General features: G+C 43.8%; 1 protein-coding gene across 1 annotated transcript; it reads right to left on the bottom strand.

Annotated features, from left to right (window-relative positions):
* Window positions 1–52,704: 52,704 nt before the first annotated feature.
* KCNK9 (potassium two pore domain channel subfamily K member 9) lies at window positions 52,705–142,615 on the bottom strand. Its single transcript, XM_054285735.1, has 2 exons — window positions 142,033–142,615; window positions 52,705–54,002 (listed from the first exon to the last, which is right to left on the bottom strand). The coding sequence occupies exons 1-2, from the start codon at window positions 142,613–142,615 to the stop codon at window positions 53,161–53,163; spliced, it is 1,425 nt and encodes a 474-aa protein (XP_054141710.1). The 3' UTR covers window positions 52,705–53,160.
* Window positions 142,616–144,179: the final 1,564 nt, after the last annotated feature.

Raw genomic sequence — 144,179 nt, 5'->3', positions numbered from 1 at the left:
AGACCTGTGGTCTCACCTTTTATTGATTCAGGGGCTATTTATCTCCTTGTATATTTCTCTGCAACTAAAAATGGTTCCTATTATATTCTATTCCTTTCAGAAAAAAAAAAAAAAATCAAACATATCCTGCCTGGGAGGAAAGCCAAAATGTTGAAAAGATATGATGAATGAGTGGAGACATTAGCTGAAGCTGGAACACTGAACAAAAAATGCCAGGCATCGACATGATACTGTTTTTATTGTCACTAGAGCATCTGAAGAATCTGCCACTGGTTAAAAGATCCTTTTTTAAAATTTATTTAATACTTAATTCTGTATAGACTGGATGCTGGCTATTTTTAATTAAACGTCTATCGCTGTTACACCAGTCCCCAAACAAACAGGCTGGAAACCAGAAAAGATACAGGGGATGTTGTCGGTTGGTTCTTGAGATGCACAAGGGAGCTGCTCCATACTGGCTCCCAAAACAGGAAGCCAACATTTTCTTCTTCCACATGCAAGCTGAAATCTGCAGTCAAGAGAGGAATGGAAACCTTTTCCTCACTGGACAATTTTCCTGGGTCACTGTTCCAGATTGCAAGGCAAGATGCATTCTATTACCATCTGTATGGCCGTTATCTTCTGTAAAGTGAGCAGTTTTTCCTTATCTCTTCCACAATCACTCCTCTCTCAGGGGAGACATCTGCTGATAACAGGCTATTGAATGTCACTGCATGACTGATAAGAACTATAGCAGCCCATTGTGAGATGCTCCACTCAGAGGGAGGAGCCAAGCATTGCTACCTGGATATAATCTGGAGATTCTGGAACACCAGCACAGCTCCTCCACTGGATTTCCCAGAGGAACAGCATCTGCCTCTTCTTCCACTGGATCTTCAGAGGAGGAATACATCCTTCTCTACAGGATCCCTGCTCCAACAAAACCACACCGGACGTTCCAGGAGGACTGCAGCCACATTTCCAATTGGACTGGTATCAACACCCTGAACAAGAAGGGTGTCAGGTTGGGTTCTGACTCTGTCAGTGTTGTTCTAGTGTACTGCATTGTTTATTTTATCCTTTTATTTTCTTCCCTACTAAAGAACTATTTCCTGCTCCCAGATTTTTTGCTTGAGGGCCACTTAATTTAAAATTTATAGCAATTTGGAGGGGTGGGGAGGGTTTACATTCTCTATTTCAGGGGAGGCTCCTGCCGTCCTTAGCAGACTCCTGTCTTTCCAAACCAAGACAGTCACAAATCCCTTAGTCAATCAAAACTCAGCTCCAAAGCACAGCAGAGTTTTTTGGTGATGTTTCCATAGAACTTCAGGTTTTTTCAGTTCTGAAAACATTGTGAAACACCCCACCATGTCCTTGACATTCAGAGATGATGTGGGTCCTGGGGGAGACTCACAACCCAATAGAGACCAGGTGGGATGTGCACAAAGTCTAGGGTGTGGCCAGGACTGAAGTTTAAGCAGTGGGCATTAAGGGAATTGTGAGCAGTTTTGTCACAATCCCTTCACTCTGCCCATTCCAAATATAAAAGTAGCTGCTTCCATCATATAGCAGTAAACAAAATTTGCTCTGTCCTGCTCACAATTACCTTGATACAAATCTGTTGCCAGGAGGAGATGTGCAGCTGTGCTGGTACAGTACTACAGCAGGAAAATCAGTCTCCCAATAAATCCATTAAGAAGCTCATAGATCCTGGATCTGACACACATGTGGCCACTTTGATGCCCAGCCAGTGTCAGCTGGACTCTCCCTGTACATCACTCCCTGGTACTAACAGCAAACATTTTCTGTATTAGCTGCCTGCCTGGAGCAGAGAATAAATTCCTGCTCACCTTTAATCTCAGAACTTCAGGTCTGAGCTTGGGTGATACTTGTGAATATCAAGGCTTCTGGAAGAACTCAGGTGGATCTGGAGGCACACAAAGGTCTCAAGCTTGCTGGGTGCTCTTTCAGCAGCCTCTGTATCTCCGTGTCAACTGCAACTGTACCTGGGTGGCCTGGGTACTTTTCCTTGCTTTTGCCTTCCATCCCTGCTCCTCTGAGCAGTCACTCATTGCTATAATTTCATTTATCTGCTCTTTATGCAAATTAGAGATGTGTTTTGCAGAAGGGTGAATTTTCCCGCTTTTTTGAGGAGTGCCTTAACTGCACTGTGTTTAGACAGGTTTCCATAGGAAGGATGTCCCCCCAAAGAAGTGTGAGATATAGAAAAGCTAGTGAGACTAACTACAGGGTTTTTAAAGCATGCAGCTCTGCTCAGAAGGAAAGATACATGTAGACTATAGCTAAAAACAGAGCTCTTCCTGAGCTTATGCAGAGTTCAGGGCAGATTTGACTCCTCTGCAGTTCCTTCAAAAGATGTGGCAGCAGATCTATCTGCTCAAAGTGTCCTATTCAATTAGAAAAGGGAGTAAATCCCAGCATCAAGGGGATAAATTAATTTTCTATTGGTCTGTATTTTGTTTTTATCAGCACTGTATCTGAAAAAAAATCACCAGGAGCAGAACTTCTCTGAAGATCTAAACCAGTAATGCATGGAACTTAAAACAAGCAAGAAAGAAAAACATGGAGAGGTTTTAAGATCTGTGGCTCCATTGGAAGCCCAAGAGCAGCTTCTGCATACCTGTGCAGGGTTATTAGTAAGGCCAAGATGTCCAGAGCATTTTTGGCTGATGCCAGAGCTGCAGAATCACCACCTGTCAGCTCTGTGACCAATGTGGCCCCTGATAGCAGACTCAGCTCAGGCACACTTAGCTCACTGTCTGGGATGCATTTAGGCTCTTTGTTTTCTTTATGAGATGAGGATTTGCCAGGCCTAGTACTTCTATATACTGACAGCTTAACTGCTGATGTCAGATTTTGCTGAGAAATGAGTTAATTTATGATTGCATGAAATGTTTGTCAAAAAGAAAAAACACTTGGATCTGTTGGCAGTATATAAAACTATAAATACTAGAGAACATAGTGACAGGAGCCAACATTTATTAAAATTATGGCCTGTAATGTTTTCAATAACCTCTTTCATTTGATTATTATTATTATTTCACACTGGGAGGTTTCTAAAACTGTATGATCCAGGCAGGCAGAGCATGCCTAGAATACAGGTGGGCAGCAAGTTCCAGCATGAAGGACTCAGAAAAGGGAACAAGTAGAGATGGGAGAGAAGCCTGTGATCACACCTAGTCAGACTTCTCCACAGGAAAGTTCCACTACTCCCTCTGATAGATGTGCTGCCCCTTTGCAGTGACTTTCTGATGTCTTTACTGCAGATTCTTGGATAGTAATCACATTTGAGTAACACTAGGAAAGTGAAGAGTAGGCTGATCTACTTCCCCCTGACCTTCTGAAGCCACTCTGCAGAGCTGAGCCCTTCTGGGGTTTTGCCAAGGGCCACAGATGCATTTGCCAGCCCAGGACAACTCCTGATCCATGAAGTCAGGAGGGATTTTGGTGCACTGAACAAGGCAGGGACTCTTTATAAGAAGCTGTTCTTGCTCACTGCCACCCTCCTCCTGCTTGTTTTGGATCCCAGATCATTCCAAGAAACAGGATTCTCTTCCTCTGTGCTCTGCCCTTGCTATTTATGTCACTGATCAGGACTCTGATGGACCCCTCCTCAGACTGCTACACTAGAGAGGCCTTGCTGTAGTGAGTCTCACACTTAAAGGCCCTTAAATAAAGAGCAGACAAGGAATTCAATGTCCAGAGAAGGCAAATAATTTACATGAGAGGAAATTATGGCTGAATTGGTGACAGATCCTAGGTGCCACAATACAAAACTCCATGGCCACTAATCCTGCAAATTAGTCTTTTTCTTCCTCACCTCATCTGTCTTCCATATTCATTCCTATTGTATAATATTCCCTTTTTACCTGGGCCTTTCTCTTACTCCTAGGGAAATTTCCCAGACTTCATGCTCTTGTGCCTTATTCTCTACTTCACTTAAGTATTCTTCTGCTACTGGCCCTCAGTGAAAATAATACTTTGGATTAAATGTCCTCACATTTTCATTAGAGTTTGCGTGTCTCAAGCTGGTCTTGAGCATTCTTGTCCAGAGCACAACCAAGGAAGGAACCACCACTGTGAGACTAGCAAAATTCCAGACAGACAGCATAGCACAGTCACTCCACTGTTAATACCTGGGCCTTTCCACAGTATTTGCTCCAATTCTCTGTTTATCTTGATTTCAAATAGATTGTCCAATCATTCCTTTGAGGGACTATAGCATATTGCTCAGCTATAGTCCCTCAAAGATGACCTTTGTCATCTGTTGATACAATTCTCTTTCCATGAAATATGCAACTCCAGCCAGGCTCCTCTCAAATCCCATTCATGGCAATGTCATGAAGATATTTCAACCAGTGAGATTGCTATTAATTTGTGTATTGAACAATACTAACCCCTTCTGTTAATCTCAATATTAGCAAATCCAAGACAATTATGTCTTTTACACTAAAATTTTGAAGTGGAGGCATGAATTCTGGGGAAAGCCTGAGTGGAAGATCTATGTTTCTTTTTTACGTTTTGAATTGTTTGGTTCAATTCAGTTGCCCAAAAAGTGTGCAGGGGCTTTTAAGATGCCATTGACATCCAGGATTGCTGCACAGGAATGCTCCAGGCAGGAGGGGTTAGGAACTCTGAAGTGGCCCTACTTGCCTTTGATCAGGCATGGTGGCCCCTTTCCTTCTGAGCCTAAAACAGGAGTGTAGCAGGGCACAATTTCAAGCTTAGCTTATCACATTTCCCAGGCTGTTATCTCCTGCATAGCTGGCAGGGAACAAACTGACATCACTGAGGCCCCTCTGCCCCTTAGATCCTCAGCTGCCCTTGACTTCTGCTGCAGAAGAGGAGCAACAACTCAGCATCTTAAAACATCTTTAATCCCTACAGCCAGCTGGGGTAGAGATCTGAGCAAGGAAAACCTGTTCTGACAGAATGTTTCCTAGGCTTTTCAGGAGAAATTCTGGCCATCACAGATCCTTTCCTGGCTTGTAGGGAGAAATTAGTAAGATAAATGGCCAGTGCAATGATGTGGTCCCTTGATCTTGAAAGCATGAGCAGTCAGGTAAAGAAATTGCTTTAGCATGAAACAGAGATAGCTGCAGCAGTTACCCTCTTCCAGTCCTTAGAGGGTCACAGTAATGCTAAATATGCTCTTCTGTTGGGAATATTGTCATGAAAGGGCACTCTGAAGACATCACAGAGTTTGTAAGAGTTCCCAGAGACAGTCAGACCAGTCAGGTCCGCAGGGGTGTATCAACCACTCATGTTTTCAAAAGCATTCATGATGCTGAACATTTCCCAAGAGGTCTGAGTGTCTCTCTGCACAAGCTGCTTTACCAGCAAACTTTCACTTTTCCTGAGGCTTTTACCTTAATACAGCAACAATCTTCAGTCATTCCATCTTACAGCGCTGGAGAAATGGGGTTTTGCTGCCAACAGGAGAGCCAACACTGAGAAATTCTACTGGAGTTATGCAGATGCAATCATAAGGAAAGATACTGCCTAAAAAGCAAAGGAAATTAATAGGTGCTTTTAATTACATTATAGATTTGTCATGATGTCTCAGATTAGCCCTAGCTAAGGGCTGAAATTCCACCCTGTTGCTCACTCCTGCTCTGCCACTGCTGCCTTTGGCCCTTTCCAGAACTCTTTTTCCCCCAGTACCCCCAGACTGGCAGAGGTGGAACCACTGGAGCTCTGTGGGACCATCTGTGTCTGACACAGGACAGACCTGAACTCTCCTTAAAAAAACCCCCCTGCAGCCCCAGAGCCAGCACCTGGGCTTGTGCAGCTGGAACACGTGAGAAGAAAAATCTTGAAATAGAGCTAAGGCATTTCAAGTTTCAGGAGAACTCTGGTTGAGCTTAAAAATCAATTATAAGAACATGATAGTAGCAGAATAAATTGAAGGAAAATTATATAAGCAAAGGAAATTTACATTTTCTGGGTCTTACAAGATATTGATAACTTCCTTGTTTAAAGACAGGACTGTAGGGTAGGTTCAACTTCATCTCTTCAAACTGTGGTCTCACAGAGATGAACTACAGAGATGCCTTGTTGAGTAGGAAGGGCAGTGGCAGAGCTCTGATCATCTTCAGTGGGTGAGGGTCAGGAAAAATACATGAGAGCTTTAGGCGAACATAAGCAAAAGTTTTCTTCTTGACTGGGAAATGATGCTGCTGCCCTCCACTAACCCCAGCCCAGTACCAGAGTATGGCAATGAGGCAAGGTAAGCAACCACTGCACAGCAAGTCCTCCTCCTCATGTGGACAAAGACTGCTTGGACCCAGCCACAGGGATCAGTCACAACCTCTCAGCTTGTTCCTCAGAGCAGCTGTGAGTCAGACCCTTAATTTGGTTTGCCCAATGTTTGGTTCCTGCTGTGTTGCTGGGGCTCAGCTTAGTCGGGTGCATGGCAAGTGGCTGAAGCAGCTCTCAGGTGGAGAAAAAGCAAGTTTAAAACACAGCAGAGTGAAGAACACACTTTTGACAGTCAATCTGTGGTTCTCCTTGTGCCTGGAAGCCCTGTTTGATGAGAGGTAATAGATTGGCAGGACACACTTTAATATCACAGTTAGAGAAGCTGGGCGTCATCAAGAAAGATTCCAGATGCTGAAAGCAGAAGGAAGGAAAATGCAGCAATGAAGTGAATAACCCAGCAATGTCTCCTTCCTCCTTCCGTCCTGACAACAAGGAAATTAGCTTTGAAGGTTTTCAATACCACAATATGACTGAAACTCAAAGAAAACAACTCTCCTCTGAAATTTATCACAGTGCTTGCAAATTCCCTGCCCTGGATAGGGCAGGCTTTATCTGCCTGCTCTTTTATCTGTCTCCCGTGCAACTGTGGATATAAATTCTGCTTTAAAAAAAATAATAAGTGTTTTAGAACTTGTACTTCAGCCAAGATTCAATGTACTTTTCAACGTCAGCAAATTGGAAAATCTCAGTGCAAGTTGAAAGTTGAAATAAATGAGCTCTGAGATCTCTGCTTCAGTGGGAGGATTTGTTTTGTCTTTTCTTTTTCTTGGCTGCTTATATTTTTTTTTTTCCCTGAGATTTCTTGCTTCTTTCCTTATCATGTCACAAGCAGAAAAAACCAATACAACATTTGATGGTGTGGTCTGTTAAGGAAGATGGAGAAGAGGGCAAACTGACTGGCCAGGTAAAGGCATCACAGATAGGCACTTGCTAGTGAAAAAAGTGGGAAAGATCCAGCTGGCTCTGCAGGTGCCAGATCCAAAGACTCATTTTGAGACACAAGAGCCTGGACTGGTTGCAGAGACTGCATTGTGAAGAGAAGGCATTAAATTCTATGAGGCAGCCCACAGGAGCAACAAATTACTCCCCCCACCCTCTGCACTGACCCTCTGTCTCCAGCCAAGGCCTCCCAAAGGTTCATTCAGCTGCTGTGAGATTCAGAATGGCAAATCCCATTTTGGTGGGTGGTTTTATAGCAGAAACCTTGCACTTGGGAAAATGCTCAGAGTGTCAGCATGGGGAAAGGATTTTTGTGAAAGGGATTGATAAAAGCCACACATGAAAGCCAAGAGCACACATGCTAGGAGATGGGAAATGCCAGAGGCAGATTAATCCCTCTCATCTTCAGCATCTAAGTGTCTAAGTGCAATACTGACATAACCACCCTCCTTAAGATAGAAGCCACCTTTCAAAGAGGCTGCTGGAAGTGCAAGGCTCAGCCTGGAATGCAGATGTGGAACCCCACGTGTGAAACCTCTGGGGATGCAAGCCAAGGTGGATCCCAATGATTTTATTTCTCTGTGAGCCATTTTTTCTCTGTTTGATGTTGTCCCATACTGTTCCCCTCTTATGAAAGGTCAAGAGCCCTGACTGTGGCAGCAGCCAGGATTATGGAGTTAACCCCAGGCTGAGCAACACCAAAATCTTATCAACCGTTCCAGCAATACGAGGATGTTATTTTGAAACTGTGGGAGAAAACACACATGGAAAAACAAGCAATGGTAATGAATTTCAAAAAGTAATTTAGTGCTACTTATAACAGGGGAGCACAATCACTCAGACTGATGAACAGTCTAATTAAGAGTAATTTATGAATAATAATTCCATCTAAATGGCCTGTGTGCATTTGTGTGTGTGTTTGTGCAAATAGTGAATCTGCCTCAGCTCTTGGTAATCCTGTGAGTGCTTTGGCAGGAGGGCTAATGAACCACGAAGTACAGAGATCTACATTTGTCTGACAATGCTTCATAATAAGAACAGGAAACAAAGTGTAAAAAAAGGGATGGGATATGAATGCATTAAATGTTGTTTGTTTTTCTGCACTCATGTGAAACGTGTGAGCCTCCAATGAGTGGAATTGTACCCGGCAGCACCGGAGGTGTTTCAGATGCGTTCTTTGATCAGTCGTGCTCCTGAAGCAGAGAAGATTTTGTCTTGCCTTAGTTTTAAGGATCACACACCAAATTCCTTGTCTCAAGATTATTAAAAATATTTTTATCTGTCATAGCAAAAGTTATGAATTCCCTGAGAGGATAAATACAGAAAAACAAACCCCTTCTATGATCTGTTGTAAAGCAGTGGTTGCAGACCCAGCATCAAGTTTTTATATATTTTTGTCCCTGGCTCTTATCTCTTAAACAAGTGTTTCTAAGGAGTATTAGATTTATAGTGCTGATAATGTGTAGAGCAACGCTTCTTGGAAAATTGCAGAAGGAAACAAAGGAAGAAAACATAGTAGGTTTCATTTTTTTCTTTCTTTGCAAGGAACACTCATTAAGAACTTTGCTGAGAGATTACAATGGTTTGGCTGGTGTATCTTTTTTTCCCTGCACTCAGATATAAGATGTACTCATATGAGAACATAAATAGCAGTAGAAGTGAAGAATTGCACATTTTTAACTAACCCTGGAGGAACCACTACTGCTATGCTGAGTGCAGTTTTCTCATCTGCATTCTAGGATAACTGAACAGGGGCTGACAGATATGGCATGGAGAAACACCACAGGAGAACATCTAGAGTGGGCTTGGAAGTCAGGATAGGCTTCTGTACAGGTTACATGAAGACTCTTCCTACCTTCTTTTACCTCTGCTTCATATCAACATCTCCCACTTTCTTTCTCTATAGTAACTTGGGAACATCCAATTCCACTTTCTTCCACACAAGTAACTTACACTCTCTGGCTGCTCCAGACCTTCTGTCCTTCAGCCGTTTATCTTTTTATGACCATGTGATTTGGTTATTTCCTCCCCAAAACGACTTTCAGCCCAGCTTCTTACAAAATAGCCTTTGCTAACAGACTCACAGCCACACTCAAGTTCCAGTGCAACATCAAGCAAGAAGTTCTGTGTCCCTTCACTCCTCCTGCAGCTGTCCAACCTTTCTTCACTTCCCACCTTCAGAGCCATCAGAGCACTTTTGCCAAGCTGAGCTTGCTCAGCTGTACAGGGGTAAAAGAACATGGAAATGGGGAGAATATCTTACCTGAGCATCACAGAGACACTCAGCCTCTGCCTTCCAGTGGGATGGGGGAGGGAATGGGAAGGGTGAAAGTAAGAAAATTCGTGGGTTGAGATAAAGACAGCTTGACAGACAAACAGAAAAAACTGTGTGCACAAGCAGAGCAAAATAAAAAATTTGTTCTCTAAGACCCATCAGCAGGCAGATTTTTGAATTTATGAATCACATAATGTTCTGAGTTGAAAGGGGACCCACAAGGATCCACAAGGATAATCAAGTCCAACTCTTGAGTGAGTGGCCCACACAGGGATCAAACTCACAACCTTGGTGTATGAGCACCAGGCTCTGGCCAACTGAGCTCATCTCAGCCAGCTCTAGGAGAGCACAGCTTCATCTCACATAATGGTGACTGAGGAACACAAATGTCATAACTCCAAACCACCCTTCCTTCCTCCTTCTTCTTTCCAGCTTTATATGCTGAGCATGATGCCATATTGTATGGAATATTCCTTTGGACAATTCTTAAAATCATGGAATTGTCCAGGTTGGGAAAGATCTTCAAGGTCATCAAGTCCAAACACCACCTCATCAACCAGACCAAAGAACAAAGTGCCACATCCAGTCTTTCTTTACACATCTCCAGGGACAGTGACTCCATCACCTCCCTGGGCAACCCATTCCAATGTCTGACCACCCTTCCAGTGAAAAAAATTTTTTCTGTCCAACCTGAACCTCTTCTGGTGCAGTTTGAGGCCATCTCCTCATTCTCTCTCTTGTTGCCTTGTAAGGAGCCCACCCCTGCCCCTTTCAGATGGTTGTAGACAGTGAGAGTTGGGTTAATCTGTCCTGGAAGTTCCATATCTTGTACATCACTGTGTAACTCTTGTCATCACAAATCAAAAATATGACACCAAACCAGATACTGTGGAGAAAACTAACTCCAAAACAGTACAGAGCAGAATAAGGAGGTTTCAGCCTATCTTCCCAATTAAGTGTCACAGATGTTACATGGGTATGGAAGAGGAGGAAGCTTTGAGGGAGGTAAAGAGGAAAAAAAAGTGCAGTAAAAATGCAAAGCTGACGTAGACTTTCATCACTGAAGGCCTCTACACATTTCATAGAGACCAAGAGGAACCATGTTCTTTACTTGTAACTTAATGCTTGAGAATCATTAGGCTAAAGAAGCATCAATTAGCCTTTATTTTCTTCAAAGATGTAATTAGGTAGCTTCTCAAGACTTTTTTTTGGCTTTGTTTTCAATTATTTTGCTTGGGTTTGCTTTGGGTTTTTTCAGTATCTAAGACTCACGCAGCTCCATAAAGAGATACAGACAAATACAATAATAAATCTGACTTCTCTTCACTTAGTCCTCTATCTAGAGAGTTACTTTCTTGAATAAAACGAATCAAAACTTTTTTGGAAAACTGATTGGCTCTACCAAGTAATCATAATATGAGTAACTCAGATTTATTTCAAGCCACATTCTTCTTTACAGCTGCAGTAGAAGATGAGGAACAAGGAAAGGCAATATATATATCTACCTGTTCACAGGCAGTAGCTCATGGTACTCAGCAGAAGCATCCAAAAATAGCCCACAGAATGGGGAAAGATATAAATATATAGATATAGAGATCCATAGATACATTTAAAGCTTCAGGAAAAAAATTTATTCTGTTATTTCAAATAATGCATCTGGAAGGGTGGAAAAAAGGATACACCTGCATGATTTCTGGATTCAGACTTCTCAAAAGTAGAGAACAGATGAGTTCTGAAGTGCACATTTTTTAAGGAAGTGAGGAATAGAAGTGGCATGATGAGAAGATGTTACAGAAAGAGGATTCAGTGGCTGGGTACCAGCTAGGAATTGTGTTGGATGAAGTGAGAGACAGCTCATACCACACTGACCCCAAAACAGAACACACAGGGAATGCTCAGTATCAGCAGTGCCCTGGTGCTCTGCTTTCCCTAAAGGTCTGCTGGCATTAATGGGATGATAAAGCAGTTTATAGAATAAAAATTCTTCTGGGGAAATATTGATCAAAAGCATCTGCTCTTCTCATTGCTTAATGTTGAAAATAACTGCCTGCTTTGCAACCAAGCAAAGGAATTTGGTGAATACAGGATTGCATAAGGTCTACAAAGGCATATTAAATGTGGGATAGGTACTCAGTATGGTCTGCAAAAGAACCTAGAAAGAGAATTGTAAAGGATTAGGCACCCATCCTTCTTTGTCCTTTTACAAGTGCTGTGTGGCACCCTTACTCATGTCTGTAAGCAGAAATCCCTTAAGAAACACCCCAAGCTTTAATCACAATCTTTTAAATGACATTTGAACCTTGGATTTCAAGTTTGAAGCATGGAAATGAATCATGAGAAGAATTCTCCCTTCATTTCTCAGCTCCTCTATGAATCTTCCCTTCCCCCATCTCATCAGCTTCAGTGAGACACAGGCTGTACTTACAGAGCAGAAAAGGGCACCTTCTGTTTTTTGGAGGAAAGCAAGGAAAAGTGAGCCATGGAGGCAGGACAGGACGTGTTCACTGATCTTACACATTTTGACTGATCTCTTTGTCCCTGGTGTTTCTGCCTCAGCCTTCTCTCTTTGTCCTCAACTTCCACTGAAATCAACAGAAAGTCTCTTATCACACCCTGTTATTTGCAAACAGCAAGCTTGGAACATTTAAACATTTTCCGTTAAATGTATGTTCTGATTGTGGAAAAAGCAGAGTCCTTAAGAAATTTCAGCAAAATTGCTTCTGCTGTTTGAAGGAATAACACAAAGGGAAGAAGCAGATATTAAATATTTTAAAGTAAATCCAGGGGAAGTAAATCTTCCATAGACTTCAATTATTTCACTGTTTTCATGGCAATTCTCTAGCACCCTCAAGCTCACCTCCAAGCTTCACTTCCCAGCAGTGTCCTGTCCACTCTCCTTGTGCCTGGTGAGCTGCAGTTTCAGCAGAGTGTTTTTCACAAAGCCTTTTGGTCCTTCTAGAACTTTCAGTCTAGCAAGGACACTCCTTCCCAAGTTTTGAGCCAAATTTTTCCCGAGGTTGCTTCTTTTGGCTGGTGGGGACAATTATGGGACTGAAAATAGGTTGGCATCCAGGCTGCCCAGAGGAGCAGAAGGGCCCAGGACCCAGACAGGAGTGGAAATGTGATGAGGTGCCAGAGGACTATAAGGAAGGAGAAGGGAATAGCACTGGGATGAGCAGAGGATTGATTTCAGGCAGTGCCACAGTCCCCAGAACAGCAAATACAATGCCCTGAGTCATAGGATTGCCCTGGGATCCCGCAGCTTGCTGTCATGGTCCCACTGAAAATGGGACAGAAGGGGAAAGATGCAGCCCACCCACCACATCATCACCAGCCCCTGCAGAACCCTCCCAGGAGGATGCAGGCTGGTTCTCCACCATCCCACACAGCCAAAGGTGAATCTCTCCCTTCTCCTGAGAGACAGAGGGTAGGCTGCCACAAGAAATATGCCCTGAGGGCTTCTGGCAAATTACAAATGAAGTTTTCAGATTGACAAGCCTGTAAGAGACACAGACACAATCTTGTGCTGGGAGAGAATGGCAATAAAAAGCAATCATGCTTTTATACTGCTGAGCAGAGGCAGCAGGCATTAAAAAAATGCTCAGACAGCAAACTGAAACAGAAACAGCAAAACAACATTTTTTGTCAAAATTCAAACCACCTCAAGGAGTAAATTAACACTAGCCAGTCCTGAGCTCCTCATCCCATCAGAACAGGAAGTGTTGTCATATTTATTGCTTCACTAAGCTTCAAATGCTGGAATAGGGACCCTTAAAAGAAACCAGAGAACTTCAAGATGTGGTGGTTGTAAGTGTATTAGTTGTGTAGATGGGGATTTTTTTTACCTGAGATATTTTTAAAGACCATCAGGATTACTTATCTATAGTTAGCTCTGCTAGAAAAATTATCTGTCCAGTATATTTCTGACATCAAGCCTAAAAAGGAAACTGAGCATCATGGAGAAAGAAATGAGTGCTATTTTGTACTCCACTCTGTAATTCGATCCAATATTTGATCCCACCTAGTTCAGTGACCAGTGAGAATAAAGATTTCTTAGTTACACTTTGATATTTCAAGACCTGAGATGGGCAAGTTATGATTGCACTCACCATGGAGAAGGGTGAAAAGAAGCACTGAGGAACCACATTGCCAATGCCAGAATGGAGAATAAAGATTGGTGTTCAAGTGTTCTGTCTGTGGGTGAAGCTCAATAACTCTGCCTTCAATATGCATTTCAATAAGCCAGAAGAACTGGTGTACTCTTATTATCCCAAGAAGCACATGCTTGACCAAGTGCAGGTTTTGTGAAAGAGCATTATGTTGAAAACCAATATCACCAAGTAGTCAGAGCTACTGCAGGAAGAGCAAGTGTGTGCCAAAGTCTTCCTTTCACCTTCTTTTGTGATCTGAATGGAAGTTCCTCCTTCCTTCCTCCCTTCCTTGGAACACATCAGCTTAACATTCCTGCTTTTCTTACTTACTCATCACCACTATGACTGCCAGTATAGAAAGAGATCTGGGGCATTTTTTAGTCAACACACAAAATTCAAGTTCCTTAATGATTACGTTGATTTGGGCTAGGATAGAGTTAATTTTCTTCATAATACCTCATGTAGTGAAAATGGTGACAATATTTATGATGAAAATGGTGTCAATAACACAGAGATATTTCAGCCAGGATAGTGGACAGCAGCTGACCAAAGGAGTGTCCCACACCGTTTGGCTTCATGCTCAGCAAGCAGCAGCAGACAGAAGAAGAATCTGAGAGCCATGGAATCACAGAATATGCTGAGCTGGAAGGGACCCACCAGGATCATCGAGTCCAACTCCTGGCCCCATGCAGGACAGCCTGGGGGTCACATCATGTGCCTGAGAGCATTGTCCCAACACTTCTCAAATCTGCCAGGCTTGGGGCTGGCACTTCTCTGGGGACCTTTTTTCAGTGCCCAACCCTCTGGGTGAAAATTTTCCTGACATCCAACATAAACTCCCCTGCCTCAGCTTCATGCTGTTCCCTCCAGTCTTGTCACTGGTCAAGAGAGTGAGATAATCAGTCCCTGCCCCTCCACATCCCCTTGTGAGGATGCTGAAGACCATAATGAGATCCTTCTCAGTCTCCTCTTCTCCAGGCTGAACACACCAAGGGACCCCAACCACTCCCCTTATGGCTTCTCTTCCAGACCCTTCACCATCCTCATTGTTCTCCTTTGGACATTCTCTAACAGTTTAATGTCTTTTTTATATTGTGGTGCCCAAAACTTGCACACAGGACTCGAGGTGAGGCCACACCAGTGCAAATGAAGGAAGTGAATTTGGCCATCAGGTTAAAATTTAAAGGGGTTAGGGGATACTGACTGGCAGTCAGTGTGCCCACACAGCCATCTTTCCTATTCATTTCAGTATAAATTCAGACTAAAAATTAGAAAAAAGGTGTCATGACTTCTACCCATTTTCCTCATTCTAATTTAGAGAAACTATTTTTGTCAGGACACAGAAGCTACCATCACTAATATCCAAGATCCCCAGGGTGTCTTTTAGAGAAGAGTGACTGCAAACATCTGTATTTGGCATCCCTGGAGGCTTAAAGTCCCACAAAAGTCTCAGCTCTCACTCTGTGTGATGATATTACTCATTAGAAGTCAACCAAAAAGGCAAGCCATGGGCCTAATGAGGCATGAATACTGTTCCAAATTGTGTGGGAAGAACAGCCATGGGCAGATACTTCTGGTTTTGTTTACAAATTTCTTCCAGCATATGTGCATTTTGCCTTATGGAAAAAAAAATAAAAAAAAAGAAAGGAAGTAAACCAAAACAAAACAAAAAAAAAAAAAAAAAAAAAAAAAACAAACAAAAAAGTCCCCAAAAAAGAAAACAAAACATCAGCAAATTTGGTTTGCTTTGAATGCATAGGGCAGTGGAATGAGGAAAGCACTAGGACTCAGACATCTACCCTTCTAGCAGTGCTGCTCACAAAGAAATGACTCTGTTCTCACAAGATTATGAGCTTGGCTTTTAATAACAGCTTTTATGAAGTGCTGGCCCCTCTTCCCACAGGAAAGGACCTCCATTCATGAAAACTTTCCTTCACAACAGCACATGCTAGGAGTATGTGGTTTCATCTCCTCTTTTACCTTTTCAGTTGAGGGCTGAGGATGTCAAGTCTTTGCTGTCGATTCTGTCAGCTGGGACTTGCTCTAAAAAAAGTCAACTAATATGTGACTCACAGCTGTGTGACAAAACTTCTCAGGAACACCAGTGCTGCCCTTCCAGCCTGCTTTGTTCAAGTAGACAGGCCTTTTTTGAAGACATTGGGAAGATGTGTTTTCTTCCTGTGCCTCCATGTACCCTGAATTAGACCAGACAAGGACCAGATCATGGCATTCTGCATCCAGTCTTTACAATTTGGTCACCTGGTTACCCCCTGCCTGAAGCACATTTTATTACCAAGTAAAACACACCTCCTCAACCCAAATACAGGAAATATTCAAGAAGTGACTGCATATTAGCTCTGCTGAAGCTTTTGATCAGGCAATTCATGATCTTAGCAAAAAGACCCATCAGTGTGTTCTTGTCAAAGAGCTGCCTGTCCAAATCCTTGCTTTCATAGTCCTCTTGTATTATGCAGGCCTTGAAAGCTTTCTGTCATATCACAGCATTAGAATTCACAAGATCTTTCTAGATTTAAAAAATGCATTAGTACTAATCTCTCTCTTTCCCTTCCAGTCTCTCTCTTTCCCCTCACCTGTGCAGTTAGCCAGATGGTAACTAAGGCAACCTGGATTTATAGTGGGATGTGCAGACCATAAAGTCTTTTATAACTCTCTAACTCATAATATTTCAGTAAGAATCTGTACATAAACAAACCAGAAGGATAAGTGCCATTCATGAATAATACAGCTATTCTCCATGAAACCTTTACTGGGTTAAATGGAATATCCAAATCTTCCTCCAGATACAGACTTCACATCTCCCATCTCCAGAGACAGCTTTACTTCAGGTTTGATATTTTCACCTCATTCTGCCTTTAAACAATGAGTTAATCTCCAGCTAATTTATTTCCAAAATTCTATTTTATCATTGTCAAGCAAATATCTTTGGAGGAATCAATTCTGCTTGCTGTAAAAATTAAGCCCCATAAAATTTGGAATTTCATTCCATTGCTACCTATTATTGGACAAGACTTTCTGCAAGAGGTGAAGTCTGATGTCTTGAACAGCACTAACACTAGAAGACAGAGGTGGGATTTGCAGGAGGTAGGGAATTCATCCTTGCAGGAATTCATGCAGTTGTGGATAATTTGAATAAATTTGGTCTCACAAGCAGAATATGTCATTCCCATGTCCTGAAGTAGTGGAGTATAAACACCCCATGAATGCCACAAGGGCTGTGCCCAAAGCAAAGGAAGACAAATTCATGTCAGGACTGCAATTAAGGCAAAAAAACCCTATTCATTCGGTTCTTCTCCTCCTCAATGCAGCTTTTTTGAGACCTGTTTCAATTCATCTTATGGGCCACAACCAGAGGAGCAGAAACAAAGCACATGGTCTCCATTATGCATCTGGACAGCATCAGCCTAGAACTAGAAACACTTGTCTTCTTTTCAGATGGCAAAATGAAAAGACTCAAAAGAGGCAGAGAGCAGCCTGGGAAAGGTTATTCAAGGTTGTCCAGCTTTGGAGAAGGAGGTTGTTTATGCAAAATATTGCAATGTCCTCAGCAGCTAATCCAGTGCCAACCTGAAGCCAAGGCAGCTGCTGAACTCAGCTCAGCAGAGTCTGCAGGTGACTGTACTCAGTAATGTGGGGGCCCTGAACTTCTGCAGGGCCTCACACAGTCCAAGGATTCCTTGGTGCAGCAAAACTCACATTCAACCCAAATCTCCAGAGCAGCCTCAGTCATTCTTCATCTCTTTCCTCCTGCCTCGTGTTGCTCTCCCCCTGCTTTATAGTCACAAGGTCTTTAAAACCAAATACATTTGGTGCTGCCTTGTAGAGCTAAGCATTGTTTCCTGTGTATACATTAAAGATTTTGCATTTCCTTGCCCTGGAGAAAACTCCTTTGAGAACTGAAAAACATGTGCAGTGCCAGGGGATGTCTGTGTAGACAGACTTAGCCACAATTTATCTGCTGCCCTTCCAGATTGTTCCCAGGGTCACAGCTACCACAGGAGCTTGTAGAGCACCAAGGGTCATAGACTCAGAGCCATAGAATGATTTGGGTTGGAAGGGACCTTAAGGATCATCTCATTCCAACTCCCTGCCATGGGCAGGAACACTTTCCACTAGGTGAGGCTGCCTAGACCCTCATCCAGCCCAGTCTTGCTTCTCAGTTGTCAGAAACTCTCCACCAGCAACACATTCCCTCCCAGGCACTGCATCACCCACCTGCTGACAGCAAGAGACAGTGCAGGTCACCACCAGCACACTGAGGCTGTCTTCCAGATGTTTGACCACTGTACTAACAGAAGTGTGCCTGTGGATGCCTGAATGATTCCCATTAATGAATGAGAACACCGCTTTGCAGAAAACATTGAAACAAAAACCCTGAAGCCTCCTGTTTTTATGAATGTTTCAAAAAACCCTTGGCTGAATTTTGTTTGCAGGGACACCAGAGCTGGACAGAGCTCTGAACTCTGAGATGTCAATCGACGTCAGCAATGGTTTGATGACGAGGTCTGCAGCTGTGATGCTCTGTGAACCAGGGAAATAAAACTCCTGAGATCAGGCACAGAAATGAAGCTGAGAAGTTGCTTGAGAAGCAGAGCAGTCAGTAGTGTAATAACTTGAAAGCCTGGGGATCGTGCAAGTGATGATGCCTGTGCTACACACAAGGAATTCAATCCCTCCTCCCAAATAAGGGCCCTTGACAGACACTGTGTAACACTACATTATGGACAGGGAGATATTGTGCATCTGATGCCTTCCCTTTCATTGAAGCCCAGGATTATGAATGGTAAGTCATTTAGCCCACTTTAGATAAGCATCACTTTCAAATGGGATTATAATTTGCCGAGGTACAACATGTTCAGGGCAAAACCATGTCAGACACCAAGATAAGAACTCCAGGAGGCTCTGCTGCATGGCAGCTTTGCAGGCACAGAACCAGGGTGCTGGGAACATTGTAGTAACACACAAACTGACAAAAGAGGCCCTTTTTAATTCAGCTTGAGACAAAGGTGAGCTATTATACCTCCCAAGGCAACTGCCACAGAGAACTGGGGAAAGCTGTGCAACATGCAGCTCTTCATGGTTGCTCATGCTGCTTTGGCACACATATACATTATTAATGCTGCTATTTTTAAGTTTTATTTTCCCTTGTGCTGTGTGGAAAGCTGTGCCATTCTCCACTGTGCCAGTGGCTGTCCTTTGAACATATTTTCATTTCCCATTTTCCCACATGAAGCACTTGCCTATGTCCGGGAGAACAAATAGAGTGAAGAGCTGCCGGCTCTGACTCAGAGGGGTGGGGGATGCCACAGGCAGCCTCCCACAGGAAGCAAAGGTGAACATTTCTCTCTGCAGGCAGTCCCAGGCATTCCTCACCAGCTCCAGAGAAATTCTGGAATATTAATGAGAGAAATGCAGGTCTCCGTCCTGCCCCTGCTCCTCTCAGAGACATCGATGAGTGAGTCAGGGATGAGCTGCAGCTGCTGCGTCACCGCTGTAATCGCTGGGGAGAATCCCCAGGCACAGGGAGAAGCTAAAGCCATGGAGTTTCTCCTCACAGGCAGGGCAGGGTGACATTCAGCCCTGGGCTCAGAAGCAATTCCCTGCCAGGATTAAGCTGCTTTGAAGAAGAGGTCTCCCCTTCCCCTGTAGGCCCTTCCTTGCCAAGCCTTGCATCCACAGCCTGAAAAGAAAGGAGAGTTTTGACTGTGGCATTTAAGCCTCTGATGCCATTGAAAAGGAAGGATGAAGGTGCACAAATTCACAAGGCTGGTTCAGTTTTATGTCCAGCCACATGTGCAAACACAGGGAGATATTGGGAGATTTGGATCCAGTTATTGGCTCTGCCAGAGCTTTGATTGATTTGTTTAAACCAATGGCGCTCATTTCTTCTTAGAATGAGAATCACAGAATTATTAAAATTTAAAAAGACCTTGTCAACTAAACCACGGCACTAAGTACCACATTCAGTCATTTCTTGAACACCTTCAGGGTTGGTGACTTCACCACTACCCTGGGCAGCCCATTCCAACGCTTGACAACTCTTTCCATAAAGAAATCCTTCCTGATGTCCAACATGGAGCTCTCCTGGTGCAGCCTGAGGCCATGTCTTCTTGTCCTGTCACCAATTTTCTGGGAGAAGAGGCCTACACCACAAGGCTACCACCTCCTTTCAGTGGTTGTAGAGAGTGAAAAGGTCTCTCCTGAGCCTCCTTTTCTCCAGGCTATGGAATGTGTTTACATGTTTAATGGCATGACTCCCATTAATGGATAAGAACACCATGATACAGAAAATACTGAACAAAAACTCCTGTAATAGAGAAGCCTCCTGTTTTTATGAATGTGACAATATCCTTTTTGTTCAAAAAGCCCCATGGCTGAATGTTGTTTGCAGAGACACCAGAGCTGGGTAGAGCTTTGAACTCTGAGATGTTGATGTCAGCAATGATTTGATGACAAAGACTGCAGCTGTGATGCTCTGTGAACCATGGAAACAAAACTCCTGGGATCAGGCACAGAAACAAAGCTGTAGGAGATATTTCCCTGTATCCTTGCAGGCACTTCTAACTATTGTTTAATCACCAACATACTGAAAACCACTGATCAGGTGTCACCTAAACCTATGTGCCTTGGGAACATAAGTTTCCTCAAGAGACCAAAAAACCCAGTATTTGTCCATCAGCTTCAGCTGGTGGGCCATCCACAGAGCCAGGCCAAAGCAAGGCTATGGAATGGGTGTCTGAACCAGATTTGTCCTGCTCACCTTATCAGTAGGTTTGAAGTCTGGTTAAGGTATTATCTTTTTGAAAGTCTTACGGCGCAGGAACACTGGTGAATGTTTAGGGCTTTTTGTAGATACGAAGAGGAAGAGAAAAGGAACATCAGTGGCATCATCTGCATCTTTATAAACTCCATGGAGCAGGACACTCCTGCTTCTGGTAGTCTGTTGTCTCGCATTCCTAAGATGAAATGCTCAAGGGCTTATTATCTAAGTTTTTATTATTATTATTATTATTATTATTAATATTTGAGCCAGGATTCTTTTCTTTGACCAGAGTCCTATTTCACTTTGGCACCTGCACTTGTCTATTGAATTTTTCAAGGATTCTCCATTTCTCTATTGATTTATGAGATGAGAGGGAGTGACAAGCCTGACTAATCACTGTGTATCTCAGTCTGTGACATTAAACTTTCAGAAAGGTCAAGGCCATGAGAGTCATGGTCCCTGAAGAATGGTTTTGACATGGAAACTGAATTTATATGAGCCAACCCCACTTAGAGCAGCTTGAATTCCTGCCTGTTTTGGTTTCTGGCCTTCTGGTCCATCAGCAAGCATAGAGTTCAGAAGCACAGATCCACTGTTCCTTCATATTGCTTCTGAATGAAAAAAAACCCTGTTTCAGCTCATTGCCTAAAGCCAGTTTCTTCTACAGGGACATCAGAGTCCTGAAGTTTCCTAGGCCATCATAAGCAGAAAAGAAGACACAAAGGGGTTTGCTGAGCCCAGTCTCCCACTCAGAGTGAGGGAAATGCTAATCCTTAGCCTTAGGGTAGTGTGAGGGTTCATTAGCTCATGTTTACATAGTGCTAGGCATTAATTATTAAGTCAAGCTGCCATTGAAGGGAACAAAAGGCCTTGGCTTTCTGAATAATAGGGCAAGCATTTCTTGGAAGACTCCCACTGCCTCTTTGACAGATGCACAGTGTGACATGGCATGTGGGAAACTGCAACCGTGTTTTCCTTTAAGTCACATAACTAATTAAACTCATGAGATAGCTCAGGCTTCACTGAGTAGTCTGGTGTTTTGGAAAGAATAGTGCAAAGCTTTGTGAATAGCTGAAACTCTCAATGTGAGGATTGACTGATGAAGAGTAGAAAGACAACATCACTAGGAAGCACATGGTGAGTATTTTTCTTCCAGCAATTTTTCTTTGTGTATCAAGAAGAGGAGACACAAAGAAATCAACATTTCCCTTTCATGAAAAAAACCCTACACAAAGTTAGGACTCCACTGAGGAATTCACCAAGCAATAAAAAACCCAGCCCCTTTTCAGTAGGAAGTCAGGACCTTCACTCTGCAGCTGAGGAGAACATGGCTGCAGGTTTCCATTTGCTTCACAGATCCCTGGTAACTTCACTGGTGGATGGAACCTTCTCATGACCAAGAACACCTCATTGGCCTAAAATTTTCTGAGTATTCCCTAAGTAACAGAAACAACTGGGACTGTACCATAGCAGTAGCTACCATTACTGCCCAATTCTGGGGTTATTTCCTTTAGACTGAGAACAATCAGTGTCAGGGGGCAGAAAAGATCCTGACCTGGCTGTTCTAAGCATGCACCATGCCTCAGCACAGGAGGTGACTCAGAATCCTGTAAAGGGCAGTGTTTTACAAAACAGGAGTATATTTCAACTTGGAAACACAAGGAGCTACCAAGTAATGGCCTTTATGGGCATCATTTCTGCTCTGAAAATTTTAAGTGATCTTCAGAGACATATTCCACATCTTTGTGAACATGGCTATGGTCACAATTTTATCACAAAATCTAATGCTTTGATGCAATTGCTTACAGCCCCAGCACCACCTTTCCCACCAGGTGATTTATTTTCCCACACCCTCCTCTCCACCCTCTTCAACCTCATTTTAAAGGCAACCCCACAGCAAAGCTCCAAAGTGACACCCTCAGAAACCACATGGATAAACCACAGCCATCAAAGGGGGTGGGTATTCATTACCATGGAAGATGGTGCTGGGCAGCCAGTGCCATTGTTTTTATTCTTGCCAGGAGAGTTCTAGTGCTCAGGGAGAATGTGGGAAATGTCTTTACTATGATTATTCCTTGTTGCTTTTACCACTAGCACTCCTGGTTATGCTGTATCACCTGTAGTAGTAGTGGTAGTATTGGCAGTAGTAGTAACAATAGTAAAAGGAGCATTAACAGTAGTAAAAGGAGCATTATTCTTAGTAGGCAGAGCCATGACTTCAGCTTTTATCTGAAAATAAATCTCTTTAGGGATCTCAGTTTAGTTGCACTGGCAAAGCCAGTTGAGAATGGGATGGGGGCTTGCTGGTGATGCATGTCTGCTCGAAACTACTGTGGCATCCCTGGCGAGTTTCTCACAGGTGCCAGGACACAATCAAACAGCAACAGCACTCAGTCAGAGCTAACCCAGCAACAGCAGAGATGAAAAATCAAAATGTGCACCAAGAGACCCTCATTTGAAACGTGCAGGCTCTGCTCAGATTTACTGTCACCAGTTAACTGGTTCTGTAAGGCAACCACTTATGTGTAACTGATAGGTAGTAAAAAGAATTATTTGATGATTACCCCATTGCTTTTCCATTACTGGCCTGACCTGATAAGAAGCAGCTCCTCTATCCATCACAGCTGTGACCATTCTGACTGAACTCATTTTTCAGACCACTATCAGTCAGCCTCAGCTATTTTTACTCCTAGATTTATGGGGCAAATTCATCCCCCAAATTCAATTTTCTTTGATGAAAGCTCTTCAGAATTTTTCTTTTCATCCTTTTTCCATTGTCTGTGAGTTATGCTTTACCTTCTCTGTCCCAGGTGTAAGTCCCAGAAGGTTATCTGCACCTGCAGGGATATTGCACTGCCTTCCTATATTTCTTTTTAACTACTGAAGTTATTATTTTCAGAAATAATATTTTTCATTCAAATGTCACTGTAAGCTGCAGGAAGCCCTAAAACAAGGTGGAATCTATGTTTGTGTATGTAGGTGGGTTTACCTCCTCCCCAGTAGACCTTGGACCAGCTGGTGATCTGTGAATTTCTGTGGAATTGAGGACATCAGTCAATTACATCCTGGAGGATGCTCCCATTCACTTGCATTGCTGCTCCAATTATCCATTAATACTTGCAGCAGGCTTGGATACTGATATCTATGTTAGGCACTTTGCATCAGTTTAAATAGCAAGTGAAAAAATAACTTCCACAGAAAGGAAGGGAGTGCTTAGGGAAAAGAAATTAAATTCCCCAATAACTCAAACACCTACTCAGTCAGAAAGGTCCCATCCTCCCAGCCCTGTCAGCCCTATGCAGGGATATTGCTGCAAGCCCATTTCCCAGAGCTGAGTTTGGCTCTTTGGGGAAAATTTATCCATCTACTAATGCAAAAGCTGAATATTTATCTTGCAGAAGGGAAATAAACAAGGTAAAAATGCACAAGTCTGGGTGAGGCACATGATACTCCTTGGACAACCTGTATTGCACTTAACAAACTAGACCAAATCCTGGTTGGGTAAAAAATAATTTTCAGGCTGAAGAATCAGCCCTACCCATAAAATACTCACTGAGGGAGCAAAATCCAACATATTCCAGAATTCTACATGCCCAGACACCCAAAACTTGGGTTTGGCTATCAGGTCTTGAGCACTCCCCCGTGCTTACAGTGCTGCTTGAATTATTAACTTAAAGTGCTTTAATGATTTTGAGTGTTGCATTTTACTCCTCAGGCAGCTCAAGCTCATCTGCTTCAGTAATTTCACAAGCATTGAAGGTGAAACACCTCTCTAAACCCCCTTTGCACCACATAATAAAGTGGGAAAATTGAGAAGGGATCTTATCCAGTGCTGCCAACCCTGGCATTCAGTGGTTTGGAGCCAGCCCCAGCTCCAGGGAACAAGCTGCTGAATCTCCTCTGCTGTTTGCAGGGGTACAGGTGACTGGAAACATAGGGACAGATCAGGAGGCCTTAGTCCCTGCAGAGATGTAAAAAATCATGTCAGACCTAGAATTTGTGACTGGGAAGTTCCCTGACACCAAGGAATGCCTCTGTCCATGGAATCTGCAGCTGGGGTGAATGCAGACCCTCAGCAGTGCTAGGGTGTGTGAGCATTGCCTGCACCCCCGGAGATCTGGCTCTGGCTTTTGTCTCCAGGACCAAAGGACCAGGGTCCCATGTGATTCCAGGGGAAGCCAGTAAGGTAGAGATTTATCCCCTCAGTTGTGAGTTTTATACTAGTTTATTTAATGTAGCCTTTTTTCCACAAAGAAGTAGATTTGTCTTGATTTTAAACACCACAACTGCTTTTACAGGCACAAATCTCAAAAAAAAATCCCACAGAGTAATAATTCTCTACAGTGGGCAGATACTTCCTACTTCAATAGCAGACCTAAATTTTGTAAAACTCATTCTCCAGCCCCGAGTGAGGCAAAAAGGCAGTAGAGCCTCACCCCAAGCAGTCACTCATGATGCTGTGTCATTATAACCTGCTGCTGTGCTGAAACACAACAATCCCCCCAAATCCTCCCTGCCCGATAAGATGTGACCACAAGATAGACTTGTTTTAAAACATTTACAAAGGTTACACGTGTTATGCTGATTCCCTTCCTCCACAAGGCAGCAATTTGGGGGAATAGCAGCAACTTTGAAAGCAGCTGGTGGGTGTGGGATGTGGGGAGAAGAGCAGGAACCGTTTTGCTAGAGGGCACAGGTGAGTGTTAATTGATACCACACACAAAGATAAAGGCTTTTCAGTGATGGATGCAGCCCTTGCACAAAGGTTCCCTCTCCCCTTTCCCCTCTCTCCTTCCATCCCAGCAAGGCAGAGCAAGGCTGGGTTGTCACCAAGGAGCTCCCTGAGCAGAGCCCACCCAGCTGCACTGGCACTGAGCTGTTCCCCACCCAGAAAAGGGAAGCTCTGGGTCTGGTACATCCCTCCCTTGTCCCACTGCCACTCCCACTCATCACTAGTTGGAACCCAGGAAATTCCTCTGGCTGCCCTGAAGGATTTGAGACCCTAACAGGGGTCTCAGAGACCTTGGCACAGAGTCAAAGACACCTGTGCCTTTGATTTTGACCCATGGAAAAAATTACCAACCTGTATGAGGATCTGCAAGCCACAAAAGTTTAAGTAGAATGATAGTGAATTTATCACAGGGTGAAAATGGAGAATTTTGGGGTTTTTAGAAGGGGGGATTCAGGAGGTAAGATGGAGGAATCTGGGTGTGGTCAGTCTTTTTCCTTCTTCTTAGCCTCCATCTTCTGGGTGATGTTGGCACTTTTAGATTGGTTTAGAGTAGAAACTCACTGTCTAACATAGGTGATAGGTATTGGGAAATTATTGTAAATAATGTACACATAGTTTATAGTATAAAAAGATAACACAGCCCTGAGGGCAGGCAGTGTGCCTCTGTCTGACCTGCTGAGCAGAGCTCTGCAGGCCAGAGACAGAATTATGTAGATAAGAAATAATAAACAACCTTGAGAGCGAGAACAGAAGAATCCTGACTCCTTCTTCGAGTGCTGGGCTAGGAAGAGAGACTTTGTAACACATCTCGGGGTCACTCTGACCAACAGAAACCTCGAGCATCACCCTGCGAGCTGAGCCCCACCCTCCCTGCCCTGTGTGAGGACACAGACATGGAGCCAGCTCATGACCTCCCCATTGCTCCATTTCCCTGGGGAATGCTGCTCAAGGGAATTATTCTCTGTGCCAGCACATTTGGGTCACTCCAGGGACAGCTATCTGCACATCTCCTGTGACGAGGAGCTGGTTTCTCTATTCTCTGTGCTATGGACCTTTGCTAGGCCTAATCCTCTGCACAGCACTGATCTGTTTCTCACTGAATTGGCTTTGACTTACTAAGGATGTAGCTGTTTCTCACACTATCCTCAACCTTCTTAGCCTTGGCACCAAGAAATGTACAGAGACCCTCAGGGAAAGAGCAGAAAGTCTCACAGCATCCATAATCAGGCCTGATATATTCAACTACTTTTGTTTTAGTGGTCACAGCATCAGCTCCAGAACTGCCTCATGGAAAAGCAGGACTGTCTCTGTGGCAGGTGCTGCACTCAGTGACATTTTTTCTCAGGCAAATTGAAATAAATGAACTGCAACCTCCCTAAACCCAGACCATTCATGGGCTGCTCCTGCTCCTTGGGCTCTGGGCCAAGCTACTCTTCCCAGGAGAGGACCATGTTCTTCTCAGGACACTGTTTTAGTGGAATGAGTCTCTCCCTGCTGAATCAGCTGTTTTCCATGTGTTACCTTAGAGCCCTTGCAGACTCAGTGGTCCCAACACAAAGTCCTGGGTCTGCTGCACATCCAAGACCTTCTGCCTCACTGGTGGCCATGAGGAGATTCTCCTTTCTCCCATGTACAATGCTGCCAGGCAGCCCGTGGCAGGTGAGGGGGGCTACATTCCCATTTTCTTGGGATTTTCCATGAATTGAGTACTGTTAGATCATCTCAGTATCTTCATTTTAAGGCCTGGTGTGGCAAAAGGATGGGAAGTCTTGGAATTAGGCCATTATCTCTAAATCTCTTCATTTCAAGCTGCACTAAGGTAAGAACAAATAGTAGTAATACCAGACATAGAGTGCAGTGCAGGAATAGATAATGCAGTTCACAGAGACATTTCTATAAATATGCTACTTTCTAGTCTAGCAGGTTTCAAAGTTTCTTTCACACTCTGTGATTCAGCTAATAAGCTGAAAGATGCTTCTCAGGCTTCTTATTCAAGGACTTGCACAACCCATTCACCATCTGGCTGCCTCACAAAAGGCAGCCCATGCATAGATCCCTTTGCTCTTTCATAATTTAAATTTCCAGATCCTTCAGATTCAACAATTTCTTACTCAATCAAGAAGAGTGTTGCAGCATCCCATCCCTACACCATGGCCTGGCCCCACTAGCATTTGACAGACGGATGTCTTTTGAATATAGCCTGGTCTGATTTCTGTTTGCCCAGATGGACAACACAGTTATTTAATGAATATTTCTCTGGTCAGGGGATAAATTATTAACTGTAATTTATAAGAAAAAGAAAATGATCTCTCCCTCACAACAGCTATACTCAAATGCCAGAGTGAAGCCTCATCATTCCTCTCCAGACCCCACAGGGCCATGTAAATTGATATCCACATTTTATCCAGCTAAATAAATGTTACTGATGTGTGTGGCCTAGGGTTGCATTCTGATCAAGACTTCAGTGAGCTATTAGGGAATTTGTGATTAAATGATCCATGAATTCTAGTTTTGAGGGAAATCAGCAGAACCATTCCAGTCCCACTCTGTCCACCTCCCAACCACATGGTAGCCCAGCTAGGCACATCCTTTATGGCAAATATGAGAATGCCATCAGAAAATACTGTGTCTGCAGAGGAACTCTGACCAGGACTCTCACTGGACAGACATTGAACATTGAGTGCAGGTAGCCCATTGCTGTCTCTGTGAGCATTACTCCTTCTTTTGGCATGTCATTTGCAAATGGACAGCTCATATCTCACCTCTTTCAAAGTGTATTTAGTCTCTAAAATCTTGGACTTTATTGTCCATTTGCACTTTCAAAAGCTCATTTCTCTAAGTCTATAAGATTGTGCATCATGATGCTAAAGGACTTTGCTCAGGGCCATGTCCCTTCAGAGTTTGAAGACCTCCAAGGATGGAGACTCCACAGACTCACTGGGTGACCTGTTCCAGAGTCTTGCTCCCTCATCTTCCCTTCTTCCAAAATAAATGTTTTATCTTACATTTAAATGGAATTTCCTCTATTTCAGTTTCTGTCATTTCCATTTGTCCTGTCACTAGACACCACTGAGGACATCTTGGACACTGCAGGATGCTTCCATCTTTTTTACTTCATCTCATCAAACATTTATACACATGGGCAAGATTCCCCTGAATCTTCTCCTCTCAAGGATGAATGTGTCTCTGTTTCTGCTCATATGTCAGGTGCTCCAACACCTGACCCATCACTGTGGCCTTTTACTGGACTCACTCCAGCATTTCCATGTCTCTGCTCAGCTGAGGAGCCCAGCAGTGACACAGCACTCCTGGGGTTCCACCAGTGCTGGATGGAGGTGAAGAACAACCTCCCTTGATCTGCTGACAGCACTCTGGGGGCTGTTGGCCTTTTCTTTTTGCTGTAAGGGCACTTTCCCAGCTCCTATGCCACTTCTGCACCAGGACCTCTGTGGTTTATTCTGCAAAACTGCTTTCCAGCTACTCACTCCTGGTGCAGTTATTCCTCCCTGAGGGGTAGAACTTGGTTGAAATTCATGATCTGTCAGCCCATTTCTTCAGCCTGCTGAGGTCACTCTAAAAGGCAACAGAACCCTCTGTTCTCTCAAATTTAACTCACAATTTTGTGTACATAATTTAGGACACCTGTATATCTCAAGCAGGACTTCTCAGTTCCACTCTTAGAGCCAGAAGAGTGAAAATTAGATATCCCACAATGTAACTTCAGGGGTCTAAATTCCTTATTAGTTGTGGTTCTGAGAACTGCTCTCCCTGTCATATCTCATTATCCTCCACTGCTCACTGAAAAGACCATATTTAAATATCAAAGCCCTGGTGAATACATTTTATTTCAGCCTCTGTGTGTGTTAATATTATTAATATTGAAATTCTGAGATTTCAGCAGAGATGGCAAAGGTGTCTCTGTGCCTCACACTCTCTGCACAGCCCTCCATTCACACATCATTGCTTCTGCAAATATGAAAGCTCCATGCCAGTCCCCCACATGCCACAAAAGTATACCAACAATGAACTTTGAAAACAAGCCAACCTGCAGCTCATGTCTTTTTAAAAAAATTCTGTTTGGTTTTGTAATTGTCCAATTGGCTTGGCTCACTGAATGAGATTAATTCCTGAAAGGAGTAAGTGAGATTCTGCTTCTCCCTTTACAGCTGGAGGACAGCACGAGGGCAGATGAGCACTTTTGTGAATCTAGGACACATTTCTCTCCCTCCTCTGCCCTTTGCAGGAGCTCCTCTGGAAGGACCTCATTAGGAATTCTCACTCCTGGCAGCTTCAAGCCATCTGTTGCTGCAGAAGAAAGTGTTTGCTGTGAGCATTTCTTTTCCTAAATAGTTACAGAACAGTTGGTGCTGTCTGGTGTTTGGGGTACTCCTGGAGGGTGGTCAGTGCTCAAACACGACCTGTCTAGCCAGATACTTCCAGTCTTTTTTGCTAAAATACACCCAGCCTCTGGATGTGGATGGATCACAGTGAATGTCAGCTGAATCCACAAATGCCTTTCCTGAAATCAGAGCAAATTTGGGCCCTTTCTAAATTTCTCCTCAACAACTAAAGTGGTCTCAACCAAATCATTTGCAGAACTCAGACATTGCCAGTGGCAAGGATCACTGCCCACCTCAAAAGCTGTGGTTTTCTTTTGCACTAGAGATGAAAACAGCTCCTTTATCACGAGATGGAACTGGGCCAAGTGGGTTTCAGTCTCACTTTTCTGATGGATCATTCTGCAGACCAAGAATTTGTTTTGCCCTCCCTGAGCTTTAGACCCATGGGGATCCTTTGGTGATGGGTTAAAAGGCTTAGCAGGACCTCAGAGCCCAGCTAGTGCCTCCCTCTCTGGAAAAGTGAGCTCAGATTATTCTTAAACTACTCACTACAATCAATGTCATCATTTGTTTTAGGAACCCCTCACAAAAGAAAACATTCCCAGCCTGTGTCAGCCTTTAGGTAGAAGCACAGGGAAGGTGGCAGCATCCCAACCAGCCTCTTCCAGGAGTAACTCAAGAAGGAAACAAGCTCAGAGATCAGAGTCACTGCTCAAAGCACAAAGCAGTGGCTGTTCCATTAGGGACTCATGGGAATACAGCAATGAAAACATGAAAGTGATAAATTGAGTACAGTAAGAACAAGAACAAAAGGAATGCACCAGACTTCTTGGGACCCTTAGCAGGAGAGACTTTGACTTGTAGAATTCAGAAATTTAGCTATTTTTCCTCTTGGTGGACAGTTCAGAGTTATTACAAAAGGTGGACTATCACTGTAGCTGAACTTGTAAGGGCTGACCCAAGGACTTTAGTGTGAGGACAGAGTTGTGGAGATTTTCATTCATTCATTCACCCCCACATTAACAGCTGGGACAGTGTTACTGAAGTCTTGGCTGTTGTTATCTCGTTGTATTTCATATTTTCTAAAGTCCCATACTACACTGTCGCATATTTCTAAAGTCTCGCACCTTCTCGGCAATACTTCTTGGGGGCAGTTCTTCACAGCACAGACTCCTCCTGCTTGTTACCACTTCTTAGTCAGGACTCCTTCCAGGCTCTCCCTGACTAGCCAAGCCCACCCCCTTTTATCCCAGTTATCTTCACTAGCTACAGCTGCAGCCCATCAAGAACAACCGCAGCTTATCAGGGCAAGGCCTATGTACAGATATTCAAATACAATACAGATATTTTACTAAGACTCCTACTATATTTCCCCCTTTTCTTTTTCTTACAGATATTAAAATACAATACAGATATTTTACTAAGACTCCTACTCCTACTATACTTGGCCACTAGAAATCTTGGCCCAACTTGAAAGTTGGGAAAAAAAAATGTATTTATGCGTTTGAATAACCCACTTAAAGAATAACCTTCACATTTCCCACCTGCAACAAGTTAAAAAGAGATCTCAATTTCTTTCCCAAGTCACAGGCAAACTCCTCTTCTTATCACCTTCCCCACAGAAGGATCCTAAGCTTTTGTGAAGGCTTCTGGGGCAAACTTGCCCCTCAGAGAAGAAAAATTATCATTAGACAGAAGAGTGATCTTAGCTGTAAGGAACTGGCCTGGGATTGAGGGCAGTGTGAATGTTTCCCATCCCTGTAATAGGGATGCATCTTTCAGAAATGTCATGTAATTTGTGATTTTTTAAAATTATTATTCCAATATACTTCTTTTAATGTTCATTTTGTTTATTTCCCCACCTAGATTATAAGAAGGAAATATTTTTCTATCTAAAGGCTTAGGACTTCAATGCATACCACTACTACCACCACCACCAAAAGATCACTACATATATTTTCAGTGTTATTAGAGAAAACAATCCAATGCCTGTCATAACTCTGATCCTCTGATTTGTTGATTCTATTCTAAATCCTTCCCTGAATCAGTGAGTCTGTGTAAATCAGCTTTCACCATGTCCTGTTCCAGGCACAAGGCTGGACTGGATGATCTCCTAAGGTCCCTTTCAGAGTGAATTATCATATGGTCCTGCTATATTGCTCAACTGGCTAATGATGCTTGGGTGACACATTTTATCTGAAGAGGTGACACATTTCTGGTTGTTGTGGTATCAAAGGCCTCCAATTACTGAAGCAAACAGTAAATACAGAGCTCAGTCAGGTGCATTGTGATGTGTCAGCCAAGGGCAACGCTAAATCTGAGGAGAAGGGAGCAGTGGAGAAATTTGGCTTTCCTATTCATTATAAACAAAATCTGTGAAACAGAATGATCTGCAAAAGGATGCAACAAAAGTAGGAACATTTAATTTTCCTTTCCTATAGACTAGGCAAAATAAACAGTGTGAAAGGAAAAAGGAAGCTTCTTGAAGTGCCCATGACAGAGATACATAAAATAATGGAACAATTTTGAGTGGAAATGGAACTTGATCATCTAACCTCTGCATAAAGCAGAGCCAGCTTCAAAATTAGATCAAGCTGCTGAAGAGCTTTTCCAGTCAGACTTTGATTACTTCAAGGTTAGCACTGAGGCAGCCTGTTCCAGGATTGGCCATTCTCCTTGTGATGCCTTTTTCCCTGGATTTCACTTTCTGCTGTTCATGTCTGTTGCTGCTCATCCTTCTGCTGCACAGCTCCAGCTGGAGTCTGGCTCCATCCAACCACCCATTCCACGTGGGAATTCCATCTTTTTAGTGCTGGTACAGCTCTACTGAAAATCAGTTGAATTGCCCTGGGCTAACACAAAGGGACAAATCTACCTTTTCCCTCTGTGGATTCACAGGGTGTTGGAATTTTCTCTTCCTCTGTGCAATAATTCTGCAGTGTCCCCATGTCATTCCCAGCTCGCTTTTCTTTACGCATGGATCTCAGCATTGCCTTTCACGATGCACAGAGAAAGAACTGTTAAATACCTCATATCCCAGCATCTCCTCTTGGTACCTCACTGGGATATTGCCATGGAAACAGGGGAAGTTTGAAATAAAAGCGAATACACTCACTTTTCTTATTTTTCAGCAGGGACTTCAAAATTTACTGCAGTATAAAAAAAGCCGTGTGCCATCTGCTTATTGAAAATTGAATGCAAATATTTCTTTTCTTTCTTCTAGAGCAATAAATCACTGCCACAGTCTAATCCCCTCAGAAGTATCCCTAGAGGTGGTGATGAGTTTTTGAAAAACTTTCTGTCCAGAAGTTAAGGTGATAAGGAACATCCTTGTCCTTCAGCCAGGGATGGAACAGATAAAGAACAGACTGAACCCAAATGGAAGGCAACATGTACTGGAGACAAGCAGAACTGTGAAACCAGCTGCTGGAACAGGATTTAGGTTCTGTAAGTCACACAACCTCTCAGCTATTTTTGGGGAAAGGTAATTTTTTATGTATGGTAGGACTATGTAAAGGAGTCTCCACAAATACACCAGTATGATTTTCCCCTCTATGGTCATTTTTTCTGCGGATCATTTGAAACAAACACCACTGAACTGGAGGGCTGAGACACCTGCTTGCAGCAGCATGAGGCTCTCAGCTCTTGTGATTGTGATTTATTCACACTGCCTTCTAATAAGGGGCACCAGAGTATGGTTCTTGATATAGTTCTTCAGTCAACGGAGATAAGGAGCTGTAACATCTAATTAAGCTGGCTGGATAAGATGGCGAGTCTGTGTAAGGCACCATTTCTTCCTGCTGAGATCTGTACAGGATCTCAGATTCCCTTTGTGTTAGTGCCACAGCAGAGACCTGAGTCCATGTTAGGAGGTGGACAGAAGGAAGATCATCTCTTTTCACATTCTTGATCTCTCTCCTTGTATTGAGATTTCTGCTGAAGACAACTTTTGTCATAATTTTGCATGTTGGTTCTATGACCCAGACACTTGCGTGTCAGCAACCTGTCTCTCTGAGGTGGGGTTTTGCTCTTTGCACTGGAATCACAAGGAAATTTCCTGTCACTGGGGATAATCCTGACACACTACTGAACATCTGACAGCTTTCCAGGGGAGAGAAAAGATGTGGCAATGCTGATGAGTGCAGTTGTTTCTCTGGCCCTAATCTCAGCAGCCCTGTCCCCAGTCAGTGGTTAAAGATATAAAAATATAAAGTTATATAAGTGGTTAAAAATATAAAGCTCATATGTCCTTAAGAATTTCCACGGGCTCAGATTGGCCAGGAGAGGCTGACTTACAACTTTTCTTTAGGTATAGTGTCACCATTCCTCTATGGGCAGAGAGAGCAGCACAGCCCCCTAGGTCTGGCACTGTGCACATAACTCTGCTTCACAGGCAGCTCACGGGGCTGCAGCCTCTGCAGGCCATCCATCTCCTGCCTGGCTTTGCCTCTCCCAGAGCTGTTTCAGGGAAAAGGAAGCAGTTGCAACCAGACCGTGTCTTCTGCTGCTGTTTCTGTGGTAATCAGACAGCTACACCAATAATCATGTCCTTACAACCCTGGCTCCTGCTTATCACAGGCTTGTCTGGGGAGGAAAGGCTGCTGTGCCCTGCTCACTCAGCCATCCATCACCTGGATGTCCTCAATGATTAATGCCTCCCTACCTGAGCCTGCACAGCTCTCCCTGCAAGGCACTGAAGCTGCTGCATGTGCAATGCTTTGGGCCCACTGGAATATGGGTGTGAATGATCATTACTAGGTAAGTGCAGGGTGCTGTGAAAATGTCCATAAATGACCAAGATTTACACAAGATTTATTTTAAGTGTGCTTAGATTATCCTTTGTTTAAGCTTCCTCCTCATTCACAGACATCAGGTCAAATCTTCCACTGTGTCCATTTGGAGAGACAGATCCATTGTGTCTGGAGAAGTGTTGATACTGAAAGATTACATTTAAATCACTGCTATTACATCTATGGGGTAAGTCTTGATTGCAGATTCCTGCTTTGTGTTACACTGATTCAAGCACAGTCACAGTCTGGTTCAGGCTGGAAATTATTTCAGGAGGTTTCTAGCCCAGACTCCTGCTTAAAATTGGGGCAACACTAAAGTCAGACCAAGCTGTTTACAGCTGTTCCCACATGGGTGCTGTGGTGGGTTAACCCTGGCTAAGAGACAAACCCCACTCAGCTGCTCTTGCACTTCTCAGCATGACACAATGGGGGGAAAAAGAAGAAAGCCAAAACCAAGGTCCAGAAATATTGTGGACTGAGATAAAGACAGGGAGGTCACTTATCTTTTACTGTTATGGGAAAAGTAGACTCAAATCAAGGTAACAAATTTATTGCAAATTAAAGTAAATTTTGATTATAAGAAACAAACTGAAACATCACCTTCCCCCCATACCTTTCCCAGTCCTGCCTTCACCTCTTCATTCCCAGCTCCTGAGGAGAGGAATGGGAATGGGGCTGAGGTCAGTTCTCCACAACCCCTTTTGGTCACCCTTCACTCCTCACATCTCCCTGCTAGGACCCTGCTGTGTTGGCTAAACTGTCTTTGGGTGTTCAACCTGTGCAAGGATGGACCCTCTGAAAAGGTCTTTGAAAGAATATAATTTCTTATACACCAATTTTCCACAGAGGATCAGCTGGAGTAGAGCAGGCCATGTAGCTCCCCAGTAAATCTGAGGTAGAATAAATGCCTCTGTGTATTTGTTCAGAAACCCACACTCCATCAGAACTGACTGGAAACTCCACACAGCATGGCCATGGGCTGAGGAGAGGCTGAGTCCCAGTTTTACAGATCAGCTGCTGCACAACAGCTTAGGAGGACCCTGACCTCGTGGTGGATGTGAAGCCTTGTGCTGTTTCTCTGGTTGTGGGACATCTGGAGGGAGCTCAGGAACATCTCCAGATCATCACTTCCTTCAGCTGTTCCACTAAAGGCCAAGATATGCAAAATATGATGATTTTTTTTTACAGCAAAATGACTGAATCCTTCTGTCTCTACATCTCATTCAGCTCTGGACCATGTCAGGTTATCTAATGAAGCACAGGGAAGAAATGGCAAATTTGAAAATTCATCTGCTAAAAGAAACTACGTGGTCACTCAGTTGAGAGACCCTTGCTCCCACTATAACCATGGGATGGATTTAAATGATCGAAGGCAGGCCAAAATCATGCTGAAATTATCCAAGTGCAATCAATTGTGTTTAGGGTGCCACTGCCTAAGGGGCCTCCCAGAGCTCCTCCTTTCACTTAAGCAGCACCTGGTCACCTCTTGTTGTTCTTGTTAGCAGATCTGCCAGACTTGATGGACTTGTTTTCATTAGGGCTCCTGACAAGACCAAGCCTGGCAAAGCCCTTTTGGCCTTCAGGCTGTTGCAAGGAGGTGGAGAATATCCCAAGGACAGCAAACACTTTGTGATTTGTGTTCTAGATTCCTCCCTCTCTCTCTCCATCCCTCTCCCTTGGGGGGAGCAGACACTAATCATTGCCTGCAGCTCTGGGTGATTAATTTAAATGATTTAGCACCTGGGGATTAACCTTCACACAGAGATCGATGTTTTGGCTGTTTCCTACATTATTACCCTTACAGCAATTACCTCCCACAGATACTTGCTCTTGTGCTAATGAGCCAGAAGCTATTAGCATCCACATCCTCTAGCTGCATGTTTTATAGTTGCAGGAGGGTTCTTCCTTGGTGACCACAACTTCTGGACAGGTAAATTTACAATATGAGTAGAAAAGGCTTTTCTGAAGACATTTCTGGAAGGAAAAAATAGGGAAAATTATATTAGCATTATGAAGTGTGTTGTGAGCATGAAATCAGAGCCAAGGAGAAGAGAATCAGTCTCTGTTAACTGCTGCCCAACCTCCCTTTTCTTTTTTACCTCATCTGTATTCAGGTGACTCCTATCTCAGTGGTGTTGGCTCTTACACTCCCACCCATCCATTTGTCCCATAGCACCCCACAGGTTTGTGCACCACAATATGGATTATTTTAACTCATTAGTCCAAATATTCCTCTTTTTTACAGTAATATAAATTCAATGAGTTGCTATCAGAATAATTGTGAAATACACAGCCTGTACCATGTTAGTCAGAGTCCATGCACAGCACAGGGACAGACTAACAGACAAATACAAACTGGGATCACTTCTACTGTGCAGTGTTTCACAATGGCAACATGAATCTAGAATTGAGGGACATTGTCTTCCTGCTTCATCTCTGCTTCTTGTCTCCTTTTATCTCTTGGTGAAATTACTTCAACTGTCTTAGCAGCTTCCTTTTTATAAATGGAATTTCTTACCTTTTATGAAGTAGAAATAACAAAAGAAAAGCACATCAATAGTTGTGCTCACTAAATATGACCCTTCAAGAGGCATAACTCATAGTTTGAGATCAAAGTCACTCAGGTTGTGAGTTGGACTTTTCCCCTCTTATTTCTGTGTAGAACACAGCAAACCTCTGTCCTAAAACTCCACAGATGTCAGCATCTTGCAGTTTGCCTCTGCATCCAACTATTCAAAATGCAGCTGGTAACACTCATCAGACACTACAACAGTGAAACAAATCAAAGCTATTGCTCCCAATCCACTGGGCAGCACAGGGCACCAGAGGATGGAGTAAACTCTTCTTCCATGAAAAATCAGCTGCTGACTTTTGTGGAGAGAAGGACCATGACATACCATATATTCCCCCTTTATTCAAACCTAAGTTTGAATATTGCAGCTGTTGGTTGCTCTCTTTGGAAATACCAAGTTCATTCATATCACCTGAATTTCCAGAGTGAAATTGGAGTCTATTGTGACACAAGACCATTATTGTAGGAGGTATGTAGGAGCAAAATTCATATTAAAGTAGAAGGTTTTTTCCTGTCTCTCAACTTTGACTAGAAGCTAGAAGGGAAATATTAACTCAGTATAGACTGGGGTGGTATGGGTTGGTAGTTTCTATCTCTAGCATTTCCACCATCTTAGAAGCCAAGTGACACATTCCTACCTTAGCCAGACCTGGGAGAATTAACCCTAGACCTGAGTCAGGACAGGTCATCTGAATCCATGATAAGTGTTAAAGCCAAGAATTTTCATCAAAAGCCACTATGAAAATGGCACAGTGTATTGGCTTCATCTACAAGGACATTTTCTTCCTTTTCTTCAACAGTCAGCATTTCCCAGCAGTAAAATTCTGGAGGCCAGGATAGTTTGAATATAACCATCATGAGATGGTTAGGTTTGAAGGCACCCTAAAGATCATCTAATTCCAGCCTCCCTGAAATGGGCAGGGACACCTTCCACTATCCCAGGTTGCTCCAAGCCCCATCCATCCTGGTCTTGAACACTTCCAAGGATGGGACATCTAGATCTTCTCTGGGCAACCTGTTATTAACCAGTTTAAACCCAGAAGAGCAAAGAAAGCTAAGCCTCTGTGAATAAAATAGATCAGACCTAGAAAGGTTTGAAATATACCCAAAAAAAAAATGTGATTAAAACCAAATGAGGTTAGATGTTGGTGCCAAAAAATTGATATATTTGATTTAATAGTAAAAGAGGCAAAGAGGAAGGGAAGGGAAGGGAAGAGAAGAGAAGAGAAGAGAAGAGAAGAGAAGAGAAGAGAAGAGAAGAGAAGAGAAGAGAAGAGAAGAGAAGAGAAGAGAAGAGAAGAGGGCATGGGGGGTGAGGGGACAAGGAGAGAGTGAGAGGGGCTAGGTGGAAGCATGGCACCCATCAGAGGGTGCCAGTGATGTCTTGTTGCTCCCCTCCATCTGGTCTTCTTGGGGGTGAGGGTCCCTGTCCCTGCTGCTGCACCACACACTGTGAAGTACAGAATCCCATAGATTAATATTCATTTTGGGCAGGTAGGAACACCTCTGTTACGGGGCCTGGGTTTGACACTGTCCCTTGCAATGCTGAGGGGCTGTTCCATCATCTGTAGTGCTCTGGTGCAGGGTCTGGGGATTCTTTGGAGGGGCCTTTGATGGGCCACGAGAGCCCCTCTGCCTTGGATGAGCTTTTCTTGGGGGTGAAGGGACCCCTGCAGCTGAGCTGGTCTGCACAGCAGAGGGTGAGAAGTCACTGGGCCTCTGGGCAGAGGCTTTTCCTCCACACACCCCAAACCTCTTCTCCCACCCTGTGGTGGAGGGTCTGTGCAGCTGATAGCTGATAGCCCCGGGGCTGTGGTCTCCACCCCGAGGTGCTAAGACTGAGCTCTGTGAATGCATCCTTCTCTCCCAGCCCTGAGTTTTTGCTTTATCTTATATCCATCAACCAGCAGCTCTGTCAGAAGGCCTGTGCAGGGTGTGGGGGTCTTCTCTGCAGCTTTTGTAATACAGTTTTGCTATAAAAGGCAAAGTTCCTTCATGAAGATCTTTAAGCCATAAATTATAACATTCAGTCTCTGCTAGAGGCCTCACCACCCTTATGGTAAAAATTTTCTTCCTGATATCAGTTTAAATCTCTTTCAGTTTAAAGCCATTCCTCCTTGCCCCATCACCCCCTTGTTCCTCTCCAGCTCTCCTGGTAGCCCCTTTAGTTCTGGAAAAGGCACTAAAATCTCCCTGGAGCCTTTCCTTCTCCAGATGAACCACCCCAAGTCATCAACCTGAATCCACAGCAGAGGAGCTCCAGCCCTTTGAGCATCTTTGTGACCTCCTCTGGACTCACTCCAGCAGATCCATGTCCTTCGTATGCTGGGGGCTCCAGAGCTGGACACAGTGGGGTCCAGGAGAGCAGAGGGGCTCTAGGTGGGGTCCATGAGAGCAGAGGACAGGGGTAGAATCATGTCCCAGCAGCAAAAATCGTCTTTTATACCTCCTTCAGTGGCTGAATTCAGACTGACACACTGATTCCAGGTCTTTCAGAGCTTTTGTTTTCTGCCTTTTAATCAAATAACAGGTTTTTTCCTGGCTCTGAAAATCCTAAAAATATGTTTGTTTGTTTGTTTGTTTTTAATTCCTAAACGTATTGTTTTTAATATCAGAAATAAAAATATTTTATTTTCGCAGTTCTAAATGTTTTAGCTTCTGTTCAACTGGATATTGGTTTGTCCTGGGAGAGTGAGAGAGCACAACAGGGAAGAGCTCATTTATCTCTTCTGTACTAGTCATTATTTGGTATACTTCCAGCACAACTCCCTCATTTGTTCCATCTCAAAAGTCACTGTTTTTACAATGGACAAGCTGAACTAAAGCTATTGCCTTAGGTGAGAAAGATGCAGAGATTTGGTCACAGCATGATTACAGACACAAACCTGTTTTCAGTGTCTGAAATGTGTGGTTTGCTGACAACCAAGCAAAATATGTACTGAGCAGGCTCTTGCATTTTTCTGCAGAATGTTTGATTCCTTTCCTCCTCTGAGACAGGACCCAAGCACATGGCAGCAGCCAAACCCTAAAATATCAGATTTTTCTTCAAATTTATAATGATATCTATAGCCTATAAATGAAAGATTGAAAGTTTTTTCCTTCATTTTTACTCCCATCCCCTGCAGTCTGACATTCCTGTGGTTGTTAAGCTCAACGTGCAAAGTTTTCTTCAAATTCTCCTGCACTACCTGGAGCCCTTTAAAATGTTGTCTTCTAGTCTATATTATTGATTGCCTCATTAATTACTCTGAAAGGTTTTTTGAAAAGGAGCAAATGGGGTTCAACAACACTTCAGCTTTTCTGTGCATGATAAAATATTCTTTCAAATACCACTCCAAAAACAAAGAAAAAGTTGAGCTTAACTGCTAGAGATGTTCATAGAAATCATAGAATCATTTGGTTTGAAAAGGACCTTAAAGGTGATCTAGTTCCAACCCCCTGCCATGGGCAGGGATTCCACTCTCTGGACCAGGTTGCTCAGAGCCCCATCCAGCCTGGCCTTGAACATTTCCAGGGATGGGGCATCCACAGCTCCTCTGGACAGCCTGTGCCACTCTCTACTCTCCCAGTAAGGAGTGTTACCTGATGCAGCCCAAAAACCATGTGAGATTGCTCTGGTATCCTTTTCTCTGTGGTAACTGCTGGTTTCCTCCTTTCTGTGCCATAAATACTCCTGTCTTCACCAGAAGATGAAGATGTCACATGTGTATTGTTTTAATGTAGGCCAAGCACTAAATAAAGATATGTTGAACACTGACAGTGTACCAAGACACAGGACATCTTGGCTCTTCACCCATTTGTAAGCGAGATTCATAAATAGAAAGAGCAGATAAAGGCTGTGTCAGCAAAGTCATCTCACTGTTGCTGTAATGTCTCATTAGAGTTGGTGGTGAGGCCCTGGCACAGTTTGCCCAGAGAAACTGTGGCTGCCCCATCCCTGGAAGTGTCCAAGGCCAGGCTGGATGAGTCTTGGAGCAATCTGATCAGGTGGAAAGTGTCCCTGCCCATGGCAGAGGACTGGAATGAGATGATCTTTAAGATCCCTTCCAATCCAAACAATTCTAGGATTATATGGTAACATGTAGCTGGTCTGTGTTTTATCACTGCATATTGTGGTAAATTTGCTGCAACCAGCTTTTTATTGTGATGGTTAACTCTTCTCACTGTACATGTAGATGTTTCCTTTCATTAGGGCTGCTGGAAGGAAATATAAAACCTCTCACTCTCTGTCACTGTGCAGCTGGGATCAGCTTCTGGCCACAGAATCACCACGAAGGAAAAAAGAGAGGCTTCTTCCCATTAGATTAGATGTTTTTAAAATGTGAAATATTAACTCTGGCAACTTTTACAATCCTTGCGTTAGTATCAGGGTGTGGTGAAGCTCATGTAGGAGCAGTTGTGGTGATGCCTGCTCCCCCAGACCACATTATAATCTGAGAAAAGCTCATTAGGCCTCAATATTGGTGAGCAGCACCTGGGATGAGCCCCTTTTGAGTTTATCAGGAACACTGTGTGCTCCCAGGATCTTGTGCTGTCTAATGAGCCCATGTTTTTTCCTTTTTTCTTCATGAACAGCCTTGGAAATGGTTTTGTGCTTGAATAACAACCCAAGTGGGATGGTATTTTTGTTCTCAGACTTTCAAAGAAAGACACTGACCTGAATCACAGCCAGGATGAAACATTGTTGTGACCAAAGCCCAAAACTTTCCTTGGGCCAATGAACAGCAGCCCAAAGGGAGACCCTTTGAGCTCTCCTGGACCAGCAGCTCCATCTGAGTGGACACCTCTCAGAAACAGAGACTTCTGTCTCTATTCTGACTTCTATCAAGTTTCCTGTACTTAGGGGCTACAGAACAATGAGAGATCCTGTCCTGATACATCAATTCTTCAACATTTCACCTGCTGAGAACATACAAAGGCATCTGAAGTGAGGATTTCGCTCCCTTCAAGGGGAATTTGTCACAGATACCTTGTACAGGCTCTTCATGTCTGTCTGCATGCAAGTGTGCATATGCCATAGCAAATGTGGGAGAAATGCTGCTCTCCTGGACTCTTAGACACTTTGGATTTGTAGGTGAGGCCTGTAAGTAAGTTACTGTTGGGGCACAGTAAATTCTATGTGAATTCTTTGCTGAGCTGTTTAACTTAAAAGTTAAGGTGCTAAGGTGTTGTTAATTTTAATTTAAATATTGTTAAGCTTAAATACTGTTAGGTACTGTTGGGCCTTCAGGCATATTCCTTTTTACCCTTACCCTTTCTATCTTTTTGTGTCATCCCCACCCCACTTCCACATGGATAGTTTTGTGTTTATTTTGGTTTGGATTGATTAACTCTGGATTTTTTTGTTTGCTTTCCCTTGGAGTGCCTTAACCATCTTGCAAGTGGTAGAGTGAATCTTGACGGAGAAGTTTGTCATGCTGTCATTTTATATCAATCCTGTCTTTAGTGATAGCTTTGATGATGATTCTTTAAGTGATCTTCGAACATTTGTTCACAACAAAATCACATCATTAGGACAAAGTGAGGGCCTGTCCCTGGCTTCCCTTGTGACCTACCTGGATGGCAACAACAGCACGAGCTGCCCAATGCTCCATCCCAAACAAGGAGTCATGCTTGTGCCTCAAGGCAGTATCTGCCAGCTAAAATTAGCACTGAGACCCACTTCCCCTCTTTTATCAGGCAGCACAGGATTAATCATTTTGTGAGTGGAACATTGATCTCCTCAAGTCAGAAGTCACTCTTTTCAGTTTGATATCCTAAGATCCTGCCCTTTAGCTCCACAAAGTTAAGTGTGGGGAGTCTCAACAGCTGACTCCAGCCCACCATGCACTGACTCTGCCCTTTTGCGTCCTATAAGCAGTTTGGTTTTGCTTATTCTGAACTGCAGTCATTTGGGAACAGCATCGTTGGGTATTTGATGAAGGTTCATACTTCACTCTGCAAGTATTTTTGTCAAAAAAGCTTTTATTGCAATGCAAAATATCTTCTGTATATGACATCTTTCTGCCCCCCAACCCCCTTAAATTTAATGAGTAATTCTTTCTGGGTTTGTACATTGTGATTCTTGTGTGGATGTATGAATATATATACATATCTATATATCTATCAATCTATAGATATTATATTAATACAATCATATATAAATCTGGACCTATATCATTTTATATATACACATATCACTGGATATATGTCTGTGTGTGCATATACATATACATACATTACATATACACTATATACACATATATGCACACACATACATATTGTATAATCATAAACATCTGTTGGTTGTCAAGGGACTTTTCTTTAACAAAATAAGTTCCATCAGTGGATTTTACTTCTGTAGTGCAATTTTACAGGAAGTTAACATTTCCACATTCAATATAAAAGAAACAATATACATTTGAAAACGTGCCATAGGATTTTTAATGAAAAAATTAGAAAAGTGCATTATTTTACAACACTACAGTAAATGATTATTTTTTTTTTTTTCTCTGTAAAGACATTGTAAAATATATACAGGGTTGCGTAGTGCATTCATTACAAAAAAAAGATGCAATCCCTTGCATAAATTACATATTGTACAGGGGTTCGCTGTCTACTTGGACTTGTAAACATTTGTGTGATACAGTTTTCATTCTTTAAGTAAGCTGCAATACATCTTATTTTCATTTGACTGTTGTTGCATTCTGACTCCAGTACGGCATTCTAAGGCCATGTGTGAAGGCATCCTCTCCCATGACGGAGAAGGCCGGGAAAAGAAATGAAAAACACAAAAGAGTCTTTAATTTGGTTCTTTGTAATCAAGTTATCACTGGTTTAACAAATCACATCTTGATGCCAATGACCTGATCACTCTCATTTGCCAGGACCAGCTCAACAACTATGTTGAAGTTTAGAGGTCTGAAATGAGCACAGAAAACAGCTTCCAGGAGGTAAATTCCAAGTGCAGTCTCCACAGCCAAGCAGCTCCTCTTTCTAGATGACCATGCACCTAATGCTCTGTGTGCTGCACAGAAAATGTATCAACCAGGGTAGAAATTTAGATTTTTTTTTCTCTATCTCAGGCTGTTGAAGGCCTTTAGAATGCCGTCAATACAACGTCGGTAAGTCCGCATATGCACATTCAAAGAAGTACAAAAATGCACCAAAAAGTGTCAAGAGATCCAAAAGAGACACAGCATCAGCACACACTCACAAACACACGCATACACGCACGCTCCTGTCTGAGCAGGAAGGCTCAGTCTCCAAAGTAGGATTCACAATTTAATTTCAACATGTATGTGTGTTTGGAAGAAATCCAAGAATTTCCATATAAACTCCTTAGGTCCCAAATTGAACACTTTTATCCCTGTTTCTCATAGATGAACAGTTTGTTGAAGTAAGAAATTGCACCTTGAAGAGACAGTATCCACATTCTTTTGGCCTACTGGAAACAACTGTTAAGCCCCCCTCCCTTACCCCATTGACCTATCCAGCTCCAATTAATTTCCTTTGCCATCATGTCACTAGGGTCAAAAGTTTAACTTGATACTCCTCAATGGCAACAAACAACCACACAAATCTTAACAAGTCAAGGGAAGAGGAAAAATAAAACATTTTTTTTCTTCCACAGTTCACTCCTGACCTTGCCAAAAAAAAAAAAAGAAAAAAAAGAACAGATGGATTATTGGTCGTATTATAGGCAATGTGCGTTCTGTAAAAGAAAGATTAGGTTTGCATTCCAAAGAAAAAGCCTTTGCCTCATAATTTCTGCTTATTTCTTAATTGTCAAAGGTTTGTAGTAGACAAGATTCTTTCTGAAGCATATTTTAGCTTTTTTTTTCAAGACAAGGTCAACCTACTTACACCCAAACTAACTTTGTGTGCATTAACCAAATTTGTCAAAGTCCAAAAAAGCAGTGTTCAGAGTGGTACCCAAGAAATTACTTAATAAACCCAACTGCTAGATTAACTGTCCTAAACCTCTTGTGATCTGGACACTGAGATCCTTCTCTTGTTATGCAAGTATTATGCTTGTCCTCCAATCAGCTGAATAATATTCCTGCACTAAGAATTTACACAGAAAGTGTCTGCCACAGTGTAAATGCTGCTGAATAGTTGAAAAGGAGGGAAATTGCCATGAAAAGATCATTAAGTTGTGTTGAGCAAACCAGTTGTGTTGGTCAATGGTGACCACACAGGATTCTGCTTTTCCCAAGAGAATAAAAAGGCCACAATATCAACAATCAAGAGGAATTTCCCACTGCTGCCTCTGACTGCAGTGTCTCTCCATGTTGGGCATTGAGAAGCAAAAAAAAGATCTTTTCTGGAAAACACACATGGCAGTAATGAATTCTTCAAAGAAAAGAGAAATTGCATGGAAATATCAGTCACCATACAGCAGCTGGAGCTTCAATGCTGAAGAACTTAAAGGAATGTACAGTGAAGATAAAAACCCCAACTAAGTGCATTGCTAGAAGGATCTCACATACATGTCTTTTGCCCCACTTGGCCAACCTTTTGGGAAGACAGCAGCTACTAGAGAAATTGGAAGAATTTGGCAGTTTTGGTGGTTAAAACCACAATGAATTGCTGTGACCTGGCCCCCAGATCCATTTGGATGACTGGCATAATGGAGACAATGGTCTGTGCCCACTGCTGCATGCTGAACAAGAAACCTCAAACCACCCACTTCACCATTCAGAAGGGGTTCTGAGGAGAGCTTCAAATCAGAGAGGTGCAATAAAGGTGGTGGATACTTCACAGGAAGCATTGAAAGGAGCAGCTGTAGATCTATCTGAAGGCACTGCCACCCAAGTTCCATGTCTCGGTTTCTAAGGAGAAACCCCAAGGAGAAACCAAGCCAGAGCTCTTGCCCAATGTGCAAGTCAGATATCAGCCCTGAATTCAGTGGGAATTAAGAGCCTCACTGCATTGATGCTGAACTAAAATCCCTTCCCAAGATTCCTCCAACACCAGCTCCAGCCAAGATGCCAAGATGATGCATGTCAGTAGGGCAGCTGAGGCATGACCCCCATGTCAGAAGTGATATTATCAAAGAGGCCTTTTGGAAATCATTTTGTAGAGTTGCAGTTTTAGACTCTGGGAGGCCAAAATCACTCACACAGTCTACTTCAGATAATCTAATTAAATACTTTTATCAGATTAATTATCCTCTGAACAATAATTATGATTGAGGCGCTTCATTCCCACTCTGCAGGGAGAGCCAGCAATAATGAATAAATGTTACTTCTCTAAAAGCCAGTTTTGATGACATTTTGACATGTAGAAACTGTCCAAACACAGTCAATACAAAGAGGTTTCTTTGCTATGTTGTGACCCCCTGAACTCAGCTAGAGAAGATGAGAATTTCCCACATATTCCTATGGTTCTGGGGAGGTGCTATCAAAGATGGACAAGGATACCACAGTTCAGGTCTTTTGGATTTGCTGCAGGCAGCAGGAGGGTTGGTGTAACTGATATCTTCCATGGAATAGGAGAGGAAAGGTGCTCTAGGAGACACAATTTTCCCTACTTTTCCTTTGCACAGGTGTTGGCAAGGTGGTCTCACCACAACAATCTGCTCCAGTATGAACCAGCCCTGGTCCATCCTTCCCACACCTCCTGCCACTCTTGCATGGGAGGATGCCTGCAGATGACTGGGAAATAAACTAAAACCAGAAGGCCATGACTCTTTCTTAATGTGAAACTATGCCATGGACCTCACCAGTGACCTACAGACAATGAGCCAAACCACTGTGGCTCTTGACCTGCTTATTTGATTTGTGCTGGCCATTCTCCTGAAGGCCTTCTCCCAGACCAACACACTCCAAAGTTCTCCTTGTAGGATAACGCATTGCATCCCAGCCAGGGAAGAAACAGATCTCACCCATCCAAGGTTATCCACGTTGTGTTTCCTACTTAATTCCCTACATATTGCTTTTAATCAATCTGTAGATTTCTTTTGTCAGTGGTAATTAGAGAGGAACATTTCCTTCCCCAGGGTGTAGCTGTGTAGCATAATGCTGTTCATTAATAGATGGGGGGGCAGAGAACAGAATGTGGCGATCCTGGGCCTGAACATACGTCCATGAAATGGCAAACTAATGAGTTAATGTCTGAGTGGGGAAGGGGGGAGAGGGTGTAGGGAAAGCCAGAGGGTGGCTGCCTGTGAAATGGATCTCTCTTCTAGCCTCAAGTGGAGTGCTCTGGATACAGCAATTACTGCAAGCTGTTCCACGGGCCAGATAAACAATGAATCAAAGCCAGGAGGGTGGTATCAGAACTCGTGCATGAGGAAGATGCATTATGGAGAATAGTTTCAATTATTATATTTGCCAGCTCCACTTGTGAATTTGCCAGCTATGATAAATGTTATCATCCTGTTGTTTGCTCTGCATTTCTCAAAGTGAACTAAAAGACAACGCAGCTTGGAACTGTGAATATTAATTACCAATAAAATTGCAGCATTAATCTTTCCCCTCCTTTTTTTTTTTCCCAATCTGTTGTGGGTGTTAATACATGGCAGCACTCCTTACCCTGTCAGAAAAGCAAGGTGAAGGAGGGCTTTGGGATATTTATTAATTACAATATTCACGGAAGGAGAGACAAATGAAGGCTGAAGGCTCCAGGGATAGTATTTCCAGCCTAAAATTAGCAGGCAGCTTTGAATGACTGGATTCCATAAAGCAAAATACAGCTGCATGAATTACACAGGATGACTGTTGGTTTTAGGTTTTACTGCTTTCCCTTAGGTTTAGGAAAGGCTGTTCATGGTGAGCAGTAGTTGGAGGCACGGATAGAGTGTCTAGCAGTGAATAGAAAAAAGTCTCAGGAAAAGAGTACAAATAAAATTCCAGTCTCAGGAAAAGGGTATAAATAAAATTCCAGTCTCAGGAAAAGGGTGTAAATCAGGACTCATTGCATGGCACCCAAGTCAGCTGGCTCCAGAGGAAGGCCCTGCCTACTCAGACCTTAGACAAGGAGAGTTTGCTCATGTCCTTTTGTACTTGGGAGCAACAGGAGGAGGAAATAGTATCACTAATATATCCCAGAAACCAGCACTGCTTAGGATGGGCTGGCTGAATAAAATCTTGGTTTAAATGGAGACAGAGCAAAAACCTGACTAGAGAGACAGGAACTCCATGAATCTCCCCACCAGCCATTATCAGTGGAACACTGGGGCAGAGTTTGGCTGAGCAGAGGACAGTCAGTGTCCCAGACTGAGTCTCCACAGGTGAAAGCTCAGCAGTCCTTCAGCACCTCCTCACAGCCATTTCAACTGGAAATAACAGAACTACTCCTGCTTCTGAGAACAATTTTGTGTTTTCCCAACTTTCTTTTTGCCTTCCTACTATTTTTATGGGGGTGAAATTTGCTTTGCCATATTCATAATATGCATCTTAAAGAACTGAAAACTGCATTTTGGCAAAGGGTTTCATCAGTTTTTCATGGTTTTCATTCAGCCTCTAAGCTCACAATAACTGGCATAAGAGTCCCAGGGCACCTTCCATCCATAATCAATTTCTCTGTGTCCAATGTCATTATTCCATTTTTTTCAATTTTGGTGAATTGTTATGATAGCAAATCCTTTTTCTACAATTTATCTTGCTGAAGTTCCCAAAATAAAATTTTATATAAAAAGTTAAATGACAGCAGGCTGGTCAGAAAAGCATTATTTTCTTTTTCAGTTCTATGAGTGTTACACATCTCTGGCTGCTGAAAGCAGCAGTGGTGTGATTCTCATTGTAATTTGTGCAATATTCCAGTCAGTAATAGTGTCTTGTTGAAATATGCATGAAAAAGTCCATAACATTAGTGTAATGGACACACTCCAACACATCTTTCTCATCCAGCGTCCTCATAAAGATTTTAAATGACTGCCTTAATTAGATCTTAATATTAACAGGAGTATTACATAAAGCTAAATGAGGACATAAACTTCAGCTGGAAGCTCCTTCTAACCAAACCCCTGCCCTCTGCTCTGCACACACCAAATGGTTTTGAAACATTTTCATGCTCCATCTTGGTTCTACTGACTGCTGCTTTTTAAGCTTTTAGCAACAAATCAAGCTTTATTTTTTCCTTAACAAAACCTTCCAAATCTGTCAGAGAAAACAAGGGATTACCTTGCTTAAGGTCAGATTCACAATAATCTTGATTACTACCCTGGCATTTCATTGATCAAAGCACTAGGGACCTAATGAGAAAATGTACAATACAGTAGATTAACTTGGTGACTTCCCTCTTTTATTTTTCTTTTTATTTTCTTTTCTTTTTCTTTTTTTTTTTAATAATGTTTTTTTCATCCTAATGAGCTGTTACAGAGAGTTCAAACAGAAATTTATTGCTGAAGGTCACCGTACATCTTCTGCATTCACTAACAAGCAAGAAGCTATTTTGGACTCTTCTAGGAACACCCAAAGACCCTTTATGGGGCTGCCCAGCTACAGGTATCCCTGTAAAGCAGGTCCATGCATAAAGTTCTGGCAAAGCAGTGCCTGTTACACCTGTCAGGATATTCCTTACACAGTAATGAAGACTAAGTGGAGACTTGTGCCTGCATTGTTCTATTAAGTTTCCTCTTGTTTCCATATCACAGCACGCTCAGTCAAAGCTATTTTGGTGCTTCACTGATCAAACTGATTTTTCCCTTTGATGATAATATGAAGTATTATAGGATAATAGGGTTGTTATATAATCAAAGTCGACAGCAGGGAGCTAAATTTGTGTTGTTTTGATGAAGAGCACATTAGTGTGACATAAATAGACTAATCTGATTTATTATTATTATTTCTAATGCTTAATAATAGGGAATGGTAGGGGAAATGAGACTCTGGGGAATGAGAGTGCATCACAAAGTGATAGCAGACATTAGGATGTCTAGTCATGAGCAGCACCACTACTACCTGCTCATAGCTGAATTTCAAAAGAGCAAGTAGCGAGCAAGAGAAGTTGTTCTGAGAGAGATTATTTCTTAAATGGAATAAACTCAATAATGTACTAGCCAAAATATTCTGTGAAAAGCAGTGTTGTGAGAAGAAAACATGTAGGGCAATAAGAAGTCAGAACTGACAAAAGTCAGCTCACCTTTCACTGGCTGGTTTTTCGTGTTTAACTGAAAAGCTGGGATTAACCTTGGACAAAAGCCTCCCTTTCATGATTCAGCCTGTTCCAGTTCCAGACAGCCCAGGCCATTATTCACACATCAGTCAAGAACCATGAAAACAACTAAAGAGAGGCAGATTTTGCCTCCTGTTCTGATGTGCACATGTGAGGGTTCTTGTGTCTGGCTGCTCACAAAGCAAAGTCCTGCAAGAGTTTCCTTGCAAATGAAACATCCTGCTACTTCAAAATCCCATGTGTGGCAAAAATATATGTTGGACACAACTGTGGGCTCTTCAGCCAGAAAATAAAATAAATAAGCATATTTGAAAATCCCAAGGAATGCAGATACATTCAAGCAAAACACTTTCAAACATATACACTGATTATAGCTTTTAAATTTAAAAATATGGCTACAGACATCTACTCTGGCTCCTTCATATCAACATACACAGATTTCTTCAACTACATCTACAAACTTCAACTAAGCTAAAGCAGAGCTATTATAAAGCCATTGAGTTTTAACGCAAAGACTCTACGTGGCATGATATGCTGAGGTAAGTTTCTCTCCTGGTTAAACATCCCATGTATTAAAACTGACTCTTCATTTATGGTTCCAGAGGGAAGATTTAGTAACAAATCAGCTAGAGTATGTAAAGTTTTCAACCTCTTCAGTTCAACATGTTTTATAAGACATTTAAAGATGATTTTTTTTATGTGCAGCAGAAATAATAATTTCTTCCTTTCCTAAAGAAAAAGAAAAAAAAATCGATGCAATGATGCAACTGCGTTTTTTCTTTTTGAAGATGTTGCTAAAGGTCCTGTTACTAAAATTCTCTTTTTCCAGGCACAGAATTCAACTTGAATTCTGCAAAACCCCAAAATATTCCCAGCAGCTGTACATGATACAGAGGTGTATATTCCAGGCCTACTTCTCTCCATAGCAGGAAAAGAGCCATACATTTATTTTCACTTCTGGGATAACAAACAAAGATGAAAAAAGTGAATTTGGAGAACACTGTGAACCCTATGGGCTGTCAGGGGAAGCAGCTCAAGGTGTCAAACACTGAGGTGGTTTAATACATCCTGAAACCGCTTTTTTAGGTATTCTTGCTTTGATCCTTCTGCCATCAGCATTTGCCCTAGGACGTGGTACTGGCAGCACAGCATTGATGCACCCAGCTTGCCCCACACATTACTCTGACAAAGTCCATCCTCATTAAGAATCCTGTTAGTTCTTCACCAATCTTAATGGAGGATTTCATGCCACAGCAATTTCTACACCCAAAGGAAGCTGCATAACGGAGTCAAAGTCATGGATAACTTGTTTGTCATTTACTTACTGAAAGACAGATGTGGACAACATGAGCATATTTGATAGTTCATAATTTAAAGCCAAGGAGAAGACAACAGAGGAGGAATGACACTCCTTATTTCTCCGTATTAATGCTCTTTATAAATGTCTCTTTGAGAGGGTATCAACATCCATCAGCACACAGAGCTCAGAGCTGGGCACACACCATCTAGTTTTTAAGGGTAAAAAAAGGATTATTGCTTTTACACTGAGAGCACAGAATGGTAGAATCAGCAGGAGGTGATTAGTGCCAAAAAGAAATGGGTTTTGTATGGCAAATTAACACGGAAAGCAATTTAAAAGATAGAATTAAATCAGAGACAAAGGTGCAGGTTCATAAAACCCCCAGTCCCACTCTTGTAAAATCAAAGATAAATCTCCAAAAGCACTAAATCCCATGTAATCACTGAAAATTCCTATTCTGTTAAAAGGGAGCTGGATTAGGCCTCAAATTAAGTTCTGTAAAGTCTGTTTGGTCCAGATGAACAACTGAGAGATGGACAATGTCCAAGGAACAACTCTATGACATGGTCTCAACATCCTCCACTACAACTTGCCAACACAACTGCTCCTGCTGTTACCCTTCAAACACTGGAGTAAAGCTATTTTTGCCTGTTACTGCTAAATGCATTTTTCCTTTGCTAGCAAAAAAAGCAATATCATATCTAATCTCACAAGTTCCCAGTGAGCCAAACACAAGATACTGTCCCTTGAATTCTTCCTGAGACCAACAAAGGCTTTCCATTATTTACAAATCAAAAGCATTTAGAGACAATCATCTTTATTTTTTTTATTTAAAACAAGGAATGCCCTGTCACTATTATATAAGAAAAAATATACATCCTCCTATTTATACCCATCTCAACCAAGCATTCCAAAGAATAGAAAATCCTATTCATGCAGGTAATTGCTGCACAAAATAATAATAATAATAATAATAATAATAATAATAATAATAATAATAATAATAATATAAATAAAATTGAAATAACAAAATACACTCTCCTGTTCCAACAATTTTTCCAATTTATCCTAGGAATTCTGTTTGCAAATTGTTGGAACAGTTGAAAATTATAAAATTAAATATAGTTAAATTAATATGATTATTTGCTTTTGATTATTAATTCCATTGCTAGTTTTTCTTGTGTTTTTATTATGCATACCAGTTTTACAAAGTGCATGCTTTATTTATTTTTTTTATTTTTGAACTGGCAAGCTAAAATGATCCATCTTCTCCTGCCTTTTTTTTTTAATGTTAATACAATCTAAAATCTAGCATTAAAAAATTTACCATGATACACCTGGTATATTGACTGCTTATGGCGCATGCTTCTCTTGGCAAAAAAAAGAAAACTAAAACAAATTGGCTCCCCTCCCACCCTCCCCTTTCCTTTTGGAAGCAATCTAAAAAAGCAGGCTGGAACACAACTGCTTCAAGGGCAAAAGAAAAAAATAATACCTGATGCTTTAATTTTTGTCACATGGCACTGGTTGTGGAATTGCACACGCACAGACACACACGCATACACACCCAGCACTCACACAGGCACACGCACACACACTGCAACCTGCTCGTGAGGAAAAAAGTTTGTTAGGTCAGGAGTGCCAGTGGCACATGAAGGCTCCCAGCTGTGTGTGCAACTTTGGATTTGGTACCCACTTCACGTCACCTTGAATCCTCTGACATCCACCAAGGGGGTAATGTAAGGCATACTTTGCTGGAACAGTAATAATCCATGCTTCATGCTCAGGAGCTGAGTCTCAGAGGAGGACTGGCTTGCTCTACTCCCTTTGGCCTCGCTCCGTCTCACTCAAGGAACAGAAAGACCCAAAACAACAAAGAATTGGGAAAAACAAGGAAAGCAAAATAAGACAAATCCCTTTAAATGGACTTTCGCCGTTTCATCAGCCTGTGGTTATCTGTAAAGCTGTGCAACCCAGGTGAGATGGAGCTGACAGGAGATGGGAAAAGGCTGTTTTTTAATGTGCTTGGCGAGATCTCCTCTATCTTGTAAGAGATGGAGTGAAAGTACTGGGGGTTCAGCTTCGAGCTGAATGAATTTTGGTGGGACACCACCCGGCTGGTGTACTCGTGGGACCTGTAACACATGCAGGAACAAACTGACTGGAGGTCTGTCACCTCGGCCTTGTAGCGCGGCCGCCCGTGCTGGGAGTCCTCCTGGATGTGGATAATCATGCTGTTGCGGTTCCCTGCCAGGGACGCCCGCTCCTCGGCATCCCTCCTCTCATCCTCACTGTTCATGGTCAAGAACCTGAGAACAACCAGATTTAGAAATGCCCCGATGACTGTCAACCCCACTAGAATGTACATAAAGCTAAAAGCCACGTAGAGAGGCTTCTTCTGAAGGGCCCCTTTGGTCTGCAGGGCCACATAGTCTCCAAACCCTATCGTAGTCAATGTTATAAAGCAGTAATAGTAAGCGTGGAAAAAGCTCCATTCCTCGTACTGGGAAAAGGCTGCTGCTCCAATGCAGAGTGTCCCCATGCAGGAGAAGAACCCCACAGTGACCATGTTTTCCATGGAGACCTCGGTGCTCCTCATGCCACAGCACTTTTTGATGCGTTTCAAGAGGTACTTGACGAAGGTGTTCATGCGCTCGCCCAGGCTCTGGAACATGACGAGGGTCAGAGGGATCCCCAGCACGGCGTAGAACATGCAGAAAGCCTTCCCTGCATCCGTCCCTGGGGCAGCGTGTCCGTAACCTGGAGGGGGGATGGAAACACACCACAGTCAGTGTTATGAGTAAAAAAAAGGTTACCCATTTTTTAAGCTTGAGGAGATACAAGTTGAGCTGGTTGCTGGCAAAGGAGAGATCCTTGTTAACTTCATGTTGTAATCACCTGTTAAGAGTCGGTCGTTAACTCCCTATTGTTGAGAATTCCCCTTTTTGTCAGTACCACCCTGCCTGCTGCCAGGTGGATGACCCTTCTCGGACAGTGAGAGGAGGGGACATCGGAGGGCATGCAAATGACCTCGGAGCCAGCATGCCACAGGAAAGTCACCCCACCAAACTTACCAAAAAGACCCAAAAATAACGAGCCAACACAGAATTAAGAGATCAAAGTGATGTCTGGACGTGAGGAACAAAGTTCAGAGCCTGCAGAGACGCTGAGACCCTTTTTTGCCCCTCGCCCTAGCCACAGAGGACCTAGAGGCTAGAGGCAGAACGCTGAAGGTCAAACCAAAAAAGGGAACAAGGGATTTTCCCGATGCTCTTGTGAGGACAGAACCCCCAGCTCTGCCCACAGAGCAGTGGACACAGCTGCATCTTCCTCCTCCTCCGAGTCACTCCTTGGAGAAGCGGTGCTTGAGCGTGGACCCACCAGCTCTCCCCACCCGAGCTGATCACTTTTAATAAAAGCATTAAAAATGAGAAAAGTCTCCTGCCCATGTTTATTTCAGTTAGCAGGGCAGGGGATGGTCACGGTTCCCCCATCAAGCAAGCCACATAAATCACTCTGATGCTGTTACAGACATATTTTCTGAAAAATCCTTTCGCTAGGATCTTTTCTCCTGAGAAGCTGAGAAGCTTCATCTTCTCCATGTTTTGCTGCTTTGGAATGTGATTTGGCGAACTGTTTACCCAGCATGTGAATTGTTTTTACTTGATGACCAATGACAGCCAGCTGTGTCGAGGCTGCGAGCAGTCACAAGATTTTATTATTCATTCCATTCTTTTCTAGCCTTCTGATGTTTCCTTTCTCTTTAGTATAGTTCTAGTACATCATTTTCTTTTAATATAATATATATAAAAAAATAAATCTGCCTTCTGAAACATGGAGTCAAGATTCTTATCTCTTCCCTTGTCCTGTGGACCCTCAAACACCACCACATGCCACCCCAGCCAGATCCAAAGCTGCAGGGACACTGCAGTCACACCATCGTCCCATATCTCCTCACCCATGCCCTGTGTCTGAAGTAAACAAGGCACAGAACAACAAGGTTCACACAGGAGTGGGAAAGGTGAAAGAATGAGCAGCCCGTTATGCCTCAATGTTCTGCCTCAATGTTCTACCTCAACAATGTTGAGTCTCCAAAACAGGGTTATATCACATTGATTAACTGAAGAAATTTCATGTCTGTTCAGTGTCACAGGCAAAAGTGGAAATTTTAGAAAGAGATGGACTTTCTCAGGGTGTTTTTGAGAGTAGTTGGTGTTGGTCTGTCCCAAAACCAGAGTATAGTGATGGCATCCAAATTTTGTGTCTGATGACAGCACGGAGTTAACAACATCCACAGGCCCACCAGCCAAAGAAATTCCTTTTAAACTCTCCCATACTGAATAAGCCTTTCTCCCAGTTACCTAATGAAAGTGACTCATTGCTGGAACACCATAGAAATTTAGGGATTTGATGCCCATTCTATCTTTACTTACTGGAAGAATAAACAACTTACCAGCTTGTGCCATAGTTTTACAGCTTTTACAGTTAGTATGAAAAAGGCAATTTCATCAGGATGTTAAACTAGTCCAAGAATAGAGGATGTACCACATTTGGCAGCATAGTTTTCAGATGGGAAAATCATGGCTAATCATTCTAAATCAAACCAGAAGCGGGGAGCTGTTTTGATTTTATAATTATACCTATTCAGATTACATTGCTTTAAAAATCTACATTTCTTACAGGTGACATTTTAAGAGACTGTACCAAAGTCTCCAAAATGAGATGACTGGGACCCACTTGCCCTTTGTGTCCATTCACCAGGTGGGAACCACTATCTAGAGTCCCTTTACAGTCAGTGAGAAGAACTGTGAACTGCACAAGGGCAGTTCCTGTTGTGTACACAGAGATGTTTAAAACAGGTCAGTGAATTATTCTCAGGAGACAACCATTTCTCTACAATCATTATAATAGAAATCTTGGGACAGAACTCTGTTCAAGATTAATACACCTACATTTATGTATCTGCATGTGTTCTCATGTGTTCTATGTGTCCAAACTCCTGTTGCAGTCAACTAAAATTCTATGCAAACAGGCAGCAGTGAGTTTTTTCACTGACCATCCCAAGTCTGGCAGGAAGAAATGACAGCTCTGACTGCTCATTGATCATATTCATTAGGTCCCCATTAGACTGACTAGACATCTGTTGACCACAGAAGAATTTAGACACCCACAGCACTGGCAGATAAACAGCCAAATGAAGATATCCTAATCATGATGGTCACCTTGAGTGACTGTCTCCAGTGCAGCCGCCTGCATTGGAGATATTGAGGGTTTAAATCAGTTTTCCAGAAAGAACCATCTAGCTTTATACCAGACCCCTGAGATATCAGGATACCCACAGATGGCTGGCAGATAAAGCACAGGGCATTCTGCAGACCCACAGATCTTACACATCTGAAGCTGGAGGACAGGTCTGACATGAGATACCACTGAGGAGCCCTGCCCATCACCTTTAGACTCAGGTCATGGACCTGCTACTCTGAGTTTGTCTAATTATTTTTCTAAACTGTTGACACTGCATACCTCCTCAATCTCCTGTGGCAACAAATTCCAGAAGTTCACTATCTGCTATGTAAAAAAGGTACTTTTTAATTTCAAGGATATCTCCTTGTTTCAGCTAGAACACCTTAGTTGCAGAATTGAAGCTCTAAATCTTTCTTATCTACCACCTTCATGTTTTCAGCTAAACTCAGCTTTATCTCTGCTCTCAGGTTTTTTCTGTCTAAACTGAAGCCACAGCCTTTTTAAGTCATACAGCAGAAATCACATTTCCTTGATCATTTCCATGTCCTTCTCTGGATCTTCTGTAGCTGCGCCACACCAGTGCTGAGGTGCAGAACCCAGAATTCTGCCTTCCTCTCAGGGTGGGGCTGCATCTCAGAGTCTGCACTTTTACTAGAACTAAAATACAAACACCAGACAACCTTCAAAATGTAAAGCGAGACTAGACAAGGAAAATAAAACAAGAAAACCAGCAAGAATCCCCTTCAAAAAGCAACAGGTTTATTCTTTGTTGATGGATGGGTTGTAAAAACCACTTTACAAAAGAAGCACAAAACTCAAAACAGGAGGTTCTTTTCCAGGTTACGGAGGAAAGAGATTCACCTGTTGTATTGAGCCAGGTAGTCTGTTTATCATAAAAAGCAGTTTCCAAATTACCTGGAAAAGGAAGTGTCTTCACCAGATTGATGATGGGTTAGTTCCACCTGACTGTCCCTCAATAAAGGCTATAATTGCCTCTCATTACTAAGATCAGCTTTTGAACTACAGGGGTGTTAATTAAACCAGGGACGTCTTTCTATTTTATAGCTTTAGTTACCGATGATAAAGAGAAGGAAGGCTTCAGAAAATGTGATTTTCCAGATGGTTGCAGAGATAGCAGTTGGTGGAAACAACTTTTACTTTGGGTTCTAAAAAAATATTTGGGGTGAAAAAAAGTTTATTTTGATCTCACTATATCCTTCCCATCAAATATATCCCCAAGAAACAGTTTAGGGACATAATACAACATTAATATTATGTGCTTGCATGTTATCTCACAGTTGAATTTCTAAGATTTGTCACTGACTTTGTAATTATTTATGCCATAAAATACAAATATATCCATATCCCTGTTTTACAGATAGGGAAGCACAGACACCAGCAGGCTTTAGTTTCCCTCCAATTCACATATGTAGATAGAAAATCCAGAAATTCTGATTTGTATTCTGCCCCAAGTCATACTCATGTTCCCCAATATCAGATAAATGTCTCTTACTGCATTTTCACCATGAATCTGGGGTAAAGAAAGAACTTTATTCATGAAGCTGGAATAAGACTACAAATAGATTAATGTATAAAGGATTAGAGACACGTACTTATCCTATACAATATGGCTATAAGGAATTGCCATTGCCTCAAACACTCTGAAATGAGGGATGTGAAAATTAACCAAAGATAGACCTAACCATTACTTAAGCATTGCAGAATCTACCCATTGCATCGTACAGAGTAATACATGGAAAGCAAACTGCAGCAGTGCCTGTTCTCTGAAATTCAGTATTTTTCAAACCTAAAACAAACCATTGCCTTCTTAAAATCAGAGACTGCCTCTGGGAAAAAGGGGAAGGTGAGTAATTGCCAGAGGAAGAGGGGCACAAAGGAGCAGTAATGCTGGGAAAGGACACAGGTCACAGTCTCCAGGGAGTTGGGTTTTACTTGCATCAAGGAAAGGCAGAAGTGGAAGCAAGACTCCAGCTACCAAAATTCTTCCTGATTTCCTCCACACAAATGTCACTGCCCTTTAGCAGAGTATAAAGAGATGACTTTGTGTCATCATTAAGAAAAACAAGGCTTAAAGAAAAACAGAAGCATTAATGATGACATCAGGACTTCCCTCTCTTCCATGGTGAAGAAGAAATATCAAACAGGAGAGACCTTAGTACTGGGTACAGGAAGCAGAAATTTCATGTCTGTTCAGTGTCACAGGCAAAAGTGGAAATTTTAGAAAGAGATGGACTTTCTCAGGGTGTTTTTGAGAGTAGTTGGTGTTGGTCTGTCCCAAAACCAGAGTATAGTGATGGCATCCAAATTTTGTGTCTGATGACAGCACGGAGTTAACAACATCCACAGGCCCACCAGCCAAAGAAATTCCTTTTAAACTCTCCCATACTGAATAAGCCTTTCTCCCAGTTACCTAATGAAAGTGACTCATTGCTGGAACACCATAGAAATTTAGGGATTTGATGCCCATTCTATCTTTACTTACTGGAAGAATAAACAACTTACCAGCTTGTGCCATAGTTTTACAGCTTTTACAGTTAGTATGGAAAAGGCAATTTCATCAGGATGTTAAACTAGTCCAAGAATAGAGGATGTACCGCATTATGTACCACATGCATCGCTTAATAAGCCACAGAGCTGAGGTAAGAGTGAGAAAGGCATAGAAGGAGCTCTACACTGGACCACAACTGAACAAACACTGCCCATCCTACTCCAGTGCAGTAACTGCTTTGCTGAGGTACCACAACACAGCAAAGTGACCACAGCAGGCAGCTTGGCCTGCTGTTTAATGAGATATCATTGGAATGATCAAGGAAAGTCTAAATAACTCTCACTCGGATTGGAAGCAATGCCATTAGGGCTCTCCCTCACTTTCAAACCCCCTCCCAGCTGCTTAGGCTTTCCAGACAGAGCTCATCTGGGCTGGCAACAAGAAGAACAGCTTGGCACAAAGAAATGTCATGTTTCAGTGTCCCTTCTGGACTGTGAAGCACCAAAACCCCACAACATCCATCTCCTCCCAGTCAGGGAACAGCTGGGCTACAGACACCAAGCAGAACTGCAGGAAGGTATAGGCAAGGGAAGACAAGAATCACATTTAAGGGGTAGCCCCAAATCAGTTCTCTGTTTGGATATTCCCTGCCTTTGGTTTTTCCAGGCCTTGTCCATTCTCTGATGAAAAACTCTCAAAGAACTTGTGCACTTCCATGTAATTCTAGAAGAAAAAAAGAACTCCATTTTGTTGTTTGCCAGGTTGTAGCTATAAAGGTCTGAAGAAAAACCACTTAGAGCCTTCTTCAATACTTATTTTTCTATAAGTAAGACACAGAGAGAGAATATTCATTATAATCTCTATGAGGTCCAGCTGAGGAACACCCCAGTATATTTCTCTGGGTTCTAAAGAGACATTGTCCTGGTGTACCAGCCTACAAGCAGAACCTGCAGAGGAGCTCTGTGCACACCCACCCTGAATCCAACAGTGACCACAAGGAGATGGCTGAGGAAGAGCAGCATAGGAATGCTATGATTACATATGAGTTTTCCCCAAAAATTCATGTATCAGCTTCATTATTTGGTGCTCAGGGATTTCTTAAGCCAGTTTTTGCTGGGTTTAGTAACACAAAATGAATTACTCTTTCATGAGCTTGGGCATTGTCCCTTCCATGTCTTTGACATCCTGTGGCGAGAAGGTTCATAGAACAACCATCTGTTCTCTAAAAAATTTCCATTGCTCCTTTACTTCCCTTTCATTTCTATCATTTGATGGCAATGGGATCTCCTCCTTTTTGGAAGAGACCAGGAACAATCATTCCCCATTCCCCTTCTTTGTGTCACTCATGATTTTATAGACCTTTTATCCCAAAAATGCCACATTGCCTTCAGACCCCAAGCAAGTACCTCTGACACTTTGCAGCCCCATGTGGGCAGAGCAGCTTGCTGAGATCTACATCAGTGATTTCTGCACCACACTCAGCTGCAGGGTACAGACAGGTCTGCAACCTCTGTCCTGTCCTCCAACACAAATTCCCTGAAATAACACTTTGCTTCTAGGGCAAAAAGAATCTTAAACAAATTCATGCTACTGTAATGATGCAGACTGCACTGAATAAGTAAATCCATTACAAAAGGGAAATATTATGGGAAAAAAAAATCCTGCATATATTCAGTGTGTTGCATCTACATGGTAGCCATTCAAACACTGCAAGGCAGTATCTACCCTAGCAAACTAAACTGGGCTCAAGTTCTTCCAGGGGAGCTTTAGGTTAGATATTAGGGGAACAAATTAATGAAAATAATGTAAAGCATTGGAACAGATTGCCCAGGGAAGCAGTGGAGTGTTCAGAAAACCTGGGAATTTGGCACTTGAGCACATGGTTTAATGGTAAACATGGTACTGGCGCTGGGTTGACCATTGGACTTGATCTTAAACATCTTTTACAATCTTAACAATTCTGTGTTTCTGAGGATGAATTCCACCACCAGCCCATGATGTCCACACTCTGCCAGCAGCCCAGATTATGGTTTCCCCTGGAATAACCAGCACTGTCCTAGGCAAAGCCCATGCCTGCTCCACACATGGAGGGTAACACTGGCCAGGGTCCCCTGGAACCAGAACTGTCCGGGTGCAGTAAATGTGTTTATCTATTTCTGGCACTCAGGGTGACATCTCTATTGGCCTCTGTGTCCCACAAAACACAGGTCCTGCTTCACTTAGGGCACAGATGGAGCCTGCATTGGTTTCTGAGCAATTTTCTGCATTGGGTTCTGTCAGATTTTGAGAGAGGTTTGTCTCTAGATGTGCAATGTACCAGGCCAAGTACATTGCATGCCAGTGTTAAAAAATAAAACCTGTGGCAGTGGTGAGTTAGTTATAGGTTGTGCTCAGGCCAGAGTGTGTCTGCAGAGCAGCTGAGCCTCATTCACATTCACATTCAATGTGCAAGGAGTCTTGGATGTCTTGAATCTCAAAGCAATGCTCTACATTATTCATGAGGGTTGCTCTGTTTCTCTTAGGAGAAGGTTTCTCCCCTCATTCATCTACACATCATTCATCCCCATGATGGGCATCTGGGCCAGGAAAGGAATTAACTTCTCCATCCCTGTGACTCAAACCATTCTTACTCATGCTGGCAGCAGCCCAGGCCAGGAGATAATGAAGAGAGGATAATGGCACCTGTTCTTCAGCAGGGCAAGTGTAATTCAGATTAAAACATCTTCCTGATGTCACACACTTCACTTCAGAGGTTCATCTACGTCAGAGGAACCACCACAAGGATCAGGCTGTGTCTGCTGGATTTGCTGCTTGTGCTTTCAGCTTTCAGCTTTCAGCAGAGAGAAGAAACAACGTGGCCTTTGTGGTGCAGATGAAAGAGATTTTCAGGAGGGATCAGAGAGATGCTTTATCTAGCTAACTGGTAGTAACTCATTCACCAGGACAAAGGCTTTCTTCTGTAAGGTAATCAAGAGCTGCTGTTACCTGGATGAGAGCTGCTGTGTAGCTACACCACCCTCCTGGCACATGGGCTCTGCTCACTGCTCCCTCTCCTCTCTCCCACGTCTGGCCTCTCCCTGTATCCTGCTGCCTTTCTCCTCAAACACGTCCAGGACCTCTTTGTTATTTTATTAGTTGGTCCCACTATCAACTTCAGCTGAACAATCTCTCTTAGTTTTGCACATCCCCTTCCATCCTCAAAGACACCCTCCCCTTCCATGCTCAAAAGACAGTCTCTGATGTCAGGATAAAGCATGGCACATGTCTCCCTACAGGAACACACAGCAATATGTGATAATATCATCTCCTGTTGTGAAGACAGGGACATCACAAGAGAAGAAAACGAATCTGCAACCTCAAATCCTATATCCTTCAACGAACTTGTCATGGCCTCTCATCCTGGCTCATCCCTGGTCTGTTAAAATTGCCTCCATGTCCTGGCTGCAGAAGTAAGGTCACACCACCTTGGAGATTGCACTCAGTGCTTTGTTTTATATCAAACCTTCAGAAGATCTCCTGTTCTGGGTGGCAGGGATGCAACAGGCTTCCAGGGATTTTTTTTCTCCCCACCACAAGGAAAATTTATTTTCTTCTTGATCTTGAAATCAAACTTGCAAGATGTTCAGGGAAAACAGCTTCAAAATCACTCTGATGGGAGAGGCAGGCACAGGCAACATGCAGCAAGAAAATGAGGAGGAAAAGGAAGAAACAGCTTCTCTCTGTGATCTCTGGGATCTGCTGAGCAGCAAGTGAAATCAGCCAAAGCCAGTCTTGCAGGTGGAAGGCCACTCATGCACACTGTGAGGTGGGACAGACAAGAGTTTGGCTTCTGCAGCAGTGGCTCCTGTGAGCTCACCTGGGGTGCTCAGTCTGCTGCCTGTCAGCGCAGCCAGCAGCAGACCTGAAGGACTCATCCAAAACTGATAAGACTGATAACTACTTATTCATTCTGCCACATTTCCTCACTCCCTTCACTATCCAGGTCTGCAGCCATCCCACGTGATCTCCCTTATGGAACCTGAACCTCCTGCTCTAGAGCATTAGTGGTAGCAATTTTTTCCTATAGCTTCTCTTCCACCCACACCAAGTTGCAGTAAATTCTGGCATGGTGGATGCTCTGCATCACCCAAAATGCCTTTCAGCATCAGTCCCCAGCCCTGACCACTACCAGATGTGGCTAAACCATGTTCCATTGGAAGGTTCAACTATAGGGAAAGTACCAAGAGCGCTTGTGCAGCTGCTTGAGAACACAGCCCTGAATTCTTACAGCCTCAGTGGAGCAGGAGCTGAAGCTATCAGCTGTAACAGCATTCTGGGCAGTGCTCCTGAGGATGGAACTTGAGGAGAGAGTTCTGTTTCTCACACTGACTGAAATTATAAGGATCCAAAGGCAGAAATGTAGTGAAACACAGCCATGCTCATTTCTGATTCAGGGCAGGACTTCTGGGTTGGCTGGTTTCAGCTGGAGACCACATGTAATACAGTCAGGTGTTCTCTCTATAAGAAGTTGACCCTCTTGAAGAGATTTCCTTTGGATTCTCAAAGGATCAAGGCAAAAAATGTGTCCCAGTCCCTGAAAGGCTCTCAGTAAGGTCGTGTTCATGAGACACTTTGGAGAATTGTGTTTCAGAGGATCTCAGACTGCTTAGACTGCATTTCCCTCCTTGTTCCCTGCCTGGACTCCACCACCAGCATGTACATCTTCTCTTCCCTGCTGGATGCCTCCCTGGAGAGATGAGGACACAAATCCATTCAGGTCCTTGGGGTAGAGCAGTTGGAGGTGCTGCTTATTCTGTCAGAGATTTGTGCCCAGGTAGTTTCAACATTCCCCCAGGTGGAAATTCCTGGGAATTTCTTTGCTTCCCCTGGAAAAGTTCTTGTATTCCTCCTGGATTTAGACCCCAGCAGGACACAACTCCTCTCCTTTGAGAGCCATTGTTTCTGCATAATGCAAAAACACAGATTTGGTCACATTTGGGCCTTTCAAACACCCACTGGGTTATGGCAGTAAGGAATAGGTGTATGGGTTTAAACCAAGGCTTAAAAAACTTTCAATTTTCCTAATTAGTTCAGTGTTTTTCTCATTCTTGGTAAGGATGAGCCATCTATATCCATATCTCTGCCCATCTGTTTTTCCTCCACGGTAACTTTGAAGCTGCTCACCAATTTCCACCACTTAGAAGAAACTGTAATGTGAACTTGATAGTGATCTGTTCTGCTGGGCCTGCCATCTGGTCAATCTGTGAATACACATAAAAGGGCCTAAAAATCAACACACCCATAGTGCAGGCTCAGCTGCAGCTGGGATCAGCTCCTTCTCTGGCCAGTGACAGCAAAGAAACAGAGCTGGAGGTCCTGCAAGGTGGGGTGAGATGTAGAGGCATGGGAGAGAACTGCAGGAATAACATCTCGCCATCACCTTATAAAACAGCCTGTGATGGAAATCTGCCTGCAAGGATGGAGATGCAAGTCAGGGTTCAAGAGAACTGGGGATGTTTTGAGTTTACAGGAAACCAGGCTTGACTACTGCTGCTCATCAAGGAACATCCTGTTTCTAGCAAAAGACAAAATTTGGAAGATGTTGCTTTTAAAAAAATACCAAATATTTGAGACATCTGTGTTTACTTGTGTTTTTTATTGTTTTACCTTTGAATGTGAATATTTCCCAATTTTTTTTCTGTTTAAAATTTGCACTACAAAGGGGTTTACTAAAAAAGTAAATGAGAGAAAGTGGAAAACTTCAAATTGTCCCATGAAATCACAGTCTTCTTGCTCATCTATCTGACACAGAAGATCTGATTATCTCAAACCTCCTCTGGTTGAACTTAGCTTCTACTTTTACTGCTTACATAGGAGATGTCTGCAGTCTCTGGCAATTCTTTTGAATAAGGTAACAGAGCAGCTGAGGTAATTTCCACCTGGTTTAACACCTCTCAAGAAATCAAGGATGCCAACACTCACCAGTTCATTTTGTAGAGATAGAACAATATCTCAGCCCATCCTTAAAATTTCCTGTGCTTCAGAAGAGAGGCTGGGAAGAGAGGAGAGGTTCCTCTCCAGCTCTGTGAGGAGACAACCATTTGAGCAGCAGTGATTCTGGTGTACCAGATTTGTGTCTGATGCACCATTCCTGACTCTTCCCAAAACCAACAGCAGCTCTGTGCTGGATTTCCAGCTGGGCAGCACTTGACAGCTGACTTCTGAGTCAATATTTTCCCATGAGCTCTATTTTTGACTGTCCCTGCACTCTTTTCCTCCCTTCCCTCCTCTCTGCTTAGTTCTCTGAATCAATCAGAGGACTGACCTGAGGCTCACATCACATCCAGTCCCAAGACAAATCATGCCCAGAACAAGTTCTCAGTCTGAAGAGAATCCTTGCAACCACTAGGAAAAGACTTTATCAGGTCATGTTATCCATTCCCAGGGGATGGCATATGATTGTTCCTTACAATATATTCTCCAGGGCTTTGTCCAGTTTTGTTTAAATGATTGAAATAACAGGGTTTCTGCTCTCTCCCTTAGGAAATTGTTGCCCTGTCCAGTAGATCCAGTTATTAGGAAGTTCTTTTTTGATACACAGCCTGATACTTTTCTTGTTCTATGCTGCCATTTATGACATTGATCTTTTGTAGCCCTCAGTCTAACACCCCCATTTCTCTCCATCACTGCTTTATACTTCTTGGAGATAGCCACAGCTTCATTCCTCAGTTAATATCAGTTATAAACAGAGCTCTTGGAGGCAGAGTCCTGCAGCAAGAAAGACAAGAGGCATTCTACAACACATATACATATATATATACTATTCATATTTATTTTCTTTAGAAGCAGCTCCTTATATGATCACTTTTATTGCACTTGTCTGCAACCACTCTTGATCTTCAAAAAATTCAGGATCTTTGCTAGAGCTGTGTGCAGCCTTTTTAGTTGCAGAACTGTGGTGTCAGGGGTTTTAGTTCCCTGGACTGCAAAATATTTTCCTTTTTGCATAAGTAGATGTGACTGACCATCACTGTAACTTTATGTCCTCACTGCATAGCAAACTTTACTTGATGCTGTCATTGCTTTACATCACAAAGGCTTTTTGCACTCCATGGATGTGATTACAATAAGCATTTTTTCCTTATTCACCTACATAAATTGACTTCTTGAACACTTTTAATGGTTTTCTGTAACTGATTTTTGTTGCTCGCAGTTTATTTGCAATGACCTGAGTCTTCTCCATGAGGGAGGAAGAGGAAGGACTCACCAACTGCAGAGCTGGGAGGATGATCCAAACAGTACTCTGAGGGATCAGGGGGAAATACATCAGGAGAAGCACAGGGAATCATATCTTAACAAAAGACCAAAAATTAATGGTTTCTTCTATGTTGTGATAGTAAAAAAGAAGCTTGAGAAACTTCTGTATAGTATTTGCAGGGATCCCTGTGGCAGGGAGGAATGATGAGGAGGACTCCATCTTATCAGACGGCTAATTAATTACTTTATTATACTATATTATTCTATACTATATTGCACTATATTACATTACATCTAAAGTGAATCTGCCATGCACTGAACTCTGCACACACTGCACAGAATCCTGTGACTGCCACCCAACACACACACTCTTGGCCCTGCTAGGCCAAGGAAACAAAACACCATCACTTTGGGTGAACAATCTCCATATTGCATTCTACTTTGGCACAACACAGGCACATTAAATGAGATAAGAATTGTTTTTCCTTTCTCTGAGGTTCAGAGAATGTGAATCTCAGAAATATTCTTGGGGAAAATTGTGGCTTGCTTTTCTCTGTGAAGAGAGATGTGGCTACACTTCTGATTGCACTTTTTTCAAAGAATTAGTTATTTTCAAACTGCCAGGTCTGAGTCTTTGCAGCATTAGCAGGATCCTGCTCTCAGCTGTCAGTCTGACACTGCCAGGGCTTGAGGAGCTGTATCTGAACAAAAATCCTGTAAAACAAAGATTACCAAAGGCTCAGAGCAGTGACTGAGCCCATTAATGACGCAGCGCCCACGTCCTCTGGAGCTCTGATGTCACTGTCCAGTGCAGTTCACAGAGTAATGCTCATAAATCCATGTGACATCAAACGCTGCCAGGTCTGCTAAAACACAGCACACCTAGCAAGAGACAGGGGGTGACACTCAGGAAAGTGGTTCAGATGTGTTTGCACTGAAGTAAAAACTTGCATTTTTCCTTCTATAACTTTGCCCTTTGTGCAGCTAAGGGAGACACAAGAGCACAGACAACTTGCCATGAGTTTGCTCATGGATCTGTTTCAATTTTGTGCCTCTTCTACTGCAGATTTTTCCCATGTGGAAGATAAAAACAGAGTATTTTTTTCCAACTTTAAAAATATATTAATAGGGCCATGGTATTTTAAACAGATTCTCTTTTCTGCTGTTGAGGACTTTCCCCATCCTAAAGGGAAGCTAAAGGAAGGGGTAGTTATTCTCACTGTGCTTAGGTTCAGTCCCTGCTAGAAAAACATGCCAACAAATCAATTTAGAGACACAACTTTGTCTAGATCAGAGCTTTCTCTGTTTTAGACAAACTTACACAGATACAAAATCGTTTCTTCCAGGGAAGTCTCTGTGTCAGCAGCTGAACAGCCAAGTCTGAAAGAACCAAAAATTCCTCTTCCCTCTCCTTTGCTTGTGATTCTCTGTCCCTTAATGACCACAATAAGAAACTAGCCAGAATGACACAAGTTTTCATGCTTCTACAACTTTGCAATCATAGACTTCTTTACATCAGTTACAGCATTTATTGTACCCTTCTCTGAAGAAAAGCATCCCCAAATGTATCTTCTGAATCTGCCTGGCTGCAATTTTGGCCAAGGTTATCTCCCCTGCAGACACTCTAATTTTGCAGCAGCTTTATTAATTGAAACCTGGCTTTAATGATCTAACAGCAAAATTCAGTGGAATCTGTTGTAATTTCTACCCAATTTCAACACATATGGGCTGAGCAGTGTTTCTATTGGATTTATAGATAGATTTCAGTGAAAGCCCTGCATGGATTTCATTAAAAACAAAGAAAAAATAATGCTGAAATGCTTTGGGTTCACTTTCTTTTACCAAGGTACATGTTTTTATTTCTGATTTTTTAAAACTCTTGCTATTTTTCTCCCCCAAAAAGCCTTATCCTTGAAAATACAAGCAAAGAGAGATGCCTCAGTCATCCCCTACAAATTTTAAAGTCTGTTCTGTCAGTTATCTTTGAAAAACTGAAATCATTCAATCAAAACTTCTGTGAAGGAAGAAGTTAAATTCTGATTGAGAAAGCATGTTTTGAAGCTGAAACCAAGAAAGGTAATGGAAATATATTGCCCAATGGTGCTGTCCTGTCCAGTTTTCCACTGAGCCAGTTCTAACTTTGAGACACACCTGTCCTTGTACTTTAAAGATAGAAGAGCTGAGCTAAAACATGAAGGTCAAAGTTTTGCACTGTTGTTCAGCTTTGGCTGTGGGAAGATTTCCTGGAATTGCTGTATCAGGGTAATCACACCAGCCTAACTCACTGGGCTGGCACTTTCAGATGAAGCAACCTCAGACATTTTTCTGATGGCAGCTTTGATCTCACAGAAGCAAGGACACACCAGGAGCAGAGAGACCTTGGTACCTTTCTCCAAAAAGACAAAGCCAGAAGCAGTTCTCATGAGATGCTGTTCCAGCCATCAGAAACTGCCCAGCTAAAGTCAGGAAATTGAGCCTAAGAGATATTAAACCCAGAACTTGAGCTCATTGTGCATCGAAAAGCTCCTTCCTAAAAAGACAGAGGTACACCTCAGTTAGAGCTCCCATCTCCACCAATCAAGATGTAAGCCCTAAACTCACTGCTCTTACAGCTAAAAGTTTTCCTGTTCTTAATCCAAACTTGTTCAAGGTCTGATTCTTATGGAAGTTCTCAGCTCAAACAGCAACCCACCCAATTTGCCTTTCCTACAGACTAATAAAGATGAGCCATATCTCACCAGCCTAGTTTGTTTGTTTGTTTGTGTGTTTTTTCCAAGGAGGAATAAACCAGTCACAGCTAGTCTGTTGCATTAGACAGGGTCACTTTGATACCATTTTGCACCTTTCCAGCTTGAATTCAATTTTCTTGGACATCAACAACCCAAATTTAGATACAGAACCACAGAAATTCAATGCTGCATTTGTACAGACTTCAAGCTGTATATCATACAACTTTAGACAGCTCTTGTATACAGCACTGACACAAAACCTGAAATGAAGTACTGCATCTCAAACCTTCCCATCCTTGGTTTGTAACTAAAAATCCATAGAATCTTATTTTGTCTTACAGTGATGAAAATGGAGTAATTTTTCTTGGTGTCTGTGAACTCACAGCACTGTAACTCAAGTACACATGAATTCATGATTTAACCAGAAGCAAGCATGAGCTAAGTGAGCTAAGCTCCATGTAGCATCAAACAGATGGATGCTAAAAAGAAACTTTCCATATACTGCAAGCAACTCTCCCTTGAAATGACCCATGAAAAGCAGGATGGGGTTCATGTGCAGCACCGAGTCCTGAAGCTGACAGACATATCCCAATTAGGTATTCTAAAAGTGCATCTGTTCAAACTCCTCAACACATTTCCAGTGCCCAGAAAATCCTTTTGCTGAGACCAATCACCTCCCCTTTTACTTCTTTGTTGTTTGCAGACATTTACCTTTTCCCCACCAGCCCTGATAAGCACAGCAAGCAGAGAGATTGCAGGAGGCAGCAGAGTGAGACACCATTTAATGCACCTGACTAGGCATAATCAGAGCCATCCATCACTTCAGTTTTCTATTCCCAGCCAAAAGGAATAGTCAAACTGAGTGGGGAGAAATGGGAAGTCACTTAGAAAAACTTTGTCAAACCCCTCACTATTTATCTTCTGTTGGGTGGAAAACAATGACCTACTATATTATTTTAATATCATAACCAGTGTTTTTCATTTTATTTCATCGCTGAACTCCTCCATACAAGGTGGCTCAATAAATCAGACTGACAAAGTACTTCATGGAAGATTTCTGAGCAGTCATAAACATCATTTGCACAGTTTTTATACCTGAGAACCTCCACTGTGATCCAAGACCCTGCAGTGGCAGGAGCTATATAAATGACACATGAGATGGTCCTTAACTATTCACAATTCTGCTCTGACACACAGAATTACCATCTGCACATTCCAAGCATGGATACCAAAGAGGGAGAAGGCCTAATCATGAAGAATACAGATCAGTCTGAGAGTTTAATATCCCTCCCAAAAAGGGCTTTGCAATGAGAGAAGTTATTAGTCTCTTCAACACAAGAGAAAAACCACTTAGAAAGGTTATTTCATAAAATCTCAGAATGGTTCGGGTGGGAAGGGACCTTAAAGATCATCTCATTCCAATCCCTGCCATGGTCAGGGACACCTTCCACTAGATCAGGTTGCACAGGATCCCATCAAACCTGGCCTTCAACACTTCCAGGGATGGATATCCACAGCTTGTCTGGGCAGCCTCTTCCAGTGCCTCACCATTCTCACAGTGAAAACTTTCTTACTAATATCTAATCTAAATCTAAGTTTAAAACCATTCCCTCTTGTCCTATTTAAAACTTCTTTGACTAAAACATCCTCCAGAATTATTCCTGTTGTGATTTAAGTCTCTATTTCAGCTTCAATTACAGGCTTTGAAGCTTTTATAAATAAGGAGTAGCACTGCTGAGGGTCTACTGGAGACCTAAAAGACATAATGTTCCTCCACTTGTCCCATGCATCTGCAAGGGGCCTGCATTTACAGTGGGATTTATTTATCATCTCACACTCATCAGTCTGGGATTTGAGCTGCAAACACATGCTCAATTTTGGACTATCTGTAAGTTTATTAAAACAGTCTTGTGGAAGTCAAGTTTCCTCCACTGCACACTTCTGGAATCAATATCTATTATCATGCAGTGGGTTGACCTTGGCTGGCCACAAAGTTGCTTTCTCACTTCTCCTCAACAGAATAGGGGGAAAAAGTGGGATTGAAAAATCTGTGGCTTGTGAGGACAACTTGATTGATCAAGAGTTACGTTCATGGGCAAAACATGCTCAGCTTAGGAAAGAGTAATTTCATTTGTTGCCATTTACTCTCTGACAAGGTCAGTGAGAAAAAAGACAAATCCAAAAACTCCTTATCCCTACTTCTTCCTTCTTCCCATTCTCAACTTCAGTCCTTCATTCTCAACTCCTCTCTCTCCTCCTCTCCCAATTTGACATGAGGGATGGGGATTGAGGGTCATGGTCAGTCCATAACACTTTGTCCCTGCCACTCCTTGTTTACACTCTTGCCCTTGCCCCAGCACAGGGTCTTTCCCATGGGATATGATCCTTACCAAACTGCTCCAGCCTGGGTCCTTTCTCTGGGCTGCAGTTCCTCAAGAACTGCCACAGTGTGGGTGCTTCCCACAGGGCGCAGTCCTTCAGGAACTGAGTGCTCCAGTGTGGGTCCCCAGGGCCACAGCTCCTGCCAGCAAACCTGCTCCAGTATGTCCAGCATGGGCTCCTTTCCATAGCATTCCTGCCAGGAATTCCTGCTCCTGGGTGTGCCTGCCAAGGGCTACAGCTTCTTCTAGGGCAAATCTTTCTGCTCCAGCACAGAGTTCTCCGAAGGCTGCAGGGTGGAATATCTGGTCTGGGGTGGATCTCTGATTGCCCATGGACACCCATGGCCTGCACCAGGGGAATCTCAGCTCCTGGAGCACCTCCTCTCCATCCTTCTGCACTGACCTTGGTGTCTGCAGAGTTGTTCCTCTCTCATCTTCTCAGTCCTCTCTCACAGATGCTTTCTGGCATTTTTTACCCTGTCTTACATCAAGGAGAGTCACCAGCACTGCTGATGGGCTCAGCTTTGGCCATGGTGGGTTCCATGCTGGAGCTGGCTGGAGCTGACTCTGTCCAACATGGGGACAGCTCTCTGTGTTTTCTCACAGAAGCCACCCCTGCCAAAAGCCAAAACCTTTCCACAAAAACCAAATACAGACCAATAGCTATTTTATATTTGCTTGCTTGCTTCCAACTCTTGGAGGTAACAACTTCACTTGCTACCTCATTCACTGATGGGTCTCAATTTGCCTTGCAAAGCCATAAACAGTTTGATAGAGCTGTTGTCAGCAGCTTCAAGTGCTCACACTGAGTCTGAAGCTGTTCCTGAGTCCTGAAGACCTCTGACTCCCCAGCTGTGTAACAGCAGCAGCAGCATTATAAACCTGGCAAGGTTTCATTTATCTCTGCAGAGGACCAGCTCTCAGCTTCAAAGAACCTGTCCCAGGGAGAAGACTCCAGTAAGCACCAGCACAGCAACTGGGTAACCAAGCTGCTTTTCTTACCAGGCAGACAAGGACTTGGCCTAAAGACAGAAGCTGAAAATTTCCTTCGAAACAACAACAGCAAAAAGGTCTTTTACTACACTGAATCTCAGATTTCTGTACTCATTGGCCTGATGCTCTTCTTTCAATTTCATTTCCACACTTCTCCCATTTTGTTGGGCATATCCATTCCTCTTCCTTGCCTGCTCCACCAATAATAGATCACTCCACTGCTGTTCTCGTGCCTTCACCCTAATTGTTTCCATTTCCTGTTATCACCATTTGTTGGTTCTGTTTTCCTCTCCTCTGTCACCCACTTTCTTTCATTCCCATCTGCCCCTTTTTTATTCTCCTCTAACTACAGCAAACACCTCACCTGCCTCCAAAGGCAATGCACAATATTTAAGAGAACTCCATAACCTGTGAGCACCCTATGCAACAGTTCTCCTGTGATGATAATTGCCAACTATAAACCATCAGCCTTATCTCAGCTGTCAAGCTAATTCTGGCATGGGGCATTATGAAATTAGCCTTTCTTGGCAAAGCTGCTGGCCTTTACTTCCACAAGAACACAATTAAATGGTATTTGTGCAGTCAAGCTACAGCAAATCTAAGAGGAGACAGACATCAGGAAGTTATTAGATTAGGAAGTAAAACAACTACTCCTTGGTTAGATCAAGCATTCAAACACATTATATAATATTTCAGAGGCAATACAGGCAAAACAAAACCTCTCAGGCACATTGCCTCCTTCCCTCCCTCCTTATCTAGGCTGTGAGGAAGCACATATCATAATAGCAAATGAGCAAAGTCATTACCAGACCTCCAGATTTTGGGTTTGTTCACAAGGTTACTTGTGCCATGCTGGGTTAACTCAGTGGGGACTCCAGAGCACAGACACAGCTTGAAGTCCTTCCTAATTAAATACACACACATACACCATAATCAGAGCTCTTTCTTCACCCCAGGGCAGGATCTTTGGCTCATATAAGTCAGCAGAATGCCCTGAGGAGCTACTTTGATTTATATTGGCTAAAAATCCAGTCCCAGAGCCTCTGTGCATGAGAGGATGTTTTAGAATAACTGGTGAGTATCTGAGCTTAAAGAAGTCTTCTCACGCACAGATTTACACCCTGTGGACTGGCACTTGTATGTGCATCAGTGGTAGCTCAAGTTTTACCCCTTCCTCATATCAGCTTTTGATTAAATGGGCAATGCTCTGAAGCTGGTGTCCACAAGCTCCATGCTGGGGCAATCACCCCCTCATGCAGTGATACAGTCCAAAGGAAACAAAATCAAGCAAATTTGCTGGGCATGCCCTACTTTGTCTTCACAGATGTCCCCCTAATAATGGCATTTGGCATGATTCTGGAGGAAAGCTATAAAACATAAACCAGTTCCTATTCCTGTTTTATTTTTTTGGTTTTTTTCCCCAGAATCTGTAACAGGGTTTGCTCATATAAATTAGAAAAGTTAAACAATTGCTCAGCACCTTTTAAACAACTGTGCCATGTCAAAAGTTAAGCAGCAATATCAGCATCAGGGAAACAGGGATACTAATGAGGTTCTTTAGAGGAAAGGAGGTGAGAGACATCAGCTTTAGGTAGGATCTGCAGTCCTTTGGAGTCTGTCAAGGCCAAGTGTCCCAGGCACTCAAATCATTACACAGTGAAAACACATCCTCTGGGAACTGGGTTCAACTCCTGACAACCCACACAAGGTTTACGTGTGAATCCTGCTCAGCACAGCTCTGTTTCTCCACCCACCCACGGCCAAAGGAGCAGACAGGCTTAATTTACTGCTCTTTAAAAACAGATGCTGGCCTTCAATTTATCTCCATCAAGGGAAAAAAATACCCAAGCTCCTCAAATGAAATGCCCTGCAGGATTTTGCCTGAGCAAATGTGAGATGGAGATTTGACAATAAAAAAGACATTTCATTTGTCTTATTAGTGGCTGACTACTGTGGAAGGTGTTCAATCAATTAGACTGATCTTGGCCTCCTGAATTATTGATAGAGAGAGCTGGATTACACTCTAAAATGCTTTTAGTTTAATTGCCCAACCCATCATTGCTTCATTTTCCTTTTCTTACGTATATAAATTTATTTCTGTTGTTGTTTTGTTATTTAACCAAAGCAGTTTGCCAGCAGCTGACTCTGGCACTTTGCTGCTGTTGGAGGGAGCAGCGGGCAGGGAACGGTGCCAGCATCCCAGAGACCAAGTGGGACCTGGGGGGAGAACAGGGGCTCCCCATGATGAGAGAGACACACAGAGGAGTCAGGGGGGCTCCTCCTTCACCTCATGCCCATTCTGTCCATATTATAACTCCTGGTCCATTCCCATTCCCTTATCATCATGCACCGGCTCCTCTTCACTTTCTGCTCACTTTCCTTCCATTGCCTTGCATGCAGAATCATGGAATCACTGATCTTGGAAAAGATCAAGTCCAATCTTCAACTAAATACCATGACACCCAGTAAACCCTATCACAAAGTGATACATCTATTTGGTTTTTGAACAGTTCCAGGAATGGTGGTGACTCCACCACTTCCCTGAGCAGCCTGTTCCAGTGCTTAACCACTCTTTCAGTGAAGAAAGTTGTACAAATGTCCAACTTGAACCTCCCCTTGGTGTAACTTCCCCTCGTCCTATCACTGGTTGTGTGGGAAAAGAGCCCAACTCCACCAATTCCCATCAGGAATGTAACAGAGCACAGGACTGTCCTGGCCATGGCACTGTCCCCAGCACCATTTGGGTGTCCAAATGGCTCTTCTTACCCCATCCTGACCATCATGGTTCCCCCCAAAATTTCCTTATTTTCTTTGCTCATTACCCCTTTCCACCCTCAATATCTTTTCTCAGGCCCCATTCCTCATCAGCTCTTAGGCACTGTCCTCCTTTTCCCAGACTGTGCACATCATCTCTTGCTGAGGCACCAGGACATGAGCAGAGACAGAATCTCTGTGTTCAAGAGTCCTCCATGTTTTATAGACTAAGAACAGGTTAAATGCCTTTAAAGCGTGATTTCCTGCTACTCTTTTGCAGCTAATGTAAAGTAGTGAGAGAAGCACAAACAGAGTTATAAAAACATGGAAGTTTTTTCACAGTGAGAGAGGAAAAAGGTAAAGGAGGGTGAGGAAAGAACAAAATGAGATGGGAAATGGTATAGAAAAGATATTAAATGGGCAGAGCAAAGAGGGAAGAAAGATAAAGGAAGATATGAAGAAAGAGGGGAAAAAAAGGGAAAGTGAGAAGGAAATAAAAAGATGAGGGAACTTTGCCCAATAAAAATGGCAGATATGCAATGTGGATGCTTGGAAGAACAAGAATTCCAGATACCAGATATGAAAGAGTATTTTTGTGACAACAGGAACATGATATGGTCAGTATGCAGGGCTGAGGGATATGATCAGAGAAGGAAATACAGGCAGTAACCACAAAGCTGCAGAGCAGGTGAATGACACAGGTGAATAAACTTAATATGGGTTTAGAAGATGAGACCATGCACATAACAGGATCCATCTGAATAGAATTCCTTTTCCAGGAAGTCATTGCAGATCTCTGCCACTGGATCCAGACATGACATGAGATCTCTTGGAAACCATTTGGAAGATAAATTCTGGGAAATGTGTCATTTTGTGTTTTTCTAGATGGCAAGTGAAGAATTACTGTTATGAGTGATACTTTAGCTCAGCCCTTCCTGGATGTAATAGGCAATAGATACTTTTCCCCCTAAAATAGTATCAGAACCAGCAAAAAGCAATTTTATTTTAGACTTGGTTTAGATCTCAAAGGAAAAGTGTTTGATCAGGTGTTCAATACTATTGTTGAAATGAAAGGAAGGATAAGTAAAAACAGGTATCAAAGTCCTTAATTTCTGAAGCACAAGGGTGAAGAATTAAAGGGATTAGTAACTGAGTCACTTGGAATTAAGAATGCAGAGATGGTAACAAAGGAGCTTGAGATTTCTCCATGACAAATTCACAAAGAATACCAAGATTAGAGTATAATAATGCTTATTGCAATACATCTTGCAACTTATTGCAAGACTACAGTAATACTTATTGCAAGGGAAGAATTGTCAGGGAAGAGGAGTGGGAAAAGGATAAATCAACAAATCCATGTCCAAGTCTTTATATGTAGGAATAATATGACAATGGCCCAAGAAACATTGAAACAACAGAAGAGGGCTCTTTAGATATGTAAGGAAAGAAAGCATCTGGGTGACAAGGTAAGATGAGTATGAGCCATACATTAGAATAAAGTGTTGGTTTTTTTCAGCAGAAAGATATTTAATTATTGCTGGAAACTGGTAACAAGGCCTGAAAAATTCCCCATGTTCTCAAATGTATAACCTGAATATCTGGAAGAAAGGAAAAAGGAAAGAAGGAAAGAAAGAAGGAAAGAAGGAAAGAAGGAAAGGAAGGGAAGGAAGGGAGGGAGGAAGGAAGGAAGGAAGGAAGGAAGGAAGGAAGGAAGGAAGGAAGGAAGGAAGGAAGGAAGGAAGGAAGGAAGGAAGGAAGGAAAGAAAAGAAAGAAAGAGAAAATTGCAGGTGTGTTTCCTATTGTACTTCAGTGAGATTAATTAAGATGCTCCACAGGGAATCCCTCATGAAAATGAGGAATCTCAGATCTCAGCAGGCTGCAGACAAGGGACAGTGGTTGGGCAACTGGCAGAAGTGCCAAAGCCTTGCAGAAAAGAGGTCCCATCCCTGCAAGCACATGTGGAGTTACTCACAGTGGGGCTGATTTTAATTAATATTTCCATTACTGGGAGAGAAGCAGGATGCCAGGATAAGACGAGGCAGATAGCAAGCCGTGAATACTTGTGCAGTAAAGGAGGGGTCTGTGGCTGATAGCACCAAAAAGGGAAGCTGGAGCAATGGGGAAGTTTGCCCGATCACCAAACACCCCTGACCATACAAAAAGTGTCTTTGGGGGGCTGCCAGCCCCTTTCCAGAGGGTTCCACAAAGAGACAAATATTGTGGAAATAGGGAGATGCTTTGCTTACATCAAAGCATTCCAGATTTCACTCACAGTAAATCTCCTTTCTCAGCACTGGCAATTGCAAGGACCTGGGCTGTTCTTGCATTTAATCCCCCTGATTGCCATTAGTCCCATTTTACCCTGCTTTAAGCACAGAACTGAGTTCAAATGTCCTTTGAAACTACTGCAGTGTCTCCTCCTCTCTAAACTTGTCTCTGCCTGAGTTTGATCAGTGCTAGGACACATCCTGAGAGATTCAGTCTCACACTGCACTGACCTTGGCCATGCCTTGGGCCAAGGAACATGAACCCTGGCAACACCACCAGACTTGGCTTAGCCTCAGCCTTTGTGGCCCTGTTATACCCCAAAGGCTGGTTCAGGTCTCAGATCCTGGTGAATTCCCAGTTCTGTACATTCTTCATGGCAGAAGTGTAGAGATACCAATTGCCTTGTCATGATGAAACTTCCTCGAAGCAGAACAGCCTCTGCATTCTGAATTTGAGGGGGGAGTGCAGGTCTCTGTGGGACTAAAGCCATTTGAAATTTTTGGAGAATATATCTATAATCTATAATCTATATATCTATATATCTATATATCTATATATCTATATATCTATATATCTATATATCTATATCTATATCTATATCTATATCTATATCTATTACTATAATGTAATATTCCCCAAAAATTTCAAATGGCTTTAGTCCCACAGATATATAATATACATATAATATACAGATTATCACACCAATTATATATAATAGATAATATATGACATACATTTGGGAATAGTATATCACAGCTTGGACAGGTGTGCTCTTTCCTGGGTAAAAAATTGACCAGATGGCCGGGCCCAGAGAGTGGTGGTGAATGGAATCACATCCAGTTGGCATCTGGTCACCAGTGGGGTTCCTCAAGGCTCAGAACTGGGGCCAGTCCTGTTTAATATCTTTATCAATGATCTGGACAAGGAGATCAAGTTCTGCAAACCTACCATCAGTAGGTTTGCAGATGAAATCCCACTGGGCTGGAGTGTTAATGCGCTGGAGGGTAGGAAGGATCTGCAGAGGGATCTGGACAGGCTGGATCAAGGGGTCGAGCCCAACAGGATGAGGTTCTGTCCTTGTTTCAGCTGGGATAGAGTTCATTTTCTTTCTAATAGCTGGGGCAGTGCTGTGTTTTGGATTTAGTATGAGAATAATGTTTATAACAGGCTGATGTTTCAGTAGTTGTTGAACAGTGTTTGTCCCAAGTCAAGGACTTTGCAGTGAGTTTTGCTCTGCCAGGAGCAGGTGCACAAGAAGCTGGGAGGGAGCAGAATCAGGACAGGTGACCTGAATTGTCCAGAGGAATATTCCACAGCATAGAACATCATGCCCAGTTTATTAACTGGGGGAGATTGGCTGTGAGGCACTGGTTGCTGCTCAGGCACTGGCTGGGCATCACTCAGTGGGTGGTGAGCAATGTTGTTGTGCATCGCTTATTTATATTGAGTGCTATTTCTCTCTTCCTCTCCATTTCATTACAATTACAATTGTAATAATTGCAACTTCATTACAATTTTTATTATTGTTGTAGTTGTTATGATTTGTGCTATTATTATGTTTTATTTTCATTCCATTACTAAGGTGTTCTTATCTCAACCCATGAGGTTTACGTTTTTTCCTTGATTCTCCTCCCCACTGGGGTGGCAGGAGGAGGTGTAATGAGCGCCTCTGTGGTACTCAGGTGCCAGATGGGGTTGAACTATGGCAAGGTTCAACAAGGCCAATGCCAGGTCCTGCCCTTGTGTCCCAAGGAGCCCCTGCAGTGGCCCAGGCTGGGGCAGAGTGGCTGCAAATCTGCCCAGCAGCAAAGGCCCTGGGTTGCTGGCTGACAGTGGCCAAAGGTGAGCTGGTGTGTGCCCAAGTGGGCAAGGGGGAGGGTGGCATCCTGGGCTCCTGTGTCAGCACTGGTGTGGCCAGCAGGACCAGGGGGTGACTGTCCCTCTGTGCTGGGTACTGGGGAGGCCACACCTTGAATTCTTGGTTCAGTTTTGGGCATCTCACAACAAGACAGACACTGAGGGGCTGGAGCATGTCCAGAGAAGGGAACAGAGCTGGGAAGGGTCTGGAGCACAAGCCTGATGAGGAGCAGCTCAGGGAGATGGGGCTCTTCCACCTGGAGTAAAAGAAGCTCAGGAAGGACCTTCTGACTCTCTACAACCCCCTGATGGCAGGTTGCAGCTGTAGGTTGGGCTCTTCTTTCACCTAACAAGTGCCAGGACAAGAGGACGTAGTCTCAAGCTGTGCCAGGAAAGGTTTAGGTTGGGTATTGGGACACATTTCTTCACTGAAAGGGTGGTCAGGCATTGGAAGAGACTGTCCAGGGCAATGACTGAGTCTAGAGCCCTGGAGGTGTTTAAAAGATGTGTAGATGTGGCACTTGGGGACATGGTTTGGTTTAGGTGTTGGCAGTGTTGCGTTAACAGACTGGATGATGCTAGGGGTCTTTTTCAACTTAGATGACCCTATGATTCTATTAATCTAGTGATAAAGAAGAACTTGAATGAATAAATGTATGCTTGGTTAAATTACATAAGTATATTTTTCAAAATTGATCTTTAAAGAAAATGAACCACATTCCCCCAAGCATCTTTCAAAATCGAGTATGACTCCCTTCTTACTGAGTTGAGGTTGAATCACTTTGTATCATGGGGGAATCCACACACAAATACAAATTCTTTTTTTTAGCATTTAATTTGCAAATTGAAACCCCAATCTTGGCACAGCACTCCAGCAGAGTTCACCAAAGGATCCCTCTGCAAAGCCAGGTGTAATGGATGCAGCTGGGTGTCGCCACGTGGCAGTGCAGCCCTGTCACTGTGACACCTCCTTACGCACGGAGCTCCCCAAACATCCATATCCACACCCTTACCCTGAGAGCACACAAAGAATCCTGACACAGACCTAAACTCCTCCTTGTGCTTGAAATATCAGGGCAGGCATGCAGGAGAGGTTTTCTTACACAGAGCTACTGCCAAGCATTTTCCAACACATATCTTCATATTACTTTAACTGTTATGGCCACGACCCAAGGCATTTCCTGGGGATCAGAGAGCAGCTGAATGTTCTCAGCACACAGACCATTAATCCCAGACTGATAATGGTCAGTTTGAGCATCACAGTGTACAAGATTCCCTACATCCTTGGTCAGGGTCTCCAGCTGCTACCACAGTATATATAAATACTACAAAAGCTCCTTTTACATGAGCAAGCACAGAAAGGAAAAAAAAAGAAAAAAAAAGAAAACAAATGAGCACCCTCTATTCCTTGTGGGGAAAATGAGGGATACACAATGGATTGGCATTGGGGAAATGGTGCAAAGAGACATCAGGACTGTGGGGAAGGCCCAGGATTTTTTTCAACATCCATCCTCTGCTCTCTCACAGCTTTGTGCATCACCCTCCTGGGATGCTGAGGGAAGCAGGTGTGTGCCATGAATGGGAGACACCTGGGACCACACTGGGCTGTGCTCCTTCAGCTTAATAGTTCCTGTCCCTGCACTGCCTGGATGGGAAAGCTGAGTTTGATAAAGTCCCAGCGGCTGAGATGATGTCTCCTCCTGCCAGCCTTGGATTTTTCACTCACCTTCAAAGTGGATGAGTGGAAATATCAGAGAAGTGAATCTCTTACCTGCACTGCTCAATGAGGCTTTTATGATATTCCCTGTTCCCCTTGGAGAGATGCTTAGTACACTCTAGGGTGTTGAGGCACATTCATTTCCATTTCCAATTCTCTTTTATTTCCCATCCATCTCCTGGCTGCAATAAGCACACACTTTCTCCTTTCTGCAAACAAAAAACCTTCCTCCCCAGCCATTTCTTCACAAAATGCCTTCCAGTGATCCCCAGCTGGCTGCTCCAAGTTTCATCAGCACACCTGGGGCAGGAATGTGACTTTTCAGATTCCTCTTCCTCTCCTCCATCACCTCAAACAACCTTGCACCTACTTGTGCTTGAGCACCTCGTGTCTCCAGAAAACTCTGCCTCCAGCCCCCTTTTCAACAGAGACATGGTTTATTGTCCCCTAAGTAGCCCTTCACAGTTCCTCTTCTCAATCAGCACTGGGTAATGGTTTCCTAGGGATCATAATACTTAGCAGCACAGTAATTGAATGATATTATTAACAGCAGTAGCATCTGTGTTGTCTGTTTAATTAACTGGAGAGCAAATGAGGCCCTAAGAGTCATTACTCTGATCCTTTATTGTTTTTCTAATGATGTGCTGCTTCTTACTTGATTATTGGCTAAGGATCCCCTTTACCAAAAAATTCACTTTTAATAAAATAATAACAAAAGAACACTCTACATACACTCCTGAATGACATATAACATATATTACTTCTCTCAAGCTACAGATTAAATAACTGAAAAAACTTCTGCTATAAATACTCCAAGTCCACCACCTCTACTACTCCCTGAGCAGCAGAAAGGAAAGGGGAGACACCATCCTGTGTTTCAAGGAATGAAAGAACAAAGCTCTAAAACAGATTTTACTGCTGAGAAGCTGATAAAAAAAGAAAAGCTCACCCTGTGGTCATGCCTGGGGACTCTGTAGGGGCTGGAGGAGGAAAGACCAGCTTTGGAGACTGCTGGACACAAAAAAAAAAAAAAAAAAAAACCACAAAAAACCAACAAAAACTACGATATACCAGAACTGATGACAACATCTCATTCCACCTCTGCACCAAAGGAAGCAGACATCCTCTCTATCCACAATTGGGCTGAATTAATGGGCAATCTGACAGCAGCAGGTCCCATTTCTCCACTTGGAAACTTCTTGCATGGGTGAGGCAGCCACTCCACAGCAGCCCCGGCACCCCTGCAACCCTGTCACCACTGAGAGGCAGGAGTTGGATATGGATGTGGAGCCATCATTCTCTCCACACTCATTTAGCAGCCATGCTGGTTGGGTGTTTGGGCTGAGGTTCATTGCCTGACAGCTGGTTATTGGCTTCTCTGCAAGGGGCACATGGAAATTTCCATGAAGATGATCCCAACTGCAGTAATTCAGCTTACCAGGAAGCACAGGCAGCTGGCATTAACCAAATTAGGAAAAAAATCCCATCTCAGACAGGAAGGGGATCTTGCTCCTTGCATGCCTAAGATATTTGCTCCTGCAAAGTCTGTAGGTTAAGCTGAGCAGTAAAGGATGTCAGATTCAGCCATATACAGGTCTGGGAACATTACAGATCCTCTTCAACAGCTAGGTGTGAGAGTCCTAACACTGTGTAGCATTTTTTTAACTTAACCTTGTGTAGCTGGTTAAGCCCTGCTCTGGTGGCCACAACACCAACCAACCACCCCCATCCCCTGCAGCAGGTGGCTCAGGGAGGCTGCAGCTGAATGTCTGACAAAGCCTCTCCTCACACCAGCATCACAGCACCACCTTTGAATCCTCATGGACTTGGGGCTCTGGCCCTCCAGCTGCCAATTTGGAGACCATTGTGATCAAACCTGGGCCTTAGGGAAGATAGATGCTGCCTCCTCTGATGTCCTCAGTCAGCTCCACCCAGATGGAGAGGAAGGACTTGGCTCTGTGGTTCAGTTCAGGTTCAGGGGTGGTGCTTGGGAGGTGCTTGTCTACTGACTTTTGTGGGTCTGGGAACCAACATGAGATCTCTGAACATCAACCCTGTGCTTGGTTCTGAGTCCCAAGAGCGTCTCACTGCACAACACCATCAGAACAAAGCTCATGAATGTCACACAACCGTGTCCCTCATTGTGCAAAGTGCTCCAAGAAGACCCCACCTGAGCAGGGAGTTTGGACCAGATGATACCGCTGGGGTTCCTTTCAACATCAATCACTCTGCAATTCTATGTTCAGGACCAAGGATGAGGCTTTGAGTGCAGCTATAGAAGGAGAGCTGCCTGTGACTCCATGATCTCAATGCAAAATCCTCCAAGAGTCATTGCCTACTTATCTGAATTGTGATTAAGGAGAAAAATAAACCCATTTTCTCCTCTGATGGCCTCATTCAGTTCAGTAGTATGTTTCATCAACCAACTTCTTCTTGCATGTATTAAATAAATACAGAATGAAGAATGAGCAGAAATGGATCCTGGGGCGTTAGAGAGATTGGGAAAATTACTGTGGCCAAGAATAAACAGTCACATCAAATGAGTGAGCAAAGAAAAGAAAATGGAATGTCTCTTGTCACCACTGGACCTATCCATCTCAGGACAAATTCACTGCTACTCCAAGATCTGCAGATTTAAAATGCTTTTGTTTCTCAGGAAATATCTCTGGAGCTCCAGGCTGGCTCTTCATGAAACCAACTTCTTAGTTAGGGACTACTTTTTTTAACAGTTACAGATATTTCTATCTCTGACTTGTTCACCTGGAAATTTTGCCTCTTGTTCACAAGGGACTTATTTGTAATCCCTGATTTGCTGCCATTCTCTTGCTCCCTGAATCCTGGTGCAACAGCTGTTGGCTGACTCCTGCTCAGTGCATGAATGAAAAATAAATGAATGAACACATGAACATGTGGCTTGCTGGAAATTTAGAATACAGCAACTCCTTCATAGTGATTTTAACAACAGACACCACAGGAAGCCAAGACAGCTGCTGTTTGGTTGGAGCTGCTGAAGTGACTGCTGAAGAGACCTCAGATATTTCTTCATTTGGGTCTGAAGAACAATTACCACGTCAAATATTTTTGAAAAAGTGTGAAAAATCTCCAAAGCTGTGAAGTAAATTTGACAGGTACGATTTCTCTTGTGATTATGATGAAGATAGAGACCCCCAACCATGATACAGCTTCCCGGCAACACTTTGGGTACAGCAGGTTCCAGTACTCATTGGAAAAGGATAAAAAGGAAAAGGATATGAATTGTATATGTATATATGAGCTTCGGAGATGGTACACTTCAGACAAAAGCCTAAATTATTAGAATAATTTATTTCAAGTCAGTTACAAACCAACTGAGTGACTACAGAGAATCTTGCCTTTCCAAATATTCTCTTTATTGTCTCCATAAATTAGGAAGAGTGGTGTCTGTCCATCAGTAAGTGGAAATAGTTGTGGGATCTCTGAACAGCAAGCACTAGACATAAAAATGCTCAGATAAACCCTGCTGGTTTGTGATTTTTTCTCATAAGAGTCTTCCTTGTGCTAGCTGCTTGGAAAGCCATCCCACTGGATTCTCCCAGCTCCTCTGTCCACATAATTTGTGGGAAAAGTACCCAGAGGTCCTCCCAACACAGCTTCAAATGCACTCCTGTCCCACCAGCCTTGCTCACATAGATTTCTTTCCCCAGATGTCCATTTGTCCTTATCCCTTCTGTGCCCTTACCTAATCACAAACTGCCTCAAGTGTCATTCATCCCAATGGAAGTTAATTCTCCCAAGTGACACATCTGACTGTAGATTTCTCCTGTACTCACCTTGGTTTTCTTTGAAACATTCCATAACTCTCCCTTCCTCCCTTCCCCATTACTGCTAAGCCAAATCATTTCCCCCTTTCTTTGGTTTTTACGCCCATTAAATTTTTGCAGCTAGATAGCACAAGCCCTTTATCTCATCCTTTGGACATGCTCTCTAGATTTAATTCCTAACTAGTATTTTACAGTGCCTTCCCACTGGGTTTTTTGTGCATTTCTTGCTATTTCCCTGCGTTTCCAGGTTTTTTTTATGGTAATGACAAAAGAAGACTCAAATATAGAACTATAAGTGAGGAACTCCCTTTCTTAACAGGGTACAACACCTTCAGTCTCATCCTTTTTTCTTCCCAGTGCCTGTACTGGTGGTTTCTTCTCCCCACTCTGCTTGTGCCTGCAGGGAGTGTAGCACATTTTATATTCTGGTCTGAAGCCATTTACTTCTTTCCCAGCACCTACAGCATAGCTGGAAGTCATGCCAAGAGTCCAGGGGCATTCACACACAAGCTGGAACCTCTAAGTTCCTCTGTGCATCCCCTTCCCAGTTGCATTCTGCAGAATTTAAGACTAAAGCATGTAATGAAAACAGGAAAGGAATAAACAGGAAATAATCCAGCTCTGCAGGAGGGATCCAGGACAGTCCCCTAGGAAGGTGAATTCAAAGGAAGCCCCAGTTTTTCCTACCAAATAATGAAACAGGTGGCCATGCCACACACTGTGGAGGAGCCCAGCCATTGCCAACAGGCAGTGCAGGGAATCAGAAATCCTGGCTCACAGTCTCTGCTCTCCACATGAAGCCACTGAGCAAAACTACATAATCCACTTAAGCACAAGTCTCATTTTATGATCTCTGGATGTAACAAGGTAGAGATCAGCGGCCTCATTGCCCATTTTTGAAAGGTGCATGGGGAAGAGCTGACTGACAGGGTTTTAAAGGGTGTTCCTTGCTGCATTTGTTCAAAGTGGTCATAATAAAAATGAGAGAGAAATTTGCAACACAAGAAATACATTAGGCACCATAAACACTGCACTGGAATCTGCAGGACTTGACCCAGCTGGAGGCTGAATTTTAGGTAATTGATTTCCCGAAAACCTGTTCTTTGCCAAAATTACTATTTCACTGGCTTTTATAGGCAAACAGATAATTCAGCATATTTAGCAGATCTACTCAGGTACGTTTGTGGGCAAGGGGACCAGTAGGAAATAACCACAAATAATCACCCCCTGATGCAGGGCTGAGCCCCTAACAGTGGCTGTGCCACAGGGTGTCCCCCCTCCCATTCCTCACATCACCAGAGCTCTTCCCAGCTGACAAATTAGGGAGAGTGTAATCTCACATCTTCTTGTGTTTCAGCTGGAGGGCCGTGTCACATTCCTTGCTGCTCCTGGCCATGCAGGACACGGCCATCACAGCCTGTCCAGCCCTTCACCCTCTGGCTCCTGGCAGTCTGATCTATCTCAGAGAGGGGCTCCAAACCACGAGAGGACAAAGTCTGACTCAGGGCAGGGAAGGTCAGCCTCTGTCATGCCATGCTGATGACGCTGTGCTGAAGGCTCCTGGGATGACATTAAATCAGTCAGCTTCCTATTTGTCTTTCCAGGGAGAAATGTTTGGCAAGGGATAGCAAGGATGTTTTGATGGCTGGGCATGATCTCTGCTTCCTCCTGGCATGTTCTGGCTAGCAGGTTTGGCTACCACTGATTCCAAGCCTGGCCTCCATTTGCCCTATCCATTTTCTCCCTCCCGCCTCTTTCCTCCCATCTGTCCCTCCCTTTCCCTTCCCCTTTTCACAGCAAGCTGTGTGCTCCTAGAGAGCTTTCCATGCACAAAAGACAAGCACAAGTGACTTTGAGCTTCCTGAGGTCATTGTCCAAAAGGTTTCAGCCCCTCCAAGGTGCTGCAGGATATCTGGCCACTTCCAAAGAGCAGTGCTAGCCCCTGTGCCCCTGAGCTGTGCCAGCCCCTGGGCTTGCACAGGCAAACCCTGAATCTCCTCACATGCAGAACACTGACTGAGATACTCTGGCATAAAACCTTGAGGCAAATACTGCCTTTTGAGTAGATGATTGATCTATTTCCCCAATAGGGGTGTGTGAGATTCCAGGCAATTTCAAAAGGACCACCATTCTGCTGGATGGGCTGATTACTCTACCCAAAAGATCATCAACTCCTTGTTTACAACAGTTTGCTTTCACAAAGCAGGCACTCTCAGCTTTTGATTTAGCTTGTGGGAGACCTTGGTGCAGCTTCCCCCCCCCGCCCCGTTCTCTCCATGGCCAGCCAAAGACACCATGAAAGATCAGGGTGAAGATGATGAGGCTACAGCTGCATTCCTAACCCTGCCTCCTCTACCACCTCCAAAAAAGCCCTTCCTGTGATAACCAGAGACAAAGATGACAACCTTACAGCTAAACATACATGCATACCTACATTCATAGCTATATAAATACATATATATACATATATATGCATAAATATCTATAGATACTGTAGGAACCAGCCTGGCCACCAGCATCCTTCTCTCAACAAAGACATGACTGGTATTGCAATGAGCTCAAAGCCTACAGTAAAACTGTATGCTGCCCATACAGCCCATACAGCCACCCCTGTACCTCAGCAGCTCTGAAGCAGGAACAAGGCTGTGTAGGGGGAGCAGTGTCAGTGAATGAAGGAGTCTGAGAGCCTGTGGCAGTCAGGGGCAGGACCCCAACCTGACAATTTTGCTGGCATTTAAATCACACCAGCATTTCCTTCCATTCAGCCACAGCCTAATTGTCTACTAAGCTGGTTAGCTCTGCTTTTTGCCATGTCCTGACTCCAGAGGATTGTCTCTTGCACAAAGCAACAGCTTCTATCCAGCTTTCTCTCAGCTTGCCTCCTCTGTGCCGCTCTTTAGGCTGCTCCCAGTGACTGCTGATCTCACTCAGATTTACCAAACCATTTTGTAATGCTGGGTGCTCTTTGCTTGGTAACCTCACAGCTGTCAGTGGGAACAGACTCAGCCCTTAATCTTTGCTGATATACAAGCAGTGTTTTTCTAAGCCCAATGCAATGAACCCTGTAGTCAGGTACCAGCCACCAGGTTCTTCATAACAGAAGAAATGTCTCTCCAGTGAAAAGCAATCACTTTACACATAAAGTCCCCCCCAAAAAACTTAGCTGTATGTTACCATAAGGTAGATTTGGATTTCTACTCTGCCTCCATACAGGAAAAGCTGTAGTCATCTCTCTCCAGTTCTACCTGCTTAGCTACCTGTTAGCATTATCTGTGCCACTTACCACATCAAGGGTGGCCATAAGACAAAACCCTCAATGCTCAGCATTCCTGCCAAAATCTGCCAAATATTGGCATCAACAGCCACGGAGGGCCATGGCATCCATGCTGTCACTTTTAGCAATTTGTTTAACAATGGTGTCCAACAGCCACAGGCATAAGCCAAGGAAGGCCCTTTAGGCCTGGGGCCTTGTGGGTGCTAGAGCATGGCATGCTTTGGATTAAAACACATAAACTGTGACTGGCACACACTGACAGATGTTGGCAGATAAGTAAAGAAATGACTACTGTTTTCAGAGAAGGGAATACTTTTTCCTGCTCTTAGAAAACTCAGGTCAGCTAAATCAGTCACCAACAGCGCTGACTGTGTGTGAACTTCCATCACAGAATCACAGATTCACAGAATGATTTGGTTGGAAAAGGCCTTAAAGATCATCTTGTTCCAACTCCCATGCCATGGGCAGGGACACCTTCCACTAGACCAAGGCGATCCACTCCTCATGAGCCTGGCCCTGAACAGCTCCATCATTAAAGATACAAGAAGGGTTTGGGGAGCAGTATTGCTGACTGAATGTTAAGCACAGGACTTAACCTGCCTGGGCTAGCACATTCACATTTTTGGACTTTGATAAATGCTGTCACATATTCACAGGGAAGTAGAGACACAGCAATTCACATATTGCCACAGAAGTTAATGACATATTAACAGGATAACCCCCACTAGGCTGTAAACTTTCCTGAAACCTATGGAAGTTAAAATTTTGCACAAAACAGGGGAAAAAAAAGGCAAGTCTGCTTCATTAACATGCTTCTAGTAGCACCATTATCTGATAGTACTGAGAAGTTGTCTTTATGTAAAAACACTTCCATAATGAGTAATCAATAGCCTATCTGCTAAGCTGTTTTTCTTTATCTATGGAGAAAGCATTTTGTGTTCCAAAATTGAGTTGTGGATGCCCTGTGCCTTGAGGTGTTCAAGGGCCAGGTTGGATAGGGCTCTGAGAAACCTGGTCTAGTGCAAGGTGTCCCTGCCCATGACAGGGGGTTGGAACTAGATGATCTTTAAGGTCCTTTCCAACCCAAATAATTCTACAGTTTATGACAGATTGAAAATCAGAAATGTTATTGCTGGCCTAGAAATTAGTCAGCTATAACTCTAAAACCTGACCTCATCCACTGAGCAACAAGCTGTTCTGCACTGCCATCAAAAGATGTAACAGGAGGTAACAGATCGATTTCAGCACCTACCATGACAAGAGGACAACATTTCATTTCCCTGACCTCTGAGCCAGATTTCTTCCCCTGTCACATAATCTGCAATAAATAACCCATCAGTCCTTTCCTTGGGTAGCTGCTGCAGAGCTGCCCAGTTTAACATATGCACTTTACTGTCCCTGTTGTATCATTTCACATTAGTCCACATTTAAAACCATGTTTTCCATCAAAAATCTCGCTTGGAAAAAAATCCCTCACATCTCAAAATCTACATTAGCCACCGTCACCACTGAGTCATCCCCCTGCGGCAAACACAAACTTGTCCTGGATAATCCTGTCTCATCTCCCTTTCATCTCCATCACTGTGCTCCACTGCCCTTCTTCTTAACCACTTCACTGCTGCCCCCAGAGTTAATTTTTGAGTGTTAGATTTAATAGGCTCTCAAAACTGTTTGAAGAGTGGCATGAGTCAAAATAAAAAGTCAAAATTTAATATTTCAGCAGAGGAAAGGAGTATCACCACCATGCATTCACCAGGGAATTAGAACTAGGGAATGGTTTGGGGTTGGAAGGGTCATTAAAGATGATTCAGTTCCAACACACCTGTTGAGGGCAGGGACACCTTCCACTAAACCAGGCTGCTCAGAGCCCCATCCAGCCTGGCCTTGAACACTTCCAGGGATGTCACCAAAGTGAAAACCAGAAGCAGCTGCTCTGAGCACTGCTCTAGGCAGGGCTCAAGGAGAGCTGTGCCTGGCTTTGACCAGGGGAAAAAAACAGTCTTTTTTTTGCCACCTTTGAGCAGTTTTCAGGACACAAACATATCAGCATTTGGGACTCCAAAACTCATTGTTGCATTTCTATCACCTTTAATTTTATCAAATATTATTGTTTTATTAGAATAGAATTATAGAATGATCAGAAATAGAGATATTTAACTTCTTCTGAAAAAGAGAAGGTACTATTTTATCACTTGCACATAGCAACCTAAACTTATCAGTGCTGAGAGTAATCCAGGTTCCCTGCCGGGCAACCCACTGAATTTGCCTCTAAACACAATCTAATTTCATACCAAAATTAAATATGACTTGACCACCTCCATGCCTGAAACAGATGAGGAGAAAGTGGTGGATGAGCAGCTCTACCTTCCCTAGACCCCTTCAACAGATCACTTATGTCACAGTGCATGGAAGAAAAAGATGGCAAAGGACTCACACTCCCTGCAGGCATCAGATGCCTCCTCCAGCCCCTGGAGCTCTCCCTGGGCAGAGCAAGGAGGTGGGGAGGAGTGGGGAGATGTTCTCTCCTTTTTGGAATGGGCATAAACTGAAAAAGCCTCCTGGCAGATGAGTGCATTAGTGAAGCACAACTTAGCAAACAGGGGAAAAGCTTCACTGAGACAAATGCAACATCCCTGAACCCTCCCTGAGAGCAAAGCAGCCAGCACCAGGAACAGCTGTTCACACCAAAATGTTTTTCACGTTTACCCTGGGTAACCTCTGGGTGATCACTGAATCTTGCCTTGGTGCTCAGAGAGGATATCAAGGCCAGGCCCAGGACATTGTGCTCTACATGACTGATAAGAGACTTCCAAATTGTCTAAAGTAGTAATGTGATGATAAAGATCCTAATAATATCCTGCTCCCTTCAACTTCAATACACTATAATCTTATTTAACACATTGGGGGTGGGGAAAAAAAAGAAAGAAATCTCGTAGTGAGCCGGCACCAGAGAAATGTGGGCTAGGAAAGGATATTACAGTATCACTTGGGAGAGCACCATAAATAATCCTCACCCGAAATGGGTGGGCAGATCAGCGAGTGCTCCACACAAAACTGCGCTGCTCTACACGACAGTGACTCATCAACTTCTCCACTTCTGATCATCATTCCAACCAGGCTTCCACTGCAGCAAGGAAGAGAAGCCAGAGAAGGGAACCATCTCTGAGCCTGGCTAGAAAGCGTGGTCTGGCTGTCAGAGCCGAGAGCTGGGACACACAGGTCTGGATCCTGCCTCCTCTGATCGTTTTCTGATGCACAATGTGGATGCTGGCCAAAGGACAGTGTCTGTGGCCAAGCTCTCCAAGGCTGGGCTCCACAATACCAGAGAGACATGGAAATACTGGAGTGAGTCCAGCAAAGGGCCATAAAGGATGGGAGGATCAGGCACAGAAGAGGCTGGGAGAGCTGGGACTGCTCAGCTTCCAAGAAGAGAAGGGTCAGGGAGAACCTTGTCTATGTGTATCAATACTTGACAGGAAAATGTAAAGAAGACAAAGACTCTTCTCAGTGGTGCCCACTCAGAGGGCAATGGGCACAAAGTGGCATCCAGGAAATGCCATTTTAACATGCAGAACTTATCTACTATGAGAGCGGTCACTCCTAGAACAAGTTGCTCAGAGACTCTCCTTCCTTGGAGATATTTAATTTCCATCTGGATGTGGCCCTCAGGAACCACCAGCTGGCTCTGCTTGAGCTGGGGACTAGGTGATCTTCCAAGGTCCCTTCAAACCTCCATGACTCTGATTTCACAAGTCTCATCCCAGTTCATTGGCTGTTCAAGATCCTTAGTATCAACTACATATGGAATTAGCTGCTTCAAAGCAGATACAAGTCCAAATATCTGGTAGGCCTCACTAAATGCAAAACCCAGTGTATTTACTCATTTGTCCATAAGTTTCTGAGTCAATGTCAAGCCAGCAAAGTTACAGATGTTTGGTGTGTAGAGCTCATTTTACTTCTCTCAAACTATATTAATTCAGTCTTTGAACCAAAGGTTTCCAGAGAGGACCCTCTAGTCCCTGCAGGGGTGTTCTCTGGAGGCTCTCCATCTGCCAGAGACACCCTCTCAGGCCATCACTCTCCCCACTGGATTACAAATTGTCAAAGATTCCATATGAACACCTTCTATAGTGCCTATCACCATAGTAACAGGCATTGTTCAGGAATACATATGCAGAGCAACACCCTCATGAACACCATGGACCACTCTGATTTTCTACTGTAGTTACAGAGTGCACCAGGTATAAGATACATTCACAGAGAACCAGATAGATTGAAAGCTCCCAAGACAACCTGTTTGTTTTTAATTTATTGCCAACTTGTGTTTTGTCCCTTCTCTACAGTTCTAACAGATCTCAGTTTTTTGACTCTATACTAGGAAGTTTTTAGTTGTTTTTTTATTTATTCTCCTTTACTGTTTGGATAACAAATTTAGCATCTCCTTGTAGAACTGCGCTGCCTCATCTGCTTCTTGTACTATTTCACATTGCTTTTAAACTCAGGTTTGGGTAGGACTGCAGCAGGCAGAACCAAGCCTTTAATCCTCCTCCTTTGCAGACTGCTCCATGCAATTCCCCTGAATACATTATTTGGGTTGGTTTGTTTGTCTGTTTGTTTAAGTCATTTCCCTTAAGAGAAACATCACTGTTTTGTCTCTCCACAAGCCTAGACAGGTAATTGCATCTCCACAGAGCCCAGGATAAATGTGCATTCTGCAGTTTTGCTATCATTTTGTTTTCCTATTTCCACAATCTTCTGTTTGCTTAGAACAAAGAGACACTGAAGCCAGTTGGAGGCTTCCTATAGATTTCCAAAGCCACTGGGTTAGGCCTCCATTTCCCAACAAACACCACACTCCAACTATGCACCTCCTCAGGCTGAGACCAAAATCCAACCAGCCTTTCCCCATTTGTCTTTTCCACCTTTTTCTCCCCAAGATGACAACTTTGCAATCAGCCTGCCAACACATAAGCCAGAAAAGGACATCAGGCAGCCAGCCCCTTAACTGGCAGCTTTTCTTGACCCCAAGGCTCAGGAGGTTCCTGGGAGCTGTGTGGATGAAGGGACAGCTACAACTAGGGCCATCCATCCTGTTTGTAAGCATCTGCTGGCTAAATCCCAGCACCAGAGCAGGGTGAGAGAGTTTCGTGTTATCCATACTTCCCTTAAAATGTCTTTTGGATGCAGCACCCTGTGTCCACCACCTAGAACTAACCTGTGGGATGTTTTATGGCAGTGGGGCCATGAACCAAGACTTTGGCTGCAGTGAATCCTCTGAGCTCAGCTGAGGTCATGCAGCTATGCCACCCCACACCAGATGAAAACAGAGCTTAGATTTTAGTGTGGCCTTAAAAATAATTGCTCTACTCCACACCAGGGAAATTATTTCCCTGAGATGAGAGTTGCCAGGATAACACTGAGGATTACAAGAACATAGATACATTGTGATGTTACCCCTCCACCACCTTATCTGGACACCTCCAGTGACTACCACTGATTATAGTTTTTTATATTTTCCACACACTGTCTCCTTCCTTTTTTTCTGTCTCTCACACAGCATTTCTTCTCTTTTGCACCTTCTACTAAATGGAGAAGGGGAATTTGGCCAGACAGAAGTACCTAACACAAATCCTGCCACTCCTGCTGCCGTGCTCCTCAGCAGAAGAATGGGGTAATTAATACCCAGGGAAAGAGAGCCAGGCACAGCAATATATATCACTTGCTCTGGAAATTAGGAGCAGCATTTACACATGCAGAACAGCTATTAAAAGATGTTCGCAGAAGCTTTATGGTTGTCTCCAAGCTCTGGAGAGCTCAAGTCAAGATAAGTAAAGCACCTGGATTTCCAGGTGGGAGGATGCTAACCTAAATCCAATTTTAATACCTTACAACTCTCTACAGTGTTTGCAGAACAATTTCTCTGTAAGAAAGCATGTACAGAATGAAATTTAGACGATGGGATACAAAGAATTCCTCAGCATTTGCCTTCTGCAACTCTAAGCCCCATGCAATAACAAACAGCATCACTGTCTCTTTCATTCTGTACAAACACCTTGGATCTTGCATGACATCCAAATCAGGATTATCAAAGGACAATTTTCAGTCAAATTACTCCACCAAATCTGGTAGTTAAAGGTTCTTTTGATCAAAGACAGGGAGAAAACAGGTAGAGAGAAGACCCAGGCAGAGAACCCACATGAACCCCAAGGACAGCAATACCAGGCAGGGGGAACTGAGCCACAAGAGACAGAGACAATTCCATGGCCCTGCCCAGGAATGATCTCCAGGCTCTGTGCAGCACAAAGCAGCACATGGAAAGCCAAGGAGCAGCTGCTGTTTAGCTGCAGCAAAGCACTGCAACATCAGCTGGGTTGTCCCAAGGGATGTGGGGAAGGAGGATGACCATCCTGGTACACTGATGTTGAAGGGGACAGTTTCATGTCACATCTGCCGAGATAAATCCAGTTTAAGAGATTTCCATGCCTCCATCACATATTTCTGCCTGCCTGCCTCCATCCTTTTCCTGCTACAAGATACACCACAGTTCCTCTGTTCTAGCACCCACGCTTTTAAGAGGAGAAGTAAACAAACATGTTTATAAAAACAAGTCAATCATACCACATGATTTCACCATAACCTACTTACCTTTCCCTCACCTTTAAGCACAGGCATATGCATTTTTAAGCTAGCTTAAGCTAAAAGCTAAAGCTATAAAAAGCTATATATTAAAAGTTAAAGCTCTGTAAGCTTTCCTATATCTTATTTATTAAAAACTACCAGTTCCACTGATCTAAGCTCTGAGACCACATCCAACCAACACTGGACAGGCTAAAAGAGCAGTAAATTTCCAAATGTAACTCTTGGTTTGGATGTTCACTTGCCTCACACCCCTTAGTTTTGAATGGCGTCCATCTAGATCATGAGATTTTCAGACAAGGAACTTTCTCTTCACATCACCATGAAACCTGCTTGCCCTTCAGCAGGGTCACAAAGGGAAGCTCTAACTCACAGTTATGGGTCTGCAACACAAGTCCATGTCCTCCCTGTTGACATCCTTGTAAATGCAAGAGAGAACTGTACATTATCCCAGGGCAAGAGTTCAACCCTAATGCTGCATTGCCCTGCAGGGATCTTGCTTCTATCTGTGGGACAACCTTAAAAACTGAAGGAAAAGCCAGAACCAGCTGCTCACCCTGGATATTTAGTGCAATCATGCTGCAGGACAAGAAATTTTTCATCCTGTGCCCTGGGTCTTGGGCACTGCACATTGGGAGAAGCTCTCAGTTCCTGGTAAAACACATTCCAAAAAGGAATGAAGGTTTTCTCTTGGTAATTCCACACCTTCCTACTTCTGACATACCAAACATAAAACAAACATGTTTTACCAAACATAAGTTGGTAAAACAACTACTGCACAGGTGGTCAGGACATCCTATGAGAGAAGTATGAATCAAAGTGCCAGGAACTCCTGTGTGCAACTGTGCCTCCCTGAAATAGAACTGAGCACTCACAATGTCAGCACTCTAAGGAAACAATCTATGGGGTTTTTTTTTAATCTCTAAATTGGCAGAAAGAAAGACTCAGATAGTAAGGAAAGACCAATATTAGTTGAAAGTTTTACACTTCTGGCAGTGAGGGCACATGTGGCACATGTGGCACTGCTCTTGTCTGTCTGGTCTGGCTCAGCTATGTCCCCTCACAGAGTCAAACACCTCCAGCCAGATATTTCCTGGATCCCTCTACTGACTCTACACAGTGCCTCTAGGACAGGCTATGTTCCTCCTTTTTCTCCTAGGGTTATTCAGTAGGCCCACAGCAGCTTTATGCCCAGTTAGTAAAGCAATACCTCTGCAAAGCAATGTGGTCCAGCACAACCTCCCCTGGTTTTCTGGTTTGGCACAATTTCCTGCAGTTTAGAGTTGTCCTTCAGAGTAGTTCAAAGGCCAGAGGCATGCTGAAAGTCCCTGCCCAGGGTGTTTCCAGGGTGCTCTGTGGTGGGTACAAAATCATTGTTCCAGCTCCTGTGGCTGCCCCAGAAACCCCCCAAAGGTGGAGCAGAGTGGATGGAGAGGTGCAGTTTCAAAATGCCCAAAATCTCCCAGTGGCCCATCATCCATGGGTCACTGACATGGTCATTACAGCTTATCAAGTCAGTGCATGCCTAAGGAAAGGTCTGAGCCACACATCCACACACACCAGTGAAATCTGCAGACAAAAACCATCTTGATGTGATTAAGGATGAAGAGCAGTGACTGCCTTCAACCAGACTCTCCTTTTTTCCTAAGGTTTTCAAATTAAACACAATATTTCCAAAGGGGTTTTATTAAAAGGAGAGACTGATGCCTTTTAAAAAACATATTTAGGGACATTAGAAAGTCCTTATCATTATTAAGAGAATCGTTCATTGGAAAAGAATATGCTTGATTCATTTTAGAAATTATCCATGATTAAGGACTACTATTTTTGGATCATTGCTGGTATGCATTTGCATAAAAGCCCTGAATTAAGGCTTATCCCCCACAGAGCACCCCAGAAACCCCTGCCCTGTCCACAGCACGTGTGGATGTTAATTCTAAGCACGACACAATGAGACACAGGGACAAACAGACAGGGGAGAATAAAAAAGCCTCTGTGAAGGGTCAGGCTTCTGCTTTACAGCCAGGGCTGGACACCAGGAAAGCTGGAAGCAGCTGCTGCCATTGAGTTTCGTCATGGTGTGACCAGGAAATTTTCTGTGCCTCAGATGCCCGGCGATAATTGAAGGCTGGAGCACTTCCCTGCCTTCTCAAGCAAAGGGGAGATGTGATCTTTGTGTCACATTTCATCAGTGTCCTAAGTGCTTATTTAGCATCCAGATAGCTCTTCCTTGCCCTGTTTGCTGCCTCTGCCATTAAGAGTGCTGTGGAACAAGGAGGTAAGGCAAGAAGACAGCAGATGACTGCTCATCACCAGCTGGAGGACTCCAATTAGTGTAGGGCTAGACCAGCAAGCTCCATTATGGGAAAAAAGGCAAATCAGGTGCCTCAGGTGGTCATATCCTAACATCCACATCAAATGACTTCAGCAAAAAAGAGAAATACAGAGAGCACATGTTCAATTCTCCAGCCAGTGATCCCCACTGATGCCACAGGGCCCTGACATCTCACTCACAGCAGCATCACCATCAGCAAGCCCCTCACAGCTGCCTGGAGCTTGCTGTCACTCCCAGACCAGCACAACAACATCCCAGCCTGTGTCACCATACCCAGGAGTGCCAGGTCACAGGTATTTCTCATGGCATTCTTCAGCTTTGCAGGGATTTCACTTTGCAATTATTAAAAAAAAAAAAAAAAATTGATCTGGAGTTTTGCTGCCCAAGAGCTGGGATGAACAGACCTGCCCATGTTTCATTCTCAGTTTCAAATGCTTCAGACTGAATGAAAACTGCAGTCACAGACAGGCAAAGCCTCACACCCCTGCCCAAGCATTTCAGATTGGTTTGGGACACGACACTGGGCAACTCCAAGACAGCCTGACCTAAAGCCCCAAACTGCCAACAAATCTGAACCTGTACAGTTTGGAAGGAGAAAACCCATGTTACAATCACTGCAGAGTGAAAATTGTTTTGTGCAGAGCAGCACTCGTGAGCAGGGTGGTATTTCCATGGCACGACATCCCTTTCCATTCCCACTTTGAGATCAGTATGTACCTTGAATGTTCACAGCCCAAGACATCCCCTTTCCTTTAGAGTACTAAAATTCTAGATCCTGAAAGTACTAAATCCTTAATTTAAAAATATACATAAATATATTATATTATTATATAATATATATTATATTATATTATATTATATTATATTATATTATATTATATTATATAGGCATACCTTACAAAAGTATACAGCTGCCACCAAGAAATACTTCCCCCACAGAGGTCCACAAACTTAAAATACAGCCTCTGTCATGCAGCTTCTGAACAGTTCTGTGAAACAAACTGCCTTTTACTGTCTTTGTAGTTTTCTGTATTCATCCTATTTATTCATCCTTAATAAAAAGGATTAAAATACAAAAAGCAAAACAGGAAATGGGCACACAAGCTCTTCCCTTTGAGTATTAACCCTGTAAAATATGTCAGTTCTAACTTATCTTCTTTCCCTATGGATTAAATTGCAAAATTTTCCCTCAAGCCTGTAAGGAAAAACTACATGTTGCTGATCACTGTCATTTTTTCCTATTTGCACTACCAGTCACTTTTAATCATTTACCAGCACTCCTGGCTAACTGGAGAGATCCCAGTTTGAGGTTTGCAAATGTTGTGCCCATTTATGAGAAGGGGCAGAAGTAGGATCCAGGGAACATCAGGCCTGTCAACCTGATTTCAGTGGAAGGAAGACTAGTAATCAAGGAAGGTTGTGGAGAATTCCATCTGCAGTGCCATCATGTGACATGTACAGGACAACCAGGTGATCAGGCCCAGCTATTGCCGTGCTGTGAAGGCCCTGACAAAGGAGGAATGATGAGGAGGACTCCACTGATATCAGAAGGCTAATTAATTACTTTATTATACTATATTATTCTATACATCTAAAACTGAACCTGCCAAGCACTCAACTCTGCACACAACCACACTTCAACTGCACTGAATCCCGTGACTGTCACCCAACATTCCCAACACGCAAACACACTCTTGGCCCTGCTAGGCCAAGGAAACAAAACACCATCACTTTGAGTAAACAATCTCCATATTGCATTCTACTTTGGCACAGCACAGGCACAGCAAATGATAAGAATTGTGTTTTCTTTCTTTGATGTTTAGAGAATGTGAAACCCAGAAATATTCTTGGGAGGAATCGTACCTTGCTTTTCTCTGTGAAGAGAAATGTGGGGCTACACCCAGCCAGCATGGGTTTGTGAAAGGCAGGTCCTGCCTGATTAACCTGATCTCCTTCTATGATCAAGTGACCACCTGGTGGCTGAGGGAAGTGCTGTGGATGTGTCCACCTGGACTTCAGTGAAGCCTTTGACACCATTTCCCACAGCACAGTCCTGCAGAAAGTGAATTCCCATGGCTTGGATGGACATCATCTCCACTGGGTAAAAAACTGGCAGAGTGCTCCAGCCCAGAGAAGGGTGGTGAATGGTGTAAACCCATCTCTTCAGCCACTCACTACTGGTTCCTGGTCCCAGGGTTTAGGGCTGGGGCCAGTCTTATTTAATATCTTTATTGGTGATCTAGACTAGGGGATCAAGGGCACCTTCAGTAAGTTCACAGATGGCACCCAGCTGGAGAGGAGTGTCAATGTGCTGGAGGGGAGGACGGCTCTGCAGGGGGATGAGGACAGGCTGGATGGATGGTGTGAGGCCAGCAGGATGAGAATCAAGAAGAGCCAGGCCTGGGGCCTGCCCTTGTGTCCCAAGGAGCCCCTGCAGTGGCCCAGGCTGGGGCAGAGTGGCTGCAAATCTGCCCAGCAGCAAAGGCCCTGGGTTGCTGGCTGACAGTGGCCAAAGGTGAGCTGGTGTGTGCCCAAGTGGGCAAGGGAGAGGGTGGCATCCTGGGCTCCTGTGTCAGCACTGGTGTGACCAGCAGGACCAGGGGGTGACTGTCCCTCTGTGCTGGGCACTGGGGAGGCCACACCTTGAATTCTTGGTTCAGTTTTGGGCATCTCACAACAAGACAGACACTGAGGGGCTGGAGCATGTCCAGAGAAGGGAACAGAGCTGGGAAGGGTCTGGAGCACAAGCCTGATGAGGAGCAGCTGAGGGAGATGGGGCTCTTCCACCTGGAGTAAAGGAGGCTCAGGAAGGACCTTCTGACTCTCTACAACTCCCTGACAGCAGGTTGTAGCTGTAGCTTGGGCTCTTCTTCCACCTAACAAGTGTCAGGACAAGAGGACGTAGTCTCAAGCTGTGCTAAGGAAGGTTTAGGTAGGTGTAGGTTCATTTCCTCACTGAAAGGGTGGTCAGGCATTGGAAGAGGCTGCCCAGGGCAATGACTGAGCCAGCAGCCCTGGAGGTGTTTAAAAGATGTGTAGATGTGGCACTTGGGGACATGGTTTGCTGTTGGGACTTGGCAGTTCTGGGTTAACGGTTGGACTCAGGGCTCTCAGAGGTCTTTTCCAGCCTTAACAATTTCATGATTCTTTGATTCTACCATTCTTTTTCTCAACAAAAGGGTGATCAGACTTGATACAGCAGGTGGCACAGATGAAGCATTAGTTCATGGGATTACTATTAGAAACATCATTATTATTGGACACAGCTTCCTCCACCCATTCCTTAACTCAGCTGAGCAGGCTTTTCACTGTTGCAAGCCCTGCTGTGTGCTGCCTGAATCCCCTCTTTCAGTTGCTAGCAATTATGTCCCTATGTGTAGAGGGTTAAATTAAATACAGAAATCATCAGTGTGTATGGAACCTTTACATCAGCCCTTTTGAGCAGCACTTCCTTCTGCTTGGTTATACTGAAATTCATGTTGGCAAGTTTAATGGTTTATTAGGCTTTTATGGAGCTGCTTTTATTCCTCACAAACCTCCATGAACCTGATTCTGGGTGGAACTTGTTATTAACCTCTTCCCATGCTGAGAATTGAACTCTTGGCCCTTGTCTTTCTGTCCCTCCCCTTCACCACTGCTGAAGCTATGCCTCTGCCTTCCTTCCTCCTCTATACTCACCAAATCCCATTAATAGCTTCTTGTAATGCATTTTTTTTTAAAAAAGCATCTTGAAAATCTAAATTAACTGTATTTGCCTGTCATCCATTATCTGCTCTGCTCTTAATCTTCCCAAAGAAATTGAGGGGTTATTAACAGCAGACACATAACATTATTTGCATTCAGGTGCTGCGGCCTTCTAAGACATCACCAAAGATTAGGTGGCAATGTGTTAAGCTCTGCTTACATCCAGTGAAAACCCACATCTCTGTTCATGATCTTAGCAGATACAGAAATGCCAGTGAAAGGAGTGTACCTTGACCAGGAAATGTGAATGAAAGAATGTGTGATTCTACACCTAAAATCCATGGAGTTTTGCTTCTTTCAACTCATATTTGCCCTGGTGTTTTACTGCCTGTTCTTTAATTAATTTCTCAGTTATTCTTTCAGCAGCTGAAATAAGACAGAGAAGTCTATGGTTCTTTGGATCCCCCATAGTTCATAATAAATAGACGGATACATTGGCCTCTCTCCAGTTCTTCCTAGTCCAATTATTCATCATAAATAGTATTTATTATGAATAAAGCCCCATTTTGGTTAGCAGAATGTTTGGGAGCCATCCTGATTTTCTTTAAATGTATTGATTTTTTTTATAAGCACTTGAAAAATAGACTTAGAGATATTTGCAAATAATTTCCTTTTACTCTTTACTTTTAATGGTTGGTTCCTAGTGGGTTCCCAGTGTCCACAATCTTTTATAAAAGTTTTATCAGAGAAGCAACAAACTACAGTGGAAAATCATTGATCAATGATAAATTGGTTTAATATCATTTAAATGGAAGATATCTTCCCAAATCCTTTGGGGCTTTCAGCATACTTGCAAACAACATTAAGTGAACTAAGCAAAGCACAACAAAATCGAGAGCTGTCACAAAAACCCAAGCCAAATATTTTAACTGCAGCATTGTTCTGTTCCTCCAGCTGCTTTTGATGCATGGTTGTGCATTTTCTATGTGATACTGATCTGCTCAGCTCTTTCAGAACACCTCAATTTTCCCCACTGCCCTGATCTGTGCCTCTTTACTGGGACCTGGTCCTTAGGAATCAAAGCTGCACCCAGCCAACTTCACCAGGGTACAAGAGAAGTGCCCATGATGTGTTCCCTACTGAGCAGCAGCCTTAAAATCCCAATTTGTTCCAGTGCCATATTGATTTTGGCTCCCTTTCTCAGTCTCTCTGTTGCCCTCCCCCTCTAATTATCCTATTGGCAAAGCACAAGCAAAGAAGGAAAAATTCTCCAGAATGGGATCCTGGATTACCTGCAGCCCCAGTGTCAGGAAAGTCTCAGCTGCTCTGAAGTGATGCACTCACAGGGAAGACACTGTGCCTGAAACACTCTGCCTCACAGAGGGAATAGTTCAATGGCACTCAGAAATTAAAACTCAGGAGAGGAAAGGGATTCCCTCCCACACATCTCTTCTCACCCTGTCGCCCAAACCCTTTCCAATATGAGCACAGCTTTGGAGTGAAGATTGATGTGAACAAGTGACTGAGCTCCTCTGTAGTCTGTGTACTGCCCATGTGTACCTCCCTTTCACCTTGACTGTCTGGTATTCAGTGCCACCACAACCAGTAACTGGGAAGAAGAAGATGAATCAAATGTTTATTAACCCAAGCAGGAAATTAATTTGAAAATGGTGCATCTCTTGGAAGCCTGCAAAGCTTTATGAGAAGCCTGATCTGCTCTGCATGAATGAAGCCAGTAGGAGGGGTCCCCACTGCAATGGAAAAGGGATCTGTAGTTTCTGGCTGCCTTGCCACAACAGTCCAAGGCAGCAGCAGGAAGGTTCTGTTTCACATTCATTTCTATCCATGAATTCACTGATAAATTGGGGAGCACATTACCACCTTGGATTTATTGTTATCGTAAATTTTGTGGCTGCAGAATGGAACAAAACACAACAGTGAGGGACTTCATCTTAGGAAAAGTGATGTTGTGCAGCCTGCCTCAGTACTCCCTTATGGCAAAGCACAAAAGATGAAGGGAGAAGGGGAGAGAAAGAAATATGGAAGAAGTGGAAATACTTGGTCCTGTTTGCATGCTGTTCACTGCCCCATTAAATCTAAAAACCTTTCAGGCTCTGATTTATTGCCATTTCATGTACCCAAGTTTTCCCCTGACTTCTAGCAGTAAAGTCTTTGAGATTTCTGGTTGCACAGCTCAACAGGAGCCAGACAATTCAAGCTTTTATTAGCCAGTACTCAATCAGCATGTATTTGGAGAATTTTCAGCTGAAATCTCACAACTACCTGTCTGATTTACCCTACAAGCAGATGTTCCATCATTCACAAGACAAACAGCTGCCTGACCATTCTGAGGGTTGGACACCACTAATCAGACCCCAGCTGGCTTGGGCTGTATCATTTTCACCCATTTACCCTTTTGTCAGGCAGCATGGCCGAAATCTCCAGTGCTAGTGCCTTGCACACAGCTGAAGGACACCAAATTCTCAGCACTGACAAGTTTAAGTTGCCAGCTTTGGCCCCAGAGCAGTCTGGATTTGGATTTTTGTGTCCCAGCTTGGTGATGCATAGGTGAGACAGTACATGGTGGAGAGGGCTGGATCAGAGAGGTGGAAACAACCTGTGTCTCCAAGAGCAGGGCCCAGAGATGTGGGACAAGGAGCTCCCATTGCTGCTGCTTTCATTTTATCTGGGAGAAAAGGGCTGCCCAGGGCTCAAGCTCTGAACAGCCTGCTCAGGTTTTACTCTTTACTTACCTACACTGTCTTCAAACTGGAAATCTAATTGGATATGTGGGGAGGTCAGCTCTCCTCATGTCTCTCTCTGCTTTTGTATAAGCAAATTTATATCAGATTAGGTTTAAAATAAGACTGACATATGGTTGTCATGGGGGTTACAGCTCACACAGGATGGTGGGTTGTTAAAGGAGTGAAATAGCACTCAGCCTTTCCCTGGAGGACTTCCAATTTCTATCAACGCCAGGCAACCAGACCTTCTGACACCAGGGAGGCAGTGAGCTGCTCTGGAGGGGGAGAAAAGCACCTTTACAACCATCAGGGCAAGTCAGGATCAGAAGTGAGAGGAAGACACAGCTGAGATAATTTTTAGCTTGGTGCTCCAACCAGTCTTTCCTCTTTGGGACTGAGGAGACTCCAAGTTTTCCATTGAGCACATCACTCAGGGCTTAGAGAAGACACATGGTATAAAACCTGTATCCTCATAGGAATTTTTGAACTCTATAGGTTAGTATTCACCTAATTGAGAAGAGCTAGAATATTCCCTTTCTTCAGACAAAAGGAAGCAAACTCAGCAATTTTATGAAGAAGGAAAAGCATCAATGAAGAGAATGGAATGCTGAACAGTTACAAGGGCACTGCTATGCCAAAGAGATCCCTACCTGATGTGAAATTGTGTTCTTCATGTTTCCGGTGAAGCCCACAGCTCAGCACAGAGACCAGCCAGCTCCCAACCCCCTGCCAACCCTCCAGTGAGGCCTCAGCTCTGCATTTTCCGAGCAGACAGATCTGACACCCAGCTGTATTTGGGATGACACAGTGTGTGCAGAGATCAGCAGATCCTACAAGAACACTGCAGGGAAAGCTGAATGACCATCAGCACACAACCTCATCTCCTGCAGAGACTCAGTGTCCGCTGCCTGGCCATGGCATGACAGGCCCAGAGGACTGAAGTCAGTGTTTTGCAGTCTGGCTCAGGATGTCAGCTTGTAAATTTTCCATGGCCCATCAGCACCTCCACCAGCAACACTCCACTGTCCTGGCCTGCATTAACCTCTTGACCTAGAAGGGACTTTTGTCTTTACTGCTACCCTCCCTCCCCTCCAAACTCATTTCCCATTATTCCACTGCACTACATGGTGTCAGCAGTTCAGTTCTCTCCAGGAGACATCACTGGAATTGCAGATATTATTAAGGCACTGCTGGGTCAACTGCAACGCTGCACAGGGTTTCAGTGGTGCAGGAAATGAGTCAGACATGGTGTGCTGCTATTTTGGGTATACTGCAAAGCTCCAAGCAAGTCCACATGGGATGGAGGTTGAGAGTCTGTCCCTTGGATATTGCCATACCCAACCTGAGGTGCTGCCAGGTTCCCTCACTGCAGGGAACTTCCTCTGTCAAAGCCCATTTACAGGAGCAAAGCACAGTGAAACATCACTTCAGAGAGCCTGTAGCTCCTCTCCAGCCTGCATATCTCCAGCTTGTAGTCTGGATTAGCTTCATATTTCCATGTGGAGCTCTGGAACCTGAGATATCCTCTACCAGAGACTTCTTGTACAGAAAAATATTGGCATGGTCATACACACCTGTAGTTAGATGAATGTAATTCCTTTTGGTAAACTGAACCCTTAGTTTTACAAAGAATCATAGAATGGTGGAGGTGGGAAGGGACCTCTGCAGCTCATCCTGTGTCCCCCCTCACAGGACCACCCAGAGCCACTGCCAAGTCCAAAGGCTTTGGAACATCTCCAAGGAAGGAGCCTCCACAACCAGCCAGGCAGCACCTTGTCAGCATCACAGTAAAAAAGCATTTCCTGATGTTCAGATAGACCCTCCCATGGTCCTGTCACTGGGCACCACTGAAGAGAGCCTGGCTCTGTCCTCTCTGTATCCTCCCTTCTGATATTCACACACCTTGATGAGATTCCCCCTGAGCTCCCAGCTTTTCAGCCTCCTCATAGAAGAGAAGCTCCAGTCCCTTAATCACAATTCTGGTCCTTCTCTGGACTCTCCAGTATGTCTGTGCCTCTCTTGCACTGGGGAGACCAAAAAATAGACGCAGGACCCCTGAAACTACCCGCAACTCAGGATCAGCCCCATTTGATTACCAAGCAGGGCCAAATGAGCAACTGACCCCCAAGAAACCACCATCATCCCCCACTGTAAACTATTCCTAAATCTTCCCATCCCTTCATCTCATAGAGACAATGTTACATCCTGGGCTCACAGGCTTTGCAGAGCAATTTGGAGTGTGAGTCAGAGGATTAGAAATTTCTCTTGCACCCATCCTGCAGCTTCAAGAGAAGTTGAAGTTTCTGAGGCAGATTCAGGCATCTTTGTGCTTTGCATTTACCAGTTTATTAGAGTCACTTCAATTTTGCTGGCTGAGACCTTGGCTTTGTTGTGGGTACCAATTTTTGCACAGATGCTTCTTTTAAATAAAAGGGCACCCAAGACGTTGGCAAGTCTATAATTCTGTCATCTGACATTTAAATCAAAATCAATCTTTCTCTTTGCTCGTTAAACAAAGATAAACAGAAAAGTCCTGAGGTTCTCCAAGTCTCTAACCTGGGTGGGAGGAGGAAAACCATAACTGCCCTTTCTTTCAGGAGCATCAGCCAACATTTCCCCCTCCAGTGCTGGCAAGCTTCCCTCTCCCGAGGAGGCAGAGGTTTGGTTTAACACTGCACCCACCCAAGGCCCTGCCAGAGCCACCGGCAAGGCTGAGCATATGGACTGGGTGCTGTTTCCACATTAGCACACATGAGGGATTAACCTCAGCAAGGTCACAGAGAGCCTTGGCTCCAGGAATCATCTCCATGCAGAGTTACTTGATGGGATACCTAAAGCACCAGGAGGAATTAAGGCACAACAGGACACTGGGTCTCCTATGGGAGAGGCAAACCCTTCCCAGAGCTGTTTCAGCATAAGAAGGGGTGAGGCATCCACAGGCTTCAGTCACAGGTACCAGTCTGTTCATTTTTGCACTGGATTTGGTTCAAGTTTTGGTATGGATGAAGCTGTGTTTAGACTCCTCTCATTTTGTTATATCAATGAAAGGCAAAATAATTAAGACCTAGGACTGTGCGATGAAATCCCAGTCAGAGGACCAAAATCAGTATTGTGGAAACCCAGGGCACCAGGAATATTTCTCTGTCTGCTCTGGGGTGCCCTGACCCCCAGGGGAGCACTGACTTTGACCCTCCTTCATGGAGAAAGTTTCCTAGATTTCAAGATAGACTGGAATCCACAGAAGTGTGAAATACATTACAGAGAGTAATGTAGGTGTATCATTTGGTGAGAAATTTAGGTTTTGAGATTTTTAGTATGTTGTGGATGGAAGAAAGATGGAGAGCACAGGGTGCTGTCCTGGGTTTCTTCTTCATGCTTCTTCTTCCTTCTTCTTCATGGGTTTGGGTGGCATTTTGTAATTGGGCAGAAATTCTGCATTGCAGCTCTTTGGGATCAGTTATTGGGTTAAAAGGGAAAATAATCTAGGTGTCAGCTCTTAATTGGGTAGTTTAGTCTTAAAAGACCTTGTAACAAGAGACTGTTGGCCATTTTGTGCCTTGCTAATGAAAGACTGCAGAACTCACAGTAGTGAGACTGTTTTCCTGATAAGAAATGATAAACACTTGAGTCCAAACACGAATCACTGTCTCAAGTGCCTTCAATCCAGACCCAGAAAAATCAACAACTGGTACCCCCACACAATATAGCTGCCATGATGGCTGTTTTCACTTTTTCTTGTCCAGAACATTGGTAAAATGCTATTAAAATGCCATTAAAACAAATCAGCTCTGTGATTTATACCAGGTGAGAGCCAGGTTACCATGCACTGACTCAGAAAGAATTCTCCCTTGATTGCACAAAAGATGGGAATCTGCTCACAAACATTGCACTAATCAACACCCATCAGATTTATTAGTGTCTCTGAAGGGTCTCTCATTTTGCCTCACCATGCATTTCCCATTTCCCTTTTTTCTGGAACCCTAAAGCCTCCAGGAATATTACCTGTCACTCACCTCACATCTATTTCCCCATAATTCATGGCTTGTTCTGTCCTTTCCTGTAACCCCAGGCAGTTCAAGGTTGAATTCTGTAATAACTCTCCTCTAGTTTAAACACGTTTGACACCTTTGTGTTGGTCTCAGGTTGGTTACATCTTAATAAAAATTACATTACAAACAGGGAAGATTTCTGAAAAAGACATGAAGTCTAAAACAATGACTTTTGGGGTTTGTTAATTAACTGATCTGATAGCTGGAGATCCCTCTGAATTCTTGAGAAATCCATGAAAATAATTGTGTTATTGCAGAAATATCTTCTCAGCAAGCACCTTTCTATTTTAAGTAACAAAACGTGACACTTTACATATTCTCAGAACTTTGAGGGCCACCAGTATCCTGCAGTTCTACCCCTTACCCAGACATCTGACCCTCCTGGGGCTTTAAGAGATTTTCAGTATTTGTTTTCTCATGTGAAAAACATTACAGATCCTAAACAAAAACACTGTTTCACAGAACAACCCAAATCCTCCTGTCCAAAAAGCCCAGACAAACCCAAGGCAGCAGATGACAGTCTGCATAAATATTTCCTTCCATGGAAGAACTTTTTGACATATTCTTAAAGATATTGTAGGGTCTCTAAGGCTCAGGACTAAATCTGGCTATCTCCAGAGGATCCCACAGTGGACTCCTGGCTGCTGAGGATGTTTTTGTCAGATTAACAGAAACACAGGGCTGAAGGTGTTTTTTAGAAGTCATTTTAAGAGGGGTTTGCTGAGCAGAAATCCAGGGGAATTGACTTCAAGCAACTGGCACAAGATTTGTGCCTTAGGACCTCCAAGTGTAATCCTTACAGAGATGGACTAACCAGATACCTCTGGCAGCAAGGAGGCTGAAAAAATGGCCTGAGACCCATAATGTGCTGGAACTTGAGTATTTATTTATCCAAGAGTAAAATCCAGGAAGAAAAAATGTAGGGTCCTACTACAGATCTCCACAGTCTGCTCCAAAATTAATACATGTGTCATACTTACATTATTAAGGAAAAGTGATAAACTATTCTCTCCTGGTCTGTCTCCTCTCACATATGCTATTTCTTCTTACACGATTACAGGGAATAATCTTATAATGACATTTCAACTGAAAGCCTGCAAATCTCACAATCTCTAGTTACAGAGTGTCAGCAATTAAAAGATGGCATTCAGCTACTCTAAATATTTTTTACACATGTGGAACAGAGAATAAAATAATTTATTTAATTATAGGAAGCAAGTCCATGAGGGTAAACAGCCCCTTTCTCAGCACCACCTCTGCTCTGGACTGTCTCAGAGCTGGTCCTGGGTTGGTATGGCTGCACTCAGGGGAGACAAGGATCAGGACAATTTCTTCATGGCAGACCTTGTTCTCCATCAGCAAAAGATTTAATTCAGCCTCAAGCCTTCCCTTGGAGCTCAATTAAATCTTCACAGCCTGAAGCAGATGAACTGCTCCATTTGCCCGCGAGTGTAGCTGTGACAACATCCTTAAAATCTTTACAGCAACTGCTCTTGAATGAACAGACCACGTTCCTCAGATTAGCAGGGGGGATCAGCTGTGGGCCTAATCCCCCTTTTGTACCAGCAGCCAGAGGGCTGAGACTGCACAGGCCCCATCACAGGGGTCACCTCACAGAGGCTGGAAAAGGCTGGTGCAGAAAAACCCAACTGCACAGGTTCCTCTGGTCTGGAGCCAAGCTGGAGCTCTACCAAAGAGCACTGTGCAGAGAGCTGGGGCAAAATGGAATAAGAAGGAAAATTTAGGGGAAATGGCAACAGACCAACCCTTCTACTCCTACCTCATCCAAATGACAGAGGTGGTTAGTGCTGCTGAGTACAGCTAAACCCCTAAATACAGCCAAAACCCCAAATCCCAAACCCCTCCCCTGTCTTCAAAGGACAATTAATCCCACCTTCAAGCTGGAACAACCTCTGCCCATGCCTGACACTGCTTACAGCCATGCAGCCAGAGGAATGGGAGCTGGAGACGTGATGGCAAAGGCACTTAAATAGAATAAATATCATTAATATGCAAAGGAAATGGCTGGCAGACTCCGAACAGGAGAGGCGTTCTCGCGTGGTAATTGGGCTTGGCTGCAGCTCACAGCTTCACACCCAGCCTGCCTGGCTAACAGAGCCTTTGCTGGTGCAGATATAATGCCTTCACTGTGCAACACATAACAATACCCCAGGCTCATAATCCAGTGGCTGATAAACCCAGCTAAGCAGGGCCTTGGAGTGAATTGTTCTGAACATCAGCTGATTTTGCCACTGGCCAGTTCATCCAAATGCAAAATTATTGTGCACAATTATTGTACACACAACAGAATTTCTTCACTTGAGTTAACAACTAGCGCTTCTGGAGGTATTTCTTCACTCCCACCATCAACAATCCTCAGGAAGGATTAAGAAAGGCAGGCAGTGGGTACTGCCACAATTAGAGAAGGAAACAGGCAGCAATTTTAAGCCAGTTGTCTGGAATGACCCAACAAAACAAAAGAAACAAGGAGCTAAACTAAAAGGATATCCATCCCAAATCTACCCATTGAACCAGACTGTCAGATCAGAGTCTGACCACTAAGAGAGGTTTGTCTGTCCCTCTGAATGTTTATAGACAGAAAGATAAAGGTAGGACAACACCAGTGTGGCTACTGTGGCAGTTCTGACTTCTCACATGGCTTCCAGGAGAAACCTCCTCCTTTTAGATTTTAAGAACAAGTTTTAATTTTGCTGTAGGTGCAGGAGGCTCTTTTTGTAGGGAGGGGCAGATTTACTGGAGCACAGATCTGCTCTGGCTGCCCCCAGTCTCCTTTCCAAGTCCTGCAGTCCTGAGAGAGAGGGATGGGATGCATCCTACTCCATGGGATGCAGCTGTAGGGCCTGAGAGGCTTCCTGATCTTGGCAGGTAGTGCCAAAAATGAAGATGATAAGGTAACAATGCATTAGTCACCCATTTGTGTAAGAATTCATTATTATTGTAAATATAAATTGGGGAGCTGCTCTGCAGAAAGAGATTTGGGCTGGTGGAAATTGAATGTGAGTCAGCACTGAGTCCTGGCAGCCAAAAGGTTCTTCGTGGGCAGGGTGGTCAACCATGGAACAGGTTTCCCAGGGAAGTGGTCATGGCACCAACCTATCAAAGTTCAAGGAGTATCTGGACAATGATCTTTCCTCATATAGTTAAGTTTTCAATAGTCCTGAGAGGAGCAAGGGGTTGGAATCAATGGCCTTAATGAGTTCTTTCATAACTGAGGTAGTCTTGAGTTTATTCTAAGACTCTGTGTCAGTGCAGGTCCTTCTAGGATTACTGATCCCATGTGTGGGACTGGTTCCTACTGAGAACTTGGGGTGGGAGTTAGAACATGACTCACTGATATTCCTAATTGAAAATGCAAACTGCAAGATTGGTTTCAATTTCAAACATATCATAATTTTCACCTAACATTGTAGTAGCACCCTTCCTAGAAGAAAAAAAAAAAAAGAAAAATATCAAACCTCTTTGTTTGTCTTTGCTAGGATTCATTATTTAATTTCCTCTTCCCACCAAACATCATTCTACTGAAGATACTAAAAATGGTCTCTTATGATTATGATAAAGTAGTGGCACTACTGAATAGTCAAATCAAAGGAGAAAAAGAAGAGAAATGAATCTGTTGATGAAAAACTGAATGATTCAGACAAGAGAATTGATTATTTAAGTCAATTCCATCAGAATGTGAATATCACTGTTGTTCTTCAATTTTGCTTCCCTTTATTGAAACCTTATTGTCTGTAAAGTAAAAAAAAAAAAAATCATTATCCTAACAAAATATCAAGAGACTTAATTCTAGATCATTCCTGTGGAATTCTTCGGTCATTTTGAACATGTTTTTTACTACATACTTAAAAGAAGTACTTCAACACACATTTTCTCATAATTCTTATAATATAACCTCCTTGAATTAGAAGCAGTGTATCTATCTGAAACATGCATTTTTCACAGTGTTTTATGTTTTTTACAGTCTTTGAGATGAAAAGTATTAAAGCATCATTTTCTTACTTTGTTTTATTCAACATCTTTTAACCAGAATTAAATATGATTTATACCTGCACATTCAATGAGGTACAGGAGTTGGGGTTTTTTTCATAGTCATTACACAGTTCAAGTTTAACTAGATACTGGCTAACAAAGACCACTTTTGAAGGTAATATATTATCATGAATGAGATCCACACATACTGAAAAGGTTTTACTTGGTATCATTGTCCTTTTAATCTAACACAGCATTGCTGATTATGATATTTGGATGTCATCACCAGAACCTATTTATTTCTTGTTTGCACATCACTGCCTGAAAGTCTGTTAATTTTTTATCATTTACCAAAAATTTAGAAAATATACTTTAAGGAAGAGAAAGCAAGGCACTCCAACTCCATTCCCACTGAGCTCCATGGTTACAGAGAAGGAGGTGGGTAAGAAAAGCCAGACCAGCCAATTTCAGATCGGTTCTGCTCCAGTAGATATTTTCCTGCAACAGATGTCAAAGCCTTTCTGATGTCCACCAGAATTATTCTGCTGTCCAGCAGCTGCAGTGACCGCAGGGCACAGCCTTCAGGGGGCTGAGCTGACATCAAAAGTCGTGGCTGAAGAACATGCTGCAGCACTCAAAATGCCTACATAACTCCCACTGACTGGAGAAACAGAATGTGCCTACTCTTTCCTCTCATGCTGATGGAGAACCTCCTGAGAGAATCTTGGAGATTTGCCTTGGGTGGCACACACAGCATGGAGCTCCACCAGAAAATATCTGCTTGCCACATGGAACATGCAAGTGTCCTGAGAACATTTTCACTGACAGGGTTACTCATCATCTGAGCTTGAACTCAGGCTCCCCAGATGGTCTCACACTGGCTCCCACTCTGCCTCAAATTTAGATTAAATAAATTTACTATCGAGTGAAGAAACTCCTCACTGGACAAGAAGAAACCACACCAAATGCTACTCCCTGCCCATTAAAAGCATTTAAGTGACATAAATCACATTAGATGAGAGATTTCAAGCCTGTGCTCAAGCAAGACAGGTACAGTCAGACTGCATAAAATGGAGAGGGAAATGCCAGAAAATAACCTTGGTAAGTACACAGTCCATTGTAAAAATCCAGCCCAGGTGCCAAAAACAAATCCAATAGAGAATCCATCAGTCTGTGCATGTCCCAGCTGAATACATAACACATTAAAAAGGAGGAAAGACTGTGTCTACGGCAATGCAAATAGAAGCTGAGAAAGGAAAATGCCACCATTCTGCAATGGGAGCTCTTTACAAATAAATTGACACCCCCACAACTCCTCAGCTGCCCTTTTCTGCCTGTTCACTGAAGTACCAGGGCTTGGCCAAGGCTGACAACACATAGATTTCTGTCTTCTCCTTCATCTCAGCAAGGCCAGTGACACCACCTAAATGTCACTCTAATGTCAACCAGACAGAGTAACGCAGGCTGGGGAGATGAGTTCTGACAATGAATTAGCTCCTCCTCCTATAATATTTCATACAAAACATGTAATTTGAAGACCCCCTACAAAACACCAGTTTAGTGGCTGTATCATCCCTCTCCTCCACAGCACCCACTGGGTTGCCCAAAAAAACCCTCAAGGCTGACCCCATGGTCCCAACACTGCAGGGTAACTGATGTTGCTATTCTCTGCAGCTTGTGTTTCTTGATCAAAATAACCCACCCTTTTGGGGAAAAAGGGAAGAGGAGTGGGATGGTAGGAGGAATTGATCCAAAATTCCCCAGCAAAACCAGAAGAAAAACACAGGCTTAATCAATCACATCCCTCAAACCTGCAGAAATCCTAACAACCCAGCCAGAAATAAGCGTTACCTAGAAACATGAGAATGCACTCCCAAGAAGTGGGAGGTTGGTTTGGCCAGGAATCCAGAGTTAATGGGAACATCCAACAGGAGGATGCACAAAAGGACCAAGCACATTTGTCCCTGCTGCCTTCTATTCCCTCCCTCCAGTGATGGCTTGTACTGAACCAGGCAGCCTAAATGACAAGTGTCTGTACACTCTCAGCCACTGGCAAATCTCTTTTAACCTGAAGCTTCTCCTAAAAAAGCCGACACCAAAAATAAAGCTGATAAAATGTTTAAGATACAGTTTGAGGCGTTTTGTTTCCTTTCCTCTTTTTTTTTTTTTTTGTGGTTTTGTTTGGTTGGGGTTTTTTTCATCTTATCCCGGAGTCCACAATAGGTTTAACAATTGGTTGACCAGAGAGTACCTGGCACTGCAGGTTTGGGGTTTTTTTGCATTGCAGATGGCAATGGACACATTATTCTGCAAATAAAACACAAAATAATCTACCAAAAAAATTCTACAAAGAGAGGGGAAAGGGAGGAGGGGGCGCATTTGTGCTGATGATCAGAGAGTTTACTTACCTATGGCTTCACTGGGGAGAGAAAGAGAGGGAAAAGAGGTGGAAAAAGCCAAGAGAAGAGGCTTTGGGAGGCTTTGGGAGCAGGCAGGGATCGGGATGCCGGCGAGCCTCTGGGGGGAGCTCGGGAACCGCGGTTCCCCCCCCTCGGGGCCGTCTCCGCCGTGAAACTGGGAAAGGAGGGGAACCTTCTGCCCCTTTCCCTCTTGCTCCATTAAAAAAGCATCCTCTTACCCTGGAAATTCAGTTTGCAAACGCGGGTATCTGCTTGACAGCGTTTTGTCAGCTTGCTTGAAAGAAATAAAAAAAGGAGGGCAAAGCAAACCCCATTCAGCCCCTACAATGTTGCTCTCAACAACAGGGTCTCTTTTGGGTCATACAAATTATTCCTGTGATTGAGATCATGCACACGAGGTCTAGGGCACCCCACAGCATCCCAAAGCACCCCAAGGCATCTCATGCACTGCCATGAATACCAGCAATATAACTGAAGTTAGTGCCACATTATCTATCAGCTCCTGTGCCATCTCTCAGAGCCTCAGGAATTCCAAACGGCTTCTGAATTAATCAATCTCAAAATCTTCTTCCCTCATCACTCGGCACCCATCCCATCCAATTCCATCAGTATTGTCACTGAGGACTGGAGGAGTGTGTTCATTTGCCTCGCTGACACAAAGTTCCTTGAACACCTCTTGCTCAGAAAAGTCTACAGGGAATATGCATCAAGCATCCCCTCAGAGGAGGGGGGAGGTAAATCTGTGACCCTCCTATCCACAAAATCCTGCCAGTCTGTGGGATTTAACTCTGGTGGTCCTTGGTGTTAGTTAAACTGAGTTTGGAAAAAACCATGCTTCCCAAAGCAGAGGAAAACAGGAGGTTACAGGCCAGTATGTTCCTCCTCCTCTTCAGCCTCAGCTACAGATGTGGCTTTTGCTTCCAGAAGCCCTCCATTCATTGTGGCACTTTCTGATGTAATTGCACCACTCTTGCACTCACACATTCATCAGGAAAGGCAAAATTAAAAACTTAAATCACTAATGAAATATAACCAACATGAATGTCCCGGTGAAAAAATGAGAGGCGAAATGCTCACTTGTGATTGTTTTTCCAGAGTACTCCCTGGCCCAGAAAGGCAGGATAACAAATTGAATGAGATAAGGAACTCCAAAGAAAGGCATGAGAAATTATTTCTGTGTTGGAAAGAACTGGCTAACAAGGGGAGATTAAATCAGCCAATTAAACATATTCTTGGACTAAATATAACCTATGCTGAGGACTTTACAGCAGCCTCTAAATATTGGAAAGATGCAAACACTTTACTAGAGACAGTAAAACTACCAAGAGCTGATGGAATTTATGAAATGCAAAAGGCCAGCTAAAAATTAGGAGCTGCCTCCCATCTCTGGGTTTATCAGAGTGGAACAGTCTGTCGAGGAAAGCGATCTTTCCCAGGAAAAGCAAAGATTTAATTTAGTGAAAGCGTCTCTGAGAACAGCCTGACATCTGCGAGGATTCAGCCGGAATCAGCTCAGGAACCTTCAGACTGCAGCTCCACACTCACTGCTTAGCAGAGCATGTTTGCAAATTGTAATGCTGCTGTTACAACTGATACTGTGCAGTTTTCAGCAGCTCTACACTAAGGGAGGGGAAAAAACATCGCTCCAGCTACAAAAGGAAGCATCAGTGACAGATCCCTCGCTGAAGGCTTTTCATTCCTTTTTTCTAATATTCACCCAGATGGATTATCAGCCCCTTTCTCCTGCCCCTATGATCCTCTGGAAGGGAAAGGGCTGGAGACAGGCATTAGGGGTCTGGAAACTATCATGGCTGGTGAGAAGGGAGATTTACAGAAAAAGATCTGGGGTCCTGGTGGGCAGCAAGTTGAAGAGGAGCTAGCAGTGTGCCCTTGCAGCAACCAGGGCTGAGCACACCAGTTGCAATAGTGAGAGCATAAGGGGCAGGTCAGGAGAAGGGAGAGCTGTGTACCCAGAGCTGTGCACTGCAAAACAGGAGACAATGGTGACAAATTGCAGACAGAGAAACTCAAGTTGAAGGATCAAAATTTTTATGACAAACACTTGACAGGGGCAGAAAAGCAGTACCATCTCAGCTGGGTAAAAATCTGCCTTGGAGATTATCAAAATACAACCAGATAAGGCTCCAACCTAACTCAGGACTTGAGCTAATTGGAGGAGAGGCTTGGACTGATGCCCAATAGAGGGACCTTGCATCTTAAGCCATTCTTTGGTTCTACATAAGGAGCTGACTCGAACCAAAACTGAGCAAAATCAGGAGCAAGTGCACTCAGAAGCACAAAATGTATTTAGAACTGCATCAGAAACAACCTAAGAAATCATTCTCCTTCCCCTCCCCATGAGACTGTTAAAGACCCCAATATCCACCCAAAATCTCAGAGGCACAAATGGAAATCTAATGCCACCTTTGCATGCTCACCTTTGAGAATCACTCTCTGAGCTGCTGCCTTCAGGACACAGCACTTCCCAGTCTAAAGATTCTGTATGATACAAGTGGGAATTCCATACAACCCTCCAAAAAGAGGAGTAATACCTACACACATACAAACAGGAGTTTGCCTTCTTCTTCACCACAAAATAGGCACAGGTGCATCAGCATCAATGACCCACCACAGTGATCTTTAAATATGAGTGCAGGAACCAGGAAAAAGCAGTAAGTCAACAGTTACCAATGTGTCAAAGTAAAAAACAATCCCTTTCTCAAGGTGGCAATTAATCCTTCTGATTTTGTTCAGAGGGACAGGTTTTTCCTATCCTTAGCAGAGAAAGTCACTGGGAGGGGGGCAGGATGAACTGGGATCTAAGCTGGCTTGTGTATCACCAATAAAGATGCTTCCCATGTGCTGATTGCAGGATATTACTGGAGGCAACAGCTGTGAGGGAGAAAGCACTGCTTTATTTCCAGAACCCAGCTCAGTTTATGTGGTTGGCAGTAGGGAAAAATAGCATCACCCCTCTTTACTTGAAAATGGAGCAAACCCAGCCTCTGGAAGTCATTGAGGGGGAATAAACTTGGAGTCCCAAGATGCCTTTTATAGAAGCACTTTATCATGGATAAACACACTTTGGAATGAGGCACTTTTCCCACTCCACCTTCTTTGAGTCAACGTTATGTTTCTACCAGGAATAAGGAGCTTCTCATGGTTTTTGGGGTTTTTTTTTTGGTCAGTTAGAGAAGAACCAGTTTTTGCTGAGTGCCCTCATCCCTACCTCACCAGGGACATTTCTGGAGTCCTTATGGCCTGAAAGCCAACTAAGAGTAAATGACTCCACATCATAACCTGGTCCCAACCCATGAGAGGGACGAACTGTCAGGCTCGTTCAAGTTGGCTGAGTCACAACATCATTGCTTTCATCTTCCTGATGAGCATCAGGGATAAAAGAAAAAGCACCACAGTTACATTATTCCTGCTCACAGAATATTGAAAAATGTATTAAATTACTTCACACTGGCTGAAACAGAGAACTTGGCTCCCTGAAGTTTTTTGTAATGAAGTTCCCACTTCAATAGCCGTGGGTTTGTTCTGGGGGAGTCCTCATCTGCTTACCAGGTCCCACCTGCCAGCTGCCTCCCCCCACACCCAGGATCCCTGCCACTGATCCACAGCTTTTAAAACAATTTCTTAGGCTCCTTTCAGGGATGCCCTGGCTTACAAGAGGCCATAAAAGATAACTTCCTCAAGCAGATGTAATAATGAGACATATTCAGATTATCTTCTGGGGCTGCCCAGCAGTAACAACTCTTCCAGGAGCAGTCATTGTCCTGCCTACACACACCTAAAGCAGATTTGTGAGGACAGAGCTGTTTCTATCACTTGAGCTGTACAAGGCATTCACTCTTTTCTCTTTCTCTCTGCCCGCTTGGATTTTACCAAAGAATGCAGAACTCGGGGTGCACTTCTGGATTCCCATTGCATTTTCAGGCACATACTAAGGAGCCTTCCCTCATTTTGAGTTCAAAATTGCACTGGGTTTGTACTTAATTTTAGCTCTATGAAGAGTTGCTGCTTCTGCAGGGAGACACACAGGATACACAGCTGGATTCCCTTGCAGCAACAAGGACAGATATTGAATATTCAGCCATTTCACAGTATTTTTTAGCTGAACTCTCAATTCAGTCCTTAGGAGCACATCACTTTTGTCATAGAGCATTCCTTCGAACCAGGATGAAATGTCAGGCTGAAAAGCACCATCATTGCATTGAATTCCATTCACAAAGGACTTGATCCCACCATCAAGCTCCCAAAAATACTATTTCCTTCCCTATCCCTTGAACTTGTTCCCCACTTTCCATCTTACTGAGCCATTACAGAGTGATGACATGAATCTCACCCAAGTCTGTCTTCACTACCAGCCTGGTCCATCCACTCCTGTTCCCTTTGGAGCAATGACAGGCACAAAGAAGGACCATGCCAGAAAAAAGAGACTGACATGAAAACCAAGAGAAACTCATGCAAACACCATCACAACTGTGAACTGTTAAACCCAAGCAGCCACATTCTGCCACAGTCCTATTAAAGCAATGCTTTAATAGGAAAAAAGGTCTTCATTACTCAGGAATAAAAAGTCACAGGGCAGGAAAAGCATTCTCTTATGCTAGGATTAAATACTCTCAATTGTCCATGAAACCTGAAGCCCAAGTTTTTCTGGGAATATTATGAATGTCTCAGGCTGGTGGCCAATTTTAGAGGCTATTGAATAGTTCAAGCAAGCATTAAGTGGCACTTATTTATAGCCACCACTGTGCACCTACCTTGTGCTGTATTAACCCTTCAGCATCAGAGACCAGGTAGAAATTCTATGAAATTCATGCAACATAGGCAAAGCATCAAAAAAGGAGGTGGGGATGGTGGAGGGTTTGGAGGGTTAGAAGAGGAGCAGTTAGCTTGTGATATAATTTAAGGGGAAAAGAAAAAGAGTTATGCATGGGGAATGAGTCTGTTAGTGAGTGCTACAGCAAGAAAAATCAGCCTGCAGACCACAAGGCTACATTTTTTCCCAAAATTGGATCAGACCACTCTATCTCCTACTCTATAAACTACAGATTCTTTCCTTCATGCTTTGTTAAGTAGAATGATTTTTATGCTGTCCTGCCTGTTTTATTCCTGAACCACAAGCCAGCATAAAGAATAACTGATAACAAGCTATCTTTTTGATTATTCTGTTGTATGAGCTGGAGATACTATGAAATAAATGTCATTTATAACCTGTTTGTGGCCACATGAGACAGCAGGCATTTCTCTATGATGCAAGAGAACTTCCACCATGCTCTCATGCAGAATACCACAATTAATACCCAGCAAATAATGGGACATTTCTGGCTCTACCTGGTACCAATCAGCTGCACTATTCCAGACCAGCTGCTTTCTCACAGCTCAAAGCACTTTGTAGTGTAAGCACAAACACAGTAGAGCAATAACTTGAGATGATAATTTAGGTTGCTGCTCTTTCTTAAGTGTCTGGATTTTTACAGGCTGTCTACCTTAACTCTCTCTTTCCCATTAAAACCTCTTTGGGGAGAATGAGCATGAATTTGTAAAGGAAAAAAAAATCCAGGAATTTGGAGAACAGTAACAGGTGCATACAGAAATTGAAATAACGCATTAGTTCACTGGATTTGAGTTGGGCTTCTAAATCCCCAGCCAAGCATCTATATATTATGTGCTCACAAAATGCAGCAAAAGACAAGGAAAGGATTCATTCTGAGGGTAGACTGCACATGCAGGGGAAGGAGGAAGCACAAATAATTATATCACTTGTAGGAAACTGAGACACAGTCAAACTAAGGGTAGGAACAGAATGGTCCTGGGGCACCAGGTATAGAAATGTGCATACTTTCTGTCAAGTTTACAGAGTAAAATTCAAAACAGAAATGTACACACTTTTTGTCAAGTTTACAGAGTAAAACTCAAAACCTTTTCTGAGGGGCTTGAAAGGTGTTGGTTGCCATGACTGTCACAGTATTTTATTCAAATTAAAAAATCTAGAATCAGTTCAGGGAACAAAAACCATCAAAGGCTTCCTCCTCATCTGATCACCATTCTACAGCATCCCTGCTCCCTACCTTCTCCTCTCTCTTGCAGCATCCTTGCTGATAGAATGGCTCATTTTTAACAGCAAACAGAGAAAGTGCTCATTCCCCACCTTCTCCTGCTCCAAGTAACCTCTATTTATGATCCTGGGGATGCCTAATGTGTGTTAAGTGTTGAGTTGAAAAAAGAGTAGTGGCTTGGCTCTGCACACATGCCAAACTGCAGAAACTGCTGCTGTTGTGACTGGAAGAGCTCAAAAATTCACAAAAAATTCAAGTAAAAAGAACTGAAACAGAAGAGTGTGGGCAAGCTTACCTGAGTCAGCCCAAAACATGGAGACACATCACCTACAGCTCAAACCAGCAACTGCAAGGACATGTTGATTTGTCTTTATGGTAGATGGGAGCTGGGAAAGGGAACTTGTTAGGACAACCTCATGTTCCTGGGGTATTATTCCCCAGTCCTAGACCCAGGCTCCCAGAGGGTTGTGCCACCTGTTCCAGACCTACTCAACCCCCAGGGCTGAATGAATATTGAATTTGATTGTGCTGTTCCACCCACAGCATCTCCAAGTCCAGGAGAAGAGCAAGCATGCACCTTGCCCATGTTCTCGATGAGTCCTGTAACTAATGTATTCCCTAAAAAGCCTCTTTTCCCTCTTCCCTTCACATTTCCATTGCAGCTGGCCATGTGCCACAGCAGGGAAAGCAGCACAGGCAGCAGCACAGAGCCTGTGACAAATCACTGCAGAAGCAAAGCAGCCCAGAGATGCCAGTCAGCTCTGCCATCTCCAGACAAAAGCGACAAGGGAGACAAGCACTGAGATATTTCTATTCCACTTTTGAGTTTGCCCTGGGCACTTCAGACTTTTCATGGGCTCACAGAGATTGTTCTCTCCCTTACCAGCAACAGGACTCATCTTTCCAAGCTAGTCAGCCTGGTGTGCCTTTTGCAACAATAACACCACTAAAGCAATTAACATTTCCTCTTTAAGTTTTTGAGTCAAGGTAAAAGCACTCAGCCTGAAGAGTGTGGCTGCCATCAGAAAGGGCTGTTGGGCTTTTCAAGGGGCAGAGAGGATCCTTCAAATAGCTGAATACACACAGGCATAGCAAAAGCTTTGTAAGTAACTCACACAGTGAGGTTTGGAAGGCAGCACATAAACAGGACCAGACTGAGGATCCTGGCAATGCACATCCTACAAACAGGTGAAGGGGGCCAGCAGCAAGCCATGGATTTTCCACCCGGGAGCTGAAAAGGAAATTGCAAAGTCCAGGCAGTACAAATTAACCGTCTATTTTTGAGCTGCTAAATTTATTGCAAACCCTGAAGCTTTTTGCCTGTAACAAAACAGAGCCAGGTGTAGAAAAGGTGAAGAAGCACTATGCTACAACATCCCAGCTGAATTGCAGAGTCCAGAGCAGCCCCAGGAGAGGTGTGTGTCAGCACATCCAGGACAGCAGCCATGCCATACTCCTGTCAGGAGACACTGCTGTGCTTCTAGCTGGCCTCCTTTCAGCACGATGAAATGATGATGCCTCATGCCAGGCAAAACCAGTCATGTGGATGGCTAAAAGTGTCTAACACATGGGGATCACGTGCAGTGAGATGCAAAGGAGCAGCTACACTGGGGAGAATCAAGAACACAGCCAAGCCTACCCTCCACGTGCAGGGCTGACAGAGCCCCAGCCCAGAAGGACACAATGGAGCATGAGGAGCTCTCCATCTCTGCAGAAGGTGCTAAGGCAGGTGGGATCATATGAAGAACAGACAAAGAGCCCTTGGCACGAGCCCTGGAGGGGGGCTGGGTGAGAGGGTGACTTTGAGCAATGTGAAAACCTGTCTGCCAGAAGTTGGACTGAGATCCACCAACTCATTCCACACAGCTCCCCAAACAGACACACTTCCTTTTCTTAGAAGCACAGATGCCTATATATATTTAAATCACTGCTCTAGTCAGGGGTTGTACTAGCAGTAAATTTTGAAACTGGGGGGAAGGGGAAAGGCACAGAAGATTCCAGTATGTAATTTTCTTTTTTTTTTTCTCCTCTTATTAGATTATACCCTTGTTTAAGAACTAACTGTTCTTTTACTTGGTGTCCTTCTGGCAACCATCTCTACCTAGCAAGACGTGGGTGTGTGCACTCCCCCAAGTTCGCCTGTACTTGCATAGCAAGTTCAGATGAAATACAGCACAGAATTTGTACTCCTGCAGCCCAGGAGCATGAGTATTTAGAGCAATTAATCACTAAAATGAAGAAAAGCCAATGGCTGGCACTGTAAAGGAAGAGAAAAAAAAATGTTAACTTGGAGCACTACTGAAACGTGCTCAAAATACACAATCCAGGGTGGAAGGAGCACGTCTGCCTGAGCCCTGCACTGCTGGCAGCTGAACATCACAGGCACTTTGGAGCTCTGTGCTCACCATCCACATTCTTCTCCGGGGCGGTGCAGCCACCAGAGCGGATCTGGCCGGTTCCCTCCTCCTCAGGGTAATTCAGCTCTCCCCAGTCACACAAGAAATAGGGACAATATTTAGTGCTCCCCCAGCGTGGTTTGACCTGGAGAACAGCCTCAGAAAGGTTTGCATGGCCCTGCCCCAGGCTGAAAACAAGCATCAGCATGTCTGCCACGCGTTGCAGCAGCAGCAGCTTCCCTCCTTAGAGCTCTGTTTCCAAACACCCAGAGCTGGAAGGTGGCCACAGACTCAGCTGAAGTCATTAAGAAACCTCTGAGGTTGGAAAAAATTAGGATTGCAGATTATTGATCAATGGCTTTAATGGCATAGGTCTAGCATTATTATATTATCTAATCCTGCTGAGGCATATCTGTTCCCAAAGCCAAATACCTCTACAGGTCAGAACAGCACAAAAAGTTTTATAATTCTCTCATCAGAGTTTTAACCCCAAAGATTGCTAAAGTGTTGGTAATCATTAAAAAGAGCTCTGCTACTAATGAGGCTGATGTTAAAACCAGTGCAGAAAGCACACAAAACCTGCAGGTTAAGGCAAAACACTGCTGGGATGTTTTGACCCTGCCTCTATTGGAACTTTGTGAACCTCTAATTTTGTGTGAGACCATAATACAGATAGCTGTGCAGTGCAAATAGCCTGGGGACTTATGGCAGTGCTTATCTCTGGAGGCTTAAAAATAAAATACATAGCTTCAGACTCCTTCAGAAAGAACAGCGCATCCTGCATCCAGATCCCCACAATCATACAGGGCATGAAAAGAAAGAAAACCCTCAGCCAAGTCCAATTCCCACCACCAGGGAAGGTCAGTCAAGTTTTGACTGTTCTAAACTGCACTTGTATAAGCTGGGATGTTCTATACCTGCAGGCTACTCAGCTCAGGGGAGATATCTTGGAAAAAACTTTAAAGCAAACCAAGGCAAAGACTTCAATTCTGAGCAGCACAAAGCCTCAAGAGCTTTCCCCTTTCCTCTCTACTAACTTCTCCTTTTCCCACATCTCCAAGCTTTTCATGACCACACAACCCTGTCCCATCTTTCCCAGTTCTCTTTTCTCATCACCCACTTTCCCATCTGCAATGCCATTTGTGCCAGCTGTGACTACAATTTTTTGGTTCCTTCAAAACACATCTCCAGGCATTTTTCCTCACAGCATCTTGGATGCAAAACATGTCCCTGAACTAACCCAGAAGCCCAGTATCTTTCTTGGGATAAATTCTTCATCTGATCAATGATGGTGGCAAATAAGAGCAATTAGCAGAATATAACTGTTATTATTTTCCTCTCCCTTCATCCTACTGCTTGTTACACTCATTTATGACCTGTCTCAAAGCAACAGAAATTTCTCTAAAGCACAGACTTACTCCTGTGTTTTACAGGTATTCATCAAGTGAAAATCAACGTGAGTTGGTACCTTATGAGTCAGCAAGCAAAAAGAGCAGTTTTAATGTACAAGAGGCAGTAGCTTTCATTATTACTCCACATGCTGACTTACTTCCTCAAGTGTAACAAGAGAGAAAAATCTTTCCAGGGATGTTAGTGTGACAGATAGCTGAAGAAGTGGATTACCAAAGGGTTGGGAGTTACCAGGCACCTGTACTCCTTTTTTTTATAAACTGTCCTGAAAGGCATATTTTTCTCCTGTTCTTCAATGACTTCACACTCCAACCAACCTGTTTTCTAAAGCCATATTTGGCAGGTATGAGGTTCCTTGGCTTGGAAAGCAGCCTCCTAAGTGCAAGAGCTACTTTTGAAAATGGAGCTTTAGTTCTGTGGTCTTCTAGACACTTTTTTGAAATTACTCTGAATTTTGTGCTGGTAGGGAGCCCAGTGCAGCAGGGTTTGAATCCAAGGACAGGACCAATCATCCTGACTGGCTCTCAGTTTCAATGAGTGGCAAATCAGAAGAAAACTGACATCAAATCCAATTGCACATAAAGCTGTGCTATTGCCACTGCCAAGTAGCGAGGCACATGATTCAGCACACAGAAGTTCACCTTCTTCCAGGTGGGTCTTACAGTCTGTGCTGAATGTGAGCCCCACCAGCAGCAGCACTTCAGAGGGTACATCCAGCAGAGGCATGGCTGCAGCAGGTTGTGGTTTTGGAGTGCAGATGCATCTGGAACCTGGAAGGCTTCAGAGAGAGCACACAGACACAAATGACAAGGCTGCACGTAAGGTGAGCATCTCCATTGAGCTCCCCATGTCAGTGGCCCCCAAACTTTTTGAAGGAACCATCAGTGATTCCAGATTTGGTGTCACTGTCTCATCTCTCCCAACCATGCTAAAATCCAGTTCACTGCACCACTGCTCCCCTTTCCTGAAACCACTGTGTTGAAGGGGTTTCACAGCTCGAGCTCAGATGAAACAAGGGGTGGGTGAGAAAAAGGTGGCACTACACACAGAGCAGGGTGACAGCTTCTGCCCTGACACACCCTGCCACTATTGCTGTCACGGTCATGGCCACCAGCCAAACTGCAACAGCTGGCCCCCAACTCCAATTCCTGTTCACTGGGACCAAAGGAGAACCAGCAGCCGAAACTGCATCACCTCCATATCCTGAGTGCTGTCAGCTCTCTGCCAAGCCCTTGTGCTCAGCACAGCCCCCAGACACCTGGAGGCCTGAGCCTTGTGACTGCACTCAGCTCCAGCCCTCCCAAATCCATGCCAAGTCCCTTGTACACTAGCCATGCTTCCTCCTCACCCCCAAACTTAGGAAACATTCCCAACAAATTTTCCCAAATGAATGTCTTGCAGTTTCAGTGAGGTGGCATCTTCTAACAAAAGTACTTCATCCCCAGACCTCCACCCAGCTGTGAAAAGCAGCAACTGATTTCATGTACTGTTGTCCAGCTGGATATATAGAGCAGGTTGATCTTGGCACATGATTTTTCCCCTTGCTAGGACACATGTTTCAGATTGGTAAGTGGACTCACTTATCAGTCCATTCTCCCTGGCCCCTGCTTTGTTTTTCTAGTTATTTTAATCTTCTGCTTCAGTACAACAAATGAAAAGAGTGGAAATTTTCCACTACCCCAGTGTCTGGTTCTGAGCTTGAAGTCTTCATAGTGACATGAAGATTGGAGGATGCTCTGCAGCTGAACAGAGATCTCTGCTCAAGCAAAGGTTGGTCCTTCATTAGATCAGCCCACGGGTGAAATGAAAGTGTGGTGACATTAGTGAGCACCCTACTAGAAGCAAAGAAAAGACTGCAGACCCACAGATGAGTCACAAAATCTGTCTGTTCCAGTGCTCTAATTACATTGCTCATCCAAGAAAAGCCTCTTTTGGAGCCATTAGGTCAGAATCTGTTCTCCCCTAGCTGTAAATCCCTCATAACTCGGTGAAGTCAATCGATTTGTATTGGTGTAAGCAAAATCAAGCACAGTGCACTTGCACAGCCTTTGATCTTTCTGTCTCTCTCTCTGAACACAAGCTCATAGAATGCCATTAAAGAGACAAGAAACCCAGGCCCCTGGGTCTCGTGCATGCTGCAGGCACTCTGAGCAGTGAGATCAACAGCAAGCACTGCAGGGAGGTGGAACAGAAGGCAGAGGAGAGACAAGAACCCTCTGGATCACCCTTCAGGATGAAAGGCTGTGGACCTCCCAGAGGGCCTATGGACACTTGTTAAAGGGTTGGAGCACACCACATTAAAAGAAAATAAATTATCTATCTATCTATCTATCTATCTATCTATCTATCTATCTATCTATCTTTCAAGTAATATTATCTTTCTAGCTGAAAAGCAAACACAGGGAGGCACAGCTCCTGCGGGTCTCCATCACACTCAGCAAAGCTTTGCTGACACACAGCACCAAAACTCCAGAAGACCAAAGGCCACCAAAACCAAACATTTCTCTTTCAGGAAATCACCTGAGTGTAGGATTCCAAGCAATGGTCCATTTTGCCCTAATAGCTGCTTCCAGCTTCTTCCTCTTCTTCAAAGTCTCTACCAATGTCCTGTGCAGGAAATCTTGCCAGCCCCTCCTTGCCAAAGAGCTCTGCACTGTGAATGGAAGCAAAAGTCACCATCCAAAAGACACAGGATGTTCCCTCAATATTCAGTGTATTAGACAGGCAACCAAAGAATGACACTGGGTCACAGGAGCACTTCCTGCTGTTAAATCTCACACAGCCTCTACTGAGATGTGCTCTTCTGGTTAGGAAGAGCATCAACCACCTGCTTAGTCTGCACCTCAACTCTTCCTGGATAAATACAAGTACCAAGTTCTCAAGGGAACAGGAGAAGAGGGAATACTCACAGCATCCAGGAGCAGCTTGGCTTGAAGGAATTCAACAGGGAAGCCCACAAGAACAGCTTGAATTCCACTGATTATTTGGGAAAACATGAAGAGTAAAGGAAGGCCATGAGGCAAAGGCTGGAAAGCATTAGGATATTTCTCTCTCTCGGATTCCCTCCAAGCAGAAGAGCAGCTAAGGAAGACAAAGTTTTTAGACTACAGAAAGCTGAAAGGCTGTCTCCTCCTCTTGGACATTCTGAAGCTAACATTAGTTCTCACAAAGTGATTTCCTAAACCTAGTGGTGATGACTCAAAAAAAAGAAGTTTTCAAGGAGTGTTTTCTATTAATGTTGTAACACCAATTAATATATATTGGTTTTGTATATATATTTACATTTCTTTGACTCAGTTAATGCTCTTTTGTGGGGTTCAAGGGGAAAATCTCTTCTGTTATTTAACATAAATCTCTTCCAGGCCTTCTATCCCAGGCCTTGTGTTGAATACACCATCTCCAAGTTCTGAAATTAGGTCCCCTGGGTTCTACATTTTCCACAGCACTGAAATGTGCACAGTATGATGTAGACAAAGACAGAGATATCTGTAATGGCTAATATGGAGCTGTATTGATTTTGGTGGTTATATGATGTTTGTTTACTTTTTTAAGCCCTGTTTGAGAACATTTTCTATTCCTTTCGAGCTACTGACATATTTTCCATTTGCTACAGGAGCTAATATCAATGCTACACCATGTGTGTGTAAATTTGTTGGGTGAGTAGGAGGAGATGCTTCCTTCAAAATACAGGCTCTCCAGACCACATTCTGAACACATTTATCTTCGTTTAAAGTCAACAAATACACCAAAACAACCAAGTTTTGCAGAATTTACAGAGAAAAACTGATCAGAATCTGTTCCAGTCTGTCAGGATCCACCATTTTTGTCTGTTGGGAAAGCCGTGGGTGTCCTCTCCCACTCCCTGTTGTTGGAAGGGGGTGGGAACACAATACCACATGGGAATAAAAAAGCAGCTTTACGGTGAACTGATATATGAACAGGAATTAACAGGGTGGTGGGAAGGGGATGAATCAGCCAGTCCCAGGGAAGACAAAGAAATTTTTCAGACACTACCCTGGATCTCACCCACTCAGACACAGCATCTTTTCTTGGCCCCTGTGATACATCACTTCTTCCTCTCACCAAAACCTAGTGTTGTAGGATCAAGAAAACCTGAAAATGGCCCTGCTAGGAGCAAATCAACTGATCCTACACCCAGCCAGTGGTGCACAGTCAGTCCATGAGTGCCAAGCCAGCCCAAGGCATCCAGAACTGCTTCTGTGTAAATGAAGTTCAGCGCAGTGCTGAAGTCTAGAAAATATGGAATCCAACAAAAGTTTGGGCATCTGCACTTCCAGAATTAGAGAAGCATTCATTCCAAGCTATGGAACACAGAAGAAATACATGGTCATATTCTCTCTTTGCTTATTTCAACAGCAGGTATCCATGTCACTCTTATGGTAAAAGACCCAGACTTGAGGGCCATGGAGGGGGAAACAGATTTTGAAATGCAAAAATGGAGGCTGTACAAAGGCTTAGAGGGCTCTTCTGGGGGAAAAAAGTGCATTTGGGCTTAAATCTGTGTGGGAAATTATCTGTTCTCCCCCTGGTGCAGGCAAGTAATTCCTCTCACTTTAATGGACAATTTTATGGCTGCTAATAACATTTGTAGCTTAGATAATGACAAGGATAATCAAATCTCATGCTTGAGGGCATAAACTGATTGCTGCGGGGGTTAGCAACAATATCGCCATCGCCATATATTGCACAGGTGTATTATGGGATGGATTTCCTTCCTCCAAAGTCGAAAGGCATTGGTGTCTGCCAAGATAACAGATTGGATGATTGTCTGTGCTATGGAAATTGCTGGTTTGTATGCATGGGATTTAGGGAAAGAGGAGGAACCTCTTTGTTTCAGCATTACAGAATATGCAACCCAAAATGCCAAGTGAGCAGGGGCTGCAAGATGAATATTGATGTCTGTCCTAGCAGAACAGCTCTCTTAGAGCCAAATTCAGCCTTGACCATCACAAAGCCCACTGTCAGACAGCAAATGTTGCTGTACATTGAGCACAGCATTTAGAAACATCCATTGAGTGCATAATCCCAGAAGGTGAGGGTTGGGAAAAACCCCAATAAACCATTTGACCTGTTTTAGGATGCTCAGATCCTCAGTCCATTGCTTGGGGGTGTCTCAGCTCTCAGCCACCCATTCCTAGGAACACATGGCTGGAGGGGCATCCAAGGTCACTGAGCCCTTTCAAAACTGAGGCAGGCTGAAGTATACCAAACCCAATTGGACAATTGTTAAACCACTTCTGACAAATATCCCAGTACTGGCACACTGGAAGTTCCTTACAGATCATGTTATAGCTGTTTTCACAGCTGATGATCAGCCTACATCTGGGTATGTATGCAGAAAAAACTTATCAATGTCCTCTTTACAACAATCTTTCCCATGTTTGAAGCTGTTATTATTCCTTCCCTTCACATATTTCATATCTGCACACTTCATACTGAATACAGGTTAATTTTTCTTTCAGCATTTTGATTTTTCTCATCCTTCCTCAAAACACTGTGTGCCCAAAACTGCACTCAGTTTCCAGGCTGAAGCCTTACCACTTTATCAGCATGATGTTGTAGTACCTGCATCTACTCAGTTTATATCATTTTTTTATATGTCTCTTTGATATTTTCTTCTTCAGTGTAATTCTGTGCACTTGACTTTATTGAATTTCATCATATTGATTCCAGACCATTTCTCCAATCTAACAAAATCGTTTTGTATTCTGCTCCTGCCCTCGCAGTGCTAGCCACCCCTCACAATTAATGTGTGTACTCTCTGTTCTACCAGACAAGTCATTAATGGGAAACTTGAATAGTACCAGCCAAAGGACAGACTCTTGTATGACTGCATGTGTTATGTCCATCCAACCTGACAGAAAACCAGTGATAAATATTTCTGCATTTTTAAATCCTACTGTGAAATTATCTGGTGGCAGATTCAGCAGATCTGTGGACTTGTATTTTCTGCCCCATTAACACCTGCACAGTGTATGTGTTTTTCACACATGTGAGAAGCACAGTCACTGTCCAGCCTCTGGTCCACAGTGTGTGTCCATCCAGATTTTACAGCCACCTTGCAGTTTAACCCAGTCTAGGATTTTCTACTGCAATTATGAGAACTCAATGCTATTATCATGCCACATATATCATAAATTCCCTCTCCATTAGCTATCTGCTGAAATAAAAACAACCCAGAGAGGAACATGAGTTACTCACGAAAAACTTGGGGTTGTTCCAGCTTGTCCCTTGTTATCCCCTAGGTATTTTCACGCCGATTAACAGCTTGGTCAAATATCTTTCTGAAGATCAAATTTAGGTTGACTGAGCATTTACTGCCCATGTTCTCTCCTGTCCCTTTTTTAAAGATAGGCAGCATGTTTGTTTTTCCCTGCAACAGCCACTGGTAGGGCTGTTCAAACAGCAGCCATAAAAAGCTGGTGGCACTGCTAACACCGAGCAGTTGCTGTTAGAGGAGAGGTTTGATTCTTATCCCGATATTCAGCTGGAGACAGAATTGTAGAATGCACTGATAGGCCCTCAGGGAAGCCCAAACCTTTAGAAAAAAAAAAAAAGTACAAGATAAACATCCATAGATCCCAAGCAAGATCCAAGGCAAACTTCAAACAGCCTGTGTGTGTAGGGAACCATTAAAAATACAGGACAGGGAGGCCAGTCCATACCTTGCCCCAAGGCAGGACAGAATGCATGGGTCATTCCTGACAGATGCTTGTCCATCCTGTTCTGCAAGACCTGGCAAAGAACAGCCCAGGGCACCCCCCACCAACACATTTCTCCTTCACAAGTATCACTGCTAGAAAGTTCTTTTTTCTCTGTTGCCACTCTAATGCTTCCTCGCTGTTAACATTTCTCCTTATTCACTGTGCCACACTCAAGGTCTTCAGGAACAGACCTGGAGTTTTGGTCAGATTTTAAATGCTCCACAGCCTGGATTCTTGTCAAAGAGACCATGGAAATAGTTTTTAATTCCTCATCACCCAGCTTCCAGTCAGGTTCCATCTAGTTATCCAATTCAGAAGCCAGCAACCTTCCCCATGACAGCTATTGCTGGGCACTCAGAGCCAAGCTTGCCTCCTGTGCCTCTTCAACACCACCAGCCTTTACTGTGTGTGATCCATCTTGGGAAAACAAAAACTTCCTGAAACCTTTAAAAAGAAATCTATGTTATACCAAAATGCCAGCAGCATACCTACATCACAAAGACACTGATTTCAAACATCAGACAGTAACAGCAATGAAGCAAGTCTGAAATTTTATGAAAAATTGTTTCTGGTGCCAGTCCAGCAAGTCAAACCAGACCTGAACGCAACCCACACAGCATAAACTATCAAAAGTACAGGAGTGGTACAAGGCCTTCTGAAAGAAGATATAAAAGGGGGTGGATATCTGGGGAGAAAAAAAAAATTAAGCCATTCTGAATCATACCTAGTGCTTTTCACTCATTAAAATAAACCTTTTGGATGTGCAGTACGTGCAGTCACTGACTTGCAGCACTGCTAATTTGCCTATGTTAGCCCACATCTCTAGGTATCAGCTCATGCTCTTTCCCCTGACTGCCAGAGTGCACTCATTAAGGCAAACACATTGCTGCTGAAGTACTAATTGTTTTGAAAAGTGCCCTTTAAATAAGAGGCCTTTTACTACTAGGCAGGATGTATTCTAAGAGCTTTAGCCTTTGCTGCCAAAAGACTGGTTGATCATTTTTTGTTTGTCAGAGAAAAATACCAGAAATGAACAAAAGAGCTGATAGGGCATCAGTACAGACTGAACAGCAACCACCTCCTTCCTCATCTTGGAATCTTCATTCCCACATGGAACAGCAAAAGAAGGGAGAAACTCCAAAGTAGAGAGGTTGGGAAGATCATTGAATTGTCAATACATCAGTTGAAAGGTCAACTGAAGAGTTCAGGTCGATTCCCTGGGATCTCCTGGTGCTTCCAATGGCACAGATCCAGTGTTGCTGCTTAAACTATCAGTTGCCTAGAACCGGCCCAGTATCATTTCTAACACTTTTAAGTAACACTGAAAAAAAAAAACCAAACCAGGAAAAAGAGGAGAGAGAAGAGAGAAGAGAGAAGAGAGAAGAGAGAAGAGAGAAGAGAGAAGAGAGAAGAGAGAAGAGAGAAGAGAGAAGAGAGCCCCATGCAAACCAAAAACAAAGACATATTTGGTGTCCACAAGCAAACAAACAGTAGATCAGGAACGTTTTTAGAGGACATGTCAAAGTGAGGGTGGGTGGATAATTTTAAATGTTGGAAGAGGCTTTCACTCCCCAAATGTTGGTCTCCAGACTACCACATCCCAAAATACAGGGTTTTTTTCTTCTTTGGCAGTCTGGGGCAGCCCAGTCTTTTTGAAAGCTTAGTACATGTGATGATCCTGAATAATGCTGAAAAAGCATCCTTCTACTGTTCTAGTTCTCAGCAGAAAATACAATATGTTTTATTCTGTAAGGAACTCTTCTAAAATTCATGGTTTACTCTAGAAGCCCAAGAAGTCCCCAAAGGCCAAAAAAAATGCAAGCCAGCATTGACACTTCAAGTCACCTCTACAAGTATGAGATGTTTTTCTGATGCAAGATTGTAATGGAGAGTTCAATCATCTTTATTTCATGAACTGTTTTTATATATTCTTGATGCAGTATCTTACATGACACAGCCTGCATGCAGAGCCTTACGGTCAGGGCTCCACATCCTTCCTGGTGCTGGAATTCATTTTATTGCAGTACAGTATTTTAGATGTATCCAGAGCAAAGTTAAATTAAGCACCAAACTGCAGATTTTTTACAAATTATTACTGCTGCAAACACTGTCTGCACTGAGTGAAGTCAGCCTTGTTTCACCATAACAGTTCAAACTACTAAAAGCTAACAGCAACTGTTCATTAGTTCAAGTAATGGAGATATATCCCTTTGAAACAGGAATATTTGACACCTTTTCCTACTGTGTCTGGTCCTGAGAAGTTCCATGTGGGTGTGAAATGCAGCAGAGTGACAAATCAAAACTCAAGTGGTTTAGGTTTGTTACAACATTTAATTTCTGACACAGTTCCCATAGCCCTTGTGGGTTTAAACATAGGAGGAGGACATCCTCTTCAGAGGACATCAAAAGAAAAGACGGTGGAAGAAATAGAATATTCTATCTCCACCCAAAACAACCCTGTAATGAGTTAATGGTAGCACACATCTGAAATTGCTGACATTGCCAATTGCCTTGGGAGTGGATCTCCTTATTTCTATCTTCCCTTCAATATGTCAAGAATATCCCTAAATTGGGAGTCTGTGATCATTTCCTTAGAGATAATCTCCTGCACTACACAATTAGAGAGCTGCAGCAGGTTTCATTCATCAATCTGTGCCCTCAAGCCCTCTGTGAAATTTTTCTGCTTGAGAAGGAAGGTCCTCTTCTCTGATGGGAAAGCAAGGAGACAATCAGCTTCCCATCAGATATATTTTAACCCCACTACTTGCCTGCTTTTCTCTGAAGCTCTTTTTTCCCTTCTGGTGCAGGGAATTGAAAGGACAAAGCTGCTCCCTTCTAATCATCCTAATAAGTAACAAATACAGGAGCCCTTAATAGAGACATTCCTTTCACTGGCATGCCCTAATCACCTCCATAATGAAAGCAGTTAAAGAGGATATTGAACCCTTTAACCAACTGATAACTGGCTAAGCTTCTTGTGGCAATTGGCCAGGTATTAATAAAAAAAGTCATTGAACTCCTTAGAAAGGAAAAAAAAAACTGCTAAGAAACTTCAGGGATTCTTCCCTTGAAATGGAAAAAAATATAGGTGCCCATTACACTTGAGAAAAAAAGAAAAGCATCTCAGTGGATCATAAAGTGATAGATCAGAAGAAGTTGTTAACTGGCTGGGAGTCATGAAAGTAAGGAAAACACACAAACAGCAAGAAAAGAATCACACTCCACCCAAAAAAAATAGAATAAAAACATCAACATTCTTCCTCAAGATTTCTCTTTGCTCAATTTTGAGGTATGCAGTAGGCATGTAAGTTCAGCCTTTCAGTTTCAATTTAAAATATAAAAATCAGTATAAATATCAATGTCAAATCCATTATTAAAAATAAATAAATATGAAAACTACTTTTAAAGATATTTTCCATTAGTTGGTTTGCTATAGAATATAGCTCCTTGCATTGAAGAATTCTTGTCAAAAAATGGCCTGATCCAAAACAACTGTTACTCAAAATATTTTCTCTGTTACTTATAATAAACCTTGAATCAGGACTTTATTTCTGGGTTTGAGGTTTTGGGTTTTGGTTTTTTTTTCATTTTTTTGCCAAATATTCTTTTATAGAGGAGGTGTCCATAGACAGTCTCACTTTAATCAAAGGAAATGCTGTAGCTGCAACACCAGCAATATCAATTTTAGTTGTAGCTAATCAAGTCAGAGATACCTGGTGGGTATTGGTAGCATGGAAATCTGCCTAAAATCAGCAGATTCCATGCTCTATTATCCTGAGAAAATAACAAATTATAACTGATTTGCATTGCAACAATGTCCATGGGTGACATTTCTGAAGGAGTCCATGGCTTCATTGAAAACTATCCAAAAAGAGGAGAATAAGCCTGCTACACACAGCAAACATCCATTGCAGGTCCACAGTAACCTCTTAGCTCCACATACAGGCATCAAGGACTCATTAGCTCTGCATCACCAGTAAGTGCCCTTGCTAGTTTCTGTTAGAGGGGAAGAGGATCTTTGATGTGGCCTCTAACTATATCCAGCCAAGGACATTCAGTAAAATCCACAGCAAGTGGATACCTGATAGCCTAAAGAGCCTTTGACAGAAGACACATAGTAATAACAGAGATAATTAGCCAGAACAGCACATGAACTTCCATGAAATAAAGCTCCAGGTTCTGCTATTACTGCATGTCAGAAGACCTAGGCTGCAGGAGTTTGCCAGTACCACCTTGAACTCCTTATGGACCTCTGACTTTGGTTCACCTCCACTGTTCAATCTGGCTGCAAACTCATGCCATGTCAGCCAAAAGAGAAAGAAGTGAGCAGTTTGGCAATTAGAAAATAGCTCCCAACCTCAGTCTTCAGAAAGTCATTTTCTCTTCTTGTTTCTAAACTGAGGATAATTTTTACACAGAAGTGTTGTGAAGATGAATCACCTAATGTCAGTACAGCATTCTGAATATAAAGTTCTGTGAAGCTCCAGCTCAAAGCCACGAGAAAGGATTTCAGCATTTATGGGGGAATATGCTCCGACACTGAAGGAACTGAGCACCTCAGCTCACATGGCATTCGAGGAAACACAACAGCATTCTCGACTGTCCTTGGTGCCAGACCAGCAGCATCTGTCCCAAAACTCATGGTGTCCAACAGGGAAGCTCTCCATTAATCAGTTTTCCTTTGGTCAAGCCTCATAGTTGTGAAGCTGTCCCAAGAAAAAGCAAAAGGTTTTTTTTATTTTTATTTGAAGCAGGCATAAGACCACTGCCAACAGCTAAATTTATTTCCTTATTCTTAGTAAAAAACACCTTCATTCACTCCAAGTTCTGCCCTGTGAACCTCTGCTTGCCATCCTTGTATCAGCAGGATCATCTTCTCCTTCAGCTAACTTCTTTCCCAAAACACTTACCAACACCTCTAGCTTCTAACCTTGACTGTGGGTAAACACAGATATTTCTATTTTGACACTTGCAAGGGTCCATAAATGGGTTTACTGGCTAGAATAATAATCAACAAGCAAAGACCATAAAGTGGAGAAAACAGAATTTCATATATCTTTGTGGGTTTTTTTCTCAAGAGAAACAAGTTGACCCAAGAACTACTAGGTCTCAAGAAGTAGGGAAAAAGAGGAAGATTCAGAAAATCATAGAACATACGGCTGATAAAGACTTCAAGAGGTCAGCCAGTCCACTTTCCTTCCCAAAGGCAAAAGCAGCTGCAGCTTATTCATTCCTGGTACATTTTTGTGTTATCTCTTTTTAAAGCAGCCTCCTTAGGCAGTCTCTACCTGCACACAACCATCCTGACGGCAGGGAAGAGTTTTCTTCATGGTTAATCTAAATCTCACTTGCTTCAGGTAAAAAAAGAAGTTATGAGTAGTTAGGAGGAAGTGAAAGAGCACCAAATACTAAAAAACCACAAGACACTAATTTCTCCAGTGTTGTTACATTAAGGAAGTCTTCAGACACCTCCACCTAGTTCAGTGGCCAGAGGTTTCTCAATATTTCCCCAAAACTGTTTTCCAACTCTTACTATTATGTTTGCACTGTCAATAAGCCACACGGTGGGAAGTTGCAGCTCAACATCATTCTGAGCTGTAATTTTTATTTGTTTATCAGTGATTTTTAAAAAGCTTTTGCTGAAGTGCCTCTGGCAGGAATCTGAGGTATCATTGCAAAACCAGTTTTCAAGAACTCAAAGAACTTTATCCACAAATGTGAGCAAAGTAGCCTCAAAGTCTCCTTTGTTGGCAGAACACTATTCTGATTTTGGGGTTTTTTTTTGTTTTTTGTTTTTTGTTTTTTGTTTTTTTTTTTTATTTTCATCAGACAAAGAATATAGTGTGAAACAATCTTCCAGACTATTCTAGTTTTGCAGGGGAGAAAAATCCCACACACAGTCCATCTTTACAGGGCTCACTGTAGCAGACCTCCTTCTTCCTTTGGAGATACCACCAGCAGATATTCAGGTCCTCAGCATCCAGTATTCTCCACTAAAGTTTCAGATGGCATGAATTAAGAGATTTGTTACTTCAGTGCATCTACAAGCATTTTTCTCACCAGAAAATCTGGCTCTCTGCTTTCACCTGAATTTATTAATAATTGATTGGCTTAATCTACTCTGTGCTTGTTTGGTTTTTTAACAAGATATGACCTTCATGGTCCTGGCAAGTCATGAATGCCCCAGTTAATTGACCAAAGCATTTGTGTCTTTACCTTTAATCTCTTCCTTTACATGTCTTGTTTTCTTCCTTTCTTTTTTTTCTTTGCATTGCAGGTTGTCCATCTGCCACAATTCCCTACTCAAACTTTTTCAATGCACTAGCTCTAAATATTACCATCCACCAAAAACCAAGAGCAGACTCAAAACACCAGAGGTTAGTCTTAAAAGAGGAGCAACAGACAAAATAATTCACTTGTGAGAACTCTTCAATATTTTTCTTACCCAGATTAGAGACATCACTGCACTACTAAGTTGGTGGTTTTGCACCCATTTTATGGAAGGGTAAAATGATGCAGAGAAAGAACACGGAGACTCAACCACTGTCCCAAAATGGATTTAAGCATGTGTTTGCTTAGTTCATTAATGCAGGTTCAAACTCCCTGTCAGGACACCATCTGCCAGAAGTATGAAATGTCCTCATCTGGATGCAGACAGCTCCTGAGTGTTTGGCTACTCAGCAGCCAACCAGCTGTCAAGAGGTGGATGTTCATTCACCATTACAGGTATTGCACAACATTCTTTTAAAAAGTATTTTATCTGAATAGCTCACTCACTGCTTATAGTAGGTTCAAAACTGAAAACAGAGTCCTAAAAGTTGCAAAAGGAGACTCATAATTCACAGCACACACTGCCTTAATTTTGCTCCCCTTAGAGTAACTTCTCAGGAAAAAATAAATGAATAAAAATTATCAATCTGTTTGTTGTTTCAGTTCAGTTTACGGTGACACAAGCAGCTTTCAGTTCTTTTCATTCTGCACAAGCCTCCAGTGTTTACTACAGTTTGGTGGCGTTAAATCAAGTACAACTATCACCCTTTAAGCCCTAAATGATAGAGCGATATCCATACCAATACCACATTTTGACAGTGTTGACACCTGCTTACAGAAAAGCAGGTTAATGACCTATAGAAAAGGGCATTAAAACTTGCTAGAAATCCTAGAAATAATCCTTTGTTTTTGGAAGGTGGTGTTTTTATTCATAATATCAAGCCTTTAGATGAACTCTGCGGCATATTCTACAGCGTATCTCATAAAAGACAAATAGCTGGATGAAGAGCTTCATTAAACCACTCGTTTTCATCATTTTGACTGTGCAAGTGGAAATGGATAGGAATTCATAGTAGCTCACTCTGAAACAAGAACAGTCCTGAAATGAATGCAGCACCTGGTGAGAGCCAAAAAAAGCTTATTAACTCTTTTTGATCCCCTAAAAACTTTTACACAATTCAAACACAACCAAAACTTTGTAGAAGCTGGGGGAGAAGAAGGGGAGGGGGAGAGGATTTTCTGCTAATTGATTTTAAGAGCAGACTCATCGAGTGTTGTAGCACCTGCTGTTGTCAACCTTTCCATTGTTGTGTTGGTTTAAAAGAAAAAGAAAAAAGAAAAGGAAAGAAAGAACAAGAACATTGCACCTGAGGAACAGAAACACATGTTCTGCCCCAGGTAAAAAAAAAACCCTGTTTTCATATACTTGATTAGCTCTCACTTTTTAATTTAATACTCAGCTTAACAAGTGAGCAGTAACCCCCAAGCATCCGTCAATAAAAGCCAAATACCACAGATTAGAGGAAATGAGAGACTTGACCAAATCTCAGTGCTTTGCCTCACACAGGAGATTTCCAGGTTTTCATGGTCCCTTCCAAACAGATCTTTAATGATGCGATTCCACGGCAAGCAACAAGCGGCAGAACCTGTCCGAAGAGGTGAGTCCGGAGCTGCGGCGGCGGACGGGAACTGAACCCAAGCACCGCAACCCGAGGGCTCCGATGGGGCTGTCCCTGTCCCTGTCCCTGTCCCTGTCCCTTCAACACCATAGCCCGAGGGCTCTGCCGGAGCTGTGCCTGTCCCTTCAGCACCACGGACCGGGGACACTGCCGGAGCTGTCCCTGTCCCTCCCCCTGCAGAACCATGGACAGGGGACACTGCCGGAGCTGTCCCTTCAGCACCACGGACCGGGGACACTGCCGGAGCTGTCCCTGTCCCTTCAGCACCGCAGCTCGAGGGCTCTGCCGGAGCTGTCCCTGTCCCTGTCCCTGTCCCTGTCCCTGTCCCTGTCTCTTCAACACCATAGCCCGAGGGCTCTGCCGGGGCTGTCCCTGTGCCTGCAGAACCAGGGACGGGGGACCCTGCTGGAGCTGTCCCTGTCCCTTCAGCACCACGGACCGGGGACACTGCCGGAGCTGCCCCTTCAGCACCATGGACTGGGGACACTGCCGGAGCTGTCCCTGTCCCTGCAGCACCACAGCCCCAGGGCTCTGCCGGAGCTGTCCCTGCAGAATCACGGACTGGGGACGCTGCCGGAGCTGTCCCTTCAGTACCACGGACTGGGGACGCTGCCGGAGCTGTCCCTTCCGTACCACGGACTAGGGACCCTGCCGGAGCTGTCCCTGCAGAACCACGGAGAGTGTACGCTGCCAGAGCTGTCCCTCCAGTACCACGCACCGGGGACACTGCCAGACTTAGACCTTGAGTACCATGGACACTGCCGTGTGTGTCCTTTCAGCACCACAGACTGGGGACACTGCCAGAGATGTCCCTTCAGCCCCATGTCTCAGGGGCAATGGGGCACCTGTTCCATGGTCTGGGGACACTGTTGGACCTGTCCCCTGGCACTGGAAGAGAAGCACCAAGCTCTTCCTGGCAACTCATGGGCCATGGCCAACCATGAACACCTTTGATTAAATTAGAACCACAGTAGTTGAAATCAGCACAGCGAAGAGGTAATCACTCCAGACATGTTGCTAGCATGGCAGTATCACAGAGCACAATTAAGTTAGACATAAATTAATCTGCAACCATATGCATCTTGCTCAACTTTGTGGTCCGCCGATTCTTATCACTGCTTTGTCTGAAGGGACGTTTTGTGGACATAGAGGTACCCTTCCAGATTAAGCAAGGTCTTTGTTCACTCTCTTTTAAAGGTCAGCCTTCAATGATATTTAAGACACACTTTTGCTGGAGTATCTACTGAGTAAAGCAGGTTCACCAATGCACACTCTACTGTATGTGCTTCTGGAAGTCTGTCCAGAAGGTTTTGGAGGGAGAAAAGAGCATACACACAAATTTGAAAAGAAACAACCAGCACAAAATATTAATATGAATATTTTAGGTCACTTCCCTGGACAAGAAACATAGATAACAATTCTTATTTTTCTAAGAACTTAAACAAAGTAGTTTTTTTGGGGTTTTTTCCATCCGTGAGACAAATTAGTTTAGGATAAATAAGAAATTAAAGAAAAATCTTCCATGCTTACTTTTACAGACTAGCTGTAGATCACATAACATCATGAAGCCACTTTAGTACTGAAGAGATGGTACAAAAAATAGAATTTCATTTGGCAAGATGCAGAGAGCAACTATTAATAAACTTTTGAAAGACGGATCAGATATCCTCCCAGAGCACAGCTTCCCAAGCGAACAATTGTTACAGAATGTCTGCAACTTTCTGCACCATTCTTTATTATCAGTCTTCCTCCCAGTGGTTCCTTGTTGCTATACACATTTTTAAATTTAAACAATTCATACATCCCAAAGCACCCCTGCCTACAGAAATGCATTCTGAGGTACTCTGAGCTTCCTAAACAAATCCCAGCCCTCTGAAGGAGAAAATGCTACAACTTCCCATGCAGGTTGTACTTGTTTATGGGTAAAATACCATCAAACCAGCAAACTACAGTACAAACAACAGAGCTTAAGAACACAGCAAGTACTGCAGGCAGCTCCTGGGCAGGAGTACAGGCACTGTGAGTACACAGGAGTGTGTGGAAGGCTTGTTGTAACACAGAGGAGCAGAACAGCATTCACTTAGCACACACCAGTGGCAAGAGACAGGCTGAGGAGGAGAGACTCAGTGGTCAAAGGAGGAAAGAGAGTTCTGACATTGTAACCAACAGCGGGAAATACAAATCATCAGCCAAAGTTGCATTCTACTTTATATTCTATAACCTGATAATATATGCATTTGTATTAATATAGCTAATAACAGAAAGGTAGAGGAAATTAACCCTTAAACATCTTATCTTTGTAAGGGCAAATAGGCTTTATACAGTCAGATGGTCTTTCAAAATAAATTTTTTACTTCCCCAGGTACAATATAGTCAAATACAAACATAAGGAGACACTTTTCAAAGTGCAGCGGACAGCACGTTCTGCTCAAAACTCCGTATCTTCCCGTGGCACTGTGAAAATTTCTTATAACAATCCCTACATGGCAAAAAGACCAAGTCCTTATGTATTAACAAGAGAACTAATTTCATGTCCCGTTATGTATAATGCACTATCAAACAACCACTGAGTTAGAGGGGTCACTTCAGACCTCCACAGGTATTAGAAGTTCTGGGAGAAAAAACATTATCAACTGCCTTAGTAAACCCACCTTAAAAGAACACAAACCAGCACAAGTAAACCTGCTCATCCAGCCAAAGCTAGAGTTGTAGCACAGTTCTGTGCGCACTCCGCAGCCTCTAGTCACCGTGGCATTTATTTTTATGGCAGAGAAACAAACTTTGTGACAAATTCTCAGCTTCAGCTGCGGGAAGCAGGGAAGTACAAAATGACAGCCTGTGGCTGTGTCCACTGACTGCCCCTTGACTGTCCTGGGAGGCAGCACATCTGGGAGGCTGGGCAGCATGGATGTGACAGCCAGCATCATTTTGCCTGGCAGACTATGTGCCCACAAAGGGGAAATGCAGACTGTGACCTGTTGTCACATCATGCGCTCCAGTTGCAATAAAAACTCCAGGAACACATTGTCAGTGCCCAGGGTTTGAGCACTGCTGTGGGAACCACCACCACTGCCCTTGCCAACTCCAAAACAAAGTTTGCAGATCTACCCATGCCTGGCTACATGAAGGGCTTTCCCAGCTGATCCAGTTCCCATGCCCTCATCATTTTCATTCTCCTCCAGGCTGCTTTTTGCCCAAGTTTTCCCCGTGTCTCTTAAGGTGGAAGAAGGAGTGTGACAGCAGGGCCTTCTTCCTGAGGGGAACCCCAGGAGTATCACTCTGCCTCTACCCTCTTCCACTCTCTTCCTCTCCATCCAAGCCACAGCACCATGGTAGCCAATGCCCCTAGCCAGACCAGCCCCACTCTTCTCCAGTCACACAAGAGACAGAGGATCCATCTCCAGGAGAAGAGGTGCGGGACACCCTCAAGTCCAACAAGTGCCCAAGAAGAGCATCAAATTATGTAACACGGGACGGAAGCAAAAAAGACTCATCCAGCACAGACACCCTTGCACGCCACAGCCTCCCTGCCCCTCTCCCTTTTTTTCCCAGCCCGGGAAGTTTTTGCCCCAGCCCCGGCCATGGCCCCACAGGGTCTCCCCGAGGGGAGTCACTCACCGATGGTCGTGATGACCGTGATGGCAAAGTAAAAGGAGCCGGCGAATTTCCACTGGACTCCGGCGCGGTGCGGCTCGGACTGCATGATCACCAACTCCAGCTGCCGGTAGTCCTCGCTGGTGATGTTGTACTTTCCTTTGAGCCGGATCTCCTCGGCTTTGAGTTTCTCCTCCTCCCGCATCTCGTTGTCGGACTCCAGGGCATCAAAGACGGCAGCCCCGACCAGCAGGTAGGTGAACGTGCAGATGATGAGGGACAGGGTCCGCACGTTCTGCCTCTTCATGGCCGCCAGCAAGGGGCGAGTGAGGGGACCATGTCCCCCCCTGACCGCCCGGGGTTCCGACAGGCCGCAGCAGCCACAGCAGGGCAGCAGCTGCCGGGGGGGCCGGCGGCGCCCGCCGCCGCTGCCGCCGCTCCGGGGCAGCTTGTGCTGCGGCGGCGGTCGCTCCCCGCCCGCCTGCTCGGGCTCCTGGGAAGAAGAGAGGCACAGGAGGCTGCTGGAGCGCCGGGACCAGGTGCCCTGAAGCCGGGAAACTCTGCGCAGGACCTGCCCAAACCAAGCCGTTCCAGTGCGCAGGGCCATCCAGGGCACCCCCCGCTCCTCCCCAGCACCGAGGCCAGGGGCAGGGGGTCCCCGCCGAGGGGCCGACGGCCCCGGCACGGAGTCCTGCGGCGGGCGGGTCCCCCCGCGAAGTTGGCGCGGCGGCGCGGGGAAGGGTCGCCCGCAGCCCGGGCGGGGCGCGGCGGGGAGGCGGAGGCCGCCGCCGTCCCAAGTTTCTTCAGGCGGAGCGGCGGGGCCAGGGAGAGCCGGGCGGCGGCAGCGCGCCCATCCGCGGAGGAGCAGCGGGGCGAGGGGAGGAGGGCTCCCGGGCTCCGGCCGTCGGGTACCCGACCCGCCCCGGCCCCGGCTGCCTGCGGGAGCGCCGGCCGGGAGGGTCGGGACGGGCTGGGCGCTCTATTCCTTCCGCCGCGGTGTGCGGAGGGCGGCGGGGAGCCGGGCGGCTGCTGCTGCCTCTGCTGCTGCTGCTGCCTCTGCTGCTGCTGCTGCTGCTGCTGCAGGTGGCCGTGGCGTGGGCAGCGGAGCGGCGTCCGGCGCGGCGAGGGCGGCGGCGGTGTCAGGCGGCGGGCGCGGGGCCGGGGGCAGCATCCCCGGGCGCGCCGGGCCGCGCCGCCGCTCGGGCGGGAGGCGGGGGCGCCGGGCCGGCGGCGTGGCCCTGGCGGCGGGGAGCCGGCGCTCCGCGAGCGGGAGGAGCGGCGCGGAGCCGCCCCGGCCGGCGGGCGGGGAGGAGGCGGCGGCGGCGGCCGCGGACCGAGCACCTGCCCGGGGCAGCGGCGGGGCGGGACGGCGGCGGGCGCTGGCTCCGGCCGCGGGCTGCCGGGAGGAGCGGAGAATCGCCGGCGGCTTCCCCGGGGAGCGTGTGAGGGCAGCTCGGCCCCGGGCGGACACAAAGACGGAGGCGAGAAGAAAAAATAAGACAAAAAAAAAAAAAAAGAAAAATGAAAAAAGAAAAAGAGGCAAAAAGGAGGGAAAAATGAAAGGGTACTTTCACGGCTGCTACCACGGCGGTCGGTACCGGGGCTGCTTTATTTAGGATGATTTTAGAACAAAGCCGTTAAGAAAAAGAGCGACCGTCCTCCTCCTCCTTCTCCCGGGCTCTTGACATCATCTCGGGGAGAAGCGAGCCCGCGCCCCGCAGCCATCGCCTGCGCGTGTGTGTGCGGGCGTGTGTGCGGGTGTGTGTGTGTGTGTGAGCGTGTGTGTGTGCCCGTGTCCGTGCCCGCTCCGGCGCGGGAGGCGGGATGCGGGATGCGGGAGGTGGGATGCGGAGCCCGCCCCGGCCCGCCGCGGGGAGCGCCTTAACCCCCTCGGCGCCGTCCCGGCAGGGAGCGGCCGCGGAGCTTCCCCGGCGCGGCTGCGGCTCCCGCCCCCCTTCCCCGGGCTCGGCCACGCCCCGGCCGCCGAGCGGGGCGGTGGCGGGAGGGCTGAGCCGTCCCGGCAGGGACAGCCCCGAGCCGCTCCCACCCTGGAGCCGAGCCGCGCGTAGCGGCCGGGACGGATTTGTGCCGCCTCCGCCGCCCGGGGGACAGCGGCTCCGCGGGCTCTACTGCACCGCCGTCTCTCCACAGACCGCCCGAACCGACACACA

The sequence above is a fragment of the Melozone crissalis genome, unplaced genomic scaffold, assembly GCF_028551555.1.
Source record: "Melozone crissalis strain CALT ecotype California unplaced genomic scaffold, PUWL_Pcris_2 ptg000002l_1, whole genome shotgun sequence".
Lineage (NCBI taxonomy): Eukaryota > Metazoa > Chordata > Aves > Passeriformes > Passerellidae > Melozone > Melozone crissalis.
Note: the sequence above shows the minus strand (reverse complement) of the source record. Positions and strands in the feature narration are given on the sequence as shown.

Coding starts and splice junctions, on each gene's coding strand:
- KCNK9 (XM_054285735.1), bottom strand. CDS start 142,615: ATGGCCCTGCGCACTGGAACGGCTTGGTTTGGGCAGGTCCTGCGCAGA. Junction 54,003..142,032: donor CACGGTCATCACGACCATCG/GTGAGTGACTCC, acceptor TCCCCCCTCCAG/GTTACGGACACGCTGCCCCA.